The following is a 104037-nucleotide window of genomic DNA, read 5'->3' as shown; positions in this document are numbered from 1 at the left end:
GCTACTACACTTCATACGTTCAAACACGGTGCACTCTTTAAAATTAATTTAGTTCGTAAAGTTTTAGTGAATTCTGTCTTTTATTTTTCTTTGTTTGATAAGTACACTGGACAAGTTTGAGAGGTTTAGTTATAGATATAAAAAACAAAACCAGCATAATATTATATCCGTCTTGCTGCTGGGAACAGGCCTCCCCTTGATCATGAGAGGGGGGGTTATTATACATTACTCCTCCACGCTGCTCCACTGCAGGTTTGTGGAGGTTTTTCTACGGCAAATGAACGGGACAAACGGCTAAATGCGTGCGCATCGAAGCAGGGAAGCGACTTTTTGCTACTATTAAGTACATGCGCGCTCTTTTCCTTCCGAACATCGGACCGGAGAAAACGTAGGTATAAACAGTGTGATGGAATCTCAACCATCCCTGTTGCATCGTGAATAGCTTCCTAAATGTATTGATAGACTATAGTGTCCATATGTGAGGCATTGGATCAAACTCCATGTCTCTCATACCTAATCGTATGTTTGTCTTTTGACGTTACTAACAAATATTATGGATGTAAAAAAAAAAAACAAATAGAAATTTTATCTGAATTTGAATTGGAATTGGAATTTAAATCCACCGCCATCGGGGGTGCGGTAAACCAAGCTCGCTGAAAGCTCGTATTAGTGCGGGACGGAGAGTGTCCCTTCTACGTATTGTTGTTTATTCTGTGGCGGACCCAACTAGTTGACCAGCTAGTTCCGCCCACATGCAACAGATGGCGCCACCATTCAATAATCCAGTCCTGAAAGCGAAGTGTACACAGCGCGATGCATATATATAACTTCGAACAAGACACTAGTGATCGTCGATCCCTAGTCACATTACCAATTTGTAGCTAGCTAGGTACTCTGCACTGTTCGGTGCCCCGTAAAAATACACCCTCGCCACCAAAATTTCAAAATATCGCACCCTAGTCAACCACATCGGTTTCACGTCGTTAGTCCAGCGTAATCTAAAGATTTTGAACGTAGATTGTAAGATTGGCCCTTTGCGTGAGTGTTCCCTACCTAACTACTCCATTGTATTTACTCCATTAGATACTCTATCACACTATGTAACACTCTATATGAGTAACGACTATGTACCTACAACCTCGTGAATATGCAATGTGGCCGAACCGAATAAAGCAGTCTCGAAATAGTATTCGATTGTTATATAAAGTGCTCGTTTCAAAGAAGATTGGAAAGGGTTTTTTTAAAATATTAGGGACCTAAGTCGTTGACCTTTGACCTCGACTACACGGAATGCAGTTATGTCGTGAAATGAAGCTCGCAATGGAGCAGCGTGGTGGAGTATGATCCATATATACTCCGATCGAAAGGCCTGTGCCCCAGCAACCGTACTTAAATAGGCTGTTTATATCATGTACTTATTAAAAACTAAGGGGTTTTATGTACATAATTGTCCTATCTAGTCTAGATACCTATAAATATGGATGGAAATGTCTGGACAATGGTGCTGATTAGTACACGCCATCTAATTTTATTTTAGTAATACCTGTCATTTGCTTATCCGTCGAAAAAGAAAGGGTAATCGTTAGGCATAAAATTAATGGAACACACGACAATTTTAGGCTGAAATTAAAAAAGAATCTTCCATCAACTTCAACTTTATGGTTGTATGGCAACCGGTCGTCATAGAGACAACCATTACTGCCAATGTCGAGTACAGGAACCACATTTGTCCATAGAGAATGTCCATATAATTGATATAAGTACGTCCAAAGGTCGACAAACTCGGTCGTTTTCCTGAAACTGGACAACACTACACCAGATATAAGCAATCTTCCATCAAATTTCATGTTTTCATAATAATTCGACAGTAATAAGTTGACAGCACACGTCAAACGGGTTGCATATTATCGAGCTGCCTATTTTATTCGCCCGGATTATTCATTCATTCACTCATTCATTTTAAAATTAACATTTGTCAATCATCCCTTGCTTTTCTTTTCGGCGGATATAAAAATGACGGGTATAACTTTTTTAAGTTACTTAGTTTTATTTTTATAATTAGGATGATTCTGCAGAAATCGGGGCCATTATCGATTATTATGATTGGGGCAGAAGGCAAGAGGGAAGCCACTTCTCTATTTTTCCCTAAAAAGTAGGATTTTAGAGGAATGCTACACCGGCAAGAGAGTGGCTCTTAAATTAGTGATTTGGTCGATTATGAAATTTTAAGGGCGTGATTATGTTTGTCGTTCGTAATAAATGTGCACCCCTGCAATAGAAATCCTTCACTAAAAATTGTTTTTTTTTTGACTAATATTTCTGTGTATTATCAATTATAATTTTGTAAGGTGTTTGTTTGGGTAAATTAAACTAAGAAATTTATTAATTTATTATTTTTATTTTCACTTTTTATTTATATCAACCGGCTATCGTCAGTATTGGCATTTTTACAAAATATAATAATCCCTTTTTAATGGAAGAATTAAAACAACGCTTATATTAATTTGGCAAATCCAAGTTGACCTGCGTAACCATTACAAAATTATGTATAAAACTTCACGTAAATGTTTATATAAAATATACATTTTTTACAAAAATGTAACATTATATTACTAATCTATACTATTTTGTAATAAAAATACTTAACATCAACTAATATTGCTATTAATTAAACATAAAATCGAAGTCAAAATCAAAATACAGATATGCATCTTTTACGAATTATCATTTTCAGATTATGTACACAGGGATTATGCTACGTAATAAAATTAAATATTATACAAAATTTACAATTAAATTAAGAATACAACTAGTGAATTCATTATCTTACGAGTACGTAGAATGACGTAATTATGAGAAATTATACATTCAGAGGATTCAGATCTCAAGACCTAAATGGAATACACCTAGAACAAGTACGTCAAGATATTGCACGTATAAACGTCTAAGGGCTCAGACACACTTATCGACTTTAAATTGGCTCAGTATCAGGCCATATCTCATTAGGACGCCATGATGGCGCCGCCACAGTCGCGACACAAACAAAATGTACGCATTTGTGTAAAGGCTCACCTGGTTGCGCAACCAATTTGTTGCTGGCAACCGAATCCCGATTGATTTCCCGCTGGTGGCGCAACCATGGTGTCCTAATGACATAATGCCCTAAAGAGTTGCATTTTGGTGACTTATGAAACCCAAAAATAACTTCGATAAGTTTCTGAATGCCAGTGCTCGTAAATTACACGAATCTTGTTTTTTTAACAATTCCTTAATGAGAATATCAGCTAAATATATTTATACCTTGGAAAAAATAATTATTCAATCTAAAAAATCTCTAAAATCTCTTTTCGATTTAGAACAGGAGGGATTCGCCATAACAATATTCGTGTTAGAAAATACGTCATTAGGTTCCATCATTTTCTTTTTCTGTTGTAAGGAGCTATAATTTATTTATTCCGGAGACTCAAATATAAAATTCTATTGTATTAGGAGTTTAGCATTTTTGTTGCTTATCAACGTTTCAGGTGAAAAACAAAGTTATAAAAATATATATTTTTTTATCATACCAAGTCGCCCAATATATAATTTACGCTTCCTAATGGCAGTATATGCATATAATCGACTCCTGCGCAATTTAGCCTGTATATACAAAGCATATTTGGCCTGTCATTCAAGTCCTATTAACTCGGTGGTACCCTACACTTCTAAGGCAAAATTGTTCTAGTCACATGACTACATGAAAAAGACTTTAAAAAAAAATGTTCTTAGTTTTTGCTTCTTGAATCTCAGAATCTAATAGAAATAAAAGGAGATCCAAATTAAAAAACAGCCCGGACACTCGATATAAAATACTCATTCTTGCCGTTTGCCGCTTAACGCGTAAGTGCGAGCGAGACAAATAATCCGCGCGCGCTCTCTCACTCCTTAACGACTTACGGCCATTTAGACTAATAAAAGGGTGAATTAATTCTAGCTCGGCACCAGTACGAATTAGTGCGGGGCGGAGAATGTCTTTTCTATATTATTCTTTATTCTATGACAATGTTATATTTTAATTTTATTTTTGTTTTATTTATATTTTTCAAATATTTTTGTTCTGTAACTGTTTTGTTTATGACAAATACAATATGTTTATTTATCAAACAACTTAAAAATGTATACATTACTGGCGGACCCCGCACTAGTCCTGTATCGCGGAGGTCCTGAATATTTCTTATTAGCAAACACTTTTGAATACAAAAAGGTCTCTTTCCTTTTTTCTTTTCAATGTAGCCATGATAAACTATAGAATTCAACCACATTATATACACAGTAGAACAACTATGCCGGTGGGACTTCCATACGTATATACATAATGCTATTATCATCACCGCTCTTACAAGTAAATCGTTTGGCATATATTTGTGACTTCATACAACTATTTTGTACATAACAAACCATGCCGCATTATGGCACAATTCTTCCATAAATAAGGCACCAGCTTAAGGCACTAGATCATTGTACAAAATATGTATAATAATATTTCAAAAATGTATAAAATACATACGGAGATGTATTTTATTTTTATAGTTTCAATGTTATATTTTTTTTTATGTATGGCACTGTATTTGCACATATTAACGCACTTTTGAGTCCTATGGAGTTAAAAAGTCCACATCGAAGCAGTGAGGGACTCTATAGGCCATGTTCCCCAGAAAAATATGGATGGCACTGTACGCCTTCGCTTAACATTCTAATTTCATGAATAACAGACATATGTACCTTTTATCTTTGTGTTTGGCTACAAACGATGACGCTTTTTATTACACGCATCTTCCACCTATTTTATTCTGATCAAAATAAAGAGAAGCAATATAGGTAGCAACTATACATCATCATCGCCAGCCCATTAACGTCCCCACTGCTGGGGCACGGGCCTTCCCTATGGATGGTTAGGGAGATCGGGCCTTAAACCACCACGCGGGCCCAGTGCGGATTGGTGGTTATTAACGACTGCTAATGCAGGCGGGACCAACGGCTTAACGTGCCTTCCGAAGCACGGAGGAGCTCGAGATGAAAACTTTTTTTTGTGGTCACCTATGACCGGCCTTTGCGAAAGTCGCTTAGCTTCAACAATCGCAGACCGAGCGCGTTTACCGCTGCGCCACCTAGCTCCTCAATCTGACACATCTAACACTATACATATCTGATACAAATTTCAAACAACAATTATTTTTATATATGCCTCTGCCGTTACATTAAATTTTTGAATAATTATGTACCAGAGTAATGAGAAAATACTTAGCACGTTAAAGGTATACACCGCCATCTATATTTTAGTCGGAGAACGTAGCTTGAAAAGTTCTTCATTCATCTCATCAAAAGCAATATTGCTATTTGACACTTTGTTGACATTGCGCAATTATTTTTATATAAATGTTACTTAGCAAATAGCAATGTTACTTTTTTAAATGAATTGCTTCTATGTGGCATTTTTAACCCCCCCGATGTAAATATATAATTACCAATAAAATACATATCAATGTTACATTCATAGTTCACTTCAGTCTTCAATCCAGAAATCTCAATAGTTATAATCACAGAACATATTATTAGCAAATTCTTTTTTTTTACGGTGCCGTTTATCTGTTTATACCCTGTAAAATGTAACTTTAGCGTGAAAGAAACATATATTTCGTCTCTTTCGGACTAAGCGACTGTCTCTGTCCTGTAGTCAAAATGCTACGTTTAACAGGGTATAGTCCATTCTTAGCCACTTTGAACCTTCCTATATATATTACTTTAGTATATATTACCAATTTGTTTAAAGGTATTACGATGATCCAAAGTGACTCACTCACTCGTTCAGACCTGAACACCTAGTACTCTATCAACAACAAACTCATACCTTACATCTTCAGTCTTAGGTTCCGTATCCGGTTCTTCCTCCAGTACTTTCGCTTCGTCTGACCGTTTTACTGTTGTATTTTGGCTTATCGTTACGTTTTGGGTAAGAGATAAGTTTTGGCTTCCGGATAAGATTTGGCTTCCGGATATATTGTTGGCCAAATTTTGCGTCGCCGGTATATTCTCGTAGCACGGTTCGGGGTTAATGCACGGGTTTTTGCATTCGACGACTTCGGTTTTCACGTTTTCCTGCTCAGCCCCTTGTCTGACGTCAGTACAACGGTGGTCTCTCCTGAGCTCGTAGGAGGTCTTAGACGAGCGCCCGTCCGGCGTCCTCCTTTCCTCTAAGATTTCCTCCCAATCGTCCTCCGACAGATGTTCGTCTCCCTCCTCGCCAGGTAAGACGGGGATAGTTGATTTGCTTCGAGTGAAGAATGCCATCTTTTCTCTGTAACAAAAATATTATACTTCATTTAGAGTTTATTAATACATTAACACATTGCAGTCTGATCAACTGATTGTCCAGAAGTAAGATGATCCGTGCTTCACGTTATGGCACGTTAAGCCGTTGGTACCGGTTACTACTTACTGATGTAAGTTAGTAGTCGTTACATGAGTCACGTCAGGGGCCTTTGGCTCTTAGGGCTCTTTGGATAACAGTATAATGCTAGGGAGATGGTGAATGATGAAATAAGTCATGCACTCACTTGAAGGTGACGAGGTCGGGGCGGCGCTTCCCCTGGCGACTCTTGCGCAGCTTGTAGATCTCGCGGCAGGTGCGCTGCAGCAGGCGCGCGGCGCGGTCCCCGGGCTCCGCCCCGGCCACCAGCCGCTTGAGGGTCTCGTCCGTGGACACCCACGCTGCCACGCACGGGTCGCCGCGGGCGCACGCTTCTTCCAGTCTAAAGGAAAGAGATGGAGATTAGAAAAGAAGACAAAGATGGAATTGACGAAATTTTAACATAAGCTCACGACTATATTCCAATAGGGTAGTCAGATGTACATCCATCTCAAGATGAAGTAAGTACCCACACCTCATCGAGGTTTCTGTTAGACCAATGTCATAGGGTGAAATTTTGCTATCGTTTTGATATTTAAGGTAAGTTACACAACCGAATTTAATGTTATGTAAACCTTCACTTATTAAACATAAGGGGGTTAATGTAACCTGGGCGGTTCAAAAGGCCATATCGAAGTGTGCATTGCGCACTTACTTTTATATGCGCAAATGTCAAATTTCAATATTGCTTTTTATTGCATTGCAATATGCTTGTATTAAGATTGGGTCACTGTTAATAATGGTCCTATTGAAAAGCATAAACAGCCCTCCAACTGTCCTCCGCAATCAACCGGAAGGATATGAAACATACTCCACCACGCTCTCTCTCTCCTTGGCATTTATTATTCCCATCTGATGGTGGGGTCTGCCTTCTTCGTACTTCTCTTCCACTTCGCTAAACATACTCCACCACGCTGTTGAAAATAAATTGAAAAACACGAATAATGAAATATACCTCTTCTTGAGCTGCGCGAGGTGTGCGATCTCGGTCCTGAGGTCAGCGAGCCGCTCGTGCTGCGCGCGCAGGTCCAGCGTGAGGTCCAGCGACGTGCGGGACGAGCGCGCACGCGTCGAGCTGCGCCGCACCGCGCCGCCCGGGACGCGGCCCCATCTGGACAACACACCAACGTTAGCTGGGGTTCACGACAATAACAAATCATCATCACCTCCTCTAGCGTTATCCGTTTTTCCACCACTTAAGTTACCTGAAGATTTGACAGGTCTGGTTTTTTACAGAAGCGTCTGACCTGCCAACCCGCAAAGGTAAAACCAGCCCCATACATGTTAGGTCATACCTCCGAAACACATTTCTCGGGAAACAACAATGTGGGTTTCTCCTTTACCGGTAACCACGTGATAATCATTTATAATGTGTTGGGATTCAAAACGAACAAGAACAAGAAATACCAATGGGAATTTATGACATACCTCGGACACTAAATACAAAAATCTATTCGTACTGTGTCTGATGCGTAAATGCGAGTGAGATATAGACAGACGGTGAACAGACGGCCCCGACTACTATTTACCTAAGTTTATTTAGTTGTTACGTAAGGCATCGTGCACAAGGGCACATGCTTAGAAATGACAGATATCGCCTGCTTCAAATTATATTATCGGGCAAAATCTTTGGTAGACGCGTGGAACATACTCTGCCTATGACTTGATTTGACAACATCAAGGAGTGGACGAAGGCGGCGACGGTTAAAGAGCTCTTCTGTATAGTCAGGGACAAGCACACATTCCATGAGCTGATCGCCAACAAAGTTATGGAAATGCCCGACAAGAAGATTTGAGCCATATCAGGAACCTATGGCGGCTCAATAGTAACCCTGAGACAAGAGTTGTTGAGGTCGGTTTTTGATCTCACAACCCACAATAGAGGAGAATTTGAGCTGCAAGGTATATTTAAAGCTGCATACTAACCTGAGCGACCTGCGCTCGCGCACGCTCCTGTCGAAGGGTATGCCGGCGGCGGGCGGCGGTTGCAGCGTCACGCGCCGCGCGTACTGCGCCATGGACGAGTCAGACTCCGAACGGTTCAATCTAAAACATAAGATGGAAATATTCATTCTATACTCCTCTTTATAGCATTAATATAGCCATAGCATAATGGCAGGGCTAATCTAGAAATACAAGCTAGACGAAAAAAATCGAAAATCAATCTGAAAGAAAAAATATTTATTTTATTTATATTTTTTTAATTCTTAATTTTTTATTTGACTCGTTTTGTTTTTAAGTAATCTACAAACTCTCTGTCTAATATTATAATATTTCGCACGTTTCCATACTCGCCTATTTACCACTCAAATCATACTGGGTTACTTTAAAATAATGAACCTAACCAAAAATATGAGATGAACAATGATCCTCATTTTTCACGGGGCCCGCTTTCCTAACCTGAAGATTGGACAGATTCAGTTTTTTTTAAGAATCGACTGTCTAACCTTTTAACCCGCGTATGGAAATCGAGCCCAATAGAGGTTAGGTCACGTACCTCCGAAACGCTTTTCGGGAACGTGGGTTTCCTCACGATATTATAACCAACTCAACGACATACCTGCAAATATACTGTCCTTTGCCGATGCTCTGTGGCTGCGGTGAGAACGTTTGAGATCGTTTTATCGTAGCCAAAGACTCCTCCGGACTCGCATTTACTTGTTGACTTTTCCTATAAAGAATAATAAAATCTAATCTATAGAATTTTGTACAAAATACTTATAAGATCGAATTCACAAACTGATAGTCCGTCAATGATTATGAGCCATGGTGCTGATTCCTGCAGACACATCCTAATTTCATACCTGTCATTCACTTCTTCGCAGTTGTTATATTTAAAATGAATGAGTGAATGAATGAATAAAACCCGGACGAATCAAATTGGCATCTTGCTGGTATAAAGATGCCTAAAATTGACGTGTGTTCCATTTTGAAGCGTAACACCTTAAGTGCTTGTGACTTGGCAATAAATGAACATGAATATATGAATTACTCGATCCTTTTCGTTTCGTCGGATAAGAAAATGACAGGTATAATTCAAAATAAAAAGAGAAGTTCAGGTATCTCTAGCAATCAGCACCATTATGAGGTACAGTTTATCCGCTACAATTCCGCTGAAGAAATCATGCTGTTTTTTTTTTAAATCCCAAATTACATAATACCCATTTATTGTCAAGAGCCGACTATTGGGTAAAATAGAGATATTATTATTTAAATAATTAAAATATATATAAAATAAGTTAGTAAAAATGTGGCTCAATATTGTTCGATACATTCACATTGTGCCAATATCATGCCATGCGATCACTCTTCTGTTATTGAATCAATTGCAAAAAATATCAAAGAGCGATATTGTAATTATATTTTGTTGAAACATGCAATACGTACTTTTTTATTATAATCGTATTAGATTAAAATACGGCGTCTTAACTAATTAATACAGATGTTTTTGTAAGTTATTTTTTTATTATTGTAAGTTGTTACAATTACTCCATTAAAACAGCGTGGTGGAGTATGCTACTTAATAGTCTAGTATGTGAGCTATTTATCACAACATTCTGTATTAACTAGTCAAGCTTGATAACTCCCAAATCGATTGAGAATAAAAACTGCCTATTTCTCCCATCAAGCGTCGCTACTGTTGGGTGTTCTTAAATTTTGACAGTTCCCCATACTACTTGAGTAAACAAACATATTATGTTGGTTAAATTTTTACATTATAACCCTTTGCGCAACGTGTAACTGCAAAATCGTAGTGTTATATTTATTTCCTAAAGATTGGACAGAAGTAAACTTATAAAAACTTATTTTCAATCAAAACTGTCTTTTTCCAACTGCCTTGTTTTCTTTTTTGCAATTCATGCTTCTTCGGACGGGATACACTCTACGTTGCTTCACATTTTATAGCATTTTATCACGAATTTTAGCCGGACAGTATGTAGAATTGTCAAAATTTAGGACCACTCAACAGTGCTGCCACCTACATTTGAGCTTCTAGTTTTTATCCTCTTATATTTGTCAGAAGCAACCACGCATTAGACACAATGTAAACATACCTATAATGTAAAACTATGTACAATAATGTATGTATGGACGGAATTATATTATTTCTGTATCGAAGTCTCTTCCTGCCTGCCGTCGGCTTCGATTCGCCTCAGACATTTCATGTATCTGGCAAAAGCAAAATTTATATTTGTACCATCACCGGTTAAGAAATAAGCCGTTTGTTATCACAGGTTTAGACACATAAAGGGATGATAATTGAAAGCTAAAGCAACTATATATGTAATAATTTATTTCTTTGTATATTCAAACCGCTACTTCTAACCAACCCTCTTCTCTGTTTAGCTGGAGACAGAGGCGTAAAAAGCCACATTGAAGCAATTCATTTCAAAAGCATTGATTATTGCAATTTGACATTTGCGCATATAAAAGTAAGTGCGCAATGCAAACAAATGTCAAATAGCAATATTGCTTTCTTAGATGAATTGCTTCGATATGGCTTTTTTAATCCCTCTGGTCTCCTTACACGCCTTCGCCATAGATTTCATGTTCTAAGCAGTACATTTTTTATTTAAAAAGTGCCTCCACCAAAACCTCACTAAAAGTGCCAATAATTAAATTCTATACAAGCCTATTTACAATAAGTTTTTTTAGTTTAAAACTTCAACCATAAAATTCGTATTTCGATGATAATATTTCTAAAATTATCTTTAAATTAAAATACTTATCATACATCAGTAAACCATAAACATTAAATGTAATCAAAAGATGTGACAATATTATTAGGCTACATTCACACGGTGACTATTCGATTCGATTTTAACGTATGTCATGAGTTTTTTTTTTTATATTGCCACAGGTATATTCCATCAAAACCCACGTCATACAGGGACATATAATGCCGTATAAATGTAAGCTTAATGTCTCTTGTGCTCACGACGATTCTGAATGACTCCTAGAAGGCATTTTGTATAAGTTTTAAATCTGATTTTATCGTATTATTACCGCGTGAGCCGTCCTCTGATAATGGTGATGTACATAATAAATATAATTCGTACCGTCTATGCAGCTGTCTCGCTCCTTCTGGACAGAAGTTGCACTCGGTATTGGTTTCCTTCTCTGCTGTGCTGGGGTGCAGGAACTCCTCTTCTAGAGCGATGTCTTCCTCGGGAATGTAGTCTTCAAACGAGTCCTCTTCCACTATCTGTTTCGGGCAAATTAACATGATATAATTGGGAAATAGAATTTACGTTGCACCGTCCGTTATGTCATAATAAAAAAATATATATTATACCGTCACATCAGTCGTCCCGTGATCATGGCACTTGCAAAAACAGTGTTGAAATATCGGGAGTCTCATATCCCTGATTTTAACGTGGTAGAAACCCGGCATTACAATACAATACAAATACGTACGTATACTTTATTGCAAAAGATACAATATAGTAGATACAGTGTAGTAGGTATTATGTGTTTTAATTAGAATATTATAATCATGATTGTGACTTCTTGGCGTTCAAGGCTGATTGACTGTAACCTTAATATTATTTTTAATTAATAAATAAATAAATCTACTTTCTTGTAAAGCATTGATACAAGTTGCCTGGAAAAAATGCGTCAATAAAAACGCGTTTGAGTTGTGATGAACGGTCTCCGTGGTCCAGTGGTTGTGCGTTAGGCTTACGATCCGGAGGTCCTGGGTTCAACTCCCGGTGAGGACATATCACAAAAAATACTTTGTGGTCCCTAGTTTGGTTAGGACATTACAGGCTGATCACCTGATTGTCAGAAAGTAAGACGATCCATGCTTCGGAAGGCACGTTAAGCCGTTGGTCCCGGTAACTACTTACAGATGTAAGTGCGTAGTCGTTATATGAGCCATGTCAGGGGCCTTTGGCGGCTCAATGGTAACCCTGACACCAGGGTTGATGAGGTTGGTAATTCACCTCACAGCCCACACAATAGAAGAAGAAGAAGGTTGTGATGTATGTACCTGATTGAGTGGTTCTCTTGACTCTTCGTCTTCCGACGCCGAGTTCTCGGCACCCTCGAGGTTGCATTCTGCACTCAACATGCTTTCAGGGCCTGAAGTAAAAAAATACATTGTTACCTTTGCAAATTTAGTTTTAAAAAATGTTACCTAACCTTTAGGCAGATAAGATCAGAGTACAAGAAAGAACAATTTAAAAAAGAAAATCAGCCAGTGTCTTGACTATTAAAGAGATTTTACGATGGGAACATTCCTAGGAATCACCGCTGATGACTTTAACCTGTTCCATATCATGGACGAATAAAAAAAAAGAAGTTAAAAAAATGTATGGGATTGACATAAGGTGACAATGTCAGTCACATATATTTTTATCACTGTCACTGTCGACCTATACAAGGTGTTAGTGACATCGTAACGAATACTGAAGGGGATGATTCAGACCATGATTCTGAGTTGATATCATGAAAATTTAATTGCTTTTTTTAATTAATTTCAGTTCCACTTTTTTGTTCCTACTTCACTCAGAATCATGGTCTCGGCCCCCGTGGTCCAGTGGGTGAGAGTTGGATTCACATATCACTCATATCACAAAAATCACTATGTGATCCCTAGTTTGGCTAGGACATTACAGGCTGATCACCTGATTGTCCAAAAGTAAGACGATCCGTGCTTCGGAAGGCACGTTAGGCCCTTGGTCCCGGTTACTACTTACTGATGTAAGTACGTAGTCGTTACATGAGTCGTGTCAGGGGCCTTTGGCGGCTCAATAGTAATAGTAACCCTGACACCAGGATTGATGAGGTTGGTAATCCACCTCACAACCCACACGACAGAAGAAGAATCATGATCTGAATAATCCCTCAAAGTTTTCGTTATGATGTCAGTAACACCCTGTAACTAATAACAGCAATACAAACATATTTTATAAAGTCGCCAACTCACCTCTATTCCTAGTGAGGGTTGAAGTCTGTGAGGAGATGACGGTAGACTCGTCGGAACTCTCATCCCTCCTCATACATCTGAAGCTCAGCACGTTGTACCACTTCTGAGAGACCACGTCCGGCTCGAAGTCTGCCAGGCTGACTTGTGCACAACCCTATAAAAAAAGAAAGTTAAGTTTTTGTCTTGAGGTGGTGGTGGGTGGGGAAGAATGGGGAAAGGATCAGAAAGAAATCGCTCTCGCCCAAGTTTTATCACATGGCACTCAAAGCTTTAAGCCGAATGCTTCGAATTTGGCTAGTTTTCATCATCAAAAGTAAAACTTTGTTGTAACATAACATAACATAAACAGCCTATATACGTCCCACTGCTGAGCACAGGCCTCCCCTCAATCAACCGGAGGGGGAATGGAGCATACTCCACCACGCTGCTCCACTGCGGGTTGGTGGAGGTGTTTTTTACGGCTAATAGCCGACTAAACTTTGTTGTAAAAAAAAAATATATATTATGGTAAAGTTTCAACGTAATTTAATTTAGGCCGATTTCGATGTGTTTGCTTACGTGTACGACATGCTAAAGATTAATCTGAAATCCGTTTTTCAATATTTCATTTAACGCCGGAAATATTAATAGTTTTATTTTATATTGTTTATTCGTCCCGTTCTAGCAATAAGGCTTTTGTATGCATCTGATTGAAGTTTATACAGCACTAGGAACATGCTACATCATGTGCTCCTATTTCCATTTCTGTCTAATTCCTTGATTTTGAATGGCCGATTTATACGTAGTACGATTTATACGCTGTGAAACGACGACTCTAAGTGCGCCTGCGCCGAAGTATAGTAGCATAGTTGGCACTAGCCGCTGGTAGAGTACAAGTACTGATCAGGCACTGCCTTTTCTTGGGCAGCGCAGCTGCGCCGGACTACAGTAGCATCGTAGCTGGTACTGACCAGGCACTCGGCCCCGCTGGCGAGGTTGAGCTGCAGCGTGGCGGCGCGCAGAGCACGCAGGCCGGCCACGGGCGCCCGCTGCGCGTGCCGCCACGCCAGCGCGGCCCCGCGCCACGCCAGTGCGCCCGCGCCCAGCGCCACGCCGCAGCCGCCGCCCACCACCAGAGCGCCGCGGACGCAGCTACAACACGGAAATTATACCTTTAATACTATTTTAGAGATGTGATGCTCACTCCGGGTTATACCCGAAGCAAAGGTTGTCCATCGCCATTCAAAGTGGTACCACGGCGAGTACACACTCGCTTTGCGTCGGGTTAGGCGTGGGGTAGCTAAGCATGAATCCCTGCTCTTGCAATGTTCTTGGCAGGTTGTAATGTACCGTACAACGTATTTATTTTGAGGTATTTAATTATAATAATAAGAGAGAAAAATATTAGTTTAGCTGTACCTAAGAAATGACCAATTTTATCTATATAAAAAAATAAGAAATATATGTTTTTGTATGAACTGTACAGTGTACTTTTGTGATTTTATTGGAAGTTCGTTGGTGGCTCTCCCATAGAATCCCTGGGGACAGGACTTGATGAAGTAACTTCAGAATATAAAGTATAAACATAAAGATCTAGATATGTCTGCTGACTTCAACCTAATAGTTCGACAACATCAAATGAATGGACACGAAATTACTGAACTAGTACTTATAGGGAAAAGAAATCATAAAACTTAAAAAATACATAGCCATAGATATGCTAAATACTTCCAAAAAATATCGAAAAACAATTGCAACTCACACTTCAGTGCCGATGTCGATGAAGAGCGCGTGCAGGTTGCGCGCGCGCAGTATGCCGATCTCCAGCGAGCTATCCTCTGGGCAGTACCGCAATTTGATCTCAATTTGGGCACTGTTCACTGTTGACAACATTTACAATATTAGCTTTTATAACTATTCAACGCGAGCTGAGTATATTCGTTTAACATTATTTTCATTTTCCATTATATAATAGAAATGCGAAAGAGACCAGAGATATGTTTCTTGTAAGTTTCTGAGGGCCTTCGATGAAATATATTGCTAATGCACTGTGCTATGCTGTGCTGTGTGTGTGTGCTACCTAAAAGTGGCACCGTCAAATAGAGCCGTTATAAGAGTGATGCGCCTCGTTTAGTTCTTGTTAAGTATGCAAACGCAGGGCGAATAAAATGAAACACGGCTATTAGCACACTGACTTATTTATTGAGAGGCAACTAACTCGTCACAGACAAGAGGGTAGGCAGACATGCATAATAACAGTTCTTATTAGCGCGCCGACTTTCTATAGTTATAACAGTTACTTAAGGTTTAAATTGATTAAACAGACAAAAAATACGACACTGGGATTTTGTCCTAATACTTAAAGTATCAGAATTGACGCGGCGAAGATATTTTGTTTAATTTTTGTATGGAACTGTGGATTTAGCGCGAAAAAAACAGCCTATGCACAGGGTAATATGAAATATAGTAGGTAAAAAAGAATCAAGTAGGTATACCTGCGCTGGAGTCTGCGGCCTGCGCGGCCTCGAACACGCCAGAGTCTCCCGCCACCGACTCGTCGCTCACGGCTGCCGACACTGATCTAGTGTTTGTACCTGGGAAACAACAATAGTTTTAGTATAACTAGACTACTCTATCTATACTTATATAAAACGCGAAAGGTCTCTTACTCACTCGCTCACTCACTCACTCACTGACTCACTCACTCAGAAACTACAAGTGCTAGGAGTTTGAAATTTTGCATGGGAGTTTCTTATAGGACTAGGATTTTGCGAAATTCCACCCCTAAGAGAGTAAAAAGGGGTGGCGAAGTTTGTATGAAATTTCTATAGTTTATTATTTGAAGAAATTAAAAAGCATTTAACTAATTATTTACTAAACAACCCTTGCAAAGAGGTGACAATAAATTTCCATACAAACTTACACCCCTAGTAAGTTTGTATGGAAAATAATTTATTTTATTCTTTAGTCTTTGTTTAATAGTTACACGTATTCAATGGGTGTAGGTGGGCAAGGTATACTGACCACTAGAAGAGGGAGTCCTGGGCGAGAGCGGCGGCGGGGGCGTCTCCGAGATGGGCGACAGCGGCTCGCTGGGCCGGCCCGGGCCTTGCAGCTGCACCGGGACTGCAACACACACTCACCGGTCACACACACCCTACATAGAGATCGGATCGGATCTTAAAAGATTTGAATGCATGTGACCATGTTCCAGCCTGGTTTTAAGCTAGAGCGACTGCAAAAGATCGCGACGAGTGGAAATCTGTTATTCAAGCCCTACATAAGGACACAAGGACTAGAAGAAGAGGAACCAATAGGTATTAATTTTGGTAACCATTAACCTTCTCTCCCTCATTAACCCTGGTGTCAGGGTCACCACCAGGGTAATTCACCTCATAACCCACACGATAGAAGAAGATTTTGGTAATGTTAAAACGTTTTAAAACTAATAACCAGTAAATAATGTGACACTAATAACACATGTTATAATTTACTTACTTGTTGCAAGTCCAGTGACTTCGTTCAATCCCGTCGCGACGCTAATTCTCATTTCTGCTAACTTCTCCTCTAGTTCCTTTTGTTGCCGTCGCTGCTTTTCCACCTGTTAATAATAAATATATACACTTAATGAGTACATAATAAAAATACAATACAAAACATTTTACTGCACTTCACTTCACTTTTATAGTTCAAAACACAACAAATTATAAAATAAAATAATTATTGTTAATGTTTGTATGCTTTGTTTGTGTGCAATAAAGTATTTTTGATTTGATTATACAAGAATGCACCTAAAGCGTTAGCCTCACGATCTGGAGGTCCAGGTTTGACTCCCGATGGGGACATTGTCAAGATCACTTTGTGAAACTCTCCTTTGTTTGATAAGGATATTGCAGGCTTGTATCACCTGATTGTCCGAAAAAGTAAGGTGATTCCGTACTTCGGAGGGCATGTTAAGCCGTTGGTCCCAGCTTTTTGCCGTAAAATACATTCACCTACCCGCAGTGAAGCAGCGTGGAGGAGTATGCTCCATTCCCCCTACGGTTGATTGAGGGTAGGCCAGTGCCCAGCAGTGGGACGTATACAAGATGTTTATGTTATGTTAAGAAACATATAACATAACAAATACTTTATTGCGCAACAGGAAACACAAAAATAAAAACAAAAGAGGAATGGAATGAGTACAATAGACGGAATTATTGCTAAGTAGAAATCTCTTCCAAGCAACCTTTGGGTATAGAAGATATTTATTATTATATAACACAGTTGACACAATGACTACTACTATTCTTTCAACTGATTTGTACATATAAAGTATGTTTAAAAAATAACTTTGATTTGATTACGACTATCTCTTAATCTCCATGACTTTTTACCCACATTTTTATTGTGTGACCTTTTGAATATGACAAAAAGTGATTTTCTGTTCCGATAAATCATAGCCCGAGGGTATTAATGTAGTAATAGTGTAGAGAAAGATCACGATTACGAAACAATAAAGCTCATATTGTTTTTCTGCTTTGAGATGTCATTTGACTAGATTGATATTTATGATCGTAATCGATATTCATAAGCAATATGCGAAGTGGATTTTATTCGATTAAATCAAATAAAAAAACTTATTTTATTATAATGACAGCCTCCGTGGTCTAATGATTAGAGCGTTAGGCTCACGATCTGGAGGTCCGGGTTCGATTCCCGATGGGGACATTGTCGAAATCACTTTGTGAGACTGTCCTTTGTTTGGTAAGGACTTCTCAGGCTCGAATCACCTGATTGTCCGAAAAAGTAAGATGATTCCGTGCTTCAGAGGGCACGTTAAACCGTTGGTCCCGGCTATTAGCCGTAAAAAACGCCACCAACCCGCATTGGAGCAGCGTGGTGGAATATGCTCCATACCCCCTCCGGTTGACTGAAGGGAGGCCTGTGCCCAGCAGTGGGACGTATATAGGCTGTTTATGTTATGTTATCTTATTATAATAGATAGATACAGACATGAAATGCGTACAATTTGTGTATATTATACAAACATACAAATAATAAAACTGCTTGCGTCTGGCTAGAACAAGCGGAGACTGTTCTATGCTTGTGGGATATAGAAATAACACGGGATATTTTAAATGTCTTTACTCCTTATATTTTACACAAATCATTGCTCCATCGACTCCCCTCTCTTACTTTAAAAAAAACTGCCTTACGTCCCATTCATTAACCATCTTCCTTTCATTCCATAAACAATCAAATTCCCATTAATTATCCTTCCATAGATTTCTCACTTTCCTACATGCTTATAGCTCAAATTCTTCGACATGGTAGTACTCTAGTCACTGTGGTACAATGGCTTACTTCTCAAATGGGGATCGCCGCTTTCAACCCTGGTACCAGACTTGCACCAGTGAGTTATCAGTTTTCACCAACACAGTTGGCTCGACCATTATAGACGGCGATACGGCTCACCATCTATCACGCTGGACTAACAGAAAGCTCATGTAACGATTACTCACTTACATCAGTAAATAATAACCGGGACCAACTGCTTAACGTGCACCAGGGTTGATGAGGTTGGTATTCCACCTCACAACGCACACGATAAGAAGAAGAACAGAAAGCTTGTTGAGGTGTGTGTTTCGGATGCGTTCACTTCAAGTTGTTTATTAATCGAATGTTTTTTATGTTGACAGCTGTCAACTTTGACTTTTGTATTGCTGCCTAGGTATAGCGTAATAAAGGATTCTAGTACATACATACATACATAAACTCACGCCTATTTCCCACCGGGGTAAGCAGAGACTATAGAATTCCATTTGCTTCGATCCTGACACACTTCTCTTGCTTCCTCCACATTCATCAATCGCTTCATACACGCACGCCGGTTCAGAGTAGATCGTATTGAACCTTTTCTAAGGACATCTCCAATTTGGTCATCATAAGTCCTTCTCGGTCTTCCTCTGCCAGCCCTACCATCAACTTTCGCTTTATATACCGCTTTTGCAATCCTATTATCCTTCATCCGCTCTACGTGTCCAAACCAACCTAACATTCCCTTCTCAATCCTAGTCACTATATCGTCTTTTACACCACATTTCTGTCTTATCACACTGTTTCTCACTCTATCACTCAACTTCACACCGCAGATGCTACGCAAAGACCTCATTTCTACGGCATTGATCCTACTTTCATGCTTCTTCTGCCATACCCAACATTCACTACCGTACTTCAGCGTAGGGACAAGCACTGCATTGTGAACAGCCATCCTCGCATCTTGCGAGATACATTGGCTACTAACAACTGCGTGCATTGCCCCATTCACTGAATTACCCAATCTCACTCTCCTTTCTATATCTTCATCACATTTTTTTTAAAGGATTCTAGTGAATATATTATTTTCATTTACTAAAAATAACAGTGTGGATACATAATTCATCTTGCGCTGGATGAAGATACCTCTTACTGCCTGTTATGTTATGACGTAAAACTAAAGTGCTCGTAACCGTACGAGTATTCTTTCTTGTCCCTCACTGCTGAGGGTCGGGATTATATGTAATCTTCCTCCACTGGGCTCGGTCCTGTGCCATATGTACAGCTCTTTGTATAGGCCCCCCTGCCACCTGCTTGACCTGGTCCACCCACCTAATCGGTGCTCCTCTAGCACGCTTACCGTACGAGTAAGTTACCTGGTTATAAGACGGTGGTGGCGGCGGCGGGCTGGCGGAAGACAGGCTGCTGCGCGGAGACAACGAGGGCTGCGACGGAGAACTGCTGGCAGCTGGGGTCGCGCTGTCCGTGTTGTAGCTGGACCCTCGGAGTAACCTGCAACCGTTGATTGTTAAAACAATGATTTATTATAGTCTGTACTACCAGGAAAACGAAAACTTATCTTAATAAGTATTTTTTTCGAAAGAACGTCTAAGGCCCTGTGCCGAGGTTTTCCTTCTTTTCTCCGGCTATACAAGTTGTGAAAAGCTGCTCAACGGTGAAGGAAAACATCGTGAAAAATCCCAAGATGTGCATTTCGGAGGTGCCTATGTGACCTAACATTTATTGCGCTGGCTTTTCCTTTTCGGGTTGGAAGGTCAGACAAGCAGTCGCACCACTTCAGGTTAGGTAAGAGGACCCAGTCAGAAACGGGATAACTCTAATAAGTATTGTTTTTAATTACTGTTTGAAAACAGTGCCGGTGCATATTGACAGCCAAAAAAAACATGTTTCACTAAAGAAAGAACAAGATACAAAAAACACGAGAGTAAAGATGATAGCTACAATTTTGTCTTTGGTTTACATACATTTGCAAGAAATAACTTCTTTAACGGTTAAATAAATAAAAACTCACCGTTCCACTCTCCTATGCAAGTCCACCATATCTATAGGTTTGTCCGCTTGGAAGGAGCTCGCTATCTGCGGACCTCCGTATATGTCCGTAAAACTGATCCCCGAACTCAGGGACCCTTTACTACTCGCCGTAGACAGCGACCCTAGACTTGAACTGCTGGAGACAGACAGCGTACTAGCTGACAATGTCTTCAACTGTCCTTCCAACGTCGTCATCGACGTCAAAGCATCCTTCAACTGCTGCAGTAACAACTGCTTCTCTTCATGTAGCCTTAGTCTATCCGCTATACACTTATTGGACATCTCAAACGCATTCTTCAAATCTTGCTCTAATCTCTTACATTCCGATTGGATATCACTCATTTCCTGCTTCGACCTCGTCCTTGGAGTTATACTCCTTAGCTCTCTTAAGAGTTGCTCCTTCTCCTGGAAGAGTAGGAGGCGATCTTTGTCGGATTCCGCTTGTCCGGGCTGGACTTTGTCTTCGAGGTCGGCTAGTTGTTGCTGGATTTGTTGTATCCGTTTCCTAGCTTCGTCGTATTGCAGGCGTACCCGTGCCATTTCTGCTAGCCTGGTACCTATTGGCACCAGATCAGCACACAGGTCAGTTTGTGAGGCAGTGCTTAGTTTCTCTTGGGGAAGACTCAATGTGGAAAGGTCGGGCGACGCGTCACCAAGTTGTAACCTGGTGAGGTCGTCCTTGAGTTTGGCTAGTGATTGCATGAGATCCGCGCGTTCCTTCTCGCCAGACGTCAGAGATTTCTGAATGTTCTTCAGCTCAGTCATTATGGCTTGAGCTTCAGTTATATTGTAACAGCCTTGCTGGGAACTTAGTTTTTGTTCCACTCTGAAAAGAGAAGATAGTTCAATTAGTCAACGATTTACATGTTACTTACTCGTAAGCAAAAGAAGTTCTATTGTCAATGTTACTTCACGTTGGTACTTTGGAGTTTTAATACCCCGAATATGTTTTTTATGAGAAGTGCACAATCTGGAAAATGAAGATTCGTGTAATGGATGTTTTTCAATCTTTCTACATTTTTGAGAATTGGACTTTCTGAAATGATAGAGCAATACTAACTCAGCAAGCGTATCAACACCCCGGCGTGCGCTGGCGACTTCTGCGCGGGCCTGTCGCAACTCCTTGCGCAGTTGCGCGACGCGGCCCCGCGCCTGCGACACCTCCGACCGAAGCACGTCGGGGTCGTGTCGCGACGTCGTCGACGTCGTCGTCATCGACGTCGTTGATGAACACACTAGAGATAAGAAAAAATATTTAATCAAAGAGTAAGTAATGTCGGGAGCTGTCGGACTATAGACGGTTCCGTTTAATTTCAAGCTTCTCCGTTCGGAGATCGGAGGGCACATTATAATGGCCGGTTCCGGCTATTGAGATATACTAACAGTCGTTAGAGCCAAGTCGCATGCATTCGGCTTGAAAATTGGCGAATGACTACTACCACAAACAACTCCACCAACCCGCAGAAGTAGCGTAGTGGCTTCAATAATTGTACTGGTATACTTATTTATTTATTTATGAAAATATGAAAATTACACAAATCTAATGTGTTAAAAATAACACTTCGTAGATAAAAATGTTGTTGTTTTTATCATAAGAAGGAAAACAAACATATTATTTAAATTAAATGCGTATTCAGAAATAGATACTTGATTAAAAGTAAAATGAAACCTGAGTCACAAGATTACAATCAAGAAAAACAAGCAGGCCCTAGACCTTAAACGGCAAATTCATATTCATCTAAAATTCCTTACGCGAATCAGAATGTCTGGGCCCATTACTTTCAATATCAGAAAAATAAATAATCATCGAAGACCGGTATAGCAGTCATATCGACGCAAAGACGACGTGAAAATTACTATTTTGCTGCATAGCGCATACCAATGGTTCTACTATTTGTAAATACATACATACATAAACTCACGCCTATTTCCCACCGGGGTAAGCAGACTATAGAATTCCATTTGCTTCGATCCTGACACACTTCTCTTGCTTCCTCCACATTCATCAATCGCTTCATACACGCACGCCGGTTCAGAGTAGATATTATTAAACCTTTTCTAAGGACATCTCCAATTTGGTCATCGTAAGTCCTTCTCGGTCTTCCTCTGCCAGCCCTACCATCAACTTTCGCTTTATATACCGCTTTTGCAATTCTATTATCCTTCATCCGCCCTATTTGTAAATATAATGACTTTATACCGATCTATTTGTATGTATATTTAAGGCAATAAAAATTAAAAAGGAATTGAAGGAAAGAAAGGAAGGGTAGACCTAGGAGAACATTTATGAAACAAATACAAGACAAGGTGCAGGTCGTGTTCCGTCGTCAAATAGGAACCTTCATAATTTTGGGACGCCCGAAAAATTTGCAGTTAGCTTCAACAAAAGTACAATAAATATTATATATAAAGTCTAAATATTATAGTCCGTATGAAATACCACAATCACAACAAAAATTATCACATAAGTAGGTAACCATAATAAAATAATTTAACTTTTAAAATGTGATCCCCTGTGATCGGCCCAAAAAATAAAAAACTAACTTAGGTTTCTTCTTGTGTACTTACTAACATTTATTTTTGTCCGGAATAAACCATGTCTTATTTTATTAAAAAAAATCGGAATAAAAAAGTAAACTTACGACTCGTTCTCGAGGCAGCCAGCGTCGATAGAGCATTGTTGAGATGTTTGTACTCGTCTTGTGCTAGACACAGCCTCTGCTTCTTGACATCGTACATCTCCTTCTTGGCCTGCGAACAATTAAAAAAAAAACAATTAAAAAGTGACCAAGATCGGTAAAAAAAATGTTTCGTTAAAATTATAAGGGTATCTAATACCTTAAAATCGGTACCGATTAAAATTGTGACTGAATTAAATCAGTGCAAAAAACAATCTAAATCTAATCTAGCCTAATAGACGCTTGCCACTGCTGTGCGTACTCCGGCCAGTCCCTCCGGCAAGCGTCCAAGTCGTCACGCGTCTTTCGAAAAAAAAAAGAAAAAAAGTCTACCACGACGCATGTACCCATCATGAGCAAAAATGCAATAATAAAATAAAAAATAACTATTCCTGCCGGGACCGACGGATTTCTAATGACAGAAATGATGAAATCACTACGAAAGATGTTGACTAAACCCTCTGATAGAAGCAGGATATACGTAAGAAGGTATAGCCAACACCATCCGTCAATAAGTATCTTAATTATTTTACAATACTAGTCAAGCATGGCGCAGACTCTTCTAAGAGTCAGCAAAGAAAGTCGTGGTTAGGTTAGGTCAAAAGGGCCAAGATTCAATTCCCGAATAGGAAGATCTTTTTTAGAATATCTTCCTACTACTTTGTTTTTAGTCATTGTTGTCTTAAGTGTTGTTACTTGCGTTTTTTAATCTCCTAAAATAATCTATGTTAAGTATATTATTTATTATTATGATAAAAAGTTTCGTAAGTCCAAACAACGAAATAATTTATCCTTAAAATCTAGATTACAGGTTAAAATACTAGGAATTACAAGGAAAATATAAATAAAATAAAAAAAAAACCAGTTCGGTTGTTTAACAAAGCGATAAAGTTATATTAAAACAATAAACGTACAAAACTTATCGGTCCAAAAAATTAAAACTGATTGTATTTAAGGAATTTATTAACTTATCGGTCCAAAAAATTAAAACTGATTGTATTTAAGGAATTTATTTTAGGACCGAGGTTAAAAATGCATTGAATGCTTGATGAAAATCACAAAATGCCATTGAAAATAAAGTCACAAGAGAGCAGAATATTTTCAATGCAAAATACGGCCTCTGTGGTCCAGTGGTTCACGTGGTGCTCACGATCCGGAGGTCTCGGGTTCAAATTCCGGTGGGGACAAATCACAAAAATCACTTTGTGATAGTTTGGTTAGGACGTTACAGGCTGATTATCTGACTGTCTAAAAGTAAAATGATCCAATGATCCGTGTTTCGGAAGGCATGTTAAGCCGTCCCGGTTACTAGTCGTGTCAGGGGTCTTTGGTAGCTCAATAATAACCTTGACACCAGGGTAGATGAGGTTGGTAATCCACCTCATAACACAATAGAAGAAAAATAATTCAAATTAACCACCCAATTTGGTAAGCGGGGTCACGAAACTTCACACAATCGTACGAAATTCATCAAGTCACTACCAAAATTAACGAGTCATTAGAGCAAAATTCCAAAGCTTGTTTTTTGCTGTGTACATAAATACAATATAACTCCCTGAGCAACGACTTTTTGCAAGGAATGCTTATAAAAAGTAACTACATACATCATTTCGTCCGTATCCTGTTCTGTTTTAAGAACCACAAAATTTAATAACACGTCTACATCATATCGAGACGATTGATCCAATGTCTCGTATGTTATTGAAAGTTTTTTATAAATTTGGAACAAGTTGCACACATCCATCACGTTTGACAAGCTGATGAGATGAGAGTGGTGATATTTACAGTAAAGAGCCGGAGCGAGCCGGTCATCCGGCAGGCGTGCTGCAGGCGGCTCCAGGTGTGCGGCGGGCACTGTGGGAACGTGCCGTTCCTGCTCAGCACCTGCGTCGCCACGTAACCTTGCCCTTCATAATACGCCACTTCAGACACTGGCACTAAACGCACTTCCGCGGAACGAATCTGACGCACTGACAGTATATTCTCGTAAATCGCCTCATCTTCCAAGTTTTGTCCTTCGGGGCACAACCGGTAACCGAACTCGCGACTGATCTCATCGAGGTTAGCGTACTCGGGACGCTTGCGCAGCTCCTCAAGGTTCTGGTACTGGGGCTCGTCGCGCACGCGCAGCCCGGGCGGGCGGGCTGAGGAGCGGTCGACGCGCACGCCATACTCCGGCGGCTGCTTCACCATGCGCGCCAGCTTGCGCGTGCCGCAGCAGCCGCGACACCAGCTATGTGCGCCAGCGGAGGCTGCGCGGGCTCGGAACGTCGACGGCGCGGGCTCGGGCTCGGGGGGCGGCGGCTGGGACCACATTGTAAGCGCCCGCCGCAACGGACACATCTTAACCCCCAAAAGGGCGCGCGTCGACTGGCGCGGGCGCGCGGAGCTCGGATGGCGCGCAGTGGAATGCGCCCGCGCCGCCGAAAGAATGCAATCTCGGGCGCATTTCGGAGGTCGATCTCTCCGAAGGGCCGGGGTCCGCGCCCGCGCCCGCCTCCCGGGCACCGGCCATCTGTCGTAATAAGTTCGTCGAAACGCGCGGCCCGCTCCGAGCAGTGAGGTGTCGCTGTAACGGACCCCGGCTAACCTCCTCCCGTGTCCTCTGCACGCGAATCATTCATCGAATCAAACATAAATTAAACTAAAATTCCAGAACGACTTTCATTTCACTGTCACAATTTTCTTCCTCTATTAACGCCTTTACTAATGATTTGAAAAACTTGAGTCTCAGCATTTCGAGTCGTTTAGTTGGAAGGAGCGCGATGGTAGTTAGAAGAAACTTGTTAACTACGACAATAAACATTGTCGTAATCGCTGTTAATTCAGCTGAAGAAGCCGGCTGCGGCGTCGACAGCGGCGCGGAATGCTCGGAGGCCGCCACTTGACATGCGGCGGCGCTGTCAGTCGCGGCGCGGCAGTTAGCGCGCGATTTTCTCAGATTTTCCACGTAATCAATTTACGCGGTTAATGGAGGCGCGCGGGGGGCGCGGGGGCCGCGGGCGCATCTGGCAGCGAGTGCAGGTAGACGCGCGCATTTTTGTTCCGGAATTCCTTTACACGCATTTGCAATCCCGTCCTGCCAGACTGTATAAACGTCCTATACCCGACTTGCCAAACCGTGTTTACCTGCAACGCTGTATCTACGGCACAATACAGCGACACTTTCCTTGAGCCCTACTACACGATCCCGAACAATCTGTAGCTACTCTGTATAAATATATAAGCTAGCTTCTCACGCGACTCGAACCTCGGACGGCAAATAGTTGGCATTTTTTCCTAGCTAACTAACCGCATAATTCCTAAGCCACACATGTGTGGACGCGTGTTTGATTTTTTTCTATAGATATGTGGAAAGGGAGCGCACGTTCCCCACAATGTGCTGCTATGCTGATTTACTTCCAAGAACATCAGCGCACGGAATTAGGAAAACACGGATCAAAGTGTAACAAAGCAAAAGATTCGACTAAAAAATGCGTCGAGACTTTCGAAGAAATTTTTCTTTGGTGACGAATTTCGGAGAAATTATTTCGGTTAAAAGACCGAGATCAGTGGGATCGTAAAAGCAAATGAGTTTTTAAGTTCAAATAAGTAGTTTGATTCATAAAAGTGTGGTTAACGAGTTAATGGTGTATGGAAAGTAATTTGGCGCGCTGCCTACATTCCTTGCTGCGGCTATGTACTAATAGCACCATGTGTTTTTTGCTAACAAATGCTTCGAAAATTTGAGGCAGGGACGAAAATAAAACGGAATGTATCCGCAAACGCTAAGTTTAATGTGGACTTGTAAAGGAATTTCGGGCAGCGAGTGCTTTAGACACGAGATTGTGAGACTTTATTTCAGCTGCGTACAAAAAACCGGGGTTCGGTTAAATAAGTCTTTAAATTAGTCAATAATGTCGGTAAATGTAAAGAATATAAAACCCCAGCTTAAGAATGCAGGTATTTTATAATTGTATATTATATACATTAGTATTCGAATGAGTGACATTCCGAGAACGACCTGGAATGCCAACGCTACACTACTCTACATACAGTGGATACTTATTCTCGACTATTTCAACAAAAACACGAGATTTAATAACGTGGGAGTAGGCCCTCAGAATAAATCGGGATAAGAGCTTCACTGGAATTGTTTTAATAATTATTTTCTTATTGTTGGAATCTTTAAGTTTGCCGGGGGGTTCTACAGAGTAAGCGCATCTGCCTCCCTCGGACCGGTTGTTTTTCGACTCACTCTACCATGCACCTCTCCCTTTCCCACCCGCATCACCTTTTTACTCCACCCATCCCGCTCGCACTCGGGGCTCCACGTAACTAATTTGACGTCTTTTTCTTTTCGTTGCCTATCTGCTGTAAACGACCGGGGCATTCGAGTTTTCTTTCCCTTTCAAAAATGTGTGCTTACTTCCTTTTATTTTATGTTCTAATCAGTTACGTAATGCTCTAGTTCCGTATTTGTCATATGAGTTGATGCTTCGATCGCAACTTTGTTAACTACTCTTTCTAGGTCACACTATAGGTCATACTCGTGAAAGAAAGATGAAGAGCTTCTTCTTCTTCTTATAGAGGAAAATATTTTAATCTGTCTTAAACCCTCATTCAAGTTGTTTCATTGTTTGTGTTGTTATGTCAGATCATCTACTTGTCCCAACGTATCTATTGCATATAAAAATGCTGCCTCTAAAAAATCTTGACTCCATTTTCATTGTTTATTGTATTCAATTTCGAAATCACTACCATAATAGCTAAACTTGTAGACCGTATCGAGAACTAAAACGAAACATCCAATTCGAACAAAAATTTGATAAACAACATGTGATTGAATGCCCTTTTCATGTTGTTGGGTTATTTGTTGATCGTACATGTTGATATGATGTTACAAGGCTTCTAAAACAAAGGTTTAAAAGGTCATGCATTTTGACCCTTTAGATGAGTTTATCAGCAATGTTTACCTGACTATACCTGGGCATAACATTAGTCATTCGTGTATGTCAATATCAGTTCCAATATTTGCTTTATTAAATCATACAACTACATCATTTGTATTTTTGTGTCTTATATTTTTGTAATCTTTATTGAACCAGGTTATATCATCAATTTTACTATTAATTATAGTCTGTGTCTTCGTGGTTCTTGTATAAAAGGACATTCTAAAGAAATGTACGCAAGTAGCTTGTACTATTTTTTTATCGCTGTAAGATAATAGCTATTATGGCATCACCTACCAAATTTATTTAAACCTAAGTACTAAGTTTTCAAAGGATTTATTTAAAACCTAGTTTTACCTATCTTCACAGGTACCTACTATTTTGACGTATATCTTTTTTATTATTCCAAACAGCCTCTAAAACAAAAGCTGAAGGTCGTTCTAATATAATACCGGCCCGTCCGTCCGTCCGTCCAAATTTCAACCTGCTTCTTTTTTCTTTTTTTTTTCGTCCGCACCGGGGTTGGATGCGATTAACATTCCCCGAATGCCTCACGCCTGCCGCTCGCTCAGATAACCATAGAGCTTGGATGATCGCAGAGGCGCGTTCGAGTTTTAGGAGGGAATTCTGGTCTTGGTTAATAGTGAGTTAAAGGTGAAGTTGTTGGAGTGAACAAAATAAATGGACAATATTTAGAAAATTACTAAATATAAAAAAAAGTAAAGACATATTATGTATTGTAGACGATTTCGAATGAAAATGAAAAAATAATTTACTTTCCGGAGCAGACTTTTGGAAGTGAAATGCGAGTACTTAGTACTAAAGTAACAGCATAACACCTAAAAGTTGCACTATAATACTACATACCGTTAAATAGAAGAACCAAAAAAGTATAACTACAGTAAAAAGTAACACAACCTTCCATAATTATCGTGAGGCCGTGTCTACAGCGTTATAAAGGTGCGCACACACGCCATGGCCCGTCGGAAAGTAATCTCCAGCAAGAAGCGAGCCTACGGGCAGTACCGACATTACCATATTACAGAAATTATTACCATTACAACATAATACGCCGGGAAACTGGCGGCCAACCTACCCACATTTTTCATAAAACTACGAGGTTGACTGTACAATTTTATTCTTCTATATAAGTACATAAAGTACTTACGTAAAAACTAAGTTGGCAGAGCGACTATTTACGTCAAAACAAGAAATTACTATGGAATTTGTATGAAAACGTACACCGTGACGTCATAGAAAAATTTGATAAAATATCGAATACATTGGTGCATTTTTCTTGATTAGTAAATAATTGAAATAGAAAAAATTAAATAGCTTTTGTATTAATTAATTGTATTAATTTAGAAAAATATTATTTCATTATTTATTATTAAACAAGGAAACTACCATCCATAAAAGAACTAAACGAAGAAAAAAATAATAATGTCCACCTAATAAATATTATTAAATTTCAAAACAATTGAAAAGAAAAAATACGCCATTTTCCAAAAACAAAATCAACTACTTACATAAAGAAAACAAAAAATAAAAACCACGATCGTTCTAAATTTAAAATAATTTTACCTACTAAGTAAAATAAATGTAATTTATACGCCTCTGAGACTATATCTATTTAGATACAATCTGTTAGGGAACACAAATATTTATGTAGCATGTTCTTAGAAGACACGTGACTATAAAGTACACCATCTGTGGAACCATGCGCGGCGTGGATTCGAACTTGGGACTCCGATTTGAAAAGCAGACGTATTACAAAACGCGCCAGACTCGCTTATCAAGTAGTGACGAATTTTGTATAGCTATTTGACTTGCTGCCTGTGCGTATTCAAAGCATTTTTTTTTTTACTACACTACAGAACCCAGTTGTATAAGGTGTAATAATGATATTTATAAATGTACCATGAAATATAACACCTAAAATATGAAGTAATATAAAATTAAATAAAAGTAGAATAGCCAGACTTACTGCTTATAGACAACTTTTCTAAGCAACCTTTAGTGAGTAAAATCCATACAAGAAGGTAACTACGGCTTTTTCTTACTGGAATGGGTTTAAAACATTCTCCACCTAACTGCTCCTTCGCATCTTCTTCATAAAATTCAACATAAGCTCACGACTGTAATCCCAATTGGGGTAGTCAGAGTCATGATGAACTAAGTATCTACATTTATCAATACCCCATCTTTCTATACACATACATAAAGTCGCGCTAGTATCCCTATAGTGGTAGGTAGAGCCACAAATTATCAATAAGATAGGTAATCGCAACCATGCGTGATAGTCTAAAGAAGTGTTTCTGAACCTTACTTTTTTTACTTTTTAAATAAGTACGAACAAATCCGTCAAAAGGCTTATATTTCCAAAGAGTCTTGAGAATGGCCGAATATTATTCATACTAATATACTTTGGAGGCAGCGTAGCGTTACACACGATTATCCTTCCAGAGAGAAAAGATAAAAAATAAAAAATATATGACAGAAGGCCGGGCCTCCAATAGGGCTGGTAGGGAGGCTGTATATATTAGTAATATATAAAAATGTATTTGAATACCGGTATCATACATTAAATCGTTATAATGTGTAAATATCTCTTACAGTCTTACCACCTTACAAATAAAAAATAAACCAGAAATGAACGTGGGTTTAAGTATTTGACAGCCAAGCAAAATTGAATCCAATTATCATACAATTCGACTGAACTTTGCTTGGCTAGCTAGGTAAACCCACGTTCATCCCTGGTTTATTTTTTATTTGTAAGGTGGTTATTGTATAATACCAAGTGCTTTATGTTAGAAGATGTAAATACCTACTACGAGAAACTTAATGTATAAACATAGTAAGGAATAACACTACGTATAGAACGGCAACTCTCCGCTCCCCACCAGCGGCTGAGCTGGGTTTACCTCACCCCCCCTCGGTCTTACTTTAGTCTTCAATTGTATGGGCGTCAGACGTCACACACAAATGCGCGTGTACGACAACGTCAATGTGTAGTGTAAAACGAAGTTTTTTTGTATGAAGTGTCTAAGGTGTATGTTTGTAGTTTACTTATATTTCAGCTTAAATCTGAGAGAAATGCTTCTTCTCTAAAATACATTGTCTTTCATATCGTTTAATTACGATGGAAGCTCAAATTTGTCAATTTTGACGTTTACCATAGTTACGTCGAGATTTCTCGCTTGTCCAATTTATCGCGGTTTATCTGCATGCGTTAAATGCCTTGCTAAATCGTAAATACGTAACATAAGCTCACAGCTATAATCCCGATTAGGATTAGAGATACATCAAAGATGAACTAAGTACCCACACCTCACCGAGCTTTCTGTTAAGACGTATCGCCATCTGTAATGGCCTAACTCTGTTAGTGAAAATACATAAGAAAAAAATATTCCATAAACAACTGGCAACCCTAGCGGCAACCGAGCCTCGGGCGCACGAAACGCAGTTTGACGTATTCGTTTTTTACGCTCATATTCTTATTATTGGTCCGAGCGCTCCCGGTGTTACGAGCTTTTACGAGGAATGCGCCGCAGATGTGCGCGCGCGCAGACGCGACACTTAGGTACAATCTTCTTTTTTCAACTTGACGATAGAATTTTGAATCTCGTTCTTTTAGTTTTGGAAATAAATTCGTAATTCGATATGAATATCGTATGGATTGTAAGTAGTAGGTATGCGTTTTTAGAGAGAAGAATTGTGAAAACCTTTTCAACCTGTAACAGCAACGTAGTATTCTTTGTATGATATAATTTTCAGCGAACTATTTACCAAATAATCATATGTTCAATAGAATATAAAACTTAAGGTAAGGTAAAAAGGTCCTTTTCAATCAATATTGATATGACGATCGTGTTTTCCCATCTCTTTTGTTAATACTATTGCTAGGTACTACACTAAATACTACAAGACCAACCAAGCTATCAGGAAAGCTCGCTAATCTGCAGTAAACTGAACGACCATTACAGATGATTGCGACAAAACTTCTAGAAATGACATCAATCACTTGGCGAGGACTTGAAGCCAACTAACCCTTTATCGCATCCAGGCATGAGTATAAATCTCCTCATTGACATTTATAATTACTAAGGCTATTTTTATATTGAAGAGCAGTCGATCCGTCTTGAGGAACGGTTTACAAAGATCTACACTTCCAAAGAAATATGTTTTTTAACATTGTTCAGCACGAATCAAAATTATACGTACACATTTTGCCAAAAAAATCTCAAACACCTCGCAAATTTGTGTGTCGTAAGGGTATTTTATTCTTAATATTCGTGTTCCAAATTCAAATTTGAATTAGACTCGTGTTTTGTTGGACAAAAATTCGGAAATGTTTCGATATTTTTGATGAGAAGTACCTATCGTTTCAAGACCACTCTGATATCAAGACAAGTCAAAACTCACAAGTATTTTCTACCTAATAATAAACGTGGAAATGTTAACATTCATGATTTGGCTCGTTTGAAATAAATATTAAAAATAAACAACAAATTAATATGCTAGATCAGTATCATGTTGCAGTCTTATATATACAACATATGCGTAAACAATAAAAAAAAATGAAATAATATTTTACATTCAATATAATATTTGTAACTCTACCACTCGCTATTGCAAGTACATCAGAGTTGGCTTAACTTGTACAGTAAAACTGATAATTGGAATTCCCGAAGTCAATATTGAATAGCTTTGGGATAGCCTCTCTACCTGCGGCCTTCAAAAAGCAAACATCTAAGGAATGCAAAGAAAAAAACTCGTGAGAAATAGTAGAAAAAAAAGGAATCTTCTGTGTCGACGATGGGAATCGTGGCTTCTCGGAATTCGCGTGCCATTAGTTACTGGTTTTGTTTGTGTGGAGTACTATGGAGTAGTATACAGCCCCATTGTCGTTCCAGGATACGGACCAATGCTTGCGAAAATCGTATGCTATTATTCAGAGTTTTTTTTTTTCATTCGCCTATGGAGAGATCACCTGTGTTATTTTGAACATGTGATGTTCAAATTTCTGAGCACATACATAAATAAACTCACGCCTATTTCCCACCGGGGTAAGCAAAGACTATGGAATTCCATTTGCTTCGATCCTGACACACTTCTCTTGTTTCCTCCACATTCATCAATCGTTTCCTACACGCATGCTGGTTCAGAGTAGATCTTACTGAACCTTTTCTAAAGACATCTCCAATATGGTCAATGTACGTCCTCCTAGGTCTTCGTATGCCGGCCCTACCACCAATCTTAAGCATTTATTGTAAACATTAAAAAATAAGCAATTTTTGGAAGAAGTTACTAACGATGTCTTAATTCAAACAGCTTCACAAAGAAAAACAAGAAAATCATCACTACTGTAAAAATAATAATAATAATAAACACAACCTACCCACAAAAAACCAATACTAAAAAGACACCTTTTTTAAGAATATTACGCCTTTAAAACTACCTTGAAGGATTCGTATAGAATCTGCAATATATTGTTGGTTACTTTGTCCACTATTTGTTTTGTTGTTAATATACGCCTATTTTTTTTAAATTCTCCAAGCCATCGTTACTACAGACGCTAAGCACTAACTAACGGTGCTAACTCGTAGCCTGAAGGCTATGTTCATTACTCTGTCTTCAATGTTGGGTTAAGCTAAGGGGATATTAGTCTGATGATTATCTAGGCTCGTATTTGAGGCATTAGTTTGAACTAATCATTCATAGTACACTTAAGACAGAAACGAAACAATAGTTTTTCTTCTTCTTCTTTGATGATGTGGATTATGACGTGGATTACCTCATCAACCCTTTTTCTGATCAACAGGTTTCATGTTGTATTTTTTGTAAGTTTTGCGAGGAAACCCGAATTCCCGACAATGCGTTTCGGAGCTATGTGACCTAATAAACTGTATCGGGCTGGTTTACCCTTCGGGTTAGAAGTTTGAACAGGCAGTTATTTCTATAAAAAACCGAACCTGTCAAATCTTCAGGATATGTAAGTGGACTCCATGAGTTGATGATGAGTTCAGTTGCTACATTCTAAGCTCCATCCGATGTCTATGACAAATATGTCTACCTGGTAAGCAAAGGGCGTCAATAAAAGTCATTTAACATAGGCGGTTTAATGTAGGCTGTGAAGTAGATGACCAACTTCACCAACCCTGGTATTAGGGTTCGCAGAACACACTCGTGCTACTAATACCCCATGAAGGCCCATCAAATCCTCATACAAATCTCAAAGCGATGTTAAAGTATTGAGTGCGCAGGATCACAAACATTAGAAAATGCAGGCTCGGCAGGCTTGAGGACGAGGCCGAAGGACGGGGCGCATGGCCTCGACCCCGCGCGTGCGCGCAGCTTGTGTTACACCGCGCCGTAAAACTGCGCAGTGACCATCGCTTTATGGCTATTAAGGCACTCCGCAGAAAGACTTGTACTTTCTTTTCTGAATTTTCCTTTAAACCCCAAATCATAAATCGTTTATCCATTAAATCTTCACTCACATCATGCTTACAGAGCCCTCTGGCCTATGGATCTATAGGATTTGTGGATTTGAGCGAACGCTGTTGCAACGCAAACGTAAGAACAGCCAATGTGGATTCGTAAATCCTTTCCTGGCGACGCATAGTTCAGAAGATAACAAAGATCGTTTTTATTAAACCCGTTGAGCATCCCAAACCATACCAGAGGTATCGGTAATGATTTACGGTTGAGTAAACTTGGGCTTTTTTTTTCTCAATTGTCTCAGTGCTGGGTTATCCATCAAACTACAATGGAGCAGCGTGGTAGACTATCCCATCCTCCATCATTTCTATGAAGGGAGACCTCTTGCGTACTCTGTCGACAGTGGAACATAAAATAGGCTGCCGGTGTTTATTTGTAAGCGCACTAAAGTGTCTTGAATGATATTGTAAGAAGTATCTTTTCCCAGTATGGTCCTTGAAAATCCGTCTATAGTCAGTTGCCATGCGCACCCGAGTTTATCCAGTGTAACCCGAGAATGTTTTCGCGTTGGTGCGCACGCGCCGACGAACGGCCTCCGCGCCGGACCTTGGCGACGAAATTATGTGTTTCCATAGCCATTGTATTCGCATACATACATATCAAGGTATAAGGTAGTGGTTTTATTTGAAAATGTATGCGTGGTTGCATTGGAAAACTATGCGATGCAGTGTGCTTCAAAACTAGGTATGAATTGAGTAGAAATGTACTATTTTCTTTTCTCGTGTGAGCTGTAAGGTGGATGATCGATCTCATCAACCCTGATGTCAGGGTTATTATTGAGCCGCCAAAGACACCTGACATGACTCAAGTAACGACTACTTACTTATATCAGTAAGCAGTAACCGAGACCAACAGCTTAACGTGTCTTCCGATGCAGGGATGACCTTACTTTCAGAAGAGCAATCGGGTGATACAAAGTGTTTTTTTTTTTTATATGTCCCGGATTCGAATCCGGGACCTCCAGTTGCGAGCTCAACGCTCATCTACTGGACCACGGCGGCCGTTACTCTACTGTAAGATAGAACATATTTATATACCATATACTTACATGCAAGGCGGTACAGAACAAAGTGGTCGATTTCAGGGAGGAACAGTTTGTTAGAGATTGGCGAAGTGATCATAAACTTCATTATTAAAAACTTTCTTGCTCAGTTATTAGGTTTACTATCATAATCTTTTAATTACAAAGTTCACAAAATGTGGCGCATGAGTCGCTGTTAAAATATGACGATATACCGTCCGTGTGTCTGTCATCTGTTTGTGATTGGTGCATGGAAAGCCGCATTCCATTCTGATTTAAATTTTATAGGGCTGACTCGTACAAGTTACTGCATTTTAAAACACAAGACGAAGGGAGATCGGCCGGAGACTCAAAGTCAGAAGGGTTGACCCTAGGTCTGCGTCTTACCTTGTCCAACGCCTATCAGTGGCTGTGCAACGGGGCAATGCCGCTAGTGTAATGGGTTCATTTGGACCAGGTCACACTCGGAACACCTAAGCGTCTAGTTGGATGTGACGAAGTCATCAGAAACATACGTAAGTATGTTCAGAAACAATTTGACAATTGTATTCGACGAAATATATACTTACTTATTATGTACAAAATTATATAGTATCAACAAAGCATTTACTTTTTATCCTATTTGTTATTAGTGTAGATTACTGTACTTTAAATTTGGGCGTAATCTTGCTGTGTTTTCAAATTCATTATACTTTTTTCATAAAGTTTTAATTAGTCATCTGAATGAGCTAATAAAACTCTAAGAAGGCTTTCAGATTAGCTTTAAAATTTTATAATTCCGCTGATCGGAACATCCAACCAGAATCACAAGAAAATCGTCGACAAAAAAAACTAGTCATCCCCAACCCTAAGACCTAAGCATTATTAATAAACGAAAAATCCAAACTTAAGCACGTTAAGGCTCCATACTTAATTTTATGAGACATTTACATGTGGCGGCTGCTTCTGTGTTACGCGGAGATAAGATATGACATTCCTTTGTTGGTTTATTAACATTAACTTCGCCTTAATCTCCGATGATAATCATAATGTATGGACGGACTATAAGCTGTTGAAATGTATGAATTTCCTGTCGTGTCCTTTATGAAATATGAATAATAAAAATAAGATTTACTTTTAAAGTGAGATCGGAGAGCTAGATTATTTTTTTAATACGGACTTCTCTGTTTACTTACAACACCAAAAGAAGATGATGATGATTGTAATTATAACCCCAGGATAATGTCATAGAGTAGAAGTCGATTAGGGGTCAAATCCTGTCTGACAAGGTAATTTATAGACATACCTAATAATAACAAAAATCCTCTCCTAGTTACTAAGTACAAGACCTTGTCAAGTCTTCATGCCCTAGAGCCTATTTCCCTCAGGCTATTTCCTCAGAATTTCAAAGCTATACGTGACATTCCAGAGCGTCTATAAAAGAAAAAAAACTATAATTATAACAGACTGTAAAGCCTTCTCGAAGGTATGCGTCACTGGTCAAAAATTTAAAAATAAAACTATGTCGAATGGCCGTCGTCGTTCGAATTCTTGAGTTTATAAGTAATGGTACTTTTATTATGCACTTGGTTGCTATTAGGATAGGCAGAGGTACTAATCATCAGACTTGCTGCCACATTAGCATAAAACAAAGAGTAACACTACGTGTAGAAGGGACACTCTTCGTCCCCCACCGACAAGAGCTGGGAGCGAGCTTTTACCTCACCCCCAGAGGGGGGAGACTATCTGTCTCGCTCACACACATGAGGTAGGTAAGGCGGCACACGATAAGAATGAGATTTTTGTATGAAGTGTTGCATGATGTAAACCATGACTACGACATGCCCGGGAAGATAAGCAGCTAAACGCAATCTACATAACTTTTTTTGACGTGATTTATCGTAAATTTACCGCAAACAGCATCAACTACTTGGCCGGACATTTAGGGAGCTCTGAGGGCTCTCATCCGGTACAAAATTTATGCCTGAGGGTACCCAGTAGCAAGTTACCCAAACTCAATACAACCGCAGTAAAATATCAAACCAATGAAGATTACATTGTTCCAAACCTTAAATTGACTACTGTTAAAATCCCGGGGCTAAATTCGAGTATATATTTTATTACTAAAACTGTAGCTAAGTCCTTGTCAGGCAGATGTATGGTACCAATTAACATTCAATTCAAAAAGCCCAGAACGATCATTCTTTGCGGCCTTGCTATTTGTTTTTGGTGCCTCAGGGACTTATCTTCCAAAATTTAAATTGGACTCCTCCCAGTCTACCGAAAACGCCCGAAGGATACACATAGTGATGTGCGGTACAAACGATACTTGGAACAGATAGATATACTTTACTCATATTAAAAACGTAAAAGTCAAATTCAATCTTCTTCTATCGTGTGGGTTATGCGGTGAATTACGAACCTCATCAACCCTGGTGTCAGGGTTATTATTACGCCGCCAAAGGTCCCTGATAAGACTCGTGTAACGAGTACGTACTTACATCAGTAAATTGTAACCGGGACCAATGGCTTAACGCACCTTCCGAAGTACGGATCATCTTACTTTCGAATAATCGGGTGATCCTAACTAAAATAGGGTTCGCAAAGTGGTTTTGAGTGAAGAAGATTTAATATATAGATATAAACAACATTTATAATGGATAATTTGGTTGCATTTCACTGTTAAGAAACCCTTCATGTCTGTACAGAATAAGTGGTCAAACCTATATCTAACAACTATGCTAGGACTTAAAGCATCACAGTGGAACCTTCACTTAGAACGTCCACATTATTAGTTAATTACACTTCAATATCCATTCACACATCCGATCCCATCCCTAGCTATAATTCTTACAAATTAAAACCATACAATGTTTCGAACATCTGACCACAGCTTTGGACTTGTAAGACAGAAGCCAACGGCCCATAATGTAGAAGTATAATTCATCACTGTTGGCGCGAAGACGAAACCTTATTACGAATTTACGAGGCTGTCGGTCAATTTAAATCGTTATTTAAAGGTGACTTTTTTCAATATCATGTCAATCAAGTTTTTTATTGTGTTTTTACGCTGGCGCTGTCGCAGATAACATGAGATTACGAGAGGTTACATCGCCGAACTTAAATTGAATTTTATACAAACTGTGTGTCGCTTAATCAGCTGTAAAGTAACGATATATTTATTTACTAGCATTCAATTATTACTTTTATATTGACACGCTTGATAACATAGTAAGAGTATCAGAACAATTAAAAAAAAAAAAACGCTTATATAAATAGCCAAAGACCTAGCGAAAACTTACTATAATATTTATTTGTATTTAAACTTAAAAACTATTTGTACGTAACTTATTTTTACTTAAATAATATTTAAAAAATAAAAAAAAGACTAGGTTTCCACCACAGGCTTCGTTAAAAAATAAACAAAAAAAATCGATTTAACGCAAACGTCAGGCACACTTACCAAAAATAAACGTCAATTTCAATGTCTTATATTAATCCCATACATATTATTAACTTAAAACTAATGTTTAAAAAGCCCAGCTAAGCTACACTAGCTAATCTAGAGACACAAGCCGCTACACTACTAAGTCAGATACAAAGCCTCTTTGAAGTCAGAGCACAGGTCTAAGAGGGTTTGCCCTCGCGCGAGTTCCCATCCCACCCTACAATCAGTCAAAAAGAGTAAAACCTGTAATTTTTCATATAGTGTAAGACCTCTAATTACAAGCGCAGTAAGATTTCTCACAGTAGCTACCAATTATTATTTCAACGATTAAAAAATTCCAAGTTGACAGAAGTGAAGCTTTGTAATGTGTTATTGTAATACAGAAAATACACATAAAAGAGTTATGAATGGAGTACGTTCACGATAACAACGAAAAACGGTGGTAAGCATTTAGACTATGTTTTCAAGAACGGCAAAATTACATTTAACCCTTTCACGGACAGAGGCCATGGGTCATTGATGGTTCATAATAGGTAGTATGACATTTTGGTATCGGAACGTCCGTAGACGTTCTGTCCTTGAAAGTGTTAATAGTCAACGACAACGTATAATTTTATTGAACTTTGCTTGGCTGTCTTTCTTTTTGAACTATATATTAAAATACTAAGACAAAATATTTACATTAAATCCTAAGTACTAATGTATAACTTAACACCAGCCTAAAGAGAAAAAAAAAACATTTATTTACATATTGGACGCCACATTAACAAACTGAATTTAAATACAAAAAAAAATATTTTTAAAAAATTCACAGACGATAAAAATAACCATAAATATAATATATTTTAGTTAGAAGTCACCAGCATTAAAACGGTTACATAGAACAAGGTAACATAAGAAAGCAACACGCAAGTATCCCCAAAGGAGTAGGCATGGGGGGATAGTATAGCTATGGTTAAGTCTCACGTAAAAGGGGGCGAGCCTATTGTCATTAAACGGGCACAAAAAACATGCAATCAAATTCATAAAGAGATAGTTAATAAATACTTTTGCGACGGAAAATTGCACTTGATATCAACTTAAAGTTTTATTTATTTTTAAAGTACAGCCACATCACATACATTAAAATATTTTTACATTTAGAAGGTTACGGTATTGTGACTAATATATAAGTTAAGTTTTGTAAGTTTAGTTAAGTTGTGGTGTTGTGTAAGTTAAGTTTTCGTTACGATGTCACTAACACCCTGTAGAATGAGTACTACGAATAAAACGTGTACTTTCAGAAACAATCACCGAAGTATAAACTTACTCAGGGTACTTTCATTAATCAATACTTTTCGTGTCCATGGCAATTCGTCGTGGTGATTTCGATTAGGAATGTATAGTGAATGTAATCTGAGAAAATACGTACGGTCACGAGCATTAATATGTATACACTTTGGTACCATGTCACATTAACTTTTTTGACGAAATGAACTGTAAGTCTCACTAAATGTCAAATATGTTAGTGCGACAGAGTCCTAAAGTGGGTACATTAGATTGCTCATGACTGTACACCTGTATATCTGTTATGTTATTTTACAGTTCATAACATTATTATTTTTGAACTGGTACTTGCAAAATGTACTTCAACTTGTACAGTGGTAGACATACATAATAACTCATAATATTCTCGTAAAAACACGAAGCTAGATGCCAACTTATTCAAATGAATTACTTTTATCGAAACTTCAAAAAGGTTCATTTAGGTGGAGTTTGTTCAAGAGAATACAAAAAGTGGAATAGTGACGTCATCAGTAATCGAACGGAAATTGAAATTGCTTTTTTTCGGATTTGAGTGATTAACATTTTACAATTCATCAAAGACGCCAGCCATTTAGGGTTGTACCTATAAGGGTGATGGGTTGATCACCTATCATCTTACGCTTCATTCGACTAAAACTTGGCTGAGAGAAATTTTCTAACTAATACAGCCCTGTCTGTCTTGACACCAATAGGTCTCCATATCATTCTATCTATCTACTCAGCCTTGTATCCATCCACCCACTGCTCTTTTACGCCATCCTTTCGGGTCGAATCATCCGACCATGGGGCCAGTAGTCTGCCTCGATATCGTATACTCAACTTTATCCCATTTATCTAGTAACGTTCCTGACATTCCAATGTAAACGATAATTGTGACAAATGGTTTGAACAGTAGCGCGTAGTTCACGATCAGGTTTGGCTTGAAACTCCATTAATTTGAAGTCGGACTCGCAGTCGTCCGGCTTCTTAGCCTGGCTTTATCTTTGTGGGTTATTCTAATACCAACAATGGACATTGAATAGCCGGCTTGGAATGCGATACATAGGATGATTAGAAATGTTTCTAACGCAACATAAGCCCATGTTTATATTCCCAATAGGCTACTTGACAACCTAGTCAAAGGAGATACTTTTTATGAAACATCGAAACGAAAATTTTCTTTGGACTTCGTATGGAAATACTGTACTGTGACGTCATCAATAAAAGCGGCCAAACGTCGTACTCATTCTTACCTAATTCGAAAATAAGTCGAAAAGTAAAATGTGATTGATTTTTGATAATTTTAATCTTTTCTTCTATTTCTGTGTTAACATTTTATAATTTATCTTTGACCCAATCAAATACCCTCCCTATTGAGCTAGTCTAGAGGTACAAAACATCAAAACGGGTGTTACTAAAACCAATGTCCAAAACCATATGATTAACAATCCAATTATTTTTTATTTAGTAAATGGTATCATTTCAAGATAAGAACCCAAATCGATAATATTTTCTTTAAGAGGTGCAAATACAATATTAAAAAAAATAGAACACAACATTATTAAAAATAAATAAAATTGAAAAAGCTTAAATCCAATAAAATATAATCTGAAATTATTATTTAAAGACAGTGTGGCTTTTCGATATTTAAATATTGCTTGATCTGTTTTGTAGTTCCAGAACAATCTACATACAAACAAATACCTTTATATAATATTAGTATTGACTGATGTAGAAATAGTGTCTACATGTATACACGTTCGTTGAATATATCCTGTCCATCAATATCTCACGTTCATAAGTCATTCCTATCTAAACAAACATCACTACATCATAAAAAAGAAATATTTTTGACGTTACATTTTCGAAACACACCTTATTCTCGACATGTGACCTCTCTGACATTCGTCCAAATTTTATTTTTTATTTTATTGTACATACATAATAGATTTACACAACACAATTTATGACAATCCGATTGTGTATAGCTCTCAGACGTCTTTTTATATGCTATTTAATGTCAATCTTTGATGGATGAAGCGTGATGAAATTACTTTTTAAACTTTTTAAACTTTTTAAACTCCGCTAATCCCTATTAGTGTGGGGAGTCATAATAATAGTATTTATTTTCAGTTTTGATACTATTGTAATACTACGGAAGACTCGACACAAGCCCTCCTACAACTATACGTTTAATTCTGATGGGCAGTTATTCTGTGCGCCATGTGGCCGAACCTTCAAATCGAAGTTCGGTTTTGTTAGCCACATTAGAGCCTATCATAACATCGACCTGGGATAGACATTTAGGAGTCGCCGTCGCCGGACACGGCTTGAATGATATGGAATACCTATGTATCAATGATCTCCAGTTCTCCACTATATATACCGCAATGTAGCAGCGTGGTGGAGTAAATTCCACACCCCACAGGTAAAATTGTTCCCAGCAGTGGGACTTAGATGTAATGCAGGATAAAGACTTATAGAAATTTTGAATTTTAACTGCATCAGCGCTGTAAATATGCTCCATAATTGCTCCAATTTACTGAGAAACCGTTTTATATTTATAAGCAAATTGCATACACAAGCAACAAATAAAATAAAATAAACCTTATCATTTCCCTTTACGCGTTAATGTCACACTGTGATCAAAAATTATGTATTTGAGATTACGATGCGATGGATTTAAAACGCTACCGGGAATCGTGACCAATCAGAGACCGTTTTAAAATTCCAAATTTAAATTCCAATTTTAAGTGACCAATGACATCACCTAAGTGTGATAAGAGGAAGTTGAGAAATTTAAACTTTTTAAATGTTTGTCAAAGATATATCAATCATCAGAACAGAACATATTAGGTAGAAAAGTCTAAGGTATGTGCGGACTCGAGAACCGCTGATGAATATATATGCCGTTTTTACTGTTATGATCTGCATTTCTCTTAGAAGAAGATGAATAACAAGAGCCTAAACCTCTAATGTGCAGGTCCCGGGTTCGAATCCCGGTGGGGACATATCACAAAAATCACTGTGTGATCCCTAGTTTGGTTAGGATATTACAGGCTGATCACCTGATTGTTCTAAAGTAAGATAATCCGTGCTTCGGAAGGCACGTTAAGCCGTTGGTCCCGGTTACCCAGATACTTGCTGATGTAAGTAAGTAATTACATGAGCTTTGTTAAGCGCCTTTGGCGGTTCAGTAATAAACCTGACAGCAGGGTTGACGAGGGCGAGAGTTTATGTATGTATGTACAGAGTAAACTATATATGTATAGATTTTCCTCATATATCCATCCATATTCAGTATTATAATTACAGTAGGTAAAGGTATATAAATACAGTAGGTAAAGGTAACTAAGAAAATACTATTATTTTATTATTATTTTCTTGTGAAATTAATTATTATTATTAAAAATATTATTACAAATATAAAAGTGTCGTAAATTCTAGAATGAAGAAGTAAAGAACCAAGAGGTATGTGAGTGATCCGAATGATCTTTCTACGTCATTATCATTAATTCGGAAAACAAGTTATCACCTTTACACAAACATAAGTTTATCTGGTTGGAATACATGGCTATTTCCGCACATTTGAATATTTAATTATAATCTCTATAAAAATATCAAATGTCTTGAATGGAAAGAATTTGGCGTAATGGCATAAAATTTAACGACGTAGCGCTATTTTATTATTCTGTGACGACGGTTTAAAAACCTGCAAGTATAAAGAATAGGTGATTTTTGTTTTTATAACACTTACCCGTGGTTAGGGAAACTCACAAACATACATAAACATAAACAGCCTATATACGGTCCACTGCTGGGCACAGGCCTCCCCTCAATCAACCGGAGGGGGTATGGTGCATACTCCACCACGCTGCTCCACTGCGAAACTCACACTCACAAGGAGAAAATTTATCATTAATTAACTTCATCTATTATGGGGATTATGTATACGTTTTTACAATAAAATACCAGACAGTATTTCGAATTTGTCAGAAAATAAATTAAAGCTCACGTGAAGCTTACTTTATGTAAAAAAGCTTATTGTAAGATCAATGATTACCTAAATGATAAACATGCCTGGTACTAAATGTGTTCCTCCGGTTACTTGTAAAATTACTTGTAATGTATACCTACATTGATTTAAAAGGTGTGTTGACATTGTAGTTTCTTATCATTTCTTCTCCTTAGCCGTAACACCTTGCGAAATGACGTAGATTCAAAAATGTTAAATTGACCTTCAACAAGTTTATCTATGATATTTAATACGTTTGTTTCTAATACCTAAATTAATAGAACTACCTATAACAATTTGCCATAAAATCCAACTTGTCATCTTCTGCATATGATTGTGTGTGTATGACAAATGCGCGTACGCTGGTTTTATATCTCGACTGGTATTTTAATGGAGTTAATCAATTCACTACTGCACCGCCGTTCTGGGGCGATGAAAAATTACACGTTTGCATATTATCTGGATATATCGCTTTAAATGGAGCCCACGCCTTTGTAAGGGCAGATACACACTTATTCACTTTGGTAGTTCTCGGCATTACGGTGACTACAGCCATTTTTTTGACATTTTTATTTATTATGGTGCAGCATAAAATACACATAGAAAAAGTTCAGGTATGCCTGCCTATTATAGACGCACACAACACTGACTAAAATAATAATAAAAAGTAGAAACTAAAGTTAACAAATTAAAAAGAACAATAATTGAAAATAAAACATGACATGACTACTTGATCGGAAAATATCGCTAAATTGCCTTTGAAAAAGTTTTTCTCTAATTTCAAATCGGTGAAAACAAAAATTCTCTATACGAACGGTTGTATTTTTCAGAACGTTCGGTCGAGCCCAAAGATATGAGAGCCGAACCCAGTAAGTGTGGAGCAACCTTTACTAAATGCATTGAAAACGTGAATAACTGCAGTCCATTATGTGGTATAATATTTCTTTCTCGCTGATTTGAATAAATAGCTTTTGGAAATCATAAGCGTTAGACAAATTCCCCTGAACGAATGGGTGTAATATACTTAATAATGTAATATTTTAACTTGTAAGTTATTAAGTTATATGATGAGAAAGAAGTATATTCATTTATTTAGGTATTTGTACACAATAGAGCAGACAAAAGAAACATACAAAGAAAACAAACAGTACAGGTAAGCTTATCTCAAGGAAGAGATTTCTTCCAGCTGACCTACGTGACAAGGACAGCGCCTGTACAGCGCCATCTATATGGTTCCCAGGGAAACTAGCGTGGAACGTCCCCCATTACAATAACACAAATTACAGTTAGACATTAAATAAACAACAATTAAATAGATTAACAAAGAAACTCAAGGTTTAATGACCCTCGTAATTTGTTAACAGGATAAATCTCCAGATTGCCAGCTGTAAACCTGACGTAATGGTGGACCATGCAACTATTTAGATTTACGACTTTAAACCTACAAGACCTATAATCTAGGAGATAGGGATGAGCTCAGAAACTAGCCGGGAACAGGCAAAACATAAGCCCACGACTATGTCCGAATTGGGGTAGCCGGGAACACAATATTTTTAATAGAAATAATAGTAATGCTAAGGACCTAGGTATTTCACTACTTACTGATAGTGATAGCCTATCTGCCAGATAAGTTCTAGATAGACGAGTACTAGTACGGGAACTTAGTGTTTTATAAAAAAGGGGGATTTCTTTAAAATGTATATTATCATCTCAAAAGAAATGACATTATGTATTGATCCAACCTTTCTGTGAATAGAACACGGAATAGAAAGCAATCATCATCATCATTGGCCTTATACGTCTCTTTCAGACGATTTATGATGTCTTTGATTAGTTCAATCAATACCTTGGGGTAGTCAGAGGTACCTAACAGCCTTCATGGTCTAGTGGTTAGAGCGTTAGGCTCACGATCTGGAGGTCCGGGTTCGATTCCCGATGGGACATTGTCAAAATCACTTTGTGAGACTGTCCTTTGTTTGGCAAGGACTTTTCAGGCTTGAATCACCTGATTGTCCGAAAAAGTAAGATGATTCCGTGCTTCGGAGGGCATATTAAGCCGTTGGTCCCGGCTATTAGCCGTAAAAAAACACCTCCACCAACCCGCATTGGAGCAGCGTGGTGGAATATGCTTCATACCTCCTCCGGTTAACTGAGGAGAGACCTGTGCCCAGCAGTGGGACGTATATAGGCTGTTTATGAGTCAGAGGTACATCAATCGCAAGATGAACTTAAGTACCCACACCTCACCGAGCAAGAAGAATCGAGCAGAAGGGAACATTCAATTTATACATACGACAAGTTCCAAGTAGCAGTTACTGGATACTAAATAGCAGCGATCAGCATCCCTATTCGAAGGTATATCATAATCAAGGCAAGTACCAAAGCCAATATATAACCTGGGAGTACAGTAGCGACTCTATATTACCGGACCCGTTTGATTGGACATTTACTGTCTAACCCGACTGTATTTTGCGACGACTGTGCTCGCTGTTTATTACAAAATATTGCTTTTTAAAATGTAAGGGATGTACAAAATACACAGTCATGTCCCACGGCTACACGTTTGCAGTTTCCCATAGATAAAACTTCAAGATGTTCGGAATATAATATTCTAGTGTTACATTCCCGAGCCGTAAAAATACCTCCACCAACCCGCAGTAGAGCAGCGTGGTGGAGTATGCTCCATACCCCCTCCGGTTAATTGAGGGGAGGCATGTGCCCAGCAGTGGGACGTATATAGGCTATTTATATATTATATTACATTCCGAGAGTATTTTTTTAAATCTAAGTACACGTGTTGTGAGATCCGAAGGTATGTTACGTAACAAATTATGATTTTGCGGTGTACACCGTAAAATTCGTACGTACGCAAGTGAACGTTATCGTACCGTACCTCGTAAAAACACGATAATATCGTGTCTAATTTTTATAGTAAGTTGTACGCAAATGGTTTACATGTATGGATGGTGCGATGACGTGAAGAGTAATACGTAATGTCGTGAAATTGCTTCTCTGCCGGACTAGGAGTAAAGAAAAGGCATAATGTGTACACCAGCACTAGCGGCAGTGGTATCTAGTCGCGCGCGGTGCGTTGTATCGAGAGCTTTGACCAATAGACGCAAGGAATGCTATCTACGTGGATAAACGTCGCACGGCTATTGGTTGAACGGCTATACGCTCGGTACGCAACCCATACCGCGGGTGCTGCTTACTGCTTACTGAGCAAGTCAGTGCTCCGCACCTAATGGACTGTTCTACCATACGATTCAACATATCCCTTAGGTTTCAATGCGAATAAGTGTCTGCCAAACCAGGTAGGGATTATGGGCGTGAGTCTGTGTACCTAAACGAGTGAATTAATCACATGCACATTATTTACATATTATGATATTAAATTTTAAGCAGCCATTAGCTTTAAAACATTTCGTGACAAAACGTAGATAAAAATGTAATTTTAGTTGTAACGCATGCATAATAAATACTCATCTTGAATTATTCCTTAATGCATTATGTCTATAACTTATTAAACACGATACTACAAGACGATAAGATAAGAGACAGATGTCTCCTATTAAGAGAAAATTAAGAACGTATCGACGTTTCGCTATCAAATACAATTTGTAAATTTAAGAAACGGACACTCGAGAAAATAACACCACTTTCGGTAGCTCAGCTAAAATATCCAATCTCCATCCATTTAAGTAAAGACCAGCATTAGTTTCCCCAAAACTTGCCTCCAGCAAAGGGTCAAACCTTCACAGATCACGCTATTCAATCATCTAGACGCGACCGAAAAGAAAAAGTAAAAAGTCTGGGAGCCCATTCCTCCACCTGTCCAGAGACCTTCCAGGAACGAAGGTCACCCATAATAATACCCCCCAAACCCTCAATTACCCACCATCACAATCAAAATCAAAATATACCAAACCCTTTTTTACTTTTTGATACAAAATTATACAGCATAACCCACAACCGGTCCATAGGGCTTGCAGGCCGGTATTCCGCGATTTCGTAACGCCGGAATTTCAGGGTGATTTCTGAAAATTACTAAATCCGGAATTGTCATGCTTTGAACCGGGATCTTGTGAACGGAAATTAAAACTAAAGCACTTAAATGCAAATGTTTTCAATTATCCAGCAAGTTTTTTTATTACTTAAGAGTGACTTATCCTGTCAATTACAGATATACTGATTAGTATAACAGGGAAATTCTCATATACTCGTACTTCACAAACATTGTTTATGTTTTAGATGTTAATCATATTTTATCGTGTAAATAATTTACATAGCCTTAAGATTAAGCTTGAAGTCATCACAATTATCACCATACAACGCGATCCAATCCCATCCCGTCTGAATCCTTTCTTGGAATTCCGAGCCCAAGAATGAAAACACCTAATACTGATCGCTCGCAAGCCCTAGACACGCGCAAGCGCAGGGTGTGTGCAATTAAATATGTATTAGCGTTTGTTATGGGCACCATTTGAATAAATGTATTGCTAAACAGAATTCGCGACGCTTGACAATGCCACATTAATTTTTGGTTTTAACGTTTGAGGTTCGAACACTAATTATATGCTAATTCACGTCTAACTTTGTCCTATAAACACATTGTTATCTCTTTATAAGAGCCTGGCTATACTTTTAGTTACTATGCCTAAAACGTTTTGAGTAAGAAGGTACTTTAATTCTAGGAATAATATTATGTCAATCAAACATCTATTATTACTAATATTGTCACCAGTTCGAATCCCTGCTCGAGCTTTAAACCACTGAATTCAACTTTATTAGTTTAAATTCATATTTCATTTTTGGATTTTTAATTGATATCACGCGGTTTTTAGGATTTGTGCACGTTTAATGGCAATGGCGGTTAATGGCTGATGAGGAGTATGTGTTTAAACTATATACACATCACCTACCCCTTTGGGTATACAGGCGTGATGCTGTGTTATGTTACGTAAATAAATTCCCGTAATACCGGAATGAGCAGTCGCAATTGAAAACACAATTTCCAACATTTTTCCCAATCTCCCATCTCTGTATCCGTCAAGCTTTAACTACTTAAATGAAAACTAATCTTCTATTTTTATATTACCTTCACATCATATCAAGCTTTTACTAACTAATAATAACCAAAAGGCTGAACAGTGACAAGATAACGGAGAAACAGACAGATGACGTCATATTGTCAACATAATGAACGCGTACATATTGGGTTACCGAAGTGGAAATGTAATACAAATCCTATAATGCCTACTGATTTATTATGGAGTCGTGTTACTCTACACTACAATTACACAAGTGTTAGAGATGAGAATATACGTTAATCGTGTTATACGTTAATCAATTCATTTTACTATAAGTAGCCAAGCCTTCATATAGGTACTTAAAAATATCTCGAAAAAGGCGCCTTTGATGTTTTTAAAATGCATAAACTGTTCCTACTGGAGCGTGTATCTACAATACAAATCCATAATTGGTATGGACACTTTGTCGTCATTGATCACTACAACTTTTCTTACTTATAGATACAGTATAGAAGTTACAGTTAACCAACACAATCTTAGTCTTCTACAACATTCCCGGCACGATAAAGCGACATAAAACCTACATTGCATCGTCATCTTTTTGCAGCTAACCGACCAAGTACGGAACAGATATATAACTTTATTAAATTAAAATTATAGCTTCATAAGTTGAGTTCCTACAACATCGCGCGATGGGCGCGCACGCGCATTTCCCAGAACCTCCGCGAGAGGGCGCGCAGACCTTCCACGAACACGCTACCTAGGAAGCTTGGCAGTGGCGTAGTTAGTACCCAGTATTCAGAGACCAAGCAAGGCTTTGCCCCGGGGCTGCAAACTTAAGGCCTCGTAGACCTATCCTCCTCCCTTGCCAAAATTCCAATTCATTCTTATTGTTTTGCCATAATTAGGTACTTATAGGTACCTGTAATAATTATTTTGATCATATCTCGAGAATTTAACTGACTCGAATTAAATACTTTTGCAATAAGAGAGCGTGAAATTGACAGCTAATAGGGGGGACATACGGAAAATGAAGATAAACTGCTTCGAGATTTAAGGGAAGGAGTAAAAGGCCTAAATTGTTGTAACCTCCAGGCTGTAAACCACCTAGCTACGGCTCTGGCAGCAGGGCACGGATTCCGAACAAGGTGCAGGAAACTACAGACGTTTGAGGAATGAGGAATGCTGCCAAAAGGAAATGTGGGAAAATACCACCGAAGAAACTTCTAGGTTCTTAGGTAACGAAATGACATATCACAGTACAAATTTACCTCATTTGATACATTTTTTATTCCTTTATTGTTTTTGTATTTCGATAGATGGATTTTGGCTTCTTGAATAGTATATAATGGTTTTGCACGAGAACCAACTTTTTATTGATAGGTCACCAAGAGGTATCTTTATTTTACAGTTGTAAAAAAAAATACTACACGGGCTTTATTTTGCTTTTCTGGTATTGAGTTAATGGCCATACAATACTCAATATTTGATATCATTTATATATAAAAATGAAAAAACTCTAGAAGCCACAATAACCTAGTTGGAAGGATGCTTGTCTGCCACTGTGAAGTCGCCGGTTCGTCAAATCGACCTGTCAAATCTCCAGATTAGGTAAGCGAATCCTGTGAGAACGGGACAACGCTAGGGAAATAATGACATTAAAAAAGAGCATTTTTTTTAATCTGTTGAAATTGCAGCAGCAAATTAATATGTTTATATTGTCCAAAAGAAATGCGCAATTTATATTAATTTAAATTTTTGTTCACGTTTTTTGGAATCCAACATGTTTATAGATAGATTAGATATAGCGAGAATCATTTCTAAGAAAACCTCATTCAATCAAGACTTTACAATTTCTGCGAAGGTTCTTCGGGATAGTTTGATTATTAGTCATCTAATGGAGCGGAAATGGCATAGTAATCTTCACGGCAAGTCAGTTATGAGGTAGGAGGGGTCGTGGTATAATTGTAATTTGCTAGATTCTCACTTTGCTAGCTGCGGCATTTAAATAAAAACAGCGAGTCGACAGCAATACAATGTTCACCTTAGGCGTAGAGACATGCAGATCATGACAGTAAAGATTAAAGTTACCATTCTTTTTCTTCCTTTCGAGCCGATGACTTACTTAGATAGACCCCCCCCCCCCCCCCCACAGAGCGGGAAGGAGAATCTTCTGGGGAACCGTTCTACATTCACAATATAAGGGTTGAACTCTATAACGTTGAACAAAGATAAAGAGCGGGAGTACGACTGCACTCCGAACGCCTCGTCGATTGCGCCGATCTCGCTCTAACAAATGACGATTCTGAGTGACAGAAAAGGATAAAGGCATAGGAAAGTGCGATGCTGTTCGGCCAGATATAGTTCAACGCTAAGTTGGAATCTTCTATGAATCCGCGCTTCAACAAGTTTTTCTTACTCCGGCCCACCTAAGTGCGAAGCCTATTAAAGGTTTCCAGGTCGACAATGATAACCCATATGAAGGTCAGAGATTCTTGGAAATTGGGACGTAGGGTAGTTTTCATTTTGAAGTCTTGAAAATTATTTCATCCAATATTTGTCACAAGTTTTGAGCACCCACAAACGTGATCGAATTTTACGTAAAACAGGATAAATCGCTTCTCAAACAACATCCGTTACATTAGTTGATTTTTGATAACGGTCTCGGAATATCACTTTCCATTCGCCAAGCTTCCATGAACCACTTTCTTTCAAAAATTACGTATTTTATGGTTGATAAATCAAGTACGTTATCTCTATAAACATAAGAGTCAAATGTCAAATAAATAAATTAATGACAATATCTTATAACAGAAAAACCACAAACCGTAGCATGTTTTACCGATGACTTTGTGGTTGTATTTACCCTGATAGGTGGTTATCTGCTAAGTTTGTATATATAAACGTAGCGAAATCTTAATCGATCCATTCTTCTATCGTGAGGCTTGTGAGGTGTATTACCAACCTCATCAACCCCAGTGTCAGTTATTATTGAGCCGCCAAAGGCCCTTGACATGTCTCATGTAACCACTACTTACTTAACAAGCTATTCGAAGCACGGAATATCTTACTTTTGGACAATCAGGTGATCAGCCTGTAAGTTAAGGCTAGAAAGCCTTAACCTAACTAGGGATCGAAAGTGAACTGGTCTTCTAAAGAAGATTAAATGTCCTAGTTCCCACAACCTGAATAAACCCAAGGCAAAAAATAAACATGAATACGACAAGAGACATTATGTCTAAACAAAACAAAATCACTAAGCAGGCTATTACAAAACATTCCAAGTCACATCCTTGCGACACGACATGGCCATAGTAAGAGTACTTTAAATAATACTTCACATTATAACATTACTAGAAATACGTATCATCCTTCATGGTAAGTTATAAGATTGAAATTATCTAAGCAAGCTGGTTTTGGAGTGAATATGTTAGTGGTTTTGCATATGCGCATACCATGGCGTAGCAATAGTGTCGCTACTAGTGTTGACAACGTTAAGCAAAAAGTCGGGACGGGATCAAAAGCGGGACTTGGCTGATTCAGGAATTAATTTGCCTTACTTTGTCGAAGAAAAATATTTTTCACATATTTACAAGATCTTCATTATAACACTTATCTGCATAGCAATAGTGTACTTAGCTTTTCATTAATGAAACATTTTAGTGAATGGCAGAGAAAATAAAATACATAAATATATGAAACAAAACCATATCCCATTTTTAATTAAAACACATAATACCGCGTTATTATCGGGAATATGAGACTCCACCTACTCCACTCCAATTTCATCAGTCGTCCCGTGATCATGGCACTTGCAACACTGTTGCAATACTGGGAGTCTCATATACCTGACAATAACGCGATAAGAATCCGGTATTATGTGTTTGTGATAATAACATCTCAAACAATGCATATCCCATTCGTTAATAAAATCGTAAGGGTTGCTTAATCTTAAATTTTCAAATAAGGTTTATAGAACCTCGGGTTATTCAGTAATTCAGACCCGTACCATACTAGTCACTGATATTAAAGAAAGAATAATAAAGTGCCTGGAATACGGGACTTCATACCCAATGCGGGATACTGGTCAACACTAGTAGGTATTGTGCTTGATATTGTCAAGTACAAGCTAGCAAATTTTTATACGCCAATAGAATATTAAGTGTTTAGTATTTGATCGTGCTTATGCAATTGTTTGAAGATGTCCCGTGTGCAGTTAACAGTTAAGTCACGGACATCTAGGTATAATTGTGTCTAGTAGGTATGTTACGCGATTTAAATAATGAAATTAGAATTTGCACAACTGCTCGCTGGCTGAGAAGGAATGTCTGGATGGACTACTAAACCGAAACCTCCGTGGCCCAATGGTTGAGCGTTGGGCTCACGATCCGGAGGTCCTGGGTTCGATTCCCGTTGCGGACATATCACAAAAATTACTTTGTAGTCTCTAGTTTAGTTAGGACATTACAGTCTAATCACCTGATTATCCAAAATTAAGTAAGATGATCCGTGCTTCGGAAGGCACGTTAAGCCGTTGGTCCCGGTTACTACTTACTGATGTAAGTAAGTAGTCGTTACATGAGCCATGTCAGGGGCCTTTGGCGGCTCAATAGTAACCCTGGCAACAGGGTTGATGAGGTTGGTACTCTACCTCTCAACCCACACGATAGAAGAAGAAGACTAAAACGAAGACAATTAGATTTTTCTCTTGAAACCGCTCTTGTAAGAGAGTAGTACAACCAGATGTTACTTGATAACTTTGTGTCCTTATAAAGTGAAACTGAAAATATAATTTATTAGTGACAAAAATTACGTTACCTGTCATCAAATTACAAGCATGACTTTGTCATGCCTGTGTTTTATATCCATCCCGCAAGGGGGTAGCCAGTTTTAGCGTGAAGATTAGTAGCATCATCGGCTGTGCCAATTCGGATGCATTCCTTAAACTCTTATAGATCGACTATGCGCAGTCTATTCATGGACCGCTACTGGGAACAACTTACCGAATAATTGACTCACGCACTACCTATATAGTTAACACTACGTGAGCGTAGACGCTTACATGTACTAAATGTAGTTTTTAGGTTTATTTATGGAAAAAATATGAGCCAGACAACTCACGTAGTTAATTACTAATCACTCTCGAGGCGCGCAGCGCAGGGGCCCAAGTAATTTCTATCTTGTCATTATTCCCAATAAACACGTTTACAGACACTGGTTTGTCCACTAGATCGCGGGGGCTGTATAAGTGTGGTTAAAATGTTGGACTCATGATTTGGAGGTCCGGTGTTTAAGTGTGGTTAGAAGGTTGGATGTCCGGGTTCGATTCCCGATGGGGAAATTGTCGAAATCACTATGCCGGATTATCCTTTTGGTTAGGATTATAAAACAACTTCTTTATATGCTTTTCTTCTCTAAATAAGTCGTTTTTCATTTTGTAAAATCTGTCTGTACAATTACTCTGATGAATCATATGGTTAATCAGCAATAACAGTACGTCTGCTAGTACAATAATGTCGGTATGTTGAGCACCTTAGAAGCAAAACTATAATTTACTTTAACAAACAATTTGAGTTCCAAATCCCAATTTCAATAAAGTTAACTTTCCATAGTTCAATAAAACTATACTTTTTAACCGACTTCAAAAAAAAATGTTCTTCATGTAAACACGTATAACAGTCCTTTGAAAATTGACTTTCTATCACGGGGAAAGATTATCCCAATGGATAATCTTCATTGAATCAACAATCAAGAACATTTTAAAGACTGTTTGAATATTTTGCGTGTTCATCAATTATTATAGATTTATCGCGTATCAGAATTTGAATTCAGAACTAAACTTTATTGTCGTTTTGTTCACGCGGGAAGCACAATAAAACAACAATTAAGTAATTCGTTCTAAATTCAAATTCTGATACAGGATAAATCTAAAAATTTATAAACATGGCAATTTGCATTTGTTTCTGTGCGGAAACACGACGATTACACACTGTAATCCTACTGTAATAAAGTTTGCAATGTGTTGACAGTTTACACATAGACGCATAGTCATCAACAACACTACAAAAATAAATCCCCATATCTCTTCGGAAAATACCATACCGATGATACGATATCTCTGTATTTTAAACAACATTAACGAGGTGTAAGGTCAGCATAGGAACTAATCCATCTGGTATCAATGTTTACGAATGGTTATCGATCATTGACGTCAAACGAAGGTTATCTCGCCGTCACAGACAGGTCGTAGGCAAGTAGTGACCTCCCAGTCAGACGTCTGCCAGATGCGCGGGATATATTAAGGTTAATGCACAAAGGGCGGTAATATAGCGTTCCGGGCTGGAAAACGGGAGTTTGTACGAAATTGAGCAACGCGGCGCCGCGACTGTTTCAATGATTGCATGACAAATAAATGAACATTTCAAAAATTCCCGATGCAATCTGTTACCTATTAGATGCATCGAGTTTTGTGCCGTCCACGACTCCGCATGGATCCTCTTTACTTCCTATCTCGTGGGAATATATAAAAGTCCGTAGGTACCTGAAAAGTAGGTACGGTAGGCATTAATAATGCATACTCTTTAGTACCAGTTTGGCGGCTTAGATATATCTCGATCGTGTTGTAAAAGCCGACCAATTCTTGCCAGGGTGAGGATGTCGGAGTAAATGGAAATCCGAAGTAAATGTTCGTCAGGTTATATTTTCAGAAATCCTGAATTGTCAAAAAGTGTTGTTGTTGTTCAAATTTGAGGACCATACAGCCTTGACTTTAGTAATGTAATATTCGAAATTCACGATCAAAATAGGCCTAAGCCTTGTCTTCAGTTTTCAATATCCATATAGACCAGTGCGTGTCGAATGACAGGTTTTATTCGCGGCAACAACAGTGTTGCCAGAATGATAATATTCATTCACAAACTAGTAACGAAACGTAGTAATAACTTTATTATTTAATACTTAAACTATTAAATAAGGCGTGCGTTCCAGAACGCCACACCATGTCACATTAACTTTTTGACAAATTGAAGTAAGTCTCACTAAATGTCTAATATGATAATGCGACAGGGTCGCTGGTACATGTCATTGATCACGCCAAGGTCCTAATGTCTGATCTATTTTTGTGCCAATTTGCATTTAAGTAAATCGGTCCAACGGTTCAGGCGTGAAAAGTTAAAAAAAAGATACGTGTAAGTACATAAAGAGAAGTACACTACTTTACTTAGAATTGGACTACTTAAAAAAAACATTTTTGTACAAAATAATTTAACTACGGAACCTTGGTATTTACAAAGCCTTGCACTGTGGGTCATTCCATGTCCAAGACATTAAAGTTTTTGTACCACACCCGGTCATTGTCGAGTCGTGAAATATTTGTAATTGATCCGTTTACTTTGAAGGGCGATTTTACTTATTTATTACGTCAAAGTTATGTTTTTTTTGTGCGTGGAAGCATTGACATTGTACACAGATTGCTAGAAATCTTGACTACCAAAGCAGAGGTCCCGGTTGCGTATTTAGAAATGGTAGTTAACATACCTACCCTACCCTTGAAATCTTACTCCAGTTTGTCACCGTCTGGGTCGTATTGGAATGGATTTACTTACGCGCATTTTTTCGCTTGGAAATCCTACTCCAGTTCGTCTTGACCGGCGGGGGTACTAACAGGAGAGGATCCAGGGGTCATTACCCCCCCCCCCCCCCCAACCCCAATTTTATCTAATTCTCGACCGAGATAGGTTGTCTGGAACCTGGTGATATAGAAGGTGGATCCCCTTGATATACGTCCCAGTTTCGTTCCCCAGTGGGGTATTTTCTTATTATTGTAGACAATAATCATAATGGTAGATTTACTCATACGGCAATCACCACTTGGCCGCAGCGTACACCACGTGTCTGTTGTCAGTCCGTGATATCAACCCACTATCAGCCCATCGCATTCCACTCTTATCTCGTGCCCCTCGGAACCTAATGCTTTGGGCCCCAATACAAAGATTGTATCGCGTTTTAATTACTATGAAGTTTTATACGTTCATCTTCCATTAGTGACGATCATAATGAATTGTACAGGGTGTGGTTTATGTTACTGGTATATTAGGAAGATTTAAATTTGTCCTTTATGGTTAATTCGCTACTTGACAGTTGTAACTAAGTATATGAAATAAATCTGATATTTATCATTTATTTTTTATTGAGGCATTTTTTTAATATTAGAGCTTTGTGTGACACATATCACAAAATAGACAAAATCTATCTGTCAGGTTGAAAGTCACTTGAAGTGACGAGTAGTTTGACAGATTCTTTGTTTATTGAAATGTGACGTCACTGGGAAAATGTCACGTGACCAATCGATTCGAAATTTGAAATTAATGAAGAAATATTTATATTTTTTCTGTTAAAGGTTTTACGAGGAAATAAAATATTTTAAGAGGTATAAAATAAGCGTTTGTAACTTAAAATTCTTATCCGAAAACTGTCACGTAGCCAATTGTTATGAGGTCATGTTACAACTTAGTGCAATGAGATACTTTTTTCGAAATGATAAAACGAAAACGTATTGAATTTGTATGGAAATGTTGTCCGTATGAAGTCAATAAAAGCGGTCAACTATCGAACTCATTGTTACTTAATTCAAATTCGAAAATAGTCACATTGAAAAATGAGATAGATTTTGGATCATGTTAGGCTGTGTTCTTTTACTACATAAGCATTTTAAAATTTTATCTTTGACCTAGTAAAATACCCTCTTACAGGTAGATAACCGTTTTCCACACACAAAACAGAATATCCTAATAGGATAATTATTATAAAAACTTTCTTAATTTTCTTGTTTCTGTGTGTTTGAATAGAGAAGAGTGGAATGATCAGGAGAACTTTGCCAAGAAGTCGGATCAAATGAGATTTTAGATTAGCTATTGGACGTTTGTCCCATAGTGGGAACCCTACAAAAGTTCCAAAAGATTTAAAACTTAAAAATTTAATTTACGCACACGTGACTATAAAATTCGAAAGTTAAAATTAATACTGTCAAAAACATAGATGATAAATAAAAAATAAATTACTAAAATGTCATCGACAAACTCGTACTGCCCGTTATAAATGCTCCCAATCGAAAAGATTGAAATGTAATAAATTGTGAGGTTTAAAAAAAGTATCGAATATTATAATCTGTGGTAATTTTTACCAGTCACTCAGTAGCCTGATACGATCTATAGTAAGACGTCGATGATTTGTTAAATCTTAAATTCTTATAATCAAGCTGCTATCTTAATACCGTCAGCAAAGAGACTTTCTTTTAATTAAAAAAGAATAATAATAATAATAATAATAATAATAATAATATTTATTGACAAAAATATCGGTACATAGTTTTCCTTAAGTTAAGCATAATTGACATGAATATAATTGAGTAGGTACCATAGCCGACTAAGTATATAAATACTTGTATTTCAGTCTATGATGCCTCTCTCCTGGAGAAAGACACAAAAATATAGCCAGCATACAATCCTATGTTTCCGACAGAGTCAACAAAAAAGTTACAATAAAGTTACTATCATACAAAAGGTTGTGAACCTCTCTTTGTGTAAGATGTAAGTGTACGTGAGTGATTGTGAGAGGGTGTGTGAGAAGAGTAAATACAATGTTCTTATAACTAATCATTAAATTGAATACAAAGTAGATTTTTAAAGGATTCATAAATAAGTTTAAGGGTCTGACTGATATATAATATACATGTAATTGCAATTTATTTTAATCATGACAAAATATGTAATAATTCTTCAGTGTCGTCATACGATAATTTTTGTAACCACTTAGCTGTTTTGGTTTTACACTCATAATGATTCATCGAATATATTGATATATATTTATTCAACTTATTGTATAGGTAGGCCCCTATAAAGCAGAAAAACCTTTTTGAGAAGGCCGTACTAAAATTAGAAGACCTGTGACAAACTAAACTAAGATAGACATATAACACTAGCTGTTCACCCGCTATTTTGTTCATAACATGATAATATTCAAATGAAATTATAGCTTACGTTACTCAGGGGTACTGCAGCTTTCAAATAGTTGAAGATATTTCAGAATTTATTGCAGCGATGAGATTTCCTCTACATACAAACTGTTTCCTTTTCTATCATAACAATGTATACATAGTACTCGCCTAATCCGTACCTATAAGGGTAGGCAGTAACTCCAATGGGTTAACTTGCAGCCGTATCAAAATCCAAAGGATGTGTTGGACCGTATGGTGACAGGTTGGTAAGTAATTTGAGCATATTAGCTCCATCTTTTTTTTTTGCACGTATTGTAAGTAAGAAATGACATTGATGTAATAGCTGTCAAACTAAAATTAGGTTAAGTTTGTGTCTGTTTCACATCCACCAATAAAAGGCACCAATATCATAGTCCGTTTTCACGACATGTCCAATGTGACACACTGCAGACACTGCGCGGTTTCGCGCAAATAAAGCAGCAAATGTTTATCTACGGGGATAGACATTGAAGTCCTCAATATAATTCTACAGAATGTCCCAGAATGAGTAAATCAAATTGCTATGGGAGATAGCGGGGCTAATGTCTTATAAGATGAGCTAAATTTATTTATTTTAAATACATAGCATTTACAAAATGTCATTTTTTTCTAAAAACCTAAAATAAATCTGTTTTCTTTTTTGTACATTTTTGTCTCCGAAGTGACATGTTTAACATCAATTGAGTATACGTAATATGTAAACTTTTATTCGTAACTCTCAGGCTCAGTCTCAACTAGCAGAGAAGTATAACAATAAAAAATTAAGTAGTAGGTAACAAATCTTCTTCTTTGCGAGTCGATGGCGATCGAAGCTAAATTTTTTCTGACCAATAATTGGCCACGCTTACGGCACTGTCAGTGGCTTCGTACAGGTCTTTAATAGTGCAGGTGTTAGGGCACTTAGGACAGCACAAAAGGTGAGCCATAGTTTGTGGTGATACTCCACACTCGCAATCATCGCAACCATCAACCAGGTAACAAATATAATCATTTTGCGTAAACTCTAAGCATTTCACCTACAGCCAGTACATGAACTTACAAGTCACTAAAATGTTTCTTTCCTTTTTTTATTCCATTCGTAACAATATAAAAGTTCAGAGGCAGTTTTAATTCGATCGTGCGATAACATGAGTTTTATTATTGAAACATTAATAGTAGATCGAGATAGAAAACCGGTAGTTTTATGTTACTATATACTGTGTTACCAGTTTATATTTTGATTTCTACATTATATAACCGATTTGACATACATTAAATTGTATATTTTATACCTTTCAAGTGTAATCGTAACGGCTATGACTGTACCTATCTAAAAATTCCTTGATGATGTTTATTTTAAGTATTATAGCGAGTACAATAAGTACAAAATTTTAAATAATTTGCCATGTAAGAAAATAGTAAATTCGTTACATGAGCCATATCAGGGGCCATTGGCGGGTCAATAATAACCCTGACGCCAGAGTTGATAAAGTCATATACATCACAACCCACGATAGAAGATTGCTAAACTCTAATGAAAGAAAACTCTAGGGTTGCCTGGAAGAGATTGTTACTTAGCAATAAGGCCGCCTATTGTACTTTTCTATTTCTCTTTTGTTTTGTATTTCCTGTGTGTGCAATAAAGTATGTGTAATGTTATGAAATACTATTGTCAGGAAATATTAAAATGTCAGTTGAATATTCTAAAATTAAGATATCATTCCAGTATTTGTCCAAGGTATCATTATTGGGCTTTTCATCTGGTGCAAAATATTCAAAAAAAGAAACTCATTTATAACATTAGTTACCCGTGCAAATGAACAAGACGATTTGCATCACAGAGGTTGTATACCAACGAGGTATCCAGTTGATTCACAGGAGATGTTAGGTAGGATGTGCTAGGCTTACCTCCAAAGCCTCCTGGGCCGTGTGGAGGTAGTCCCTCAGCATGGCCTCCTGGATGCTCAGCCATTCTAGTCGAGGGTCCTCCAACTGCGTCACCTCTGTGGACAAACAGACAAACAACATTTCAATAAACAACGAAACATGAAAAGCGTAACACATAACATGTATGGCGTAGAATGAACACACCCCGGACACTTCATACAAAACACCTCGTTCAACACAGACACTTAGACGTTATCGTACACGCGTCTGTATGCGTAAGACCGAGGGGGTGAGGTAAACCTAGCTCAGCCGCTGGTGGGGAGCGGAGAGTTGCCGTTCTTACGTAGTATTATGAGCATGCCATGAGCCATGCCAGGGGCCTTTGGCGGTCCAAAAATAACCCTGACACCAGGGTTGATGAGGTCGGTAATCCACCTCACAATCCACGTCCAAAAATACCGATCAAGACTTTGACATTATACCTAAAAGCTATAAAACTCTCGTGAACTAGAAATATGTACTTAGGTTCCTGCTTACCATTTTCTTCTTATGCTAAAAACTTACCTAATTCAAAAACATAAAAAAATATCGTAAGCATATTTTTCCGTGTGCATTGTTTTCGATTGTTTTCTTATTTAAAATTGGAGACCAACAAACACTATGTGTCGAATAGTTAAATGATAATGTAGCTATATATAAACATCATTGTATGCAACAGACAAACAGGCGTCGGAGTGATTCGCACACTAAGTAATCATTATGATGATACGTTTTAGAAATATGACTCCATTGTTATTAGTCCATCGTTGCATTAATTTGAAACATGATATTTAGGTAAGACTTTTTATACTTTTTATAGTGAATGTATAATTAGCTAATCGTGCGAAACGCTAAAATAATGTCACGATGCATTCTACGATCGCTTACAATTACGATATACATAAAGAACTTGGCCCTTGAATTGCGTACACGTTTCATTCCAACTATTTGCAACTTTTTACTTATATAAAAAAAATATGTTCAAACATTCCATACATCTAACAGGCCTTACAGGCTTAAACCAATGATTGTCGAATTTGTTTTCGAATTCATGTTTGGATCATAAACGATTATCACGTGCTCAGCGGTGAAGGAAAATATCGTGAGGAAACCCACATTCCCGAGAATGCATTTTCGGAGGTATATCACCTAACCTGTATTGGGCTGGTTTTCCCTTCGCAGGTTGGAAGGTCAGACAGGCAGTCGCTTCTGTAAAGAACCGGACCTGACAAATCTTAGGTAAGCGGACCCTGTGGAAAACGGGATACTGCTAGGAAGATGATGAAAACATTTTCCTATCTTAATATTCTTAACCCTCATTCTCACTCCTAGAGACGTTTTCGCTGCACTTGCATAACACCCTTTTTTGACGCAATTTATTGTAGATTTTCCGCATATGATATAAACTACTCGGCCGGACAAATGGGGAGGTCTGAGGGCTCTCACCTGGTACAAAATTTAAGGCAATAGGCCTGGGGTGAGGTGTCAGGGGTGAGGATGGTTAGTTGGTATAACACCTAACACCCACCCATTTTATGCTAAACATATTATACTAACTTGCATAAGAAATGTAACGTAACGACATAACATACCGTGAATTTGTGCACATACTTACATACATAATAATATCATGTGAGTCAAATGTAAAGCTAAAGTAATTAAAAGCAATGATGAGTGTGAGTAGTTCATCTATGTTACTCTAAAAGGAAACTACACTCAACAACATATTTGGGTGAATATCAAAATGTGCCAAGTTTGGTGGCGAATTTCATATTATTTTTTCGTGAAAAATTGGGTTCCGACATAAAAAAGGATCCAAAAGGATCCTGGGTTCTGACATGAAAAAGGATCCAAAAGGATCCGAAAGGATGTCGGAACCCAATTTTTCACGAAAAAATATTATGAAAGTTTGCCACCAAACTTGACGTTTTGATATTCACCCATTTATATAATCTTAAATATTAAGTATACTAAATTCAAAATAGATTAAAAACGTCATAAAAGAATTCTTCTTAAAAGAAGAATCAGATAACAGAAGGGCAAAGTGAAGAAAAAGAAACACGAATTATTTCCATCATCAAAATTGTTAAAGATTTTAGAAGAGACACTCAATTTTGTTATACCTACTAACACTATTAGTATTATCTTGTACAACCACGCATTTTTTCTGACACGCCAAAAAACCCCCAGAAAAGCATAATACCGCAACGTCCCACAGTAAGCAATAAATAAAATCATGGACGTAACGATAAAATCAATTAGTCATCGCGCAATAATGCGGCTCGATTATGCGATTAGCTGCTACCTAACTACAATTAGTGAGCAATGACGAGCGATGATAGTCATCCGATGGACTCGCACGCGATAGCACTGAGTATTCATATCATACTAAGACATCTAGATGAAACCATACTTCAACCACAGACAAAAAAAAACTCTGCCATAATCCCAGGGGGTAAGATGTCACTAGCGAGCTAATCATATTTATCTATGACCACTACCTTGTTGACACCTGAAATTCTTGCTAGGGCAACCTGATAGCTGACTAAGGGCTGGTAACATACAAATCGTTATTATATCTCTAGAATAGAAGCCAATACCAAGAATAGCAGCAGGTTAAAATCTATCTGATCTGTTGCTCTGTCCAGCTCAAAATACAGATTACATAACATAAGCTCGCGACTAAACCCCAATTGGGATACAAGATGAACTATGTACCCGCGCATCACCAGACTGTAGAAACATACAGAATACAGGTTAGAGCTAGAATACAGATTACGGTCAAAATTATAATAAAAAGACAGAAATATAAAAGCTTTCCGGGTGGCACAAAACACTGGGATGACAAATCTGACATGATGTAGAATCTATAAGATAAGAAGAATATAAAGCAGTAGAGAAACCTCAGAACCCTAAACAGAATCAGGTCATCCAGATTGAGGCAGGAGCAATAGTATCACTAGGAGCGCGCGGCCTTGCGTCTAGAATTGAGAGCCATAATTGAAAGATGACCGCGCACTTTGACCGCCACGCATGCGCGGTGTGACCGAGGAATGCAGATGGACATGATTGATTCCTGTTGGGAAATTGTTCTTGTTTAATAGACTAGTAGCCGCTTCTATCAAAAAGACGGTACCTGGCAAATTTTCAGGTTAGGTAAGCATGTGTGTGAAAACCGGATAACGTTCGAGATATGATAATGTTTAATAAGACTATCTACTGAGCTGACTATAACTCTTACATTTAGCAAGAATACACCATTAACCCATGACACCTTGGTATATCAGTCTGCATAAATTGAAATAAGATTTAAATCACTAAAATAAAGATATGTATCCATTAAAATGACATTGTTAATGTGATATTTCTCTAACCACAAACCATTTAGCAACTTTTTTGCATCTAATTATGTGACAGGATTCTATATATCTCGTCGGAAGTCTAGACTTAATGTCTATATACGTTTTAAGGCTTTATTTTCATCTTCATTTATCTCTGAACGAAAACGTGAAAACGCTAGAACAGTATTAAAACCATTACAAACATTGTGCTAGTTAACTCACAATTTAAGGCCAAAGCTTAGGACATTAATATGAAATAATTTAACCATGGAACTGGTAGGCACAATAAAGTTCACAGTTATTTTGTTGTCAGTAGTAAACAAATCAAAATCGTGATCGTGACCAGTACTCACGTGCCCAGGCGCACTTGGAAGGATATCGGCGACCATCTAACTGGAGACAATATTGAAACTATACGTGTGACGCATGCGTAGTACGTACATGTATACCGCCCACGTGACGACGGTACTTTTGAAGAAGTTCGTTTTTTAAAAAAGGGATGAGAAAATTTTTAAGTGAAAGACCTCAAAGGGCCCGGACTGAATGATGTTCTGCTACTGAGTGAGAATTAGACCGACATATTGGATTTACAAACAACAGTGCGTTCTTTTATGAAGCTGAAAGAAGAGACACTAATAGCGCTATTAATATTTAATATGTTTGAGTGATGGAAACGTAAGTCACAAACTCATTGCATCGCGCGCTGCACTTGCATTTACTACAAACGACATACACAGCTTACAAGGAATAAGAAAGCAAGTGAGCAACAATTTCCCTTATACCCCAACATATTCCTTTGACTTCGACGACGCTACATTCCTCGGAGATTAACAGCACGGTACAACCTTTAATATTTTATCACATACCAACTAATAACAAGACAAAAACAAAAGCTTTATTCACCAACACACGCACAGCATCAAAGAAGAATAATTCCCCGATAGCAAAGTCAATTAATTACAACAAGAATGCAATAAAATATGATAATGCACACCCGTTTCCTGCAGTCTACAATGTTGCAACTATCTTACATCGAAATGTAGAATATGCGCTTTTCTTATTTCGCCCCATAGAACCGAGTAAAATAAAGCCAGTTTCGACCGGCGTATACACCATACGCAATAAATAGGTATAAGATGATCGCATACCTAGATAGTGGATACTTGAGGCTATAAAATAGGTATGTAAATTGGAGAAGGTATTATTAGAGTAAGGAATGTTCGAGAAAAACGCAATGGCGTGTGTGAAGCTCACAACAACCTTGAGATAAATATGCTTCGTAACTGTTATGTTCTTGAAAATTATTATAATTCATGATTAATATTTTTATCAGCTATAAAGGAAGTCTCGAGGACTACTGAATGAATTTGCATACGGTTGTTACTATTATTAGTAACAATTAAGTAATCCGTGCTATTATGATTTGCAATAAACGAAAATCTTTGCATAGCACTGATGATGTCCGTAGAAAAAAAAATAGTAGTCTAACCTAACATAATAGGTAAGATAGCTCAACATGAGCAACGTTACGGATACTGCTACATTATTATAAAGTCTCTTTTACAAATAAGAATTTTGTAGAAACGTAACAGAAAATAAAAAATGCCTCATCCGACTTTTGAAAATCAAAACGAATTTCACAACTCTCCCAAGCCAAAGGAGACGTATTATTTGAATGAAAGCTATCAAGATACAATCATGTTACTTGGAAATTTATAAAGGGCAAACCTATTTATAACGTTAATGCATTTACATGCAGTTAATATGAAAAACAGCCGCCTGAGGTGGAAGCTAAGATAGCAAAGTTTTATTTCATTAAACTTAACGACTGGATACATTAGCAGTGAATAATATTCTGCATGGGTATAAAACTCTCTGCAGAATGAGTTTTAAATATCCGCTGTATGAGCTGTGTCTATGAACAGGGATTATAGTGAACATTAGCAATTATGGAAAATTGCGCATTGTATTTTGACTAAAGTGCTCTTGGAAGTGCTTCTATCATCGTTACCATCGACTTTTGAGAATCCTTTAGAATTTGAAAGGGTATCGTAATAAAAGGATCCGCCAATCTGCGTAAGATATTTCCGTAAATTGCCCATAACGGTATTGCAGAGGTGGCAAAGAAAATGTGGAAGTCATTTGAAAAAGTCTCTTATCATTTTATATAATCATGTATGTATGTAATCATCTGATGCTACAACCTATAAATGTCCTTTTTATCGTTCTATTTGTTTCGTCTTGACCTAGCTTCAACAAAGTTCGTTCTTTTTCCAGTACCATATAAGATATATCTGAAACTACTTATTTAGTAATAATGTGAATGATAAGTGAAAAAACCGCACATAAAACTTAACAATTAACTTAGGTTGCTAATGAAAGGTGATGAAGTATTCAGTGATAAAAACAAGGAACGGATCTATCCAGTTTCCTAGAGCTAGGAAGCACCATAATACATTCCAGAGAAGCCAATAAACTTTAAATAGACCCACTGAATCTTCGCCTATAAAGGGTAGAGGCACAACAAAATGAAAATTAGCATAGTGAATCTAGTAACATATAAAGAACCCGTAATAAGATGTTAACATCCAAATAGGACTATCTTCGTAGGATCTAATGAACGCAAGTCGATAAGTGACGATAACACAAGGCCTATGCAGACGCTATCTGGCTATCTACATGAGTGAAACATTGGCTACAGTATAAGGATTCCTTCATTTGCATATGCTAAATACAGGGACGATACTCCGTGTTAGACGCTTGTTGAATTTACTAACGTTTTCAATTTACGTGCGTTAGAAATCTGTAGTTCCCCTAAATTGCATAATATTAGCAGTTTTTTATGTAAATCACAGTTTGTAATGATTTTCGTCTATGCTGGTAGTATTTATAAAATTAACGATATTTGAAAACGAGAACTGTCAAAAAATTAAAGAACAGAATCAGTAATCAGATAGGTAACATAGGTAGGTAATGAAACTAACATAGCATAACCTGTCTCAATAAACTCAAGAATTAAGATTCAATAAATGAACTGGAAACCATAAAACCATTATCCGCAATTTACAACAATGATAATAAAACAATTCTAAAAGGCCAAACCCAAGACTTTGACTTATTAGAATAGGATTTCGATGCAAATTCTGTCCGGTAACGCGAGATTTACGTGAAACTTTACTTTACTTATACCAACCCTACAAAATGCGCATACAACCTGCGTTTGCGCGTGTAACCTGTTGAATTACGATCGCAATGTCCCAAGGACATTATAAATAAAGAACTCAGTGCAAATATATTAGGAAAACTTACACCTACAAGAAATAGAACAAAATTATAATTTAAAAGTTTAAAAGCATCAAAGTTTATCTTCTTCTGTCGTGTGGGTTGTAAGGTCAATGGCCGACATTACCAACCGTGGTATTACAAACTTTATATTCAAAGTAAAGGTATTGTACAAGATATCATTTACATTAAGAATTATTAATCACTACCTACTTAAATAAAATAATTACGGTTACAGTTACATTACAAACAATCCAAGAAATATCTATAAAGAAAACAACGTCTTTTTGAAACTCACCAAAATCAAGATTAAGAAGCAGAACATAATAATAGTTTTACGGTAACGAACAGCTGATCCATTTTTAACAAACGTTGATGATAATATAATGAATATGCAACATAATGCTCGACTCTGACGAGTATTCTAAACAGAATCTCATGGCAGTAAAACTAACAAAACACAAATTAACCTACAACATTAACTAATTGAAATGTTATTTCATATTCCAAGGCCAGAATAGTTTCAATTGCATATTAAGAACGGTACTCTATTAGAATGATCGTAAGATCTAGTTCAATATCATGCTATGATAGAAACCTATAATGTGTAAAAAACTGACAGGCTCTGAATGCCAACGAAACGATAAGAAGAAGAAGTATTATTGTATTAGTAACATTGAAAAACGGAATCATAAAAATGGATTTATGATATTTGTCTACAATCTACGTCAAAAGGCATGATTCTTATACACAAGAAAAATTAACAGAATAGCTGTTTGAAAACATTCATTAAAATAAGAAGTCATTCTGATGACTATAACTACTTCTTCTCGTGTGGACTATAAGATCAACAACTGAATCTCACCAACTCTGGTGTCAGAGTAGTTATCGAGCCGACAAAGACTACTGATACAGCTAATGAAGTAAGTACAGGTACTACAACATTTTAAGAATAAACAAGTACGAAACACACGACAATCGGCTCTTCTACAAGTGCCTTGTTAAAACAGTGGCACATATCGACACATCTACATCACGATAACAGTGGAGAGATAACGAACGTCGTTGGGTGGTCGGTATCTGTTGAAAAAGCTGAGAAAACGTCGGAAAAGCTCTTGAGCTTATAAATAATGTATAGGTATGCGCCCGAGCATCGTGCGAAAATGCGGGCTCGCTGCGTTCGCGAACCGTTAGCGTCTGTTCACACGCCGCAGATTGGTAACAAGTTTTACATCGACGACCCGGGTTTAGGTATTACGTTTTTAATTTCTTTCGCATTTCTTACTTATATAGAGTTGTATAAAAAAATATGTTACACTGTGTGGCACTAATTTTGATTATGTTTTTAAATAGGTATCCAAACTATATAAAGGTTATACAATTTAAATGGCATGCGGAGGAAAGAATTTTATTACATCAAACAAACCAGTTTAAACGCAAGCATATTATAACTACAAATTTAAAATAAGAAATACCTACATTACGTATAAACAACACATTTTCTCCAACCTTAAGCACAACAAGTAAATACGACACCCATTGCTATCTTGAGGAGGTTTATGATATAAAGTATAATCATATGTATAATATGCCGTTTACGAATACCTGTTCTGACGTCGCGAAGATAACGCATGCATTGCACACTAATTGAATTCTAATAGCCTACGTAGATAAAATATATGCATTCCATTCATAAGGCGACTTATTTACAGGCTAGCCAGGCGAGGATACAGTTGAAGACTTAAGAACCTTAAGACACAACAGTAAGCCTTAGAACGGCTTAGAAGCTGAGCCGTTGAACGCGCTTAGAGATTTCAAATTGAAACAGAGGACATTGTGCAACTTTGTGCAGTGATACAGCCTTTAAATAAACAGCTTGATATCACACACAAGACCTATACTTTTGAGTTTCTACTTTATCTAATATTCAAGAAACAGCGTTGAGTATAACGAGATTCATTCATCAAAGCAAAGTTAAAAAGTTACAAGAATACATGGCCTATGACAGGTCCTTGGTTGCACCACGTATTTGGTCACAATGAGGCTGAGACAGAAATTGAAATTCATGAGACACTTAACGCCATCTCTCGACTAGATACCAATATGATAGCGAGACTGAATCTATGGTAGGTTTCACATTCTACAGGCGAGCCATGAATCGCGCTGATCCATAATTCATACAGTATAACTAAAGTCCTTCTCAAGCCCCCTGCGTGGAGCATTTTTCATCCAGCCATACTGAATAAACCGAACGACATAAATAAGGTATCTTGTTGCAGGCTTACAAACAATTCTTTGTGTTAAAATGAGTTATAGTCAAGTGAAAATACGCAATCGAAGCCATTTATTAAACGGCAGCAAGAAAATTTATCGCAGGAAACGATAGTGAATGGACAACATCAGTATTCAAAAATCTGGATTCTTATAGCTTTTATTGCGATTTGAACATATATTTCATACCTACGTATGTCAGAGAAGACATTGCATTACCTAGTTACTTATGTCAAAGCATATCTTCACTACATTATCAATAAATATTCCTTCATAAACTGAATAATGAACAACATACATAATGAGCATAATAAAAATAGTACTCACGATTGACATGATTGATGTAGTATGGCCCGATCTGAGGATCGTAGGCCTCCTCCCAGCCCAATGGCAACTCATTTCCGATACAATCCGCAAACGACTGCGGCTTTGTATATCTGAAACAAGGACAAAAAAAAACTAAAATAAAACCCGCGAAAATCAATTAAACAAAACGCAGGTGTCATGACATCAAGCTACTAATGAGATGATGTCAAGTTTAATTGAAAATTTAAAAACAGTTACACCAGCCAAAAGTGTTTTAGATTCTCAAATCATTAAAAACGTATAAAAAGGCTATTAAAGTCAACGCATTTAAACTTCAAGAGCAGTATAATAGGATATTAAATTGTGCACTCTAGAAGCCATTATTCATTTAGGTTAAGAAATAAACCTAAAGATTATGTTCCAGTCAAATTCTATCCATATGCGGTGTTACGTCAGCCGATATACGCTTCCCACGAATACGGGGCGAGCCATTACACCCGCTCCTATTACTATCATTAAAGCAAAATAAAAATAACCGGGCCCCATTATTATTTCGGATCTTTCGACTGGTTAATTTCTACTAGTTATTTAGTGTAGCACACCCAATTTCGAAGTAGTCTTGTGTGTAAACATGTATTTTGTGCTACAGCCATTATAAATCAGCTCCCCTCGCCTGGCAAAGGTCGAGGAGTTTACATTATACCTATGTACTTGTTTATTGGACGATTTGTTACCTCATTGTAATCCTCTTTAATCTAATGACGATGCAATTAATTAAGCATGATCTGCCTAGATAATTTATGGATGTATTCAAGGATATTAACATAAGCAAGACCGCTTTTTGCTCGATTCACGTGAGCAGACTCAAAGCCGAATTAATATCGTGTACAAAATGTTTAAAATCGGCAGGTGCAGGATTCCTGAGTCGCTAGATAAGAGTTGTGGCTAGATAGTAATTAACGTTGGTCGCAATGGGTGCCCGGGTGCTCCGGGGCGTGGTGCGCCGGCGCCAGCGACCTGCTCCACTTACTCCCAGCCTCATCAAGAGAACCACAAAAACTGAACCAGTCGCATTTCCGATGGTGACGAAACCACCGAAACTGCTGCGCTCGTCGCATACGCATCCCACTTAACGGTTCTCGTGTCTTTTAATATGGCGTTTATACGGTAGTCAGTTATTAAATAAGATTCCACGGCTAATTGGCCACTTTTATGTCCAGTTTGGTGGCAACTGGCAACTTTTGAAATTGACGTTTTCGAGGCTTGCGTGCTACGAGGATCCCGTTTGCTGGGTGTTTTGCGGCATTAAGGAAACACGGTTAAACGAGTCGCACGAAGGTCATATTTTCAATGATACGATGCTCCCGTAGCTTTACGTTAATTAGACGCGCCAGCTCATTAGTACTTTATTATCGCTTGATACTTGATGGTTAGAGTAGATATAGCTTCTGTGAATCTTCAATGGAAATTCGTTACCCCTTCCGCGCAGCTACCGAACGGCGTCCATTTCAAAACACGATCACTCTTTATCGAGGTGAGGGGATAGAGGGCGCGTGCGTGTGCGCATCCAATGCATCTGTGGAAAGGGACGGATATACGATCTGCGAGTGCGAGAGCGAGATGGAAGGAGCTACAATGTTGCTGCGTCGTGGTGGAACGGCAAAACCAGTCCTGTCAGCGGGACGTCAAGACGAGTCGAGTTCTCGGAAACGGTGACCCGTGTCACGGAATCCCTAGCCGCACACACCACAACTTTCACGCACACACGCCCACGCTGGAATGTTTGACTTTAATGAAACAACATAACGAAACGATGGATTTTTTATTTTTGATGGAATTTTTATATGACGCGCAAAGTCGACTTGATAATTGGAAAGGTCAGCTAACAAGCAAAGCTGTATCGTGGTCAGATTACGAGTACGTATTCTCGTTTACTGAGTTCTCTTGCTAGAAGCTTGCTATTCTCTTTTTATTTGCATCAGGGTAATTTTTTCTATTGGACGTAAACACACAAATGATTATAGTTTCTTTAATATTGCATTGATTTGTAATCATCGTTCAACGGCATTGGAAGGTCGCATTCTTCAGATAAAATTGGCGTAAAATCGAATCTTATCTATGATAACATGTGAGCCACACCTTTACTTAACGACTAGTCGATTCATATTCCAGTAGATAAAGTTGGATTTCGTATGAAACACATGTCTTTGCGCGTGATCATATTACTTCATTGAAGTAAGATTCCAAGTTCCAACTAATACAAAGTTAGGAAAGAATCACAACTAAATTGTATGTGATGTACACATATCTGGCTCATTTAGAAATTTCATGTCTACAACCTTAAATCACCTGTAAGCTCTAACGGTTGACCCTTATGGCTTAATTTTATTAGTTGTAATTAAGATAGGCGAAAGATAAATGCTGGATATTTATGGCCGAAGATAATTTGAGGAACTGACTCAAATTCTTCAAGTAAGTAGATAATTCAGTAACACGTGTAAACGTAGAAGCAGATAATGGCGCATTTATTTTGTTTTAATGCGTAAGTCCGCGATTAAGTATTTTTTCTACTCCTCTACTTTAATCTGGCATTTAAATAACCAAAAAGTCTAATATAAGTACATACATAATTAAACTCTTTGAAAAAGTGTACGCTCTATGGCCTATAAAAGCATTGTTTACAAAGTGTAACTGTACTATAATGTCGCCAAAAAAGCATTGTTGTTGTTTTTTTTTTTTTTTTGACCTGGAAACTGGCACCTTTACTTTGTTTGGTGCCATAGATATACTATAAAAAAAAGTATACATTTGCCGCCATTTTCCCGCGCGTTGGAAAATAAATTGGAAAATTTTTGTGTTTCGTTTAAAATTACGTCGTCGTAGAAAAAGTATTGTATGCAACGTTGTATAACTAGGTCAAAAAATGCTCGTGGCGTCTCTTATTGCGATGTTCGCCAAGGCTCACATCGCAACTCACGCCACTCTCATTTTTTGACCCTTCTTATACAACTGTTGCATAAAATACTATATTATTTTACACGCCCTGAAAATGCAGACAGACCTAAGTATAGATAGCAAAGAACGGTTTGAAGGCTTAAAAAATGAAGCTATTTTAAAGATGTACAGAGTTTGCACAAAAACCAGTACTAGATTAATAATACACTTCCACTAGACTAATATACAAAAAATAATGTTTCATTGCATGTAAAAGCAACATACAGGACAATTACAAATGGATAAATGACACAAAATGGGCGCAATTTTTGCCATATAATAAAATATAAGTAAACAGCAATTTCTTCTAGCCAATCTTAGTGTGAAACAGCTTGCTATATATTGGAGTGTATCGGTATATAGGTATGCAGTGTATTGCAGGGAGAAGGCCAACGTACCGCTCCAACATCCACAAATAGAAATGCGAAAGTTTCTGCCTGCTTTGGGCTATTTCGCTCCGAGGCTTGCAGATCCAAGCCTCCCCCGTCGATAGGCTAACTAGATTCCCTGGAAACTAAATGTCCACAGCCAATGGCTCACCTGATAAGATAACGAAAGCAAACTGCTCGTAAGAACTGCGAATGTGAATTTTAACAGCAGCGAGATTCCAGACAAGATTAGGCGATTATACGATGGTAAATATCAAATCGTATACAAGTTCAGAATAAATGCAGACAGGCTTTGAGACGATTGACTCGCTTCCAATTCGAGTCTCTTACTCATTTCCTGTTGCAATGTCTAGTTTCAAAAGTCCAATGACCAAATCCTGGATTACGACAAGCCTGGTGCCCGTCTGGGCGAAGGCGGTGCCACGCTGTCTCACACATATCGACCGACACGAACACCTACTAATGTTCTATAAATACTACCAGGGAAATATTTTAATCCGGATGGCCCGTTTAATACGCATTCCTTTAGGCTTCAGAACAATCTTAATACTTTTTACTCCTTTACGCCACCGAGGCCATTGCCCTACTTTAACTTTGGGTTCACAAGATAATCCGTCATGTGAAACTGTGTCAGTAGACACGGTTAAGGATATTAATGCTAGGTGAACAACCCGCTTCATACTAAATAGATCCATTTAAGTCTCATGATGTCATTTTTACCATTGTGTATTCACAACGTTGCTTAAACATAGCAAACTCATGGACCGGATGATTACAGACTTTCCGATGACCAAAAAAGGCGGCGTGTTAGGGGTCAACGTGATTTCCTCTCGCATTCCAAATCGCTGACACATTGCTACAGCGCAGTTTTAAACGAATTAAACACTGCAATGAGTTCGACGGAGCGTGCCGACCGGGTGATCCAATGCGTGAATATAAAATTTCATATCAGAACCGAACCATGACACAAACATTCTTCGGGTCTTACGTCACTTGTAAACCCAATCACCAAAATTTATCCCTCAAATTTCCAAAGCAATCGCTGGAAAGTGGTAATTATAATGATAGTATGCGCGCACGCTGATAATATGGCCTGACGTCACGTTATTCGATCATTGTCAAACGACATTCCAACGCCTGTGAAGTGCGTTGCGTTGACACTCACGTCACGTCATTGTACCAAGGTCTCAGGCTCGTCTTGGGACTTTGTACGCGTGTTTGTCTGTCCCAGCCTGAATAGCAATCGTATTCATAGAGAATATTCCTCTCAAATAACCGTGCAACATCTCAACGGCTTTGAACATTCAACGAGAATAATGTAACTAGATTAAACGTACATGCCCTCATGACTGCACGTACAATCCATCATGTTACAAAACATGTGAATAAACTTGCATCTCAGGCATTTGAACCTGCTCGCACAATCAATGTTGCAGTCTAGAAGTGACAGACGGACAGCGGGTTGCATAAACAGTGAATATATAGGGTTTCCGTCTGAATCACGTCGCATGCCAGCCGGGTTCGTCACGGCGCGCGGCGGGCGGCGGCAGCGGCGCGTGCGCCGTATCACGGGTATCACGACACGACCTGGGCCGATCACCCGATACCCCGCTCTAAATAATGTCAATACAACATGACGAATTGCTACCCGTACCGCAATATTACAATATCGCCATTCGTGGAATGCCAAATTGATATTGCACTGTAGTCACTCCCATACCGTTGCAAGCTCACAGATCTTGTTTTGAGTAATAACTAGCTAGTTACATTGATAAAGGAGATTAACTGCCGTAATAAACATCCACTCGATAGGACTCCACGTACTTACAAATATCACATCGCAAAGAACAGATATTACTGCGAATTTTATGGATACGCTAAATGTTTCTTGTGTAGATTTTAGCGACGCATATTAATGATGAACATAAAAGTAAAAACTCACAACAGCTTTGTCCATTCCAAAAACTACTATAGGATTTAACATTAACATAAAAATAAAATAAACGAAACGGTGATTTTAAGCATCCAGTGTGCTCATTATGCAAATATGCAATAGTTAATGGGAAGCTAGATGTTGTGGAGCAATTTGTACTGGCTTAGTTTATTTAAGCAAAATGTTAGTGGCTCGACGAGAAGTGGAATAGCCCTTGGCTCGCAGTGGCAATGTTGCTAATGACGTTGGACCATCACATGTCTGAGCAAATGATACTTTCTCAGCTATAGAAAGTCAAACATTAAGAATGGCAGGCTACATTGACGCGACGTTGTTATTAGATCGATGTCGCCGTCGGTAGCGGTGGACCGGAAAGCATGGTTAAACATTCGAGCTGATACATGCGGAGGTGCGCGAATGAATGGAAGTTGTCGCCATCTGCGAATGTTTGTACACGAACGAAATTCCTCCGTCCCATTGTTTTGAATGGCCAGCCGATTCAGCGATGAAAAACGCCAACTTTATTTCTAAGTGGCCGTGACTTGAGATAAAGCAAACGATAAACCGAACTCTTTGAAATGGCGATTTTATAGAAGCAAATTGAACTTAAAAAATAGTCAAAAACGTTATTAAAAATAGGTGTGATGTAAAATAGAGCTCAACACGAGCCGCTTCTATGTTATCGCTGTTAACTTTACAGGTGGCTCGCATACCAGAACGGTTACGATCGGTACAACCACCGCCAGCTTTACCTACGCATAAACCCGAATGGCCGGGTATTGCGAAGAAACAAGGTATATATTGGTCTGAGAAATTGTTTGCCGTGCCGCTGGTTGCATATCGCCCACGCCCAAACGCGTCGCCGACTATTTATTCAAAATCAAGGATTGTGCCCGTTCGCTGACGACCTCCATAAATGGACAACGAAATTTCGAACCATTCTTGGCACCAATTCCGATGGTGCCCACGCGAATCTTGATTACCGAGACGGTGTCTATGAATTTGTTATGAGGCTCGACAGCGCCACAGCTGCCATAATAGTGATGTTTTATTGCGTATCTTCAGTTTGAGTTCACTGGGATATTATTTCCAATGTTATTTTGTAACTCGATATTTTCGCAAGCAATAAAAAGCTTAAAACATTTGTTGACTTATTTATAGCATCGCATAGGAACTATCTTAACAAAGTTATGATATAAATAAGCGAGGCAATCATATTTTCTTCAGTTGTATTTAATAATTGTGTCATGCATAAAAGTAAGTATCTGTTATATTTACGACGGTATAATATCATACCATTTTGAACGGAAATAAGTTGTTCTATTTATTGCTTTAAGCCTTAAAATGGCGTCGTCAGTAATTATTAATTCCATAATGACCCATAAATAAGGAACTTTAACATTTACAGCTTTATATTTGCAAATTCTGTATACGAAATTACATGTAAAACATAATGTTCGATTTAATACTAAGATATTTACAATGTCGCCGATTCGTCAATAAGAATTGCTTCAAATCAAACTCAAAGTGCAACACTTTCTATAGCAAGATTCATTATCATTTCGTAATATTTTCAGTAGCGGCTAACACGATCACTAAATCCGATAATCGGGACTCAATTATCTGTTACAACACTTTGGATAGGTACTTTTACTTATTTTTTTGGGTCTGGATGTTTGTCTAACAAACCGCAGTGCATCAGTAGTATGGCACAATGTGCTTCTTATCCCATCCAGATAAAGACGGAAGACCAATTTCTCTTATAAATAATAACAAATGTTTATGCATATGTCAATTATCATATTATTTTCAATGGACATTTTAAAGTAGGTTCACGTTGGTCTATAACCTCTCCTGGTGGTAAATAACGATAGAAAAGCTCTAAGGCAGAGCACGTTCTGACTTACGAATACATACACAGTGCCATTATTTTTTTGCTGTTGCAAGGTACTACCTTGGGTCACCAACGAAGTTCTAAGTTAACAAACTTTATCCATGTATAGTCAAAAAACTTCAGTAGCGAACCACAGGATGAGCATAACAATGAAAAATTTGTTCCAAACGAGTAAACAAGCTGTGACGGCATTACTGATAACACAGGAATGCTAATTTCGATTAGAAATGAGAGCAACACTTGTGCGACAGATAACTTTGAACGTAATATGTGATTTAAAACATATTTTACAAGCACTATGTTAATAATGATTGTAGTATCTCGACTAGAACAGAATGACTTTTCAAATAAAACCCTATTTAAGAGTTAGTGATTTCTAAATAAGACATCCCGCCAGTTCTATTCTAATCCATTGTACTACAACAAAATACTGTCATGCATGGAAGAGAAAATTCACTCTTTCATTCACAAAGCAGTGACAATTTAATATTATTAATTAACAATTCCTTTGTTCGGCTACATTGTCTTATCCTTTGTTCATCCTATATTTTGTTTAGTTTTCTTATTGCATTCAAATAAACGTTAGTAATTGGCGTAAATGGAAGGCACTATACATTTTATGACTTTGGAACTTTGGTCAGTTTAGACATTCCACAAGCGGTCCCATTAGGAATTCAGCAAGTTCAAGAGCAAACGACAAATTCCTTAGAATATCGCGCGAATCGCCGCCCAATGTTGTTAGCATAGGAATGAAAATAAATCGGCGAATCGCCGGCGGTATAGGCGAGACTCGCGTCTGCGTATAAAATCGCCAAGGACATCTTTATCTGAGAGGAATGCGTAGAGTAAACACTGTTGTACGATATTTCGCGTTCGGCTGCGCCACGCGCCGCGCCTGCGCAACGCTTCACACTACATTTGCTGCTTGCTCCCGTTTCTGTGGAATTCCGGGGACGTTTTTATGTCCCTTCTCAAATGGAACACTGCAAGTATCTTGCATTTTATTCAACCATCGCACAAAGGAGTTTCAAGACATCTGTTGCATTGAATTTTGTCTGGTTTACAAGAAGCTGTAGTTATTTCATTGTGGCCAATTAAAACTTGAACGAAAACGTCTTCAACACCAAATGAGATAGTATCTATAATGACTTGCTCGCTGTACCAACGTCCAAGTTGAAGGTACTCGTATACCAATTAATGTACAACATATTTAGCGCCTACAGGATTTACAGTGAAGAAACGCAGTAAAACGAACAGCCCTCGGCGTCACGCTCCGGGGAGCGGCCGGCGCGTGGGAAGACGCACCAACATGCTTTACACATACTTGGGTTACACAATCCCGCGAACGTTTCTTACCAGCCACTGAAAACTATGCATCATTTGTAAACGAACACGCGATTAAATATCCAATGAATACCAAAGAATCCCAAGTGTATGCAAAGCATAATTACACCATTGTTTCTTATTGACCCAAGTGATAATTTACCAGCAATTAATCAACCTATTATTCCATTTGCCGGTCATAACATGTAAATTCAAACATTCCACCCAAGGCATCCTTACTTCCCAGTAGTTTGTGCGAGTAATCGACGCGGATTTCACTTGTAACATAGAATTATGCATTAACGAGCATCGGAACGCAACACTCTGGTATGCGAGCCGAACAATGTACTGCCGCAGTGAAACTGCATTCAACCGATAGGTAATGAACGGCAAACACAGGTATAAATTCCCACTCGCTACTTAATCGCCGCTATCATTGTCTTCCGCGCTTCCTTGCTTAACGAGACAATGAATGGTTTTTCTACAATTTACAATGCGTAGCTGTCGAACGCTTCTGTAGTTAGGTTTTTGCCCGCCACTGCACCTCTCCTCTAGCTATCGACACTTGTGTCGTGAGATCTGCGAAAACCGCAAAATGTTCATTCACACGCAACGCGTCGCTACAGATGCGTATGTGAAGCCACTATTACCGTCAAAGTATATAGTCTCGAAGACTGACGACACCAAAACGTCATCTTATAGTGAAAACCAACAAAACCACGTAGGATAGCCTAGTTTCAATCCAGATAAAAATTGTGGTCTTAATTTTTACCCCGCGTGTTTATTATGAGGTTTTGTAGGAGATCACTGATTTTTTAAATAAATATTTACGACATTGTCACTATAAGGCGACGATAATGATCGCTATCTCGGTAAAATAACCATGTAAATATCGGAATTCAAGGGCAAATATTTCGTTATGCGACGATCTTTCCATCTCGGAATGGAAGGTATAAAACCAGCTCTAACTCGACGACATTCTTGTGGTGGGGAAATAATTGCATTCTGGTGGAAGCACGCGGACTCATAAGACTCAACTGACATGAGGGCACATTTTTCATAGTCGACGGTTTAAGTTCCACGTATATAAGGTTAATAGCGTCGTATGCGCCGAGACGTGGCCGGGTTATTTTTAGCATTAATAAATTGGCTTAGTGGCTCGGTTTATTGTGTGCGCGTTTCGAACAAGTAGAATGTCGTCGGAGTGACATCCGTGGTGCTCGCCGCTTCTAGGTCAATTTTGGACCGTCGCTGCTCTTTTAACGCCTACTTAACATTCGCTTCAAAACAATGCACCGAGCCTGAGCAGTTTTCACACGTGCTTCTTCTACCTCTTGTTCCATTGATCATGGAAAAAATCTATTATAGACATTTCTTCTCTTGTATATTCGAGGTTACAAACTTTCTAACTGATTAAGATCTGGGGTCACATTTAAGTTCAGAAGATAACGTCTCGTGACACTAAGACCACTAAGTGAATAAACGGATCTTACATACCATACCGAGTGGCGGTATCGAGTAAAGCCGTTGCCAAAAGGTTCAATAAAAATACCACTTTATGTTTCCTGTGTCAGCGGGCCATTTTATTGTGGTGTCAATGTACTGAGACCAGATTTTCATGAGAGTACATTCCTGAGTTTAATAAGCATCATACTTGATGTTCATTATCTCCCTTCCTCAATTTCAGCAATATCACAATCTTCATACGTGGTTGGCAGTTTCTACAGAACTAGGACAAAATTAATTTATAGCAAATTTTAGAAAGCTCCTTACAAATAGTCTATTTCACCGACGGACTAGAACTTGTAAAGTAAATCTTTTATGAAACTTTTAAACGGTCGTTAGAAATAATTAGAATGTACTTGTTGGAAATGCCTTTTCACGTAGGTAGGTAGTATTTCACTTCAGGGGAATATGAAGTGCAGTTGTATTCCAGGAGAATAACCTTGCTCATCAGAGCATTAATAAGGTGAGGTACTTAGCATTTTAACTGTAATTGTGCATTTTTAACTGCAGGTGTGCGTCGCGTAGTTTTAAGGTCAACTTTTTAAGACAACGATGCAGGTGTCGTTGTGTATGGTAAATAGATACGGCTAGACATGATCGGTATTTAATAGGGATGTGTGAGCACCTGCAGCTCGGTGGTGCGATAGCCAGGGGTGCGGGGGGGTGCGGTGGGCGCAGCGGGCGCGGGGCGGGAGCTGCGCCGCTTTAGAAAGGCGCGACCATAGCCGCAGGCCCGGGCCGCATTCTACGGCCTGTCATTCACGCCGCGCAACTTGCCTATGCATTGCATACCATCTCCCACCGCGCTCTCCACGCATCGCCCGCAGACGCCGCCGCACCTTACGAAACCGCCGCCGCGGCCACCGCACCGACATCCTCACATGCCACACTCGTACTTAACACATTAACGCTTCATCGAATTATTTCTGCGCCAGTTCAGGCAACATTGCTTTGAACCAGTTCCGTGGCCTCATTCGTTGCGTTCCAACACCACTCACCAAATAGTCAGACCCCTTATGACAACATGACACTCCTCCGCACAATGCGCATTCCGAAGGATAACAAATGATAACCATAATTTGTGTTTAGCTCATTTGTTGTCACTAAATTGTGGAATGTCGTGTGAAATCGACATTGTTGCGCGTGTTTTGTGACAGATGGCAGGACGGTCGCGGCGAAAGATCAGTTTGTTTTTGACGATTTATTTAACTTTAGAACACTGTTTACCACTTGAAATTACAACATGAGCAAGAATAATAGGTGCACTTTCAACTATTAGGTCCAGACCGATCGAATTCGTAGAGGAAACGCATCAAATTCCATTGGAATGTAAAGTTTTGACATGGGGCTCCTACGGGTTAACACTTCTCTTTGGAAAACTTACCTGTCTCGCGGGTCGATCCACGTCGTTTTCCTGTTGTTGTGGTCGATAAAATACAGTTTTCCGTCAAAGTCCCTCGCATAATCCCATCCGTCGGGCAAGGGTATCTCACCGTTTCGTCTCCTTGGCATATTTCACTGATTAAATCCATTCAAACGAATAACGAAGCACACTCGCGAACTAGCTACACGGCCATGTTGAATACCTCATTACGAGGCGTGACGTCACGCGGGTTCGGCCAATGGCGGCGAAGGGCCCCCACGATGGAATGCGGCGCGTACGCGAGCGCGAACACAAGCAGCGCGGGCTGCGCGGCAACACTGCGGACCGAGGGATGCATACGACCGCGCGACGCGACCCCGCGCCGTTGACTGAACCGCCGCGCCGTGCCGCCACCTTATCACCGCACATGATAATGTACACCAGCACCTACTGTCTAAACTAAATGCATTCCTCTCGACCAAATGTTTACATTACATACATTGCTGCCGCACACGCCATCACTCGCCGATGCTTTGTACAGGCCGGGCAGACTGCGAAACCGACTGGCGATATAAGCAAAAAGTAACTACGTGCCTACCCATTCAATCTATTTACGATTCCACCGCATAAATAAGTATAGGTAGAGGCGTATAGCGCGCATTCCACAGCGTAAGTATGTAGAGACATACATACACATTGCGGATACCTAACAACACATCTGATATTATAGCTGTTGCGGAGTGGGCTTGTACATGTTGTAGATCCGCTGTAACAACTACACAGTAACAAATAGAGTAAAGATACGACCTCATTCACCGATCACGTACCTACTTAGTTATCTAAGAAAACGTTGCGAATATTGCAAGATCATCATGTACGGTTGATCTGAATAATTCGATATGGAGGCTAATATAGCTTTTGTCTAAACCAAGCGAAACAAGATCATCCTTTGCCGAAAATGCACGTATCTAACTGGGATCCTAGAGACTTCTGGACAGTAGGCCATCAAGTCACAGGAAGCAGAACTATACGCCGATCCGCGTCGCGAATCCGGCCGTACGTCAGAGCGTTTGTCTGCTGTACAAAAAGTAGGTACCATGTTCCATTCTTACTTAGGCAAAACCACTTAGGTATCTCTAAACCAAAGGGAATCCGAGTTTAGACAATCTAATTAATCAGATGCTAAACCAAAAGTAGATATACTATTTTATTCCGAAGACATTTAATAATTTCCCAACTTCGCAGGGTTTCACCCATACATGTGAAGTAGTGAACTGACGTATTTGAAAAGTTTACCACGATTTGGTATTTCCCAGGAATAAATTAACGGAATCGAAATCATCCTACGCTTTTATAGTCTATTTGCATAATTAGGAGATGAGAAAATAATAATTATTTATTTATTTATATTGAGGAAGACTTGCGGCCATAACATGGTTTCAAAGTACCTGATTTGCTGATTAATAGATTTTATCTAAAGGCTAAGTTACAAGTGTCTACCTGATAATGGGTAAATTACCGATTCACAAAATGTTTTAAGATAATAGACAAATTGGGAGCGAAACAAAACAGCAAGACTAACTGGCGTCTGCAATAGACGAAAATCTAAAGTGGTCTACTGGTTTGAATGCTCACGATCTTCTGTGGTTCTGAGCTTGATTCCCATCGGGGACATTGTCAAATAACTTCGTGAGACTGTCTCAGTTTGATTACGACAAAAATCACCTGATTATTCGAAACATAAAATGATTCAACCCAACATGTTTGGTGAAACGGACATACGCGATTAAATTGTAAAATAATCGGTTCGATGTAGCTTCATAACTGTATAAATTTAAAGAGCGGCGTATAAATGCGTGCAGGAGCGCATACTACACGACGATACCTGGCTCCGGGTTTTGGAGGACAAGAAGACATGAGAGCTATTTAATTCCATCTACCGCAATTTATTTTCTGTCGAGCGAGTACCTAGATATCGTGGCTCCTGTATCGAACATTCAGTCATGAAACATCACTGCTTAAATCGTCTTCAGCGGATGGACGAGACCTATGATGATGATGATGACGAAACAGATGAGAAAAACACGTTCCGCTGCTGGTCACATGCCTCCCCTCAATCAGCCCTAGAGCATATGTTATGGAAATGGAATATACTCACCACGCTGCTCCACTGCGGATTGGCACTTAAAGGTGTTTTACGGCTAATATAGTAGCCGGGACCAAAAGCTTTACGTGCCTTTCGATCACGGAAAACTTTACCATTAATTATGTTAATGTTTTGTAAATTTGTATGCATTAAAGTGTTTTATTATTATTATTATTATTTGTATGTCATTTCCATATCTCGGATCTATGGAGACCCGGACTTTTTGGAAGGCGTGGGTGGGGCCGAAGTCAACACGTCTGAATGTTGTGTGATACCAACCGGCGATTATCCCTGTATTAGCCCTGTATGGACTATAGGAGTGCAGCCAAAAACAATCCCCAGGTTCGCTGATGAATTCACCAGGTGGCGATGGGGTCGTCGCATCCCATAATTATTATTAATTATGGAAAACCTACTTACCTTTATTTCCCTCCATTGTTTCACACTTTCGTCGCACACACTACACCCTGTGTTGTGATGCACTGCATAGGTAACTTATGTTTTTGAACTTCTTGGTACCTAAGCGTGAAGGTTCGGTCGTAGATTGCAGAGGACACTACTGGTTTCTATGACCATTATATAAACTAACAGGTACATTTCAAACACGACGACACTACCACTTGCTTGTTTTAACATAAATCGTAATTCATTGTAGATTTGCTACGGATGGTACCTACTAACTACACAACCAGACAAAATTAAGCTATAGGCTGCGAGCGCTGCAGCCCGCTTTCGGAATTCCAGGATTTTACAACATTAGGTGATTTATTCAGATTTACATAACAGCAAGCGAATCTCGCCAATAAGAATGAATGATTGATTAACCTCAACATACATAGGTAGGTACATACCTAGGTAAGTACTTGAAAATAAATGAAAATGAATAAAATTAACTTTAGCAACATTCAAGCGTACATCACACAGTTAATCAACTTTTTCATCGTTAATTAAATAAAGCGTAATAAACGTACGTACGTAAAAGTTGGTTATTTGTCATCATAATGCTGTGTGTACCTAATACTTGTGTAACTTACCATCCAATTTGACTGGGCCGGCGCGGCGCGCTGATATTTTTCCACAATGAGGCTATGACCTGACTTTTCCCGCATGATTCCAAGTCAAAGATTACAGACAGGGAATTTACAGTCGATGTCATTTTCTTGCCAATAAAATAACGAAAATAACGATTTGTTTTATAAACAAACTTTTTCTTTTGTAACTTTTTTTATTTATAACATTGTCTGGCCATTTCATTGCAAAAAAAATGCAAAAGCCATTAAGATTTTGTTTTTATTAGCTTTTTTTGTTTAAAAGGCTTTTAGAATATATTTTTTTCTTACAAAACAGCCAATTAATTACGTATAAATGACGTAATTTAATAATAATTAAATACCTTTTGCAACTTTTTTTGAAATTGCGCACTATTTTGTTTAACAAAAAAATGAAGAGTCCTCTTTTTGACGTATGAAAAGCAGTGTTTTTAACTCTTTTAACTACATTAATACTCAAATAATCATCATACCACTGCCTTCATACGATACCGTTAATAGAACAGACAACGCGATAGCGCTGGTGTGTTAACTACTGTCATATTTAAAAACCTACCTTGCTCCATGAACTCATGCCTTATGTCATTTTAGGTGATTTGTCAACACGTAAGCTTGTGCAATAAATGCCTGTTTTTCTTTAATTTTTCCTCGTGGATCGATTGTTTCTCGTTGAAAATAGTAAATTAAATATTTAGACATGACTTTGAGCGATAGCGAAGATTTTGAGAGCGCCGATGAAGGCCAGGACCACACGGATAAGAAAGGCAGAAAGTCTAGGAATTCATCGTCAAATTATAGTGATAACTTGGAAGCGGAAGGAGATATGAAAAAGGCTTCAGCGCCTGTAGTGACCAAGGATAACCCTAAGCTAACAGTGGTAAGGATTACATTCAAACTACATTCAAAGTAAAGGTATTTTTAAATTTAAAGTTGGTTATCTCACTAGTATTATAACGCATATTTTCCAATACGTAACTCATTAATTCAGTGCGATGTATTGTATTCCGTCTAGTGAACTTTAAAAACAAGTTTCCTTTGCCATATTTTAATGTTTTATGTGATGGAATATTTAGTAAGTTTGTATTTACAAAGTAGAATCATCTATTAATAAAAAAAATATATCTATTTATTGAAACACAAGATTGTAATTTAGTTGTTCTAACCACGTCGGAACATAATATTGCTGAGAAGCAGTGCAAGAAACTCAAAGCTCAATTTTCGAAAATAAATATTTAGATAAGTTATATTTTTACTTACCTGACTCACCGACTTTGCTTCCTCAACTCAAAGACTCATTACAGCAGGTGGTATGCCGTGGTGGTGTACTTCAAGGGAAAATAGGAGTGGTATCATGTACATATGTAAGTAATATTTTTATTTTCAGGAAGAAACAGACGGTTGGGATGACTTTGACATTGACAGTAGTGAACCGGTAGTACAGCCAAGTCCTGATAAGAAAACTAGTGATAATAAAAAGCCTGCATCCAAACTTGAACCTAAGCAAACTTCTAAGGAAAAAGAACCTGTAAAGAGTAGTAAAGATATGGGCTGGGATGACTTTGATGACTGGGGAGATGATAATACAGTTACCAATGCATCTAAGGAGCCAAAAGTGAGTTATACTGTAATTTTTTTTTTGTCCTTGTTATCTGCCATCAGTCGCTAGACTATTATCAGATCTGTTCTGTTATTTTCACTGTTTTGAACTATACAGCCAGCACTGCATTGTCCATTAGAGTTATACTGTAATTAAAATATATTATTTAATGGGTTTAATGTCTGAACAAGTACAGACTTAAATGTTTATCCAAGCATTCTTAGTTTTGGTTTCATTTAATACCTCATTAACTTTATTACCATTCGATAATGTAGACACATTCATACATAACATAAACAACGTATATATGTCCCACTGCTGGGCACATGCCTGCCCCTATGGAGCATAATTCTCCACTACGCTGCTCCACTGTAGATACAGATGACATTATAAAATAAGAATCATTGTGGACCCTGGAGGGCATTCATTCAGCCAGTTAAGGTTTTATTTATTTTTAACTCAATTGCTGGTTAGCAGAGCCCCCATAACATGTAAAATTTTTAGTTTACACTGTCTGGTTAACTAATCCTTTGCCTCAGGGATATGAAAATACCTTTGAAGCTGGCTTGATCACCCAGAGTGCCCTAAGTGTCATTAAAAATTAGAAAAAATAAAAGCTTTTTTTAAAATCTAAGACATTTTATGGTTTGTTCAGTCTTATTTGTAATTTTTTTTTTCATTTTTGTGCCCAAACATGTGATCGGTCGACTGACCATAAGCAGTTATTATGACTTGGTTTTAAGTGATACGCAGACAGGCCCCCTCATTAGAGGGCTGCCACTTAATGAATTAAGGTGTTACTATATTGTTTATATAGTTTAGATATTATCCCATGTGTGGGTCCTTTTTTGTTATTAAGACATTTTATTTGAATAAAGTATATGGACATTCTCTATGGACAAATGTGGTTCCTGTACTAGACATTGGCAGTAATGGTTGTCTCTACTCTATGACGACCGGTTGCCATACAACCATATAGTTGAAGTATATTTGAATTTGTAATCAAATAAGACCAATTTATATTTATAAAACTACAAGTATATGACACTTATAATTTAATATTAATAATTAACAAATTCCAGGAGCAGTCACATAAAGCACCATCCCCACAAGACCGTGATATCAAGGAGGTGACAGAGAAGCTGGCGTCTACCTCCACCGGCGGCTGGGGATGGGGGTGGGGCATGGACTCCCTGCTGAGCACTGCCACTGCCGGTCTCACCACTATCACTAACCAGGTTTCTCAGGTACTTTTTTTATTATAATCCTTCATTCAAATGTTTTATATTTGCATTTTTACTATTGTTATCATTGTATCTACTATCTGTTTGCCAGTCGGCAAAGGCATCCTCTAACCTTTTCTACTCCTTTCTGTCTGACAAAGTAACAACACGCTTTTTTCATCAGTACTACGTACTGATACATAACAGTGTATACTGATATACTAATATACTGAAGTCTAGTGATTAGAGCGTTAGGCTCACGATCTGGAGGTCCGGGTTCGATTCCCGATGGGGACATTGTCGAAATCACTTTGTTACGCCGTTAAGCCGTTTGTCCCGGCTATTAGCTGTAAAAACACCTCCACCAACCCGCAGTGGAGCAGCGTGGTGGAGTATGCTCCATACCCCCTCCGGTTGATTGAGGGGAGGCCTGTGCCCAGCAGTGGGACATATATAGGCAGTTTATGTTATATATTTTATATATATTTATATTTTATTTATTAGCCATAGATTCAGATACAATACTTTTTACAATGAAGAGTAAATTCCAGCAAGTTCAATTTTAACTATAAGTAGAGTATATAAATAAGACGAGAAGGCTGCGTTAGCGCACGCAACACGACGGCAGCACCATCTGTTACATAAGCTTGTAGGTACCTCATAATAGTTAAAGGAGACTAATCAATTGAGTGTCCCAATAATCATATCTACAATATTTTTTTTTTCAAATGCTGCCTTTAAAATTCCAGGGCATAACAACAGTCCTAGAAACGGGTATTGGTGCACCGGAACCAGAAGAGTTGGCCAAGAGAATGGCGGCTAGTGATGATAAGATTCCAGAAACTAGTTCGTACGCTGCCAAACCCGCTGAACAGACAGAAAGTGCTAAAACTCCAAGCGATAGCGGATTTGGTTTTGGAAATATACTGAAGTTCGTTGAATCCACAGGTTTGGCTTTATTTTTCATGTTAAGATTTAAAAATAAGTTCATAGAATTTTGTCTTGATTTTTTTAATATGCATTTTCATTTTTGTGTTGCTTGTTTACATTATAATCTGCATAGATTTCCAACAAAGGGATTGTGTCCAACTAGTCAAATCAGTTACTGTTTACTAAACGTCAAAACACGAAATTACTATGGAATTTATATGAAAATATAAAACATATATATATAAAAACGTGACAAAATGTCGCTCTTATTATTACTTATTTCTTTATTTTTTTTATCTATTTTTTTTCGAGGCTTGAGCCACTCTTGGTGGTTATGCCAGCCTCATAGTTTAGAGCGTTTAATGATGATCAAATCAACAATTTACAAAAGAATACCATTACAGCACTACACCATGCTGTTCAGGGATTGTTACTCCTAAGATTTCTTTATTAAATAAGTTATTTTTTTCTTATTTTGTGACCACTTGCAATCGCTCCGAAGACCATAAGCAGGTCTGTTCTTTCATTTCATCAGTCGGGTATTATAGTTATTAAATAAGTTAAATATAAAAAGAAAACGTTTTAATCGCCTTCTTCTATCGTGTGGGTTGTGAGGTGAATTCCCAACCTCATCAACCCTGGTGTCAGGGTTATTATTGAGCCGCCAAAGGCCCCTGACATGATCATTTACTTACATCAGTAAGTAGTAACTACTACTAAGAAAAATAAGAAAATGACTTGTATAACTTTAGGAGGTGTCTGCAGGAATCGGGGCCATTATGTGTCGGTGTATTTTTTTTAATTTCCTTATTGGTCACATTACAGGTTCCAAAGTAATAACAGGTGGCTTGGACACCCTGGAGACTATAGGACGTAAGACTATGGAGATACTTCAGGAAGGTGACCCTCGGTTCGTAAGGAAACGGGCACTGCTAGGGTTAGACCCTGATACTCCCGTGCTCTCCAAAGTACTGAGAGAAGCCAAGGCCAAAGCCGAGGAGGAGGATCGGATACGAGAAGAGAAGAGAGAAGCTAAGGAGATACATTATGAGAATCTTTTTGATGATTATGGAGGTTTGTTTTCCTAATTATACACACTTCTCATCAAAAAATCGATACCTCGCAAATTATGTTTCGTAAAAATTATTTGAAAAATATTAAATATGAATATTAGGAATAAAAAATAAATGTTTTTTTTACAGTGGTATTACAATATTTTTTATTCTTAATGTTAATGTTCCAAATTAAATTTTTTTATACAACTCATGTTATGTTTAACAAATTTGAAAGTGTTCGATTTTTTTTATGAGAAGTTCGCTCTACCTGACTTTAGTTGGTAATGTTGGCATTACGCCGGCTGGATAAATAGTTATAGGGCTATTGTACTTGTACTTTAATGAGTTTGCTGATGATCTATGATCAATCAATGAGTTGGCTCTCGAAGAAACCTGACGGAAATGGTGAAATCGATGATAGACCTCTCTTACCCACAACATGTCATGTTTGCATGCAGTTTTTTTTAATATTAAACATTAGCATAAAGTATTTGTAAAATTTTATCATTCCAGGGTTAGTCCACTTGGAAGCGCTGGAGATGTTGGCTAAACAAGTTAACATGCGCATTGAAGAGCGGCTGCGCTGCGCCGACAGCGAAGAGAAGCAGGACCTCAAGGAGACCTTACAGCAGATCACTGGTAACATTGACATGTTATATATCTATTCAGCCTTGAAGCCCATTATACTTGATAAAGCAGGTGAAGACAAGGCTCGACGTGCGCTTTGACACGCGCGTATAATGTTATTTTATACCCCTTAAAGTATTGTGTGTGTGTGTGTGTGTGTGTGCGTGCGTGCGTGCGTGCGTGCGTGCGTGCGTGCGTGTGTGTGTGTCAACAAACGCGGTAAGAACCCGTTATTATGTGCTTTAATTGTGTCAACACGGTTCAGATGCTTTTTTAGAAGAACTCCTTAGTGAATGCGAGTGTCTTTTTATAGGATGTCAGTGGGTGGTACCCAGAAAAAACTTGACAACAAACCATGGAACTAACCGATTGACTCCGTTCTTACAGATCTATGCGAGCTACCCGAGGAGGATGAGAGTGATGACGAGGAGACGGCGCAGCGGTACGCCGCCATGTCCAAGGCTGAAGTGTTCCACGAGCGGCTGCAGAAGGCTACGCAGGACCTCGGCGTCAAACTCACGTTCCAGCCCTTGATCAAGTCAGTATTGCAACATCATCATCTCCCTAGCATTATCCCGTTTTTCACAGGGTCCGCTAACCTAACCTGAAGTTTGACAGGTCCAGTTTTTTACAGTAGCGACTGCCTGTCTGTCCTTCCAACCCGCGAAGGGAAAACCAGCCCAATACAGGTTAGGTTACATACCTCCGAAAATGCATTTCTCGGGAATGTGGGTTTCCTCACGATGTTTTCCTTCACCGCTGAGCAGGTGATAATCATTTGTGCTCCAAACATAAATTCCAAAACGAATTCGACAATCATTGGTTTAGATCTGTGCTGGATTCGAACCTGCGACCTCAAAGTAAGAGGCAAGCGTTCTACCAACTGGACTACCACGGCTTCTCATACAATTGCAACCTATCACATAAAATATACATTGTCGGCAAAGTATCTATGGAAGTTGAGAAACAGTAGAGTTATCGTAGTTATTTGTTTGCAGGAGTAGTAGTAAAAGGGAGCTGGACCGGCGAAAGCGGTTCTCCTACAAAAGGCGCGTTAGTGCCTTTTCATCCTCTCTCCCTCTCTCTCTTTCTCTCTCTTCTATTCCGTGGTTTATATCAATATTCGTTTAGATGACGGCTGACAGAGATGAAAGGAAGAAGAATACATGTTGCTAGAGTGGAATTAAGGGCAGCAATATTGTTGCAGACACTACACAGAAGTCCTGGAATGGCTGTCGGACCCGGAAGCGGACTGCAAGGCAATCAACAAGAAGGCAATAACGTCTCTTGCGCAGATAACGGCGCAGTGCGTCGAGATCTACCACAAGACCGCCGAGATGATGCTCGTCAAGCAACGACGGTCAACGGCCGATGAAGCTGACGCTCTTACACAGTGAGTACTCTCTCTCTCTCTTTACCTCTCTGTTTCCCTTACTCCTACCACAAGACTGCAGAGATAATAATAATTTATTGCACACACATTTAAAAGGTTGATTGAGGGGAGGTTTGTGCCCAGCAGCGGGACGTATATAAGCAGTTTATGTGCATTTAAAAGACATTAACAGGAGAAACTTAAATTATTTTTTGTTTTTATAGCACATACCCGTGCTTAGTGGAAACTCAAAATGAAATAAAAATCTGACTCGGACGGGACTTGAACTCGCAGCTCTTGTCAAACCGGAACGATCGTGTTAACCATTACACCACCGGGTCCACCTCCTGTCCATGCGAAATTCTTTCGCTCTATGTATCGTCATTAATCCGACGCCGGCGACATCTATCTAGAATATTGAGTATTTACTCAATTTTTTGATAAATAGATTTGCAATATTTTAGGAGAAATTTATTCTAAGGTGGGTAAAGGCGAGTTTTCAAGTTTCGGTCAACCGAACGTCGCCAGGTCTCTCTGGGCCTCCCCCTTTTGCGTTTTACACACACACTCTCTCTCTCTCTATCTCTCTCTCTCTCTCTCTCTCTCTCTCTCTCTCTCTCCATATAAGAGCTGCGCTCTTGTCGGTGGGGTAATCGCCATTCCTCTCTTCTTCCCGCCAAAACCTTCACCTCCCGATACGACACGACCTGCACCTTCTCTTTTATTTGTTTCATAAATGTTCTCCTAGGTCTACCCCTTCCTCTCTTCCCTTCAATTTTTCCTTCTATAATGTTTGTTACAAATGAATCTTGTCGTATCAGGTGGCCAATCATATTTCGTCTTCGGTTCTCTATAGTCTTCAATATGGTTCTCCTTTCTTCAACTCTTTCCAGCACTTTTTCATTTGACACCATTTCAGTCCAGCTTATACCCTCCATCCTTCGCCAACACCACATCTCAAACGCATCGAACCTCTCTCTGTCTCTCTGTGTCATAGTCCACGTTTCACTGCCATAGAGTACAATGCTTCAAATATATGATTTAATAAACCGTTTTCTTATTTATGTTTTTTTTTAAATTTCAGATTGACAGTGGCACTGAGTCAATACATCCAGGAGACGGCGAAAGTGTTCGCACAAACACTAGATAACAAAGCAACGTCGGACTACGCCGCCGAAGCTAACCATTACATCACCAATATATACTTAGAGGTAATTACACACACATTATTCAGGATGTTCTAAATTCAATTCAAATTCAACAATATCTTTATTCAGTAGGTAACATAGTTACACTTTAAATCGACATTTTTTACATAACGAACGTCTCATACGCCTAAAACTACTGCAGCTTCTCACAACCTGTATAGCCGGGGAAAAGAAGCTGCAAGAAAAACCTCGGCAAAGGGCCCTAGACGTTCTTTTAAAAAAAATAACATAAAATATTATTATACAATTGAGGAATTTAGCTGCCTAATATCAGTTCTCAGACAGTCCCATGCATACATATCTTCTAAATAATCACTAACCTTATAATAACCTTATTTGCAAGTTTCTGTTTAACTACTGTCTTAAAACAGTTGAAAGGCAAATTCTGAATGTCAATTTGAAAGAAAGGCCAGGGGCACTGACATCCTATGAACAAATAGACTCACATTCTCTAAAGAGTTTTTCTATAAAAGCGTCCGAACCGTGTTGTAAATACGTGTACATTAAGTTATGTAGATAGTATAAGTTCGTTCCCTCAAATTAAGATGCTATGGCTGTTCAAATAAAGTGCAATATCAGTTGTACAGTGACGTTACACGCCGTCGCTTGTGACATGATGCGCCGCGGACATTTTACAGTGATTGGTTGTCTATTTGTTATACGAGGTGTATGGCCAGGGGGTTTGAAACGGAATTTCCTTTTCGACGGATAAGAAAGTTACAGTCATAACTTAAAATAAAATTAGATGGTGTGTACAGTCATGAGCAATATCATGTACCTATTTCATATTTGACATTTAATGAGGCTTACGGTTTAAATTGTCAAAAAAGTTAATGTGACAAGGTTACAAAGTGTATACATATTATTATTAGTACTCGTGACCGTACCGGAATCGGCACCAATGTTCCAAATTCAAATTTTAATTAAAATCGTTTTTTGTTAAATTTAAAATTCGAAACTGTTTTGATGAGAAATAGGTACCTATATGATGACCTGGGGTGTAAAAATGGCCACATCGAAGCAATTCATCTAAGAAAGCAATATTGCTATTTGACATTTGTTTGCATTAAGCACGTTAAATAAATAAAATATGCGCAAATGTCAAATTGCAATATTGCTTTTTAGATGAATTGCTTCGATGTGGCCATTTTAACCCTCCTGTAATGGTAAATTACATTTATGTATTCATAATTAGATTAATATTTATTAATTGATATTGGTATTTCTTTTCCAGGGTGGCAACAGTGTATCGTACATTCAAGACGCATTCCTGTTAATACAACCCATCATACAAATAGGCGCTATATAATGTACATAAATAATTAGAAAAGGTTTAGTACGATCTACTCTGAACCGGCGTGCGTGTATGAAACGATTGATGAATGTGGAGGAAGCAAGAAAAGTGTGTCAGGATCGAAGCAAATGGAATTCTACAGTCTCCGCTTACCTCGGTGGGAAATAGGCGTGAGTTTATGTATGGTCTCGAGCATTAATATGTATACACTTTGGTACCATGTCACATTATTTTTTTTGACAAATTCAACTGTAAGTCTCACTAAATGTCAAATATGTTAGTGCGACAGAGTCCTAAAGTGAGTACATTATATTGTTCATGACTGTATGTATCATAATTTTATTTTATAAGTTTGCGTTTGACCGCAACTCACTTTTTAGTAAATGACGAAGTGGCCTAAGGTGATACACGGCTATATAGTAAGGGGACGAACGCGTGGACTGTGTCTCTTAAGACCTAGAGTGGATACACATTTAGTAAAGCACCTTTTTTTTACTATGAGCAGATTTGGTATAAGTGAAGTGTCAGGTAGAGTGTGTCCTCCAGCGAGGACAGCTACTCATAATTAGCTAATCTATGACCACTTATTCTTCTGAATGCTCCATTATATCTTTTCTCTTGAGTCCAGTAAGCTGGATTGCCAATTCATTGGGATGTTTTTTCAGCCTTGCTTGGTAGAGTAAAGCACCTAAATAATAATTTATAATCATTTAAAATCTTCAATAAGACCCAGAGGGTTATTCTAGATAATATTTATTCTTCCTCCGAAATAATAGGCTAGTTTCCAACTATAATAGTCAAATCAATTACTTTTTACTAAACGTCAAAACACGAAATTACTATGGAATTTGTATGAAAAGGAACAAGTGACGTCATAGAAAAATGTGACCCAATGTCGGACGTATTATTACGTTTTTATTGTTTAAAATTTATAAATAAGTTAAATAGAAAAATAAAATGTTTTTCGTTAGTTTTACTTGTGTTATTATTTAGTAATCAGAATTTCATAATTTATCTTGAACCTATATATACGACCCAATTAAAGTTGTCGATATCCGTGTGGTTACCCTACCTTAGGCTTCGTCGTCGCTTGCGGTTAGGTTATAATTAGGTGAGAAACCTATGTTGAATAGAAAAATAATAATAAAATTAAGTTTTATTTCGTTGGTTTAGTCTCGACAGCATTTCAAACACATATCTATTATAATTTTTAAAATTTTATCCTGAAAAAATGTAAAAAAATAATATTCTTATTTACTCTTAATATATTGGACAATAACGCATAATAAACGTTTTGTTAGATAATGTTTATTGTTTTAATTTGAGATCCTAGTTTCTTCCAAAACTACTAAATAACAATCTGGGGTATAAAAGGGCCACTTTGAAGCAATTCATCTAAAAATATTGCAATTTGACATTTGCGTTTAAGAAAGTTAATGCGCAATGTCATTAAATGTCAAAGAACAATATAATGTTCCCACTTTAGGACTCTGTCGCACTAACATATTTGACATATAGTGAGACTTACAGTTCAATTTGTCAAAAAACTTAATGTCACATGGTACCAAAGTGTATACATATTAATGCTCGTGACCGTATGTGCGATGGGTTAGTGGATATCCTGTTATTATACAAGCTGGTAAATCTTATTATTATGAGCAATATAATGCACCCACTTTAGGACTCTGTCGCACTAACATATTTGACATATAGTGAGAGACCACCAAAACAAATAAATAAATAAAAAAACATAACTTTTTTAGATGAATTGCTTCAATATGGCCTTTTCAGACCCCCTGTACAATCAACATTTGAACGGCAGACCGACAAATTATGGTATTTGTTTGCATTGCGCACTTACTTTTATAAGCGCAAATGTCAAATTGTAATATTGCTGTTTTAGATGAATTGCTTCGATGTGGCCCTCCAGAAAACTCCGCCCCGCACCCATTCGTATCGGGCCACCACACCCTCTGGGTGTAACGGCCGTAAGGAGTAAGGGAGAGAGCGCGCGGACTGTATCTCGCTCCCACTTAGGCATTAGGCCGCACACGAATGAGATTTTTATATATGGGGTCACGAACATTAAAATGTATACACTTTAGTACCATGTCACATTAACTTTTTTGACAAATTGAACTGTAAGTCTCACTAAATGTCAAATACGTTAGTGCGACAGAGTCATAAAGTGGGTACATTATATTGCTCATAATAATAAGATTTACCAGCTTGTATAATAACAGGATATCCACTAACCCATCGCACATACGGTCACGAGCATTAATATGTATACACTTTGGTACCATGTGACATTAAATTTTTTGACAAATTGAACTGTAAGTCTCACTATATGTCAAATATGTTAGTGCGACAGAGTCCTAAAGTGGGTACATTATATTGCTCATGACTGTACTCTATATAGTCATCAACAGCAGCTGTTTTAAACCGAAATTAATGTTTGATTTTAACCGTTTTTTTTTTTAAATGGCTGTAAACCGGCCTTACATCTATACTCGGGTCTCATACCCAGTAGGCGAAAAACCTTAGCTGACTTATAAAAGCTTCACAGAACTATCCCAGGTTCTGTGAAGCTTTTAGGTATATCTTTCATATCAAAGACCATTTTCACTAAAGAAGGCAAAAATAAGTGCAAAATTTGTCGCACACTTGACCATTTTTTTTTCCTGACATCTGCCTCAAGGGTTAGTCGCCATTTCTCCGCAATTTTGAACATCTTGCCTGCTATGACATGTGCATGATTGATGGTTTAAGCTGCGGTTACAAATTTGGCATTGTGGCCCAAAGATGTAACGGGTGCGAATCCCGGGACAAAAGATTTCAGGCCTGGCAGTTAGTGGGGACACCTGCTTTATTTCTGAAGTTTAAAGTATGATGAGATCAAAATACAAAGTCCTAAGTACATAGGTACTCACGTAGTTATCTAGGTACTTTAAAACTCATGGCCTTTCATTTAAAACCACAAGTCTTCTGAGTATTCACGTAAGAATGGTCTCTTGAAATGCATACACAACTCAGGCCCGCAATCCTATTGTTATTAGCCGCATATAGACATATAATACGTTATATGATCTGTGATAATACTAAGGTGCAGCGCTGAGGTCTTCTCACTCATGACCTCCTTAGCATTATCCCGTTTTTCACAGGGTCCGCTTACCTAACCTGAACATTTGACAGGTCCGTTTTTTTACAGAAGTGACTGGTTGGAAGGTGAGACAGGCAGTCGCCTCTAAAAAAGCCGGAACGTTCAAATCTTCAATTTAGGTAAGCGGACCCTGTGAAAAACGGGATAATGCTAGGAAGATGATGATGCCAGGTGTAATACTCCGTAATCCGCATAGAAGGGATACTCGGCTCCGCATCAAAAAAGTTTGGAGCGAACTTGAATTAGGTACCTACCTTACAAAGGAACCAAATTACCAACTTAACTTTGAACTGCTTTTATACCTTAATAACTTTTCAATCCCAGTCGCTCTGGTTTTACAACCCTATTACATTAATTTAAAAACTCACATAAACATAATCAACCCGGCAGAAATTAGTTTACCTCCCAAACCATAACTAACCTTTTTCTTATTACCTAATGGTCGAGTTGGGGACAAAAAATTGAATCCTAATTGCTCTGTCAATGGATCGTAAATTTAGGTTTTATGGGCTATTATTTTTTTGTTAAAGACAATTCTAACTCGAAACGACTTTCAATGTCGAAATACTTAATAATACTTAATGCAATATGCAGTTAAAATCATTTTAAATGATGGTTTTGGAGGGGCCTGTTATTATGATAATAATAAAATATGCTTACTTACCTTGATAGCTAAATCTAGGCACGTGAACTAAAGAGAATTATACCTACCTAGATAGATAGGTACATACTCCATTTTGGAATGGTTATTGGCACAATGGCAGAACCTTTTTTTAAGCATGGCTAAGGATCAGACCGAAAAACTAAAGTAAGTACCTACTTAAGTATAAGTATCTTTTCCATATTCCATGTTACCGTTTACCATTTATTTGGACTTACTGCAATCGTATAGGTGTTACTTATTACCATTTATTTTCAAGGACATTTTTCCGTAACCAATACCTACATTCAACGTTATCTATTACGTACACTATGAAAATTACGCAAGTAAAAACATACATACATAAACTCAAGCCTATTTCCCACCGGGTTTTTTTGTCTTTACGCAATTAATAACAGGATGTTTTAAAGAAAGGCCTGGTCAAAACTACGTAAGTATATTATATAAAGACTTTGGTAAGAGAGGAGGAAGCGAAAGTGCTTTGTCAGGAATTCCATGGTCTCTGTCTTCCCCACGGGTGTGTACGGTCACGAGCATTAATCTGTAAACACTTTGGTACCATGTCACATTAACTTTTTTGACAAATTGAACTGTAAGTCTCAATAAATGTCAAATATGTTAGTGCGACAGAGTCCTAAAGTGGGTACATTATATTGCTCATGACTGTACACTATCTACGAAACGCAGGAAAATAAGCTGAATGATGTCTAAGTTTTTCTGTACCCGACCATATTATGATAACGAAACACCTTAACTCGGTGCTACTCGTACATCCATTCATGAATCTTCACCGGAACACAATTAGAAAGCAAACAATACACCGATATGTCCACTGCTCCTTATTTGGCAGGATATTTCCGCTTCTTAATAACAATAGACAGACGCTGTCGAACATAATAAATAATAAAACAAGAATGCTCGGCTTTGGCAAAAACTTGCATCAATATTCTGTTAAGTTGCCACTTCAATCTTTTATTCAATTTGCGTACGACTCACACCTTTCGTTATACAGTGGCTGTCAATGTTTAAGTTTCTTATATGTCCGTATAGGTAATGATACGTACGTCTCACCATCACCACCTATCAGGTTGATCTGACAAACAGCTCAAGGAGGTGCGGGTACTTAGGGTGGTATTAATAAACTAATCTCAGCTTTGAGACTGCCTCAAGATCATGTCAATGTGACAGTTCTTATATAAAAACAGGGACTTGATCATCATCTTGAGGGCAGTCTCAGCTAAGATTCGTTTATTAATACCACCCTTAGTAATCTTGCGAATACTTACCTCTGACTACCGCAATTGGAATATAGTTGGGAGCTTATGTTATGTTAAGTTAGGTAATGACAGGTAAGTAAGTGTGTGTCTAAAAACCTACAGAAGTGAGCATGTGAGTGTGGTGGGTTAGTGGTCTTTGTGGGGAGGTCAGAAAAAAATTGGTAAAAACTTACCGCACGGATTTACTTCACCGCATAGTTGCCTGGATATTTGCCTTAAATAATTGTTTTATTTTATTTTGTAAAACCGATTACTAAAATTATACAGCTATTTAGCCTAAGAAGTTTAAGACCGGGTTTCCACAGACGCGGAGATGGGCGGAGAAGAGCGGAGATGTGCCGATTTGACCAATCACAGCGATCGAGAGAGCGTTAAACGAAGACGCTCTGTCACTGTCTCCCTATCGGTAATTGGTCGATTCCTGCACATCTTTGCTCCTCTCCGCCCAGCTCCGCGGCAATGGAAACGAAGCCTAAGCCTGCAAACTTTGAACTCCGCTGCCTTCTAACACCGCTAAAGGTGTTCGGACGCATCTGTAAATAATCCTTTGAATTTGCGTAAAAGCTCTCAAGCTTTGTGCTAGCAATAAATTACTTTATTGATAGCTTTAATCTGCCGGTATGTTAAGAAACGGAAGTATCTACGAGGGCAGATTGTATTGAAGGTAACATTTTTTGTGTACTTATCGTGTGAGTGCTATCGAGCCGTGGTAGCCCAGTTGGTAAAACGCTTGTCTTTGAGGTTGCAGGTTCGAATCCAGCACAGGCCTAAACCAATGATTGTCGAATTTGTTTTCGAATTCATGTTTGTGTGAAGTAAAACATCGTGAGGAAACCACATTCCCGAAAAAAGTATTTTCGGAGGTATGTGACCTAACCTGTATTCAGCTGATTTTCCCTTCGCGGGTTGGAAGGTCAGTCACTTCTGTAAAAAAACGGACCTGTCGAATCTTCAGGTAAGGTAAGCGGATCCCGTGAAAAACACGAAATCACTTTATCACTAGCAAGTGATAACGATCGTGTGAGTGCTATCGGAGTTTTACTTTCCGGGTAAGTAGTTAATGCCATTTACCTACGGCAAATCTACTATTGTGACGTACTTATTAAAACAAAATTGAAATGTTATTACTTATTGAGAGGATTACAGTTACGAGAGATTGCTTTCCCAAAAAAAATATTTTGTAGAAAAACGGTAAAATTGATGTATACTTAACACTGGAAACTGACGTACTTAGAAAAAAAAAACAGAAAATTCCACAAGTAACTAATGCCTATTAATTAAAACCTACACCATTTAAAAACTTCTAATTAAAGATATTTTTAACGACATTTTATTACAATTAAGGAGATCAAAATAATCTATTTAGCCGATTACTCTTATTAACGTTACATTGTGTGATAGGATTAATTGTAAGTTGGATATTTATTCAGTGTGGTTCCGTATGGGACTGTGGTTGCAAACATCATTTCCAGAATGAACTAAAATTGCCAATTGCGCTTTTTATTTATTTAATAATAATGCTGTCATCTTGTGTGTATGTTTTAAAATGTTTCGTGTATGTGTGTGCACTAAAGTACTTACCTATATTTGATTTAATTTCACTAAATATCAAAATTAATTTGGGCGACGGCCTGCGTGGTCTAGTGGTTGAGCGTTGTGCTCACGATCCAGAGGTCCCGGGTTCGAATCCCGGTGGGGACAAATCTCAAAAATCACTTTGTGATCCCTGGTTTGGTTAGGACATTACAGGCTGATCACCTGATTGTGCGAAATTAAGATGATCCGTGCTTCGGAAGGCACGTTAAGCCGTTGGTCCAGGTTATTACTTACTGTAGTACATAGTCGTTACATGGCTCATGTCAGGGGCCTTTGCCGGCTCAATAATAACCCTGACACCAGGGTTGATGTTATAGAAGAAGAATTTAAGCGATTTGTTGACGTTGATAACCTGTCACCAAGCGGTTCGTCATATCCATCATAATAATAATATGATTAAGAGAGTATGCAGATTGTCTTATTGACGACTGCCTGCCTCGATAGAGATATAGGCACGATTTTTTGTATGTAGATTACATTTAATGGACAGCTTCAAAAATTTGTGTTTTTAATCTACTCTTTATATGGCAAGCATGTAAGTATGAAGATTTTGATAAGAGTGAAAGAAACGAAAGTGGTATTTCAGGATCTTAGTAAGTGAGATTCCGCGGTCTCAGCCTACCCTAATTGAAAATAGTGTTCTTATGTATGTAAGAACAAGCTCATCAATGGCGAACTTTTAACATTTCAACACGGACCCCTAAAATAAAATTGCTCTCGATTCAACCGGCTATTATACATGGAACAAGTTTGAAAGGAAGCAACATTCGCCATCTGTCCACTCTTGATGCTGGAAGCTCCATACAAAGATATTAATAGGTACCTACCTACTTAATATAACAGGTAACTTACTATTACGTGTAACTTTGATGAAGATGTGTGTGTGCTGTGTGTTCTAAAATAAAGTTCAATGGTGGTAAGTATTATATTGAATTATGTTGCTACCTATATCTATCTAGATAGATAGGCCTATACCCAGCAGTGAGTATCTACTCAGCCTGTATCCACCCACTGCTGGGTATAGGCCTCCTCTCTTTCACGCAATCCTTTCCGGTCCTGTGCAAGTCTCATCATTTCCGGCGTACCTCACAATGTCATCCACCGGTCTGGTGGTCTGCCTCGATATCGCATACCATTACCTGAACAACCTGACCAGCAACCTGATTATTGATTACCTGAACAATAAATAAATAACAATTTATCTAGATCTAGAAATGCTCATAAAATTCCAATCTGGACAAAAGTAAGGTTCACAAAAAAACTACATCAATGTTCTACCTCACAGGCGTGAGAGCAGGACAATACCAGACTTCCAGCGCAGGTAGGATGTACGGTCTGCATACAAAACGATCGAATAACTTATACCTACCCTATTTAATGTAGTATGTTTAGAATATTATCGTGTCGATGGCAAACTGAATAGTATCGGCCCAAAACTTGGCAACAAGTATGGCGCTATCTGCAGCGTTTATCAGATAGATAAAACGAAGGCAGGACAGAGGAATATATCGCCCAGTGGGAAAGAGACGAAAGATATGTCTCTTTTGTACTAAAAGTGTATTGCTTAAAAAACAGAACTTAAAATAAGCTTTTTTTTCCTTTGCCTAAAGGTTGTCTGGAAGAAATTGCTGCATGAGCAATAAAGCTGCCCGTTGTTATTTTTTCCTATTTTCTGTGCTTAATAAAGTATACTTATCTTAGTACGAAAGGGACGAGAGATATGTCGTAGTAATCATGCGATTTTAGATCTATGAGGTATAGGCCTTTGTACCAAAATTGACTGCAAGTTATATTATGAATACTTGTGGCTCTGTGCACGCCATTAGAAATCATGGTCATGGTAAAATAAAGGTCACTTTGTTTGGAAATAGTAACCGCACCTTTACTCCTTTACGGACGGAGTGTGGCGACAGGTGCGCAGGAGTGATTGCGCCGGCGACGGTACCGGAAGTCGGCGCGCTTATTGTCCCATTTCCGCCTATTTTGGCGGGACACACCAATGGGAATATAATTTTGCACTTCCACGCCAATTCTTTTGCCAAAATTGTTACCTTTACGCGTGTAAATTTTATTTTGGTGTTTCTGTTTATTTACAAATAAGTACTATTAAATATAATTAGCAAACTTTAAAAGAAAGGCTCTTCGAATTTCTTTAATTGTTTTGCTTTTTGTTTTATTTTTATATTTTTAAATATACTTATTTATTTTAACAATTATTTATTTATTTATATATTTATTGAGGATATTCAACTGTTTATTAAATAACAAAGAATAATTACTTACAGTAAGTACAATAAACAATTAGTATGAACAATCCAGATTTTTTGGTTAAATTCTCAGAATAATGGTTTAATAGCTTTGAATGAACGTTATAAATTCACCTACTTGAATACGTTAATGTATCTTTCGTGACTCCTACGACCAAAATCTCAATTACACTACAATCTTTATTTTTTAGTAAGTAATTTATTTTTTTGCTTTTGTATTATTATCTACAATTATTATTAAAAATAATTATACATACCAATTGGTAACATTATAATTAACTAAATCCTAGAAATGCTAAACAAAAAAGATCACACCATAACCAGTACATACAGCCTATATAATATACTGCATACTCCACCACGCTGCTCCACTGCGGGTTTTTTACCCCCAAATAGCAGGGACCAACAGCTTAATGTGCCCTTAGAAGCACGGA

The 104037-nt window shown here is 38.2% G+C and overlaps 2 protein-coding genes across 2 annotated transcripts; one reads left to right on the top strand and one right to left on the bottom strand.

The window, feature by feature from the left end:
* Positions 1–2378: 2378 nt before the first annotated feature.
* On the bottom strand, positions 2379–82633 carry LOC126375448 (protein kibra). Its single transcript, XM_050022370.1, has 20 exons — positions 82160–82633; positions 70758–70867; positions 61519–61613; positions 23351–23459; positions 21769–21943; positions 20689–21534; positions 20033–20168; positions 16857–16959; positions 16383–16484; positions 15854–15952; positions 15121–15238; positions 14330–14510; positions 13380–13533; positions 12441–12532; positions 11506–11651; positions 9006–9116; positions 8372–8491; positions 7401–7556; positions 6594–6788; positions 2379–6334 (listed from the first exon to the last, which is right to left on the bottom strand). Exons 1-20 carry the CDS (start codon positions 82285–82287, stop codon positions 5845–5847), a joined length of 3666 nt encoding a protein of 1221 aa, XP_049878327.1. The 5' UTR covers positions 82288–82633; the 3' UTR covers positions 2379–5844.
* Positions 82634–85920: 3287 nt separating this feature from the next.
* LOC126375483 (protein FAM114A2) lies at positions 85921–95945 on the top strand. The gene is made up of 10 exons (XM_050022436.1): positions 85921–86210; positions 86718–86945; positions 88013–88177; positions 88903–89101; positions 89909–90157; positions 90652–90777; positions 91153–91303; positions 91973–92158; positions 93222–93348; positions 94580–95945. Exons 1-10 carry the CDS (start codon positions 86031–86033, stop codon positions 94652–94654), a joined length of 1686 nt encoding a protein of 561 aa, XP_049878393.1. The 5' UTR covers positions 85921–86030; the 3' UTR covers positions 94655–95945.
* Positions 95946–104037: the final 8092 nt, after the last annotated feature.

This window comes from Pectinophora gossypiella, chromosome 19, assembly GCF_024362695.1.
Source record: "Pectinophora gossypiella chromosome 19, ilPecGoss1.1, whole genome shotgun sequence".
Taxonomy (NCBI): Eukaryota; Metazoa; Arthropoda; class Insecta; order Lepidoptera; family Gelechiidae; genus Pectinophora; species Pectinophora gossypiella.
Note: the sequence above shows the minus strand (reverse complement) of the source record. Positions and strands in the feature narration are given on the sequence as shown.

Coding starts and splice junctions, on each gene's coding strand:
- LOC126375448 (XM_050022370.1), bottom strand. CDS start 82,287: ATGCCAAGGAGACGAAACGGTGAGATACCCTTGCCCGACGGATGGGAT. Junction 14,511..15,120: donor ATCGACATCGGCACTGAAGT/GTGAGTTGCAAT, acceptor TCCGTGTTGTAG/CTGCGTCCGCGGCGCTCTGG. Junction 6,789..7,400: donor CTCGCGCAGCTCAAGAAGAG/GTATATTTCATT, acceptor TCTTTCCTTTAG/ACTGGAAGAAGCGTGCGCCC.
- LOC126375483 (XM_050022436.1), top strand. CDS start 86,031: ATGACTTTGAGCGATAGCGAAGATTTTGAGAGCGCCGATGAAGGCCAG. Junction 90,778..91,152: donor GACCTTACAGCAGATCACTG/GTAACATTGACA, acceptor CCGTTCTTACAG/ATCTATGCGAGCTACCCGAG. Junction 92,159..93,221: donor GAAGCTGACGCTCTTACACA/GTGAGTACTCTC, acceptor TTTAAATTTCAG/ATTGACAGTGGCACTGAGTC.